A 144,179-nucleotide genomic window follows, 5' to 3' on the forward strand; every position below is an offset into this window, starting at 1 on the left:
AGCAGCAGATCTGGGGTCACCCTGGCAACTGCCCGAGGAGCAGTGACCCCAGGACAGCTGGAGCAGCAAACCCAGAAGCACCCAGAGGCCATCTGGAGAGCAGACCCCAAGGAGCAAGATCCAGGAGCAGTCAACCCCCAGCACTAGAGCCAGATGTAGAGATTTAGTCAGGGGTGTTTCTGGTAAAAGTCACAGAGAGGTCACAGACCATGAATTTTTATTGATTGCCCGTGACCTGTCCATGACTTTTATCAAAAATACCCGTGACAAAATCTTCACCTTTCTTATCCGTGAGTAATTGGGGGCAGGACAACAGGAAAAGGAGTATGTATTGCCTTCCTGTGGCTCAGAGGGGAGCACACAAGGGAGAGCTCCTTCCCAGTAACGCTATGAAGTGAAGGGTGGCCTACTGGTGAGGGAGCGAGTCTGGGACCGTGGGGGCCCACATTCAAGTCCTTCCTCTATAGATTTCTTGTGTGACATTGAGCAAGTCCCTTAATCCCCCTGTACCATAATTCCCTCTGTGCTAACAAGCAGAGGTAATAGCATTCCCCTCCATTACTACTGTAATGGGGCCACAACAAGGCCTCAGATAGGAAGATCATCATGTTGTTAAGGCACTGGATTGAGACTCAGGAGATGGCAGGGAGTTCACCAGCCAACTCTGCCACAGATTCACTCTGAGACCTTGGGCAAGTCATTTGCTCACTGCCTCAGTTCTCCACCTTGAAAGCTTTGTATTTGCCCAGTGTCTTGTACAATGCAGCTCATCTAACACAATGGGGAAAGGCTACATGTCTCTGCAAACTGGAACCCCCACCAAAACCAAGGGGCATCTGGGGTTGCAAATGCAGCTTTCCCTTCTGCTTCTTCGAGAAATCAAGTTTAAAAATAAAAGTGAATTGAAAAAAAAAAAAGAAAAAAAAGCTACCTCTCTACTGTAGAAGTAAAAATTGCAGCAGCTCCAGCTACTGTATCAGTCTTCTATGCTTTTGGCTTTTGTATCAGGCACTTGTCAGATGCATAAGATAAGCTCCTGATTGTGGTGCTTTAGCCTCATCTGATACACTGACTAAATCAGAAAAAAACAAACCTCACAGCAGTTCCCCCAGCCACCCTGTTCTTCCACATCTGGGTTACAAGAGGATATATTAGGACTCTGTAAAGAAACACTGCCCTCATTTTCTGGGTGGAAAAGAGCTATTTGAAGATGAGGGACTGAGAGTTCCCTAGACTCTCTTTGTCCCTTTCCTATGGAAAATGCATGGGGCAAGGTACAGGTGAAAGGTGAGAGAGGCTGAGAACACATGGGACTAGAGTTGCCTGTTGATTCAGAGGGCAGGGACAGATCTTGGGCCATGGCGAAAGGCGAGTTGCAAAATGAAATCCAGGGTTATAACTCCAGACCCTTTCTCTTCCTGTAGTGCAGTAGAGAGATTATAGGGAATTAATGCACCCAGATCTTCCCACTTGGATGTATACTGCCTCAGCTAATGGGTCTGCAATCCTGTCTGAAGCCTATAGAACACTGGTTGCCCTTGCAATTCTGTTCCTAGGTCTTGCGGGGAACTCCTAAAGACTTTAATAGCAATCAAACCTATAGGTTTCTGCAGAATTTATTCTGTAAATCTGAAGAATGGATTGAGAGCCAATCTAGAGATTTCTTCAAGCAACATACATATGTCTACTGAAGGGGTAATAAAACTCTGTTCAATGACGTGGGTTCATCATTTTTTGTGCGGTGGTAGTACCTACAGGCTTCTGTCAGGGATCAGTTATGTTAGGCGCTGTACACGCATACTGAATGCATTGCTGCTCCAGAATGCTTACAGTGTAGCTATCAGACTAGAGGCAACAGGTGTTTACAACAAACAGAGGGGTGAACCACAAGGTAACAAGATTATTAGCATTTACTCAATAAGCAGGAGGTACAGCTCATGTCCTGCAGGGTTACAAAGCACAACCTATGGAAAGGGTCATCCTTTTCTGTCAAATTTTATCAGACCTTTCGATAAAGGGGAGAGTCTGTATGGATCTCAAGCACAGACCCGCTGAGTCAAAGCCTGCATTTGGGTCTGTAATTTTGCATGGGAGCACAGGCTGCAGTGCAGCCAGTACAAATCACAATATAACATGGCTTATCCCAAAGGCAAAAGCCTGGGATGAGGTTGTAAAGTGAGATGGGCTGTGACTCAGTGGTTGGAAGGCAGGAGGTGAGTAGGAAGATGCAAACTCAAAAACGCAAGCCTGACTTTCTGCAGCTGCAATTTATTAAACTTATTTGATAGAGCTCTCTATGGCATTCATCCTAGCGCTTCATATACTGTAATGGATACTTCATGACACCTCTGTGAGACAGAGACATGTCATTATGGCCCTGTTTCACAGCCAGGGAAACGGAGCTATAGAAAGAAAGGGGCTGCAGCTTAGCCAAGCCAGAGCTGAGAATTAAATCCAGATCTCTTGAAACCCAGCCCAGTGCCTTAACTATAACGGCCAACTTCCCTCCCATTTTTACTGCAGTTAGCGGCACAGGGATATAGACCTCCAGTTCAATAGAGGGCACAAAATAAGCTGGTGCAAACTGGCCTATAAGAAGGCTGCTGGATACTGCCCTTCAGAAAATCTGACCCACACTTTGGAGATTGAATGAGGTGACTCAGATGAGTATGAGTTAAGAGGAGTCGGGGAGACAGTCCAAGAGAATGTTTGAAAGCCATGATGAGTGTGATATTGAACTGGTTCTCAGAGGAACAGAAAGCCAGTGAACCTGACTGGGAACATGGAGGCAATAAAAGGGACAGAGGAGGAGACTATGGATAGAAACCCAATGAAGGAGACAGAGTCCGGAGGGAATAGCCTTAGAATTGCAAGTATTATGGTTACTTTACAGAAATTAAAGGTCACTTTATAACATTACCACACCCCAGCAGTATGACTTGGGACCCTATGATAGTTCTAGCTACCCAATGTCTCTCCTACCATTCCCTTAGTAACCAAGCTTGCAAAACATTGGATAGTTCCTTCAACATCAGGCTTGAGGAGAGGACAGTCCTACCCTAGTATTTTGTCCTTTCTGGCATCTGGAAGGTAGGGATGTTAGGAAGACCATAGAAAAGGGAATTACTGCATTCATGATTATATCAAAGGTTGTGTTACACCACAAAGTTATTCTTGGTCCTCAGCTAAAAATAGTTTGAAAGCTGCTTCAAATCATACCTACTTACATTCTGATCCTCTCAGTTAGGACTAGGCCTGCTTGGACCCTTGTATCATGTTATCTGATAAAACAGCAAGAAGTCCTGTGGCACCTTTTAGACTAACAGATATTTTGGAGCGTAAGCTTTCGTGGGCAAAGACCCACTTCGTCAGATGCACAAGTATTTGCCCACAAAAGCTTACGCTCCAAAATATCTGTTAGTCTCTAAGGTGACACAGGACTTGTTGTTTTTGAAGTTACAGACGAACTCGGCTACCCCTCTGATACTTGTTCTCTGATAATGTTTTCCTAGTTTGGACACATCTTCAGCTAATACAGACATTGTCCTGTAGCATCCATTTCCCATCATTTTCTCCTCAGACATTATTTTTTCCTCTCTCAGGGTATCTCAGACTCATACCCAGCTATTGCCTATGGCTGCACCAAGATGGTGCAGTTCCAACCATGAGAAACTTTGTGAGTCTTTCACCATCATATACAAATATGAGGGATGTGTTTATGAAGGTCAGAAAGAGCTATCTCAAAGTCCAAGATAGTCTTTAGGGGGATATAAACCATCTGCTGTGTCCCAAGGAAGCAATCTCCAACCCAAATCCCAGTTTATGCCAAATTCAATAACAATCACTAAAAAGTACTTTATAACATTGGCCAATTGTATAATGTTCATATCCTTGCAGCATGGTATGTACTCCAATTAATTAAACCTCATAATAAAAACGGGTTGGGAAATTGTTTTTTTCCCATGTGAAAAATTTTGAGAAATATCTTTTTGGTTGGGTTGATTTTTTTTTTTTTAAGTTTTCCAGTTTTGTCCAAGACACATCCTCCAAATGCTGGAAAGCCAAAGCATTTTGCTTTTCACTTGCCAAAAGTATATGTTTTCTGGTTTTTAAATAGAAACGCTAAATATTTTGACAAAATGGAAATTTTTCACAAAACTTTTATTTTGTTAAAAAAAAAAAAAAAGATGCTATCTTCTGTCCAAACGCTGCTGTCCCCCACACACTCACCTTCAATCAACAGTTCTACTCACAGCTCTTCTCTCCATCATCCCCATTTGAAAGTTGTGGAAACTGAGGTTCGGGGACATTAAGGCTACATGGTCAAAAATACAAGGCCTTGCTTATCTGCAAGTCTCTCTAGAGAGGCAGTAAGCTGTATCAGTTACAGCCAGGCTCCTGCAAGCTGGAAATGCCAAGTTCTAGTCCCTGCCCTTCTCAGACACTTGCTATGTTATTAGGGGAGGCAAATCTGTCACCTTGCTAATTTTAATATTAGCCCCTAAATCCCAAAGTTTCCCTGTTTATGTAGGTGTTTAAACAGACCTAACTTGAGGCATCCACATTTGAAAATTGTGGCTTGATTCCACGTTCAGGTTCCTGGTGATTTGAGACCACAATAAGAGAAGCGATGACACCTTGATGTTAAAGCCAGATTGGGCCATTCTTATCAGGTAGCACGACCTCCTGTGTAACACAGACTACATGATGTTACCTTTAATGTTCTCTGTTCCTCCCTTGCTCCATTCACAAGATAGACTATTTACCAGTCTTACGAGTCTGTAGCTCATTCCTGTTTGTAAAATACTTTTCCCTCCTGGCACATTTTCAGTGAATGTCAAAATGGTGAAGGGGTTTGTAATCATCTGTAATGAAAAGAAAGGGAAAAGAAGCACCCAACATCCATAAGACGGGGTAGTTGTCAGCAGAGTATTATAAAGTGTTCCCTCTCAGGCATCCTCAGCTGCTTCTGTTCCACATTTTAACTCAGTGGTCAACAAATTATATCATGTAGGAAGCAAATGCTGTACGAACAATCTATTGTGCATGTCTCCTGCTTGGGATGAAAACCACAGCATGGAAAAAGCAGCCTCAGCTCCCTAAACAGGGTAAACAGAAAGGCACATAGAGGGAAATCCTCTTTGACTTTGTTATAGCAATATGATACAGCTTGACATTTTAATTGTGACTCTCCCGCTTATTATCTGGCACATGTTCATGGTGCCCAAGATGTTGTTTAATGAATCCAGCTGCCTCCTCTGCTCCGTTTGAAGTCCAGTGACGCCGCGTGATAGGGGAGTGTGAGAGTCAATGTGATTTGTGTATGAGGAAACATAAATATGTCACAGGAGTTTAGTCTTATAGGTTTGCAGAGTTTATACTCCCAAAATCTGTTGTGCCCTTGTTTACACACAGGGATCCAAGGACTGGACACACCCTTACTCCGGGTTGAGACTTTCCTCTTTGCAGAGCTGCTGCTGCAAACGAAGACATTGCGAAGAATGTGGATGATATTTGACCACAGCTTAATGTACACAGACAAATGGTCCTTCAAATGTTATAGAGGAGCTTTTATCTGATCTGCCCAGCACTGCTAGCAGGCAGGAGCACACTGCAGGGTGCCGTGCCACATGTACAAACACAAAGGCACATGCAGTCTTATGCACAAACATATACACCCCTCCAAGAAAACAGGTAGGTAAACCATACATGCCTCCACACAAACAGATATGAATACGCATCCGTGAATACAGAAGCAGTTCTGCACACACGCTCACCGACACATGCACAGCCCTTCCTCGGCTTCCTTTTTCCATCAGCCACAATGGAAAACTGACATAAAAGGGTTGCACTTTACATGCCTCTCAAAGTGTTAATTCAGGTTAGATACAATTTCTCCCGCAGTCTATTAGAAATACCCATCCATTAATGAAATATGGGAGGGAATGCAGTCTAACATGTGGGAGCCAGGGCCTGGGAGTGTGGTCCCCATGGTTCTATGAACAGGGGCAGGAGGCAAGCATGTGCTAATGATTAGAAGCAGGGGACTGGGAGACAGAGGTTCTGGTTCCAGCGCTGAAACTAAGCTTGGGTGAGTCACTTGAACAGCGCGCACCATTTCCCCCATCTGAAAACGAGCATAATAATCCTTACCCACTCCTGCGAAGTCCGGTGAGAGTCTTAGGGAAGAGCTACTGCATTGAAACAAAGATTTATCCCAAAACCTCACTAGAGCTGACAGTGCCAACCATACTTAATGCTCTACTTACATTCCTTCACCTAGCAGTGCACCTACTGATATTGTGTGAGACAGAGACCTGGTTTGTGAGGCTGAGAATCTGCCAGTGACTGAGCTGGGAAGGGAATTGGCAGGAGGTGCTCTGAACATCTGGCAGAGTTTTCAGGCCTGCATTGCTGGGATTTTATAGACAAGGCTCAGGAAGAGCAGAAAATTTGCATTCCCCCACCTCAGGGCTCTAGTTAAACCTTAGGGGCAAATACATTGATCATTCTGAGCTGGGGCTTGACCCTATCAATTGTTCTGCATGGAACTAGTCACGGCTCACTTGGGCAGTCCCACTGATGTCCATAAGCAGTAAAAACTAAGTAAGTAAGGAGCTGTGCCAGTGAGAGTCTCTTCATAACACACCATTCACTCTACAGGTTGAACCTCTCTAATCCAGAACTCTCTCGTCCAGCAACATCCGTAATCCAGCATGATTTTAGTTAGCTGGATGACCACTTATCATGGGTGTGTCCTGTGGTCCCACAAAGATTGTTTCCAGCCATCAGGCCTGGCTTTCAGTGTTCTGTGCTGTTATTTAGCCCTAAATGTCTTCTAAGAGCCCAGGAAGCAGTAGAAGTGGTGGTAATGTGGTTGAAATATTGACCTCCCATCATCTGCCAAATCTTCTCCTCCGGCACTGGTCAGGTCCCAAGGGTGCCAGATGAAAGAAGTTCAACCTGTACCATGCATCAGACATAAACCTTTGGCTGCAACAAGGCAGTTGTTGCACATGAATGGCCACCTGATTCCCGAGCATGTTTCTGGAGTTTTGCCTTCTCTCACACCATGAGATGTCCTATCATATAGCTACTGAACCACCTCAATTATTTTAACCATCTGTGCTCATTAAGGGGAGCTATCAACAGCCCACATCAGGGCTTGGCATTCAAGATCCACTGACTTCCAGTGGGCATCTAGCTGTTCTTTGGGCCTTTACAAGGGTCCTTCTGCAAATACAAGAACTGCATCTTGAGCATAGTAATTAAATGCCTAGTTGGGTTTAGAGCACCAATCTCAACCACCCCCAGAAAGGGCATGTTTAATCTCTGGGACTAGGAATGAGGGCATACACAACACTGTTCTTTCCATTCATTCTTCCCATGAATTAACTACTGAGTCACATGGACCTAGTAGTGCACATTGAAGTAGGGACGCAAGCAGATTAGTGTAACTGACCTCAGAGTGCCTGGCTCCTGCTGATTACCTGTGACCGACCCCCCCAACGAAAATCACAGTCAGCTGAGTGTGACATCATTGTCTCCATGGTAATCAACAATGATGTCAAACAAAAGAAGGCTGTGGCAACAGGTGGGGAATAAGCAACAGGCTCTCATGAACTGACTCTCTAGAAATGTCTTGGGTTCACGCAGGGTTTTATTCCTTCAGTGTCCACCTTATTGCCACAGATGACAAGACAGACCAACCACATTGCCCTGCTCTGATACATATATTGCTCTAAGCTGATGGCCAGAACACTGGCCCAGCAGGCTGCCTAGTGAACTGAGTGATAACAGAACACAGAGCCGACCTATTTTTGTCTTCAGAGCATGAGGCTAATACTATAGCAAGGCTGTTCCAGCCGCTTCATCTGTCTTGCACTGAATGACCAAACCACGTGAGAGCAGATAGACTGTGAGGACGATGGAGGCATTCATTATAAAGTGACAGCTCTCTCGAAGGCCTTGGTGCCCCTTTCATTTTCGAAAGGGCGCCTTCTGATAGGCTCACAGAATATACTCTCTTTGCACTTCAGCCAGTTAAGAGCTGGAGCGTTTACAGATGCATCAGTTGTGGCAAATGATGTCACTGAATATTTTCTGTCCCATGTTCAAGCTTGCTGAGTTGTTAGATCAGAGGGACAGAATTCGTGCCTGATATAGGTAGGAACAATCCCAAGGACTTCGATGAATTCACACTTGTTTATACCATCAGATGACACAGCTCCAAATATCCCATTGTACCCAGACACGACCTGAGGTGCAGTGGGTCAGGCTCCTATTTGTTAAAGTTGATCAGCTGTCCTGATTATCACATGTGCTCCATTTGCCACGTCTTTTTTCACGTGGCTAGATTATTTAATCAGTTCCGATGTCTCAGTTATTTAATCAGTGTCAATGGCTAGATGATTTTCTTTCATTGATTTCTTTGGCAGCAATATTTATCTGATTTCTGAGGCCTGTGTATTTTGAACTGACCTGTAATAGCATCTGAGGAATTTTACAGCAGACGTGATTGTGTAGCATGCTGTCTCTCCTTAGAAAATAGTTTCAGCTTCTGGATCCCACACTTAACAATCACTTTTCCTAATAAACCCTTCCTGTCATTATTATTTTCTCTGAATCTCTCCTCTGCCCTCTGGTCTGAGCAAGACCACCTACCTGTTTTTTAAAAGGAGCAGCATTATATTTGGCTTTTCCAGGTCTGCATGGTCACCCCCATGGGTGCATGCACTGACAGAGAGGCCTATGATTTTCCACTGCTGTGGCAGAAAGGTGCACTTTCTAAATCAGTGACACCAGATCTCAGCAAAGTCAGATAAACCAGGAGGCAGGAGCCTAGGAAATGTTCTTAATATAGTTACAGCAAATAGTTCTTAGCTTGTGTTACCGAAGTCCCTCAGTCATCTGACCTAGCAGCCTAGTACCCCTATGAAGCAGCGGGCCTATCAGATGAGGTCAGTGCCGCAGCCTTGCTTCCTTCACGTCGCCCGTAAACTGAGTGACTACCTGATTTAGACACTGGAAGTCCCACAAGGGGAAGGGCAAACTCTGGCCTTAGCCTTTTTTTTTTGCTTCCAAGTGAGCCAAGCATAAGTCTCAGAGGTTATAAGAGATTGTTCTCATCTCCCTTTCCCTCTGAAGCCAAGACAGGAGCTGTATTAACAGCTGCTTGTTTTTCGATCATTCACGTCCCCAACACTGATAGAGTCTGAAGAGCCACCTACAGGTGATAGGAGCAAAGGCTCCACATTGGTTCATTTTCTTCCTCAGGGGTGGGGACTGGGGGTGGGCGGGGGGTAAGGGGCCACCAGGGCTCTTAGCGCATGGATTCCTCCCCCACTTTACGCCTCATACACAGATTCATATTCTGCAGCGTTCCACAGCTCTCTGCTCCATGAAGCTGTGCCCCACACCACACCGTTCATGTTTCTCCTGCAACTCCCATAGGGGCAAGATCAGAGAAAGGAGGCAGGAGGCTCCTTTGCTTCCCAGAGAGTCCTTTCGCTAGCTGTGCCTGGGGCAGACTGTTCAGACATCAGATGGCTGATACAGAGGTCCTACTACATTCAATGGCCTGTGTATGTGTCTTGCCAGGGCCCAGAAAGAGCTGCTAAGCAGGGGGCTGCAGGAGTAGCAGCCATGCATATTGCTGGGGCAGGAAGCACTGCCCTCCTGCACAGGTGAGGTAGGAGGGGTAGCCTGCCTCACCAGAGAAGGCCCCTCTTGCACTGGAAGCCGGCTGGATGGGACACTGTGAGGGCCAGAAGCTGAAGAGTGATGGCAGAATTTTTGTGGCAATGGGAATTCTGGACCTAACAACTGGCCTTGAGATAAGGCACACTTGTCGGAGCCCAGACACATGAGCTTGAGCTCAGCACTCTCTGTCATGGCCTGCCTCTGGGACAGTGGGCAAGCCACTGAACCGCTGCTTGTGCCCACGTAGAATGGTTAGTTTTTAAGATGCTACAGGACTCCTCATTGTTTTTGCTGAAACAGACTAACATGGTTAGCCCACTGAGACTTCTTTGCTTCAGTTTCCCTATGTGTACAAGGAAGGTAAGCATGCCTCCTTTCACCCATTCCTCTTTTGTCCATGCAGATCAGGACAGAGATTATCTCTTGAGGTGGGGGTGTGTACCGCACCTAAAGTTGCAGGGCCCTGACCGCTGAAGGGGCCTCAGGCATGTATGTCTTATAGACAGCAAAAATAACAATAATAAAAAAGTTTGTTTCTCCATCAGCTTCCTCCTTCCTTCTCCTGTGTGATTACCAGCTCTCCCTTCTTGCCAGTTTGTTTCTCACCTCTTACTTGTTTGAAAGCACTAACTTGTTAGTTGGGGCAACCTTCAGAGCCGGGCTGATGCGCCATGCTTTCAAGGAGAACTGAGTTTACCCAGAGAGATGAAAGTTCAGTTCTCAGCACATGTGAGCTGGGCAGCATAATTAAAAGTACCCCTTTTAATTAAAAGTAAGTTTTCTGGGACTCTGCCGCTGGCTTCTTTGCTGAGAGGTGACGTCACACTGGAGATACCCGCAGCCCCCCAGACTACAACATGAACCCAGCCCTATGTGACTACCATCCTGGTTAATATCACCACAAGCACTTTGTGTAAAAACGAAATAGTCTATATTGCTGTCTGTTAAATAGTCGAATCATTCTCATGTTGCTGCCAGTGCAGGAGGGAGACGGGTTTGCAGCTCTGAATGCTGGGCTCCTTTGGCATGGCCCAGAGCATGAGCCAGGACGCATTTCAGCTAGGTAACTCTGAAAACGACCATTTTAAATTAAACTAACTGCTGGATCCACTGCAGTTTATCTGAATTGTCAGCTTGGAACCAACTGAGGCTGCCTAGGTAGCTGGGAGCAAGGCTATCTGATTTTATCTTGTTTATTTGGTGTAGGGAAACAAGTTCTTATTAATGTCAGCTTCAGTTTGCCTCCTTGTTCCTTTCAGCTGCTCTCTGCACTCACTTATTGCATCTTGTCTTGATCACATTGTGTACTCTTCAGGGCCGGGACTGTCGTTTGCTTTGTGGTTCTCCAGTTGTTAACATGATGGGGCCCCAGTCTTGAGTGAGGCTTTTAGGTACTCCTGTGAGACAATTGATTCCTATGCTAATAGAGGAAGGAGGGTCCAATGGTTAGAACACCTACCTGAGAATCAGGAGACACAGGCTTGCTTTGCAGACTTCCTGTGAGAAAACCAAACTGGGCCCTTTATGATTAAGTTGTTGAACTTAGGTTATTTGAAATTCTAAAAAATGCGTTAGGAAGTGTTACAGATGACCCAGAATTGGACCAGCTCCTCATTTGATATAAATGGACTTAACTCCACTGAAATCAAGAAAGTGAGATGTAGCTTGGACATTAGGAAAAACTTCTTAACTGTCCGGGTGGTTAATTACTAGAATAAATTGCCTAGGGAGGTTGTAGAATCTCCATCACTGGAGATATTTAAGATCAGGTTAGATAGACACTTATAAGGGATGGTCTAGATGGTGTTTGGTCATGCCGTGAGAGCAGGGGACTGGACTTGATGACCTCTTGAGGTCCCTTCCAGTTCTAGTGTTCTATGACATGGAAGCTATACTGCCCTCTGATCTCCTGATGATTTTGCCCCAACACAAGTTGAAATAAAAGCCAAGACCCAACTAGGCTTAGTTGGTGTTCATCTCCTAAAAACTCCCATGCAGATGAAATGATAGATCCACAGCGGGACAGGTTGGCAGGACACACTGTTTCACTCTGTCCCACTTAAAGGAGGCAACAGTTTGTTATGAGTTTGGTTCAGAATCCTGAATCAGAGGCTGCAAAAAATGCGATAGAAATCCAGCTGATGGCTTTATTGTGATTTTAATGTAACGTTGAATTTGGTGTCTGCGATGTGCAGTCACAAAAGAAATTTTCTGCCAAAACTGAAGTAAATCAGATAAGTGGCTCTTAATCTGTGCTTGCCAGAGTCCATGAGGTCCTCTAGTGTTCATTCTATAGCAAAAGAGAAAACAGCACAGGGGAGGGAGAGAGAGAGAGCGTCGCCGACTGGTCACAGCTGGCTCAGAGCTAATGCCCCGGGCCACAGTGCCAATGATAAGACTCCCATCGTAAATGTTTTATGTCAGGTAATGTCACCATGAGTTTTGCAGAACTGCCCTGTCGATTTGGGTTCATGGCCTCCTCCAGATGCAGAGCTGGGACACCAGACCTCAGGAGGAGGAGTGGGATCCTTCCCACACAGATCATCCTCAGTTTCCCCCTTCCCCAAAGATCACGTGCACCTCCCACGCGTCACAGGGAGGGAGTCAGTGCTGGAGAGAGAATTCCTCCCATCCCCATGGACTCCCTGAGGTCTGCAGGAGGAGACACCCTCCAGCAAGCATTCAGGCATTTGTTGTCCACTTTCCTCCAGCTCAACCATGTGTCTAAGAGTCTTCCAGAGCCTCGACACCAGCCTGCAGTCCTGTTATGCTACTGAGTGTCAGGCTAGTGTAGTCCAGCTCATGCAAAGCGCTTAGGCACATAGGTAAGGTCACCAGTGAGCCTGAAATGGTGAGGATGGAGGTGAAGGTCAGGAGGCTGCCAAGAAGCCCCCAAAAGTTCCTGGGGGAGACCCCTATGGGCTTCCTAAAGCTCTCAGAGAGAGAGGAGCTGACAAGCCTCTTATGGATCACTCAGGTGCCCAGGAGGAAATTCCCTACTGCCCCTCATTAGATGTATTGGAGCATAATCCCCTTCCAGAGTCACGTGACTGGAGAATGTTGGAGGCCCTTGTTGTGCCCCTTCTTCCCCTGACCTTTTCCATGCAATAAAGGGTCTCAGAGTTAGACACAGACTGTAAGGCCAGAAGGGACCCGCCTGATCAGCTAGTCTAACCTCCTGCATGTTGCAGGCCGCAGACCCTCACCCACCCGCTCCTAGGCAAAGGTGTTTTCCCCTCCTAAAGTTACTGGGAACTGGGAGAGAGGAATTCCGCTTCTCTTCCTCCTGAGAATCCTGCTGTGCTGAGCCCAGCGTTCAGGTCTCTGTAAAAACAAAAACAGAACAAAACAAAAAAACCCAGCCACCATTAGGGAAATTTCCAAACCTCAGAAGGAGGATTGGGATCCTTCCCATGCAGCTTTGCTAAGGCGTTGCAATGGGGCTGACAGCCACTGCAGGCCCTGGGGCAAGGTGGGAGGGGGGCCTGCCTCTGTGCCCACAGAAGGGATGGAGCAAAGGATGGAAAGAGAGAGACCAAGGTGGTCAGCCAATGGTGCTGCGCGGATGAGGGTGCTGGCCGCTGTCCCTCGGAGCTGCCTGGTGGAGCCGCACTGCCACTATGTTTCCAAGAGGCCCAGAGCACCAAACAAATGCCAGGCCGTAGGGCAACTGCCCCTTTTGCACGGATGAACACACACACCCTCCAGTGGGCCTCAGGCACAGTTACGTCTGGGAGTAGAAACCCTTACCCAACTAGTGAGATAGGCAGGGCTGAGAATCACTAACACGACCAGCCAGGGAGAAGTAAGGTTCAATGGACCAGAATGCAAACAGCTGTGAGGGTAGGAATTCAGTTGTGGTAACTGAACTACCTCAACTGTGCCCTCAGAGCGACGCCCCATGAAAATGGGGCTGCCTTATCCAACCACAGCAAACAGTTTAATCTTATCAGCGACTAGAAAAAACTAGGACTCCTCACCGTGAATTGTACTGTGTTTGTGCCAACTCTGCCTTTCTTTATAGTCATGCAAAGTCAACAGGAAAGCGAAGTTATTTCAAACATTTTTGATTAGCCTAACAGCTGAATTCCTTGTTCTTCAAAAGACATTGCTCCTGGGGGGTGCTCAGCTCCTCATGGGTGTCTGTGTGCCAGCTATTAACTCAGGTGTCATTTACCCCCGGCCTGGCCCTCACACAGCTATTGTACCAGTACAGCTCCATCTGTTGCAGGGGTACCGTTAAACTGGTAGAATTCGTAGAGTGGATGCAGTTATCCTGGTATATAGATGCCTTATGCCAAAAGTAGCTAATTTTCCTTCTTGTGCAGGAATAGCATTATCCACAGAGAGCAACTGAGTGCAAACATAGTTATACCAATACAAAGGGAATTGTACCATCTTAACTATACTGGCTGTAGTGCAGATGACACAGGGAGTAGCTTATCTACCTACTAAATGAATCACTATTTTTAGCATGGATGCAACAACAACAAAAAAATACAAAAAAAATGGTCTGTGTGCCAACAAGGACTCACACTTCGCATCCGGCACCATGCATGCACAACAACAGTTATAAACCCAGCATGCCAGGTGCCACTCCAGCACAGAAGGGAAAACCGGACGCAGGCATTTCTACAGGAGCAGAGCTGTGGGGCACTTCTACCAGCTTTCTCTCCCTGTTTGTAAGCTTTCCACCCCCCGCCCCCACCGCCCTCCTTGTGCTTTCTTTCCCACACCCTGTAAGCCTTGGAAGCTCTCTCCGGAGTGATCTGGAAGGCCACTCGCCACTGCACCCGCCGATTTGCACCAGGAGGCAGACAGGAAAGTGGCTGATTTAATGAAGGGCAAATGATAGCGCATGGCACATCCTTCATCTCTTGATAATCATTAGTAAATAGTTAAACATACAAGCTGCACCTTTTTCTCTATTCTGGGGGGAGAAGGGGAGAGTGTAGTGCTTGTCACCAGTGTGGCTAAACCATTGTGTCCAGAGGATTGTTGTTCCCATCCCACTCTCCATGTCACTCACTGTCACTGGGGCAGCGGAGGGTGTCTAGGCTAACCCATTGCAGCCAGCTTGGATCCAGCAAGCATGGGTACAACCAGCCATGAAAACACTCAGCATAATCTCCAAAGTGGCCAAGGAACTGACCTGGGGCATTCTGGGCTCCTGCTATGCTGAAGCCCACTTGAAGCCCACTCTGTCTTTGCTTCTCTTGCTATCAGTGTTCCCTGTAAGATGAGCATTTGGGTGGCCTCCCAGGACAGATTCACACGCCACTCAGGTGATTAGCAGAGAGCCCATAGCTACTGACAGCGGGCACCATGTGTTCGTACTGGTGGTGCACATCTATACATGCCTTGGTGCACATAAAATTTATTCTGCACATAGATGGGAAGAATTGGAGAGAACACTGCTTGCTACCCGCACTAGCTGGGTTGGGTAACCGAGCTCATGTGGGTCTTTTGTTGTGTAGACACAGCCATTGATGGGGAGATGCTTGGTGCCTCATTCATGTGTCTTTACACAGCCCCTGGCACAATGAAGACCAGATCCTAACTATGACCTCAGGGAGCTGTTGGAATAGAACCATTCATCATAGTAATGCAGCTGCTTATGTAACATTAGGATGGAGTAATGCAGAAAGGAATCTGGGGGTCATAGTGGACCACCAGCTAAACTGTGTGACATTGTTGCAAAAAAGGCAAACATCATTCTGGGATGCATTAACAGGAGTGTTGTGAACTAGATGTGATAACTAATTTTACTGTTCTCTGCTGTGCTGATTAGGTCTCAACTGGTGTATTGTGTCCAGTTCTAGACACTGCATTTCAAGAAAGATGTGGAGAAATTGGAAAAGGTCCAGAGAAGAACAACAAAAATGATTAAAAATCTGAAAAAACCTGACCTGTGACAGAAGACTGAAAGAACTCGACTTGTTTGCATTGGAAAAGAGAAGACAGAGGGGACATGAGAGCAGTGTTCAAGTATTTAAAATGGTGTTACAAGGAGGCAGGAGAAAAATTGTTCTCCGTGACTTCTGAGGGTAGGACAAGAAGCAGTGGGCTTAAATTGCATCAAGTGAGCTTTAGGCTGGACATTAAGAAAATCTTCCCAACTTCCAGAGTGGTCAAACACTGGAATAAATTACCTAGGGAGGTTGTGGAATCTCCATCACTGGAGATATTTAAGAGTAGATTAAATAAACATCTACTAAGGATGATCTAGGTGGTGCCAGGTCCTGTCATGAGGGCAGGAGACTGGACTTGATGACTTCTCAAGGTCCCTTCCAGTTCTAGTGTTCTATAATTCTATGATTACCACTAGAAACTCCATTAAGGGGTGTGGCAGAGCCAGCAGGAGGTATACATGTACAAATACCAAAAGGATTGTTACAAGGAGGAGGGAGACAAATTATCCTCCTTCACCTCTGAGGGTAAGACGAGCAGCAATGGGCTTAAATTGCAGCAAGGGAGGTTTAGGTTGGACATTAGAAAAAACTTCCTAACTGTCAGGGTGGTTAAGCACGGAAATAAATTGCCCAGGGAGCTTGTGAAATCTCCATCACTGGAGATATTTAAGATAATCTAAGATAAACACCTGTCAGGGATGATCTAGATGGTGCCTGCTCCTGCCAGGAGTGCAGGGAACTGGTCTCGATGACCCCTCATGGTCCCTTCCAGTTCTAGCATTTTATGAATCTGCATGACTATTCCAGCAGGCGATAGAGCCCAGTAGCTCCTCAGCAGGATGTGTTAGAGTTGTGCCCTCCTCACGGGCTCAAGAGGTGACGCCTGCAGAAAACAAGTTTTATTTATTAACCAGATTAGGAGGCATTAACGGGTTGCTCTCCTGGTTTCTGCTCAGAAAGGTACGGTAATGACGGGAACATTCTTGGCATTGCTAACATAGCTTTCTGGCCCTCCTGCTGAGAACCAGGGACTCTTGCATACTTCACAAAGGCTTAAAGGCTCCAGTTGTGCCACCATAGTAGTAGCACTCGCCTAAGACAGGGGTTGGGGGAATTTGTATGAGAAGGATTAAATACCAGGGCTATATGGAATTTTAAACTGAGGTTTTTCCGGCTGACCACAGGCCTAGAGCCCATGTGTGGAATGTTTGAGCCTCCAAAGTGCTCTTGATCCTCTGATCTTTCAGCTCAGAACATTTTTTCCCTTTTCTTTTGTGGTGTGGCCACTGTTCAGATGCACACAGCAAAAGGGGAACCCGAATTAGCCAAGTGCTGCTGCCGGGATGGCACCAAGAGCTGAGTGACGCTCAGGAAGAACCTCTCCCAGCTGCTGTGTTGGATGTGTTGTACATCAGCAATGCTCTTGCAGCCCTGTGCTGCAGATTAGTGGATAAGGTGGCAGGCACGTGGCCTGGCTGGCCTGTGTACAGGGACACACTGTCGCAGGACACTGCAAATGCTCAGCGTGCCCCTCCGTCATGCAGAGACACCTGGCTGTTGCCAGCCGGTGTATCCAAAACGCATCTCCCGAATACAGAACATTTCTATTTTCATATCATGCAACATACCAGAAGAGAAACTAAGCAGCACCATTGCAGCTATTCTGCCATAGTAATGTCTCCGTCAAACCACGGCAAACATTCTGAAAATGTTATTAAAGGCTTTATGCTGGGCACTGGCACAAGGCTCTTGGATAAGAATTGGCATAACCAGCCTCCTGGGCTAGGAGCTAGTCATCACAGTGAAAGAACACTTTTCTTGCTAGTGAACCTGGGGTGCGTCTTTTTGCACACAGACAACTACAGCAACTCTGCTTTGAAGCTGCTGCTTGGTTGTGCGTGGAAGGAGGCACAAGGCTTGGAAGATGTTCTAGGATTATGGAACTTCCAATGGGGCCACTCTGTGACCTCTGGATGCCGCTTGATTGGTTGGGCTGTTCAGCGTCTGTGCAAGGGCAGAGAGGGAAGGGTTGCACCCCTGAGGATGGGAGAGGACTGCCATTCCAGGACCCCTGCTGCTGCATCCGTGCCACTGTCAGTGAACTGACTCATGACCCTTCACAAGTGCCAGTGACCAGCGCCTCCGTATAGTCACTGCTGCTCCCTGAAGAGCGCTAGGATTTGCAGCAATGTGGACCTCTTAATGAGCACAAAGACAGCACAGCCAGTTCAATTCTACCCTCTGAGCCTGACATGGCTGCAAAGGGAGGGGCAGGATTTGGATCTGAGTGATTTAAATGGGTGCTGGTGTGCACTGTTCCCTGGGTGCCACAATCCTGGGGTGAAATCGTTCTGGTGATTCTGGTTGGTCTTTACAGCTGAAAGAGGATCTGGGGACCTCTCAGCACTGGAGGTCTTCCAAGGTCTGCTACAGCAAGGTTGTACACTGTAACTAGGAAAGAGCTGGGGTCAGTTACTCCTGGGAAGGACTGGTAGTCAGCCCTCTGCCCCTGCTGCCAGAACACTCCATGTTTCAGCTGCTCCCCTGTCTGCGGTGTGCCAAAAGCTACCCATGTAAAATCTCCAGCCAGTGCTCTAGGAGGTCTGTCCGTGTATCCTAGCAGGGTCCTGTCATGGGAAACTGCCACAGAAGAAGCAGTACCTAGAGGCTTCAAAAGCAGGCGTGTGCTTGTCCTGCAACAGGCGATGATTATTAAGCGTGACGCTGGACGCCTCACAGACGTCAGGCTTCCTTCCCCAAGCAACTGACTCTCCAGACAAGACTGATAAGCTGCCGGCCGTGCAGGGCTAGGCATGAGGGAGGGAGCAGGCTGTGCCAGCCTGGAAAACTGCACTGAAAAGAGAACCAGAAGACATGAGCTGTGCCGAGGGGTTGGAAGGAGGTGCTGGGAAAAAGGGAAAGGCTTCCAAGCATGGCAGAGTGGCCTGGAACCAGCTGAGGAGGAGGAAGAGAAGCAGGAGACAGAAAGGGCAGGTGCTAGGACTCCGGGCTAGGCATGACTGGTTGGCTTTGCAGAGCTAAGCAAAGCAGTGGTGTGCTGGTTAGCACTCAGAAGCCAGACAGTGCCTCTTCCAGCTGCTGCCCCAGCCCTGGCCTATCACTCTGGCAGCACGAAGGGCCACCAGAGGCTGCAGGAGAATTGCCCTACAAACGGAGGAGCCCAGGGCAGTCATGAAGGGGTCTGTGCCGCCTCTGCTATGTGGGGCTTCTTAAGTAAGGTGGGGCTGGGTGTGGCTGTAGGAGGCGCATGGCTGCACCTAGGTAGCTGTAAGGAAGCAGGGCTCCCCTGCCTTGCCCACAGGAGCTGCTTTGGCTCACTACACCAGCCCACAATCCAGGCACTGCAGAGGTGGCACAAGGAGTGCCCCTCCTCCCCCAGGGCTGCAGCTCTCCGCAGAGGCAGGACAAAATCCAGCCCCCATAGCTACAATGCAAAGGATTGTTGGGCGCAGAGTTGAAACTGAGCTGCTGCTGCAGGCTGGCAGCAAGAGCAGCTACTCCTTTCAATCACGAGGCAGCCCAGCAGCTTTGGAACAGACAGGTCCCTGATGGCCTGGGCGGCTGGTGGGAGGAGAGGTCGTGGCTGAATGGGGTGCTTACTTGGATGCTTTCTGGAACACTGCACTGACTACATCACACCTAGTAGGCTCTCTTCTCCTGGTCAGGAGGCACTCACAGGTTGGGTGCTTGAATCCTGGAGTCACAGGCGAGGCCCTTCATTTAGCTGACCCTTCTGAAACCTTTCTGGGTTGCCACGTCTCAGGCTCGGTCTCAGCCAAGAGGGGAACACTGGAGGACAAGCTGCTCAGCTGATCATGAAGACAGGCCATTCCAATCACTAAAGGAGCAATTTTGGATGGGACGCACTGGAGCCCTGTCGCAGAGAAGCCTCACGCTAAGCAGAGAGCTGATAACCTGACTGTACTCAGCACACCGCAAGGCCTGGAAACAATGCCCTCTCCTCACTTCACTCATGCCCCATAACTAGCACCGTCTCCATATCCCCTTTTCACCTCTGTGTCTTCTCCCAGGCAGCTGTCTAGGCCTGAATTCCCTCCCTCACACAGTCCCTCTGGCCTCTGGCCTCTCCATTCTGTTCTTCCCCACTTGACTCCAAGACATGTTAGCAAAACAGCCAATGTGATTAATGAAAAGCAAAACCCAACAGAAAGGCTGGGCTCAGCCAGCCCGCTCCCCATTATGTTTCTTTCATTTGGAACCACTAGCTAAACATCCCCCCGTGATTCTACAGTCCCACCCCTATCTCTGCCATCTCACTCGCAGTAAAACTTTCTCCGGAATCCCCCAGGAGTACAAGGGTCTCTTGCCACTCCAACTGCACTCCAGAGCTGGGCTCGCTGGCTGTGAAAATTATTGGGCTGCACTTACCCCCAGCAGGTATCCCCCGAGTCCAGGGAATGCAGCAGCCTGTGTGTACTGATACAGACCTGGCACACTCACACGTTCCCTTTGTTAGGGGTCCTTTGTAACTAACATGTTTATCTCTGTATGAAATCCCTACTCCTGGCAATGCCAAGAGACACCCTCAAATGATGCCTCTCTCCCATGCAGTTGAGCTCCTGGCAGTGTGACCCCTGCGTGTTACCCATCATTGGCACAACTGTTCTGGTAGCTCAAGATGAGCCAAGGGGTGTGTCTGAGCTCCCACCCTGCTTCACCCAATCCTGGGAACTCTGTGAATGTGCACACCAGTGAGCTGAGCGCTTTCCATCTCATTTCCATGGGGCTGGGTTTTTAATCTCTAAGGCAGCTGCATCCCCTGGAGACTCCAGCTGAGCAGACACATCACACGAGCCAGGCCTGTGGGAGAGAGAGCCAGGGATAGGGAGAAAAGTGAGGGCAGCTGGCTTCAGCAATTAAAATCTGGGGTTCCTGGAAGACACCCACACATCGCCTATGACTGCTGAGTGTTTCTGCCAGTCTGGAAGAGGATATAAGCAGCACCAAGATCCTTGAAATCAGGAGACACCATGAAGGCAAGAGAGCACAGTGTTGGCCAAGTCCTAGGGTCTCTCTGAGAGGGGGACAAAGGTTAGATACTAAGCAAGTAACAGATAGAAGGATTCATCCTGTGTCCTCTCTTTAGTTTCTGACTACCCCTCGCAGTGCCAGGCCCCAGAGAGGCGGAGGAGCACACTGGCTTTCCAAAGGTCACTCTATTCTTAACTTCGAAGCAAAAGGAGTCATAACCCACTGATTTGGCTGGGAGCAGGGGCTCTGTCCTGCTCAGCCGTTGGAGGGCGCCCAGCTCAACTAAGGAGAAACGTCTCCAATGTCAATCTAGGGCAGCTTTCAAGTGATTTTGCTGTTTATAGAAGCCCTTGTGTCCCTGGTAGACATCAGCGGAAGAGGTGAGTTGGGGGTGCAGAGGGGGGGGCTGATGAAGTCAATAGTAATTTAATATACCGCTGACATTTTTAGTCTGGCAATGAACTGGACACTTAAATCATGACCTGACTCCCCCACATACTCCTCACCCCCCGAAAGAAAAAAAAAAACATAAAGAGCAGCCCCTGTTTTGGCCTGCCAAGAACTCAAAGCATGTTATGTGCTTCCCAGGCTGCAACAGAGACTCTGTCAGCTGAGACTTTCCTTGACATTGCAGATGCTCTGTCACTATCTTTCAGTTTTTGGAGGGGTTGCTGAGGACCAGGCGTCAGCGAGGAGGAACTCAAGGGTTGGTTGGGAGGAGGTCATGTGCTCTGAAGTTGCCATGCAACTGGCGACAGCAGGCACAGAGTGGCAGTGGGTACGTGCGGTTCTCCCCATGCTACACCAGCTATTTTATTCCAGCGTTCCTGACTCCTGGCACCATCTGTGCACTTGGAGGCAGGGCTGCAATCCCTGTCATTTGGCTGGGAAACCAGGGGAGGAGTTCAGAATGAATGTGGGAGAGCAGAACTGACAGAGAAAGAGACAAGAGGGCCTTTGCTATCTCATAGACACCTAGGACCAAAAGAGACCTCAATGTCCCATCTTTCTTCATTCAAATGCCTGGAAATGGGTTCTGTTACCTAAAAAATCTGCTTGAACTCCATCACCTGTGACCTGCCTGCTGTCCTTCAGAGGGATTGAAAATGAGAGCTGTGTGACCTCACCAAAGCTGGGGGGATCGTTTCCCTCTATTGACTCACTTGATCCCTTGGAGAAACGTCTCTTCTCCGCAGGCACCTCTCCTCCCCAGGGCAATCAGCCAAACCCACTGCCCTGCAAGCACACTCCTTTCCTGCAAATACAGCTCCTTCAGACCTAGGGCCAGCTTTGGTGCCCTCCTCTTCCCCCCGTCCCCTGGCCAGCAACCTCCCTCCTTGCGGAAAAAACCCTGTCCTGGACACCACAGTCAAGGCAGGGGCTCACCCTGGGGCCTTATCCAGCTTCTGTTTTCACTTCCTTTATTCTAATTCACCCTCTGCCCACAGACCTGGATCCAAAGCCCAGTGACATTTATGGAGAGTCCAACTGATTTAGGAAGCTTTGGATTAAGGCCATACTAGTTAGTGTCTCATTTGCCTTTATCCTTGCAACTCTGGGGTGGTGGACTGCGTTCCCTGTAAGCTGAGCACTTGGGCAGTCACCCAGGAGAGAGTTAGTTGTCACCCAGCTGCCTAGCAGAGCAACCACAGCCACCCACATTGGGCAGCCAGTGTACTCTTGGTGGTGCACATAACATGTCTCGGTGCGCATAACAAAATTTATTCCACCCATGGATGGGAAAAAATTACAGGTAACATTGATGGTGGGTGCCCTGTAATAATCCCAAATCTTTCACCTCTGTGCAGGTAACCAAGCCCCCTGTGTTCAGAATCCTTATTGCTAGCCGGAGACGGGAGTGCTAACACAGTGCTCCTGCTGCCGCTGGGCCAGACCCCCAGGCATGGACGTAGCTGTCGAAGAGCACATAAAACATGACACTTTGGGGTGTGTACTCAAGCTTAGAAGATCATGTTCGAAATAGCAGAGCAGAGGGCTTTAAAACCGGGGTTTGATCCCCATCACTGCTGCTGCAGAGCAAACTGCAAATCAGCAACATTCAGGTGATACGGCTGAAAGTCACCCCAGCACAGAGGGCCAGTGTCAGGATCCCATGCACCCCTGAGGGGCGAAACTGGGCATGGAGGCATTGTACTGGGCTGAATCTCACCCTTCGACACGGGACCCTGTCTGAAAGGTGCAAAAGAGAGGAGCAGAGATCTAGGCTAACTCCACTAACCTCCATGTCTCCTGCCCTGGTAACAGCAGCACAGCTGCTTTGGTGCTGACAGACGTAGGGCAGCTGAAGCAAAGCTTTCAGGTGTCTGGTAAGGGACCTGCTGCCTCAATGGCGTCCTGCTGCTGGGTCTGTGAGTCACTTCTGATAATTTTCACTGCAAAAAGAAGTGCTCTGCCAGGGTCCTGTGGGACCCACACAACGAAGGAGGTGCGAGCTGCATCCTGCTCCTCCATGTACGTCACCAAAAGATTTGTTTTGTGGGGCCAAACTTTCCAAACCTCAGTGCTTAAAAAAAAATAAGCTGTGTGTCCCTTGGCTCCCCTTGGAATTAATGGGGCTGTGTGCGGTCAGTACCTTTCAACTAGCAGGCCAAGCTGCAGGTGCTTAGAAATGGATTTGGGAGCCAAATCGTCAGCTAGGTTTGAGGAGCTGTAACCCAATTCTCCAGTTCATGCCCACTGAAGGGAATGGAGCTGGAGAGTTGTTGCCAAGGGCACAAATAGAAGTGAATGGGGTTATGCCCAGATGTCACTGAGTGCACGCTGAAAACAGCGAGGAGCTATGCAATCTGGCCTGTCATCTGCCCTCCCTGGAAAAACTAGTCGGTAAGCAGATCTCCACACCCTTCCTTTGTAAGCATGCAAACTTAGCCCTGTAACTCTCTCATGCCTCTGCTTTCCTTTCCCGCCTAAGGTCCCACTATTATTTCTGAGTCATCTAATGATTTCGTTTGCCATAACTCCAAGGAGATTTCTTTCTCAAAGGACCTGTAGCTTCTCTTGCATCCCAGTGAGCTCAGTAAAGTGTCTAAACAGGTGTTTGAGTACCTTGCAACGTCAGGGCCTAGAGGTATAGTAGGAAGCTGGGATTTCACTTCTATTGAGAGTTCAGTCTGTCCAGAAACAGGGGCTACAGGTTGAACCTCTCTCATCCGGCACCCTCGGGACCTGACTGATGCCAGACAAGAGAATTTGCTGGATGACAGGAGGTCAATATTTTCTAGCACATTGCCAACACATCCACTGTTTACTGGGCTCTTGGAAGACATTTGGGGTAAGTTACAGCTAAATAACAGCACAGAACACTGGGAACCAGGACAGACGGCTGTAAGCAAACCATATGGGACCACTGGAAACTTGGCCACACCCCCCATTAGAGGTCATCCAGCTGACTAAAATCATACTGGATTATGGAGTTTGCCGGATGAGAGAGTTCTGGATTAGAGAGGTTCAAAATGTATAAAGGTTGAATTGTGTGATCTTCCGCATCATCTTAAATCAGAGGCTTTTCTCACGGTTGCCACCTAGGAGTCAAAACTTCTTTTCTTGTTCATTTTTATCCTTTACTCTGCGTTAACCTGTAGATACAAATGGCCCCTGTGTTGGGCTCAGCTAATGGCAGTGTAATTTCCTAGCTATATAGCCAAAATGGACATCAGAAAACAGAGCTGGGTTTGTGGCAGGGAGCCCTGAACATTGTTGTATTGTTATTTATTTGTATTAGGATAGTGCCTAGCGTCTCCACTTGGTGTCAGGGCCCCATTTGGCTAAGCACTGCACAGACACGTGGACAGAGGGGCCCCTGTCCCAAAGAACTCACAATCCAATTTAAAATCACACGCCCACAAGTGAGTAAGAAACCTTCAGGATGGGGGCGGCTGGGGAATCACAATAAATTCGCCTGAGGGCAGGTCTTCAGTACTATTTACTCACCTCACCCTCAGAAGCCTATTTCCCTTTGAGGACCTGAGCCCTAGTGATGCAGTCTGACAACGTGCCTATCTGGATAGGGTTTGAACTGTGTCACAGCTGTTAAATATTTTAAAGAGAGGGCCACATGTGGCCAGAGGAAAAGCATCCATCAGCCATGTCCTAGCACGCTCACTTGAAAGCATGAAGACACGACAGCCATCTTCTAGAGCCCCTGAGCTGCCTGTAGAACCCCACTGGCTGGCACATCCAAGGGGCACAAGCATTCATTAATTGAGCTTCACAGCTGCCCTGAGAAGCGAGGAGCTAAAGGAACTGCTTATGGCAAAACCAGGAATTGAAATCTCACCAGCCCACCCCAGCAGCTTAACCCCAAGACCGTTCGCCTCGAGCGCAGGAACTCAGCTGCAGATTTTGCTGTCTTCTCTGCAATCTCGGGGCCCATTTCTACTTGCCGGCATGCACCAGCAGCTCGCCGTGCCTGCAATGGTGCTTGGTCAAGGTGAGAATATGCCCCTACGCGTTCATCCGTAAGCAGGTTTTTTAAACTCCTTATTGCTCAGGGCCTTGACCCTGGCATGGACCCTCTGCAAGGCCCTTTGCAGCCAACTAGAAGGAATCAGTGGCACCAAGACAAGGAGCAGTTTGTTTCAACAGAGTGTTGACTTTCAAACTGAGAGTGTGGACAGCCAGGCAGCAAGGGTGAAAGTCACCCGTGAGCAGAGGCCTAGCATAAGGTCCAGGCACCACTTAAGAAAAAGGGCTTATAAGGAAGTTAAGGAGTAGAAAGGACTTGAACTGGACTTAGGTATCGGGGTGAATTTCACCCCAACTGCAGATAGATTTGCAGTGATTCTGGCTGGCCGAGTAGGGGAGAAATTCACAGCAGTGCGAATGCAGCTTTTCCATTTAGTTTCTAAAAGGACACTCCAGGAAATTCCCAGCTCTCTGCTGTTTCCCCCCACACACATCTACACATTCCAAGCAGTGCTCCCACTCCTATTTTCCATCTGTGCGTGGAATGAATTTTGTTATGTGCACCAAGGCATGTGCAGATGTTCACCGCCAATAAAACACACACTGACGGAAGAGGGTGCTCTGCTAATCAGCCGGGCAACATCTGAATTTCTTCCACCCAAGTGCTCGTTTTACAGGGAACACTGATCGCGAGGACTGATCCATGCCAAACACCTCCTTATGCTTGCAGCCTCCTGGATAGAGGAGTTCTGTGGTCAGCAATTTGGCAATGGCCAGCTCAGCCCCCCATTTCCTCATTTCATCTTAAAATTAAGAAGCCAGAAAGATTAAGAGGAAGAACATCTGGGAACCTTCATATGACCCCATTCTCATTGCTGGCGGGATTTCATCTTCTCTGTTTGTTCCTAGTGCCCAGTGGGTGGTCACATAGACAGCACTGTCAAGAGCTCCCTGGCTGTTGCCAGCAGCTCCATCTCACACATGTTCAAATTGTACCTCCTTTGACTGAATTGTGTAACCTTGGTAGCTGTGTAATGAGTCACAATTGTACTGCAGCTTCTCTGGCTAGGCATAAAAGATCTATTCGTTCTGGGAGACTCCTTGTGCCTCTCTCTGTAATGATTCTCTTTGCTAGCCAATGATAGCGCAACTCGTTGTGCATGTACAGCTGTAGCCAGTGCTAACAGGGAGCAGGAGTTGAGGCCCAGCAGAGGAAGCCGAGCACTTGGAGGGAAGAGGGACTCTCAGGAAACCAGCACAGGGTGCCCAAGAAGCAGGAACTCCCAGGATCCAGTCCTGCCAACAAGGTCCTCTGTGGAACCAGGCAGGCTTGGGACTAACTAGCCACTCACTCTGTTTTCCTGAAATCAGAGATACGAATCAGAGGTCACAGGTGTAATTCAGCCCAGGAGCTATGTCAGCAGATCTCAATGAGGTACCTTGGTGACTGAAAGTCCACCAGGCAGGCTGTGGCACAAAGAGGCTGTCCCCTCTCCTTGGCCAGCAGGACAGCAGGGGGATAGCATAGCCCTAAAGTGGGTGACAGTGGCTGAAGAGGAGGGAAGCCTGGGCAGTTGGGGGAGGATTAATACAGCCAACCTTCTCCGTGTCCTCTGCCAGAGAGGCTGCTGTGGGAAGAATGGCGGATCTTAAAGCAGTGGACGCTTCCGTCGGCCCTTGTGCAGGGTGAAGCCCTGCTCCAAATCCCTTCTACCTCCCTGCACCAGTGCCTCTAGCCCTAGGATTCAGGCAGCCTTGGCACAGGGGTTCACTGTAGCAGGGTTGTCTCTTTGCAGTGAAATGCAGCAGTGGGCATACACAAGAGGGCCACAGTCTCCAGGATCTCAGCTCCCTGATTTCACCGGATGTCATCTAGTCAATTGCCTGACTGATATAGATATTTGTACCTCTCCTTCTCAGGGCCTCCTGCCTGCGGGGCTTAGCTACCTCCAGAGTGCAGGACCCTCACTGGCTTTCAAGGCTGTATTGAAATGGATGTTGCTGTTTCCAGGGTTCCTCACGTGCCTGGATGTTCCCTGTGGGCTATGAGAAGGAGAGGAGTGTTGCAGATCAATATGGAGCTGCACTAGATGACCTCCCAAGGTCCCTTCCAGCCCTATGATTCTATGATTAATGAATGCACTTCTAGGCAACCCGTTGGATGGGAGGGCAACTGTGACTGGAAAGTCTGGGAATACTTAGTGAGGAGATAGATCCAAAGGTGCTGTATCACAGCTGCTTTGAAATGAGAGGGTCGGTGCTCGACCGAATTGTCTCTCTGTACGTTCATCGCTGGCTCAAAACAAGTAATCATTAATAATTAGTAATCCTGGCAAGCATTAGCCTGCTGTCACTGAGACCCTCTGAGCTTTTCCAGATACTTCCAGGCAAAGGCAGAGTATCTGGAATCTGACTGCATGCTTCCTGCCCTGGGTGCCGTTGCATTGATTAGATCAAGGGTGATCAAGGGTAAGTGGGGCGTGTGAAATTTCACAAGGGGGACTGCAGCGCAATCAGCTGCTGGGTCTCAGGCTCATCCATCTCATTAAAATATTGAAATATGTTACTGTTTTTACGTGTGCATGTGTGTTCACATTTATTTACTGATTGATAAAGTTTTTCCTTTCTACAGACTTATTTTCTTCCACGTGCCCAAAGGGTTTTTTTTTTATGAACATAACCCGGTTTGGACTACCTTAGACAGTTGGGGGGGATGCTAATTGCAGGGATGAAAAGTGGGACCAAACATAAAAAATTTGCTCACCCCAGATTAGATTATCAGCTCTGCCTGGCCTCTCGCAGCCCTTAATTCTCCTCCTTAAAGTTCTCCAGTTACGGCTATGTTCTGGCCACGTGACTCCCTTCCACGCAACCCCTTCAGTAGCCAGTCCACATGGATGGGAAGGCTGTGAGGCACTACAGGGCCACATGACGATATTCTTGTATTCTTTTGTCTATCAGCGGAGTGAATGCACTTCTAATTCAGTGTTTTCCTTCCCCCCAGCCCGCACCAAGGGAAGGAGGGATTTAGATTTCAGAATAAAGCCCCCTCCCTCAGCTGGAAGTGGTAGCGTGGTTGACAATGAAGAGCTGCTGGTTTATTGTGCAACACTGAGGGGCGTTTGAATGAAACACCCTGGGAATGGAAATAATAGTTTGCACCAACTTCCTCCTTCAGTTCCTACTGCTCCACTTCTCCTTCCACTTTTATTTCCTACACTTTCTCGGCTCCCAGCTCGCCAAACCCCAGATAAAAAGAGGAACTGGGCGAACCGTTACTGTTCATTCTTCTAGTGATGGATCCTCTTGGTTCTTTTCCCCATATATTCCCCAGCAATATAGCCTTGCGAGAATTCACAGTCCCACACAGGGCTCTCACTAATTTTTTTCCACCGATGGGTGGAATCAATTTTATTACATGCACCAGACATGTGCAAATGTGCACCGCCAATAGAAACACATTCTGTGGTCACTGTGCGAATCAGCTGGGCAGCCCCTGAATCTCTCTGAGGTGGCCGCCCAAGTGCTCAGCTTACAGGGAACACTGGTCCCACATCCATTTCCTCAGGCAGCTCCACCCACTTTCAAGAGAGGCTTGAGACTGATGCAGCGATGTTTTTGTCTTGCTGTGTGGCTAGTGGGTCACAGGTCAGCATCAACCCCCCCACACACACAGCTGAAAGTAGCAGGTAATGAGTGACCTTGCTGCGTCTATCACAGTAGGGACCCTTCTGGCCTGTGCCCGGAACATCAGCGTTTGCCATCTGAAATGTGAGAGGATGATGCCTTACCAGTTTTGGCTTCTGAGAGAGGACTGGCCTTGCCCCAAGGCAGGGGGAAGAGGTGAGGGACCCGATGGGATTACACACACTAGCATCTGAGTCAAGCAGCCGCTCTGTCAAACTCCTACTGTCGGCAATGGCCAGACTCCCGGAGATGCCGGCTCCATTTTCATTCCCTGACCTTCAGTCCCCCCCAGTCAATAATCTCTTTCATTATACAACAGCAGGATTAGGCAGTGCCTGCTGGTTGGCACATGCTGCTGGGCATTAACACGCGCTGGCATACAGGCAAGCACGTGCCAGGGCTTCTCCATGTGAATGAAAAGGCTGGCACCATTTTCACCACTGTGTCAGCACGTGCCGCTGTTTGCTGAGGACTAGCATTGAGCTTTGTGTTCGGAACATGTGGCTTAACCAGGCCACCCTCAGCACTGTCTCATGTCTTGAAACCTTCCATTTAGAGTCACGGGGGTTCAGTGCTCAGACTTGTGCACTGAGCCCATGCATGGCAAGCGTCCATGGCATTCAGAACCTGAGAACAAGTGGAGTGTCCCCCAGAAGGGGCTAAACCCAAGGGCCATGAGAAACATATAGAAAATGATAAACGGTCTAGAGGAAAGAGATCAGCAGCTTCTGTCCCTCCAGGGTTATAACACCAGAAAGAGAGGATGTTCAATGACACTGAGATGTTCAATGACAATGAAAACTTCCCCTCGCCACAGAGCCTGTAGAATGTGCCATCACAAGACATGACTGGAACCAAGAGCTGAGCTGAATTACAAACAGGAGCAGGCGTTTACATGGAGATCAAGAATGTCCTGTTGTAACCATAAATATTTAAAATATAAAAGCTGGAATATAAACCTTCTTACGTCCAGGCATAAACCAGCTTCTGATTGCTGGGGATTAAGAGAAAACTTTCCCTGGTGATAGGTTCTCCCAGAACATTCCACTCCCAGTTTCTTGCACAGGTTTGCAGGGTTCTTCTGAAGCAGCTACCAGCGCCAGGCTGTCAGGCTAGGTGGTCCCGGACCTCTGGGCTGAGCGGATTGGGCTGTTGCTATGGCTGACCACTCCCATTGCTAATAGTGTGCAGTTTGATGTGGCGGTGGTGAGGAAGGCGGCATGAAACCCTAAGGAAGCGCAGAGTGTGTACCTGCAATTCATGACTGTAGCGAATGACTAGTGAATACAAGGCACAACCTCGAGTCTCTGGAGGTGAGATTAATTTCATGCACTTGGCAGACAGGAGCAAAGGAGTGTTTGTCATCGTATATTTAATGGATGACTATTGAGCAGCACTCTAAGTCTCCCAGCCAGAAACTTGGCACTCATGTAATTCAATGAGCCAGACAGTGGTCCAGCTGTGATTTTCACATCTAGTGCCATGTGCATGCACACCCTGTGGTTCCCATTCCCTGATGATCTGAGTGCAGTAGTTCTTTCAGTGTGACTCCTCGTGCAAGGGAATTGACACACTAATAACTGGGAGAAAAGAGCTGTGCTATTTCTTGTCACCCATAACCCAGCCAAGGCGGTGTGTCTGAAAAACAGCATCCAAAATCAAGTGGTTTTGCGTTAGCGGGCCTCCGAGTTGGTGGATCTTTTTAAATGTTAACTTTCTTATCTTGGTGGCTCAGTAGAGCTTCTTATATTTATAATGGTAAGGGCAGTGGGGCAGGTGGCGAGGGAAAAGAACAGGAAGGTGAAAAAGTCAAATCACTTTAAAGATGTCGCAAGCCAACCTATAACAGTGGCTTTCGGCTAGAGTCCACAGCTCCACAGATAATGTCCAAAGGGGACCACACACGCCTTTGAAATTTGTTAGGGGGTCCTCAAATGATAGAAGATTGAAAGCCAGCAGCCCACGAAAATAGTGAACCCAACAAGCCTTGTTCCACAGTCAACCACCACATATCTCTTTGGATCCCTTTCCCATCCTGCACGTTTTTTCTATTGAGACCCTGATCCTGCAAGGAGCTCTGGATAAACAACCCCCTACACCAATGTGGACCTCACTGCAGGATGTGAGCCTTAGACTGTGAGTTCTTTGGGAAAGGGGACTGCTCCCTTTCTAGGGATTTCTGAAGCATCTCGGAGCACTTTTGGACCTTCAGGTCAAGATTCTGAGTGCCTCAGTTAGGGGGTCCCAACCTGTGACCTCTTCAGTGGCCCTGATTTCTTTAGAAGGTGGGTGCTCCGTACTTTTTGAAAATCCAGTTCCTTTAAAGGGTCCCTAGTTGAACAGCCAAAATCACTAGTCACATTGGAAAAGCTTTACATAGGCTGTGTCTACGTGTGCCCCAAACTTCGAAATGGCCACGCACATGGCCATTTCGAAGTTTACTAATGAAGCGCTGAAATGCATATTCAGCGCTTCATTAGCATGCGGGAGGCAGCGGCGCTTCGAAATTGACGCTCCTTGCCGCCGCGCGGCGCGTCCAGACGGGGCTCCTTTTCGAAAGGACGCCGCCTACTTCGAAGTCCCCTTATTCCCATGGGGAATCAGAATCTTGACCTGAAGGTCCAAAAGTGCTCCGAGATGCTTCAGAAATCCCTAGAAAGGGAGCAGTCCCCTTTCCCAAAGAACTCACAGTCTAAGGCTCACATCCTGCAGTGAGGTCCACATTGGTGTAGGGGGTTGTTTATCCAGAGCTGTTGTTGTTTATCCCATGGGAATAAGGGGACTTCGAAGTAGGCGGCGTCCTTTCGAAAAGGAGCCCCGTCTGGACGCGCCGCGCGGCAGCAAGGAGCGTCAATTTCGAAGCGCCGCTGCCTCCCGCATGCTAATGAAGCGCTGAATATGCATTTCAGCGCTTCATTAGTAAACTTCGAAATGGCCATTTGCGTGGCCATTTCGAAGTTTGGGGCACGTGTAGACGTAGCCATAGAGAAATAACAATTTGAAAGCACTGTGCTGATCAGGAGAGGTGAAGGAAAACGGGCAATTATCTTAAACATAGCCATGCCCCATCAGGGTGATCCAGAGGCTGGTGAACCAAACATGGGCGAATCCAGTTTCAAGTCGATGAAGAAATTGATGGTTTCAGCTCCAGACCACACATATATACACACATTCTCAGTCCCAAACTGGCAATTTAATTTGCACTTCACTAAAGTGTTCTGGCCTTTTCCAAGACCAGCATCTGATGAAGTGAGTCTGTGCTCACGAAAGCTCATGCTCAAAACTTTTCTGTTACTCTATAAGGTGCCACAGGACCCTTTGTTGCTGGCCTTGTACTGACTCCCTTCGGAGGGGTGAATGTCATCCACAGTGATTCCACAGTCAAGCACCCTGAACCACGAACTGAGGTCAGGAGAGGTAAAGACATAACATGAATATACAAGAAACATCCACCGAATAAACAAAAAAAATCCCCTGCAAGAAGGAACAAGCCAATCTCAACAAGTAATTCCATTTGCCCATAAATAAAGGGAAGACAATCAAAATAAGCTGACATGTGGGCAGCCAAAAACAATCTCAGGCTTCTTGTGTCTCTGGAAGAGTGATGGCTCAGGGACTTTCCAGTATAGGCGCCCTGAGTGTCACAATCCCAGTGGCGAGCCACTCCTTATGGCTGCTCTGTACTTGTACATGAGTGCGTGTGTGTGCGCAATGCATAGGATTTTAGGTAAGAAGTGTAAGAGGCTTTTAGTCCCGGAGCAGCTAAAGATTTAGGATTCAGCATCATGGGTTAGAGGCGCTTAAGGCAGCAATCCAACAGCTCTGCCATGCAAACTTGGAACAGCAGCTTGCCTGGACTTCTCCCCTCTTTCCAGCTGCCAGCCAGCTGTGGAGGACAAGGTTGGGTCTGAGACTGGGTGACCATATCTCCCCCCGGCCAAATATGGGACATGGGGAATGACCCCCATCCCGGCTAAAACGGGACGGATGGTCACCCTACCACTGTGGCCACAGTTCACCCTCCCCCACCACTGACTCAACACCCCCCCCCCACTGCAGCTGCAGCTCCAGGCCCCCCGCCAGCTCCAGCAGCCCCGCTCAACCCCCACCCCTCCCCATGGCCTGACACCCACTTCAACCCCCACAGCCCAGCTCAACACCCTGTGGCTCCACCTCCAGCTGCCTCCAGCCCCAGCCCTGGCCTCACCCCTGGCCCCGGCCCCAGCCCCAGCCCCAGCAGCTCCACTCCAACCCCCCCACGCCCCCTCCACCCCCACCGGCCTGGGCTCCTGCTCCAACCTCCACAGCCCAGCTCAACACCCCAGGCTCTGGCTCTGGCTCCAGCGGCCCTACTCAACACCCCATGGCTCCGGCTGCTGCTCCAATCCCGCTGCCCAGGCCCTGGATCCAGGCCCACTGAAGCCCCCAGTTCATGCCCACAACACCCACAGCCCTGGCTCAGCTCCAGCCCCCACTAGGGGAAGCCAGGAGGCAACTCAGCCACCATGCAGTCTGGCTCCCAGCTCCCTCAGTGGGGGGGAAGCTGGTGAACTCTGTGAAATATGCAGCAATTATCTCCTTTTGTAAAATAAATCAGGACACCAGAATGGCGTCCGAAATACGGAGCTGTCCCACACCGACCACGGGACGGCCGGTCACCCTAATCTGGAAGTGTGTAAGGAGGCAGGTGGGGAAAAAGCAATAGTCAGGGTTGTTCCAAAATCCTACTGAGGGAACCGACTTTTGTTATAATTACATTCAGTGCAGAGGGGATGCGGAGCATGTTCTTTTGGGCAGGCAGAATCCAAGTTGGTGGAAAGGTTTGGAGAGCTGGGTTGAGTCTCAGGAAAGGAAGAGGTTCTGAGGTGACGTCACTGAGGTTTTCACCATTCTGAAAAGGGCCCATAGGGTCAAGGGGGAGAAATTTCACCCTGTCAGTGTGCAAAAGGGCAGTAAATGGGAGACTGGGGCAGCATTACCACTTGCAAGAGGTTGCTAATTGTGAGATAAGTTACTGGAGCTAAAGCAGTACAAGCACAGTGTAAATGAAATGAAGAGGCACCTTGACTCGCCGCTAGAAAAGAGAGGGATGAAGATAGTGGAGATAAAACAGAAAGATGGGATCCTGCTGGCTGATAAACCAGCCAGAGGTGAGGGGGGGTCCCCCCTTTCCCTGGCATGTAGGAACAAGAAATGGTTGATTACTTGCAGGTAATTTGGAAGTCATCAAAAGAACCTACCAATGTCATTCATTAGTCTTTATATGCTTTGATATCCCACTTGTAAAATAAGGATATTGCCGTGCCCTTTCTCCTACCCTTTTCTAGTATGTCTCGTTAGAATTTATAACCTTTGAGGTCAGGGACAGTCTTTTAGAAGGCATATGTGCAGTGCCTCCAAGCAGGAGAAGCTCATCTCAGTTGGCACCTCTAAATGTTACTATCATATAAATAAAATTATAATGTGACATGTTAAGCATGTCAGAAAGTTGGATCGTTGACTCAGAACCACAAGACACTCTGATTAAAACATGAGCACTATACCAAATCAAAAAGCAGAGATACATGTATTAAAACCTGGGTGATTCACAGCTCTCAAAAAAGTAATGGCTAAGGGCAAATCATCAAAATCTGGGAGTGCTTTCCGTGGGATCTTATAGGGAAAGGCCATTGGGCATCTCAGTATTTTATCTCAGGCCTGGAAGAAAATTATGGAATTTTACTGCTAGAATTTGCAGGATCGGGAGGTAAGTAACAATGAGAACCTGTCACTGGTACAGAGGGTTCCAGATTGCTTGCTAATCTGGGCACAAGAAAATATGTGTGTTTATATGGACATTTATAAGGTCACAGATTTGGAAGCAGAGAATGTGGGCTCTGTTTATGAGTTGGGAGACAGTCTCCTGGAAACTAATGACTCGGCAAAGAACTTAACCAATCACACATTAGCTTGCAAGGTTGCAAAATGGGCTAACACGCTCCTCAGATGTGTAAACATGGAAATAGTGAATCAAAGGAGATGATATTTCCCTCTGTTTGTGGCATTCCTCAAGCCCCCACCGGAACAAGGCATCCAGTTCTGTGGTCACACTAAAAGAAAGTTGGCAATTGGAAAAGGTTCAGGAAAGAGCTACGAGCATGATCCGGAACGCAGAAAGCATGCTGTAAGCGGTGCAAGGAGCTCAAAGGAAAGTTGAAGGTATCTACACAGGGAAGATCTATCTGACACTAGAAAGAGCTTTAGTCTAGCAAACAAAAGCAAAACAAGATCCAGTGTCTGGAAGATGAAGCAAGTAAAAGTAAACAAGATGCAACTTTTTAACAATGAAGGCAGTTAACCATTGGAATAGCTTGCTGGGGGAAGTGGTAAATTCATCACTAGTAGGAGTCTTTAAATGCAAGACAGGATGATTTTCTGAAAGCTAAGATATAGTCAGCCACAACGTAATCAGTAGTAATTGGTAGTAGGGGAGAATAAGTGTCTCCACTGCAGGTATTACCATGTGAAGTCCTATGGTCTGAGTGGTGCAGGAGCTTCGATTAGACAATCTGCGTGATCCTCTGCCTTAAAATAAACCTTTGACAAAGAAGTGGACTAACTCGGTGTGGCTGAGATTGTGGTCAATAAATATCCCAATTAGTGCTTGATGAGGGGCCAAAGCTCAGGCCCAGCTCAGAATCTGCGAATGGCCAAGCTCCAGCAGCGTAGCAGCTCATGAGAAATAGGTCACATAATATCTATTCTGCCCAGAGGTGGAAAAAGTTAGAGGTAACACAGGTGGTGATTTCGTGGGCTGAAATCAGCTCTGCAAATAGAAATGATCACCACGTTTAAGGTGAATAAGGAGGTCACCCATGGCAGGATGGATCCCGCTTGTAAATTCCAAGAAGACAGGAAGGGCTTATGGTTCCACCATGGGAAAGGGATGCGAGAGATTTGGGTTCACTGCCTGACTCTTCCATAGCAGCCCCATGTAAACATCTGCAGGTCACTCTCTGTGCCTGTTCCCCATCGACAAAAATGTAGAGAATATTGTCTTTCTCCCCAGCTTTGTCTGCGCAGACTATAGGTGCTTTGGGGCAGGGACTGTCCCTGAGTACATGTTTGTATAGTGCCAAGTGCAATGAGGCCTCAGTTTTGGTTGTGGCCTACAGACACTGCCGTGCCTTTCCATAACGCATTGGCCAACCAAGTCGAGCCTGATTTAGAAACTATAGTTTGCTTTGCACAGAGACTCTGGTGGCAGCTGAGAGATTATAGTGGTGGCCTGTGAGCTAGTGACATGTTCTTCAACCATACATCACAGAAAATAGACATGGAAGAGCAGAGCAGATAGATACCATCTAGCCCACCTTGCAAGGTGCAAGGAGGATTGTTCCCTGTGGTTCATTTTCTAGCCTTTATTCTATCCCATTTTAAACGACTCAAGCGATGGAGTTTTCAAACTACTCTCCCCCTTTCTATAAACTTCTCCTGCTTCTCAGGGTATGGCTACAGTCCATTCTGGCCCCAGCCTGTGACTCAGGATTGAGCCAAGCTCCTTCCGTCTATACACAAAATCAGTCTAAGTTCGGTTAGCCAGAATTTAGGCCATGGGACCTACGACCCTACTAGGGAGGCAGGTCAGAGCCCAAGTCCTGCTCCAACTGGGGTCCAGACCTTGTCATTCTGCAGTGTGGACAAAGCTCAAGGTCCAGAGCCAAGTCAGAAGCTCTGGATAGTGGAGGATGGATCTGGGAGCACAGCTGGGTGATCACCCCCCAGCAACTATAAACCCAAGGTTAACTACACTGTGTGTGCACTCAGCCCCCGGGCAGAAAACTTGTAACCACAAGCTCCTATCCCACTGTGCAATGTGCAGTGTAGTTGCACTCTATCTGTCCCCTCAGTCTCTGCTTGGGATATTCTGACACAGCTCCACTGACGGCTCATGTTACCTGAAGTCTCACATATGCCTCTTTTTGGTCTGGGTTTATGTGTGCTCAGCTCCCACCTGTTCCAAGAGCCACTGGAGTCCTTGTGAATCTTTTCATTGGTATTGGTGAGCTCTTGCATCAAGCCTGTTTTTGTTTGCAGGTTGTCTGCCTTCTATTTGACGCCAGTTGTGCTGCTGACCTATTGCTGGTGCGTGATGGGACCGAACTGTGGTGTCATGCTGGCACTAATTAGGACCTTTGCACTCAAACAATTTCAAAAAATGGCTCTGGAAGGAACAAAAAAGAGAAAAAAGAAAAAGAAAAAAAGAAGCAGGAAGGGAGAGACTTTCCAGGGCTTGAAATCCTCTTTTGTCCAAAGCTAATGAAAGGACAGTTCATAGGAACTTTTATAGTCTCAGGGAATTTGGAATGCCTTGAATGGTGATCTATGGCTTGTGCGCACAATGTCCTGAAATGTATCTGGAGAAGAGATTCAGGAAGGCCACAGAAAGAGCCTTTGGGTATGTGAGGAGACTTGGGAATCTCGGCCCAGAGCCACTGCTTGTTAATGAGACCTTTTGAACAAGAAGAAGCAAAGAACAGGGAACTTTTAAAAAATCTTTAAAAACCACTGAAAGATTTACTCAATGCTTAAAGCACCCTGGAAAAACCTTGTGCTTTACATAACACAAAAATGGTAAGAGGATTCCATTCCAGAGTCATTCTGTCCTGCTTAATGCAAGCAGGGAGTAAGGCATCATCTACACCGAAAACACAAATGAGCACCAAATACTACAGTTTTTCCCTTTTCCCCGAGGAAAAGCCAACAGGTGCAGAGGAGCACATGGTTCAGACGGTGGCATCCCTCAGGGCAGGATCTCCTATTGGAGATTCTCTATGTCCTAGTAAGGAGGCAAGGATGAAACATGATAGAACACAGATAATATCTGATGAGGAACAGTCAAGTATAACAGTGTCCCATTCAATCACATCATATAATGGCAGGCAGCTAAAGAGTGACAAGTTCTTAAAGTGCTTATACACAAATGCTAGAAGTCTAAATAATAAAATGGGTAAGCTAGAGTGCCTCATATTAAATGAAGATATTGATATAATAGGTATCACAGAAACTTGGTGGAATGAGGACAATGAATGGGACACAATAATACCAGGGTACAAAATTTATCGGAAGGACAGAACAGGTCATGCTGGAAGTGGGATGGCACTATACATTAAAGAAAGTGTAACATCAAATGAAGTAAAAATCATAAATGAACCAAATTGTACCACAGAATCTCTCTGGGTAGTAATCCTATGCTTGAATAATAAGAATATAATGGTAGGGTTATATTACCGACCACCTGACCAGGATGGTGATAGTGACCGTGAAATGCTCAGGGAGATTAGGGAGGCTATCAAAATAAAAAAAACAGTAATAATGGGGTGATTGCAACTATCCCCATATAGACTTGGTACATGTCACCGCAGGACAGGAACCTGAGTTAAAGTTTCTTGACACCTTAAATGACTGCGTCTTGGAGGAGCTAGTCCTGGAACCCACAAGAAGAGAGGCGATTCTTGATTTAGTCCTAAGTGGAGCACAGGATCTGTTCCAAGAGGTGAATATTTCTGGTCTTAGTGACCATCATATAATATAATTAAATTTAACATTCCTGTGGCTGAGAAAATACTACAGCAGCCCAAGACTGTAGTATTTAATTTCAGAAAGGGGGATTACGCGAAAATGAGGAAGTTAGTTAAACGGAAATTAAAAGGTACAGTACCTAAAGTGAAATCCCTGCAAGCTGCATGGAAACTTTTTAAAGACACTTTAATAGAGGCTCAACTTAAATGTATACCCCAATTTAGGAAACGTAGTAAGAGAACCAAAAAAGAGCTACCGTGGTTAAAAAATAAAGTAAAACAGGCAGTGAGAGATAAAAAGGCATCCTTTTAAATATGGAAGTTAAATCCTAGTGAGGAAAATAGAAAGGAACATAAACTCTGCTAAGTGAAGTGTAAAAATATAATTAGGAAGGCCAAAAAAAGAATTTGAAGAATAGCTAGTCAGAGAGTCAAAAAGTAATAGTAAAGTTTTTTTTAGGTACATCAGAAGCAGAAAGCCTGCTAAACAACCGGGAGGTCCACTGGATGATCAAGATGTTAAAGGAGTACTCAGGGCTGATAAGGCCATTGCAGAGAAACTAAAAGATTTCTTTGCTGAGGATGTGAGGGACATTCTCAAACCTGAGCAATTCTTTTCAGGTAACAAATCTGATGAAAACAATTTTGCTATTACCTTTTGACTCTCTGTAATTAGAAGAGGTTTTTGAACAAACCAATAAATTAAACAGTAATAAGTCACCAGGACTAGATGGTATTACCCAAGAATTCTGAAGGAACTCAAAAGTGAAATTGCAGAACTACTAACTGTAGTTTGTAACCTGTCATTTAAATAAGCTTCTGTTCCAGATGACTGGAGGATAGCTAATGTGATGCCAATCTTTAAAAAGGGTGATAAAGGTGATCCTGGCAACTACAGGCCAGTCAGTCTGACTTCAGTACTGGGCAAACTGGTTGAAACTCTAGTAGAGAACAGAATTGTCAGAGACATAGATGAACATAATTTGTTGGGGAAGTCAACATGGTTTTTGTAAAGGGAAGCTGTGCCTCACCAATCTATTAGCATTTTTTGAAAGGGTCAACAAGCATGTGGACAAAGGGGATCCTGTGGATATAGAGTGCGTCTACACTGGCCAGCTACTTCGAAGTAGCCAGCACAACATCGAAATAGCACGCATCGTGTCTACACACGCCGTGTGCTATTTCGACGTTGAAATCGACATTAGGCGGTGAGACGTCAAAATAGCTATTCCCATCCGAAGATGGGAATAGCACCCTACTTTAACATTGAAGTAGGGCGTGTGTAGATGAGCCGCATCCCGCTACTTCGAAATAGGGGGGTCCTCCATGGCGGCCATCAGCTGAGGGCCTGAGAGACGCTCTGTCTAGCCCCTGCGGGGCTCTATGGTCACTGCATGCAGCAGCCCTTAGCCCAGGGCGTCTGGCTGCTGCTGCTGCTGCAGCTGGGGGTCCAAGCTGCGTGCATGGGGTCTGCAACCGGTTGTCAGCTATGTGGATCTCGTGCTGTGCAGGGTAAGTGTGTCTGGGAGGGGCCCTTTAAGGGAGCGGCTTGGGGCTTTGCTGGCCCCTTATTTTGACGGGGAGCACTTGTGCGTGTGGACACTTTACATTTCCTTCCGGGGCGGCTCCTTTCGATGTTCTCTGCTGCTACTTCGATGTGGAACGTTGACGGCAGCAGCCCTGGAGGACGTGTAGATGATATGCGTTGAAGTAGCCTATTTTGATGTCCTTACTTCGAAATAGACTATTTTGACGTAGTGTGCTAGTGTAGACGTAGCCATAGTGTACTTAGATTTTCAGAAAGCCTTTGACAAAGTCCCTCACCACAGGCTCTTAAGCAAAGTTAACTCTTATGGGATAAGAGGGAAGGTCCTCTCTCGGATTGGTAACTGGTTAAAAGATCAGAAACAAAGGGTAGGAATAAATGGACAGTTTTCAGAATGGAGAGAGGTAAATAATAGTGTCCCCCAGGGGTCTGTACTGCGACCAGTCCTATTCAACATATTTATGAATGATCTGGAAAAAGGGATAAACAGTGAGGTGGCAAAATTTGCAGATGACATAAAACTACTCCAAAGAGTTAAGTCCCAAGCAGACTGTGAAGAGCTACAAAAGGATCTTAATAAATTGGGTGATTGGGCAACAAAAAGGCAGATGAAATTCAGTGTTGCTAAATTCAAAGTAATGCACTTTGGAAAATATAATCCCAACTATACATATAAAATGATGGGGTCTGACTTAGCTGTTGCCACTCAAGAAAGAGATCTTGGAGTCATTGTGGATAGTTCTCTGAAAACATCCACTCGATGTGCAGCGGCAGTCAAAAAAGCTAACAAAATGTTGGTAATCATTAAGAAAGGAATAAATAAGAAGACATAAAATGTCATATTACCTTTATATAAATGCATGGTACGTCCACATCTGGAATACTGTGTACAGATGTGGTCGTCCCATCTCAAAAAAAGATATATTAGAATTGGAAAAGGGTCAGAAAAGGGCAACAAAATGATTAAGGGTATAGAATGCCTGCCATATGAGAAAAGACTAATAAGGCTGGGACTGTTTAGCTTGGAAAAAAGATGATTAAGGGGTGATATGATAGAGGTATATAAAATCATTATTTGTGTGGATAAAATAAATAAGGAATTGTTATTTACTCCTTCTCACAACACAAGAGCCGGGGTAACCAAATGAAATTAATAGGCAGTAGGTTTAAAACAAACAATAGGAATTACTTTTTCACACAACACACAGTTAATCTGTGGAACTCCTTGCTGCAGAATGTTGTGAAGATCAAGACTATTGCAGAGTTTAAAAAAGAACTAGATAAATTCATGGGGGACAGGTCCACCAATGGCTATTAGCCAGGATGGTCATGGAGAGTGTCCCTAGCCTCCGTTTGCAAGAGGCTGGAAATGGGCGACAGGGAATTGATCACTTGATGATTACCTGGTCTGTTCATTCCCTCTGGGGCACCTGGCATTGGCCACTGTTGGAAAACAGGATAATGGGCTTGACAGACCTATGGTCTGACCCAGTACAGCTCTTATATGTTCTTGTGATGGACGGGCACCGGTGGAGCCCACAGAGTGAACATAAAGATTTTGGAGAAGTTGGATGGAGATTGTGGTCAAGCTGGCCTTCAGGTAGGATCTGAATTTGAAAGTTTTGCAGGGTGAAATTCAACCCTAACAGGATTCCTGGGCTCTACTTCTATCACATTTAAGGACCAAGAAATAGAGGGGATTGTTGAGCTCTCTGAGTCTTTGGAGCAGTCCTAAGAGGCCAGAAGCAAGGGAGGAAAGCCTGAGAACAAAGTGAGAGAGAGAGGGAGAGAGAGAGAGAAAGAGTGGAGCTGGAATGAGTGAAGAGAAGACCCTTAGAGAGAAGCCAAAGGCCACAGAAGTAGGTCCTACAAGCAGATGGAAAGAGAGGCCTAGGAGCAGATAGAAGAGTTCGCAGCGGAAGATGAGACAGAGCCCCAGGACCACAGTGAGAGACAATAAAACTCAGGGGCAAAAGGCCTGGTAGCAGATAGGGAGTGAGCATCACCCCCTGAGTTCTAAGGCACATTTGTAGAACCAAGTAACTTTCACAGGTATATCACCTCTATAAACCACTGAACATCTGAGAATCTTCCAAGCAGCACAGTAAGTTTAGGAAAATCACAGAGGCCCCAGAGCAACCCCCTAAGCTGTCTCTCAAAATATCCTATAGTTGTTACAGAGGTCCTCAAATATCTCACTGAGTTGCAATGTTCCACCAACATCTTATTGAGTTACTTGAGGTGGATCCCATAAGGTATCTCAATATTTCTTAGTGGGAGAGAGCCCTTCCCATATCTGAAGGCCACAGCTCTACTGAGAGAGTCAACAGCCGTTGCCAAGAAGATGGATAGACAGATGACTAAAAGCCTGCATCTGAACAACCCCTACCTTTGTGACCCAGGCTCTTTGTTTCACAAGTTTTAATTGACTTTTACCAGCCTATCCCAACACAGCTGCTGACTTTGACTCAGTGTAGGTGGCCTCCAGGACATGAGGGAATGTTCATCCATCTCAGAACCAGAGCTGAACAGAAAAATAGAAATAACCAAATAAAAACCTCAGGAAACAGAGATGGTGACAACCGAAAGGAAAGTAACTCGGTTATTCCTCAGGTTATTACCTCTTGAAAGGAAACAGTGTAATTGAATATTTCTCTCCAATGGGGTCAGTCATCTTCATTCTCCTAACTCAATATCAATAGCTGCCAGGTGGTGCATGAGTCTGGGACATCCAAATAAGATTATATCATCACACTCTTCCAGTCATCATCAATAGCAGGTTCATGAGTGGTGGAGAGAAAATCTAGTTATCTGGGCACGTTACATTATTAAAAGTTTGAGGAAAGTATATGGAACCTGGGTAATGGGATTAGAGTTTGAATAGTGTTGTCGAGGTTGTCATAACTCTGCTGGCATTGCTTTGTGCTTGGGCTTAGAGAGCTCTGCTCCACTCAAGTACTCCACGTTGTGCCAGTGGAGGAAAACAATGAAGAGAAGAGGGTTGGATTTCATGGGGAATTGGGAAGTTGGTGGGGATTATTTTTCATCCAGCTACACATGCCTGGGGCAAAGACTGAAGGATGCTAAAAGGATCCAGATAGTCTCATTAGCAATAAATGGTTAAACGAGCAGCCACAGTTGTAAGAAACAGCCCTATTACACAAGAGGCCTGCCTGATACACTGGGGCTCTGCTATTTCTCTCAGCAGCCAGTCACAACCTTGCATTCCTGAGCCTTGGGTGCCCCATCAATCTAAATCCCTGCTGAAAACTGATTTTTTTTCCCTCCAGCTCCACTTATCACGTAGACAGACTATTGTCAACTGCAGCAAGAAAGCCAGTGGCCTGAAAGGCTGTTCCCATCTAACTGGAGTCCACTGGAGCTGGAAGTCTCAGCCAAGTTCCCAGAAGACAGGAATCTACATCACAGTAGGTACCAACTGGCATCCTTTACTTGCAGGGTCAAAAGAAATGCCAAGGACTGAAAACGACGTAGATTTGAGGCATGTTCGTGGAGCAGCCTCCATGGTCAATCTGCCTTTTGCGCTTAGGTTGACCAGATGTCCTGATTTTATAAGGAGCATTCCCATACTCAGGGCTTTGTTTTATATAGATGCCTATTGCCCCCTCAGTCCTTGTATCGATTTTTCCACTTGCCATCTGGCCACTCTACCTGTGTTACACATGTAGATGGAGAGAACAGACCTCATTCTCTGAAGGTAGCAACCCAGCACTCTTCTCTAACACCTCCTTTGTTTAAATACCTGTGTATAATGGTGAGATTCTCAGTCCAAGATTTACGAGCAGCTCAGCCTTTCTGATTGCGACTGAAATGGTTTTTTTTTAGTGATATTTAATCAATTCTCTTATTTTAGGTCGTGGTTTGAAGGTACAGGCCCAGACATTCAAAATTTCTCAGCAGCCAAAAGGTCTTGTTACTTGGTCAGGTTTCCAAAATTGCTTGTACCATTACTGTCAGTGGGAGCTGCTGGGGATGGAGCACTACTGAAAACAAGTCCTTCCAGCAGGGCTGACAGCCATCTCGGGCTCTGGGGCAAGGTGGGAAGGGGTCCTGGATCCACACCACAGAAGGAGTGGAGCCAAGGGCAGAAAGGGGGGGAGATGCTCGAGCAGTCAGCCATTAGGACCATCCAGACCATGGTGTTGATCTCCCCTCCCCGCAGAGCTACATGGAGCAATACTGCCACAGTGCTCAAAGGGACCTGGAGATGCAGACGCCACCACTGCCAAAGTAGCGGTAGGCAGGGCTCCAGGCCCCTTTGAAATGCTGAGCCTGGGGGCAATCGCTCCCTATGCAACTTAGTGTTTGAAATCTGGTTCATTTGCGTTTTGAGGTGACACGTACCTTCACATGCTAGCCCACTGCCCCCCAATACTAAAACAGTATAGAATAATATCTCTTCCTACAAAGAACAGTGTCTAGCTTTTGTACTAGAGAGAGCATTTCCAGCAACATGGACGCCACCCTTTTCCTCTTGTTCTGTTGATGTGTCTAGCACATACATGACTGCCTCCCTGTAATCACTCCTAGGGGGACACCTAAACTCTGTCAAAGTGAGAACTGTGATGACTGCTTGCCATGAGCCTGCATTTACCCCTAATTTTCATAAAATGGAGCAGATGCCTGCTACTCTTCTTTAATATAACTGAGTGACCCTTTCAGCAGGCCCGGCCAAAGAGTTTGTGGGGTCCAAAGCAACACACTGACAGCAGGCCCAGCTGGTGGGCAGTGGATGCTATAGTCAATTGGACCGTGGGTCCCAAAGCAACTGCTTTGCTCACCTAGTCCTAAAGCTGAATCTGCCTTGCAGACTACAGATCCCAGCATGAAATGCTCCAGATGCATTACAGAGGCTGAGGTGTGTACCTCTGGACCTCTTGAATCAAGTTAAGGCTCTGCATACTGGACCTTTTACTCTTCTCTCTGGGTTCATGATGAGCTGCAGTTGTTGAATGCTGCAGGTTGCATCAGCCTGACAGTGTGCACTCTGCCTGTGCCCTGTTGCGTGTGGAATACCTCTGTGCAAAAATATAATAAGAAACCTCACTCCATGCCAAAAAGAATTATGCTTTCATACGTGACTGCTCATCAAGTGAAGCCTGGTACTTCTGCAAAATTCCAGTGGAGAACACAGCACTGAATTCTAGTAAACACTCTGGTCACTGATTAAATACATAGACTGGATTTCTTTCAACCCTCACATTTTATGACAAACATACATAAGCCCCTGGGGAGGTTTATGATTGTAAGATATTGTTCCACTTTTGCAGCTGCACCTGACTTGAACCACGCTCCTAAGACGTCTCTTTAAACTTCTGTTGTACCTGACATTAATTCCAGGAGAGCAGTTACACATCTAAAATCCCCAGCTGTCAGAAACCACTTTCACACATTCCTGCCCTGCATTGTTCTGCAAACCCATCATGTGCTCAGGGATAAATCCTTAGTTGGCATAGAGGGTTCACTTTCTTTGAATACATTTCGTAACCAAGCTTGTCAGCACTTCTGCTTAAGAAATGGAGATATTTAGATCTCACTATGTTGGGACCAGCCAGGACTGCAGTATGTGGGAGAAAACGGGCTGGTGAAGGAACAGCTTTGAGCTATTCAAGATTAATGTCTACAAAACATTGCAACTCAGAACTGAGCTAGATGCAGTTTTTGCACTTATTTATCTGTGTCAGATTATTTTCTACATGGTCATAAGCAGCACAGATTTAAGCAGAGTTATAACCACCATCCTATGAGGTGTTGGCATTGATCTAACAATATTCGTTTCAAAGGCAATGTAGTTAAATGCATACAAAAACCTCTGTTCAAGTCCTTAATGCGAGAATCTACAGGGACCTGGTGACTCCTGGTGTCTGCAATGGGACAAGAGACTCTCTCTCCTCTAGGCTATGGGCATAAATCCAGCCCAGGTCCATGTTCCCATGTGAGTGTCTTTTCTTGGCCTTTGTGATATAAGCTGGGGTGTGTGTATGTGTATGGCCTCAGTCCAGTCCCTACGAGGTAAAAGGTACACCTGTGCAGAAGGCCAGTGGGTCTCAAAGGATGCATAAGGCTTGTGCTGGTTTTCTGGGATTTGACAGGGATGGCTTTACCGTTTGTGAATAAATATCCATGGCACAAAACACTCTGGATGAAGTCAATTACAAACATCCCCTGACATCAGCAGAGACAGGACTTCACCCTGTCGCAGCAAGCTGTTGCTGGCTCTCACTGGCAGCCTCAGGCCAAACGCTGAAAGGGTCATCAATGACTGAGCTGTCCCCTGCTCTCTGAAGGCAGTTTTTTCCAGGCCACACCTGGGCTGTGGTGGAAGATCAAACAATGGGCTTGGTTTAGTCTGGGGAAGAGAAGATTGAGAGGGGGCATAACAGTTTTTAAGTACACAGAAGGTTGTTACAACGAAGAAGGATTAAAAATGTTCTCCTTAGCCCCTGAGGATAGAACAAGAAGCGGTGGACTTAAACTGCAGCAAAGCAGGTTTAGGTTGGACATCAGGAAACAGTTCCTGTCAGGGTAGTTGAGCACCAGAATAAAGTGCTGGGGAAGCTGTGGAGACTTTTAAAAGCAGGTTAGACAAACACTAGTCAGGGATGGTCTAGAGGGTGCTTGGTCCTGCCGTGAGGGCAGAGGACTGGACTAGATGACTTCTCTAGGTCCCTATGATTCTATGGTGCCATATGAGTCTAGGGTGGGTGGGAGGAGCTTGCAATGTTGCTGCATCTATCCTGTATCTAGAAGCTGTCACTCAAGCCCCTTCCTCCAAAATCAAATTCACTTTAATTAAAAAAAAAAAAAGTCTGGATACCAATTACATGAAAATCTGCTGGAGGCCCTAATAGTTCTTCTACAGCCCCAAGTGGCACATCACTTCTAAAGAACCCTTCCATCAAGGCTGGTCCATTTGAGCAGTTCAGCAGCAGTTTCATTCAGTGGAATGCCCCATCAGAAGTAACGTGACCACCAAGGAGAGACACATTTTCCAGATGTACCTGGACTGTCACAGGCACCATGACAGGCATGAAGAGACCTAGCTGGGATAACAGACTGACAAAGGCATGTAGGCATAGGTCCCAAAAATAAGCATCTTGGGAAAGATCTGAATAGACTGATAGATTATTATTACATCCTGCAGTAATCATTTGACGGCAGTCATGTGGCCTGTTGCCAGCTGGCATCAAGAAGTCATCTCTGCTAGTCCTTCATTGCCCAGTAAACACTGCACCAAGCATGGAGCCCTTGTTGGGCAGAGATAACCCAGGTATGGGAGCACAGACGCCAAAACCATCTCCTTGAACAATGAGAACCCAGGGAAGCAAAGCGGCACTGGCAAAATACATATTTTAAACATTTCGGTCTTTGTTTTTTCTGGGGCAGAGAGCGGTGGTTGTTTTCAATTGGACATAGTTCTGCTCTGTCAGCCAGGCCACTGGCGGCCGTGAGGAGCTCACGTGATGCCCTCATTTTGTAGAGGAAGATAACGACCACAAAGCCAATGATTTGGGGAGTGATGCCAACATACCAGACGGGGTAAACGTGCCCTGGCACTCCAGACAGGGCGGGCAAGAGCTTTTGATAAGGGGTCCTCTCTGAAGTACTCTGAACAATCTGGTGCAATTCCAGCAAGCCACTCTCTTATCAAAGGTCATGGAGAAAATTGGGTGTGGGAGCAAGAATACACAACAAATGGCAATATTGTGAGGGTTTGTTTATTTTTGAATGGTCCTGACATTGTATTTCATGCTGGCAGAACAGACAAGTAGATGCAGTTCCACGGCAGCGATGGAAATTCCTCAGTTTATCAGCAAAACAGCACAGGTCAGCATATGGAGTAGCTTAGCAGGGATATTTGAATAAGGAGCTGGCATGGAAGGATTGGGAGGTTAAGAAATAACCATGGTCATTTTGGTACATTACAATGTGAACCAGTGCCCTCCCACAGCAGAGTCAATAAAGGTTTTCATTACGGCATGGTCGATTAGGTTGATCGAAATGAGTGTCTGTGGCCGTTCACCAAACACATCCTTTTGACATGTTGTGTTTGGCAGAGGAGAGAAGGACTTTTCTCAGGCAAAATTATCTTTGACTTGAATGAATGAGCCAGGGTTGGACGAGTTGGCCCATGGAGTCACTGCAGGTTTTAGCAGGTGAGACACTTGCTCACTTCTTGTTCTAGATTGCCCTTGTAGGCCATATACCTCTGTAATGAAAATTAATTCTGAGTACGCAGTAGCCATCAGCCAGAGAGAGAGTAGAACCAAAATCCTGAGCAGCACCACACACACTGGGATAAAAGAAACAACAACTCACCCTAATGTCTCACTCAGACATTTGGAGTGCAGGCCAGGGACTCATCGCTGGAGTCTTCCTAAGCTGGCACTGGTCCCACTCAGGCCGTGAAGAATAGGATGGTTTTGTGGGAAAGATATGGTATTAACCCTCAGGCTCCAAGGCTGGTCCTAGCACAGATTTCCTGTCTGATTTGGGCAATTGTCTTCAATGCCGGGTGGCTGAAGCGCCTCTTTGGAAAATGGTGAAAGTGATTCTTCTGTCTCGCTAGAGCGTTATGAAGACCAATTCACTAAGGTTTGTTAGGATTTCTGATACATCGGAAGTAGGACCCATATCAATGCAGATTTGTGTAGTTTAGGGCCAGAAGTGACCATTTGATCTCCTGTGACTCATAGGCCATCTGCACCACACTGCACCCTCACACTAATCCTAACAACTGAAATGAGACCAAAGTGTTACAGCCCTCAGAAGACGAGACTGTCGTGTGCCACAGGCAGAGGGCAGGAAGGGATGAGCTGCACCCGTGCCTGAGTCACCACCTTAGTGGCAGGGAAATGATTATGTGAGATATACTCAGACAACCCTGCAAGTGACCTGTACCCACATGCGGCAGGGGATAGAGAAAAAAAGAGAAAACCCAAGGTCACTGCCAATCAGACCAAGGAAAAATTTCTGCCTAACCCTACATACAGTGACCAATTAGGCCCTGAGCACGAGTAACAATCTGCCTAGACAAATATCAGAGAGGTAGCCATGTTCGTCTGTATCTTCAAGAACAACAAGTCCTGTGGCACCTTATAGACTAACAGATATTTTGGAGCATAAGCTTTCTTGGGCAAAGACCCGCTTCGTCAGATGCATTCAGCTGACGAAGCGGGTCTTTACCCACGAAAGCTTATGCTCCAAAATATCTGTTAGTCTATAAGGTGCCACAGGATTTCTTGTTGTTCCCGCCTAGACAGGCACTCTCCAAACTATAGTGATAATGGAACCCTACCCCAAAAGCTAAGGCTTAGAGTGACCTTAGGGTACTGGGTGGTGTTGATAGCCAGTGAGTCACAGGAGATCAGATGTTCTGGTGGTCACTTCAAGGGGTCAGAAACATCTCCCACAGAGCAGACTGAGCAAGTTTCTGTCTATGTCGCTACCGCGCAATTGGTGGTGATGAATGGTCCATAACTTGCCTCGGAAGTGGGCATGGCAGACCAATGTCAAAGAATGCTTGTTGGCAGCTGCAACAATGTTCTGCCCTGCAGCATTCCTTCCTGCAGGAGTACCAGGTATCACTCTCTGATGAATGGAGGTCTGGGCATGATCACAAGTAAAGTGCATATGCTATTGACTTCCCTCTAGAGTGCAGGTAGCACAAATTACCCTAAAATAGTCAAAGTCTACATTGGATCATGTAATGGGAGCACTTGCCCTGGGGTATGAGTGAGCTACCTACAAGGATGAAAGGTGTATGATTTCACTCCTTTATTCTAGGTTTGAACACACCTCCCATTTTCCTTCCTTCCACACATCCCCACCCCCGGTCTCTCACCCCACACTCTCTTTTCCTCACTTCACAAAGTCAATAACATACAAACTTTGAAAATAAAAAAGAAAACGATCAGTAAAGGTCTGAAGCAATTTGTCCTCATCCCGCTCTGGTAATGCCCAGGACATTTTCTCCATTCCAATCCATAATGTTGCCTTAGAAATGAGCTTTGAGGGGAGTTTTGAGGGAACCAAGGATCATGGCATTCCTGTGACTCCTGGGATGGCAGCAATACAGAAAGTGGGGGGAAGAAGCCACAATAACTAATTTTTCCCAACAACTTTCTCTGTCATGTGGTTAAGAAAAAAAAAAGTGGCCAATAAATACAACAGGAGCATCTTGGTCATGAGTCCCCAGCCCATGACTGTGGTTAGGAGTATCTTGGATCATTCAGAGGTTGGCGCTGCTGAACAATAGAATTTTCCTTCTGATGATGTTTCGTCTTTATTTCCTCTGCCATTTCCTGCCACTTTTATTTAATCTGATAAACACAAGACTTCCTGGGATATGGGTTTTGTATTTATTCATAGATCTGATTGCATTGGTATTGCTATTAATGCCTCCTCTGGGGAAATGACCATCGGGGTGGGAAAAATCATTTCCTTTTTTGTTCAGATGAATCACATTAAATGCACACCCTGCTGGGCTAACTTTGTGAGTATTATCAAGATTAACATGATGGTTAGATCTTGAGGCTGGAAGATGGGCCAACAGCTATGGAAACTTTCCAAGAGCTGCACCCAGGCACTCATGCAAGATTCAGAGTGGCATGACACTGTCCAATGTGTTACCGTCAGAGATATTACATATGTCAAGAGCTGGGCCACAGAGGAGCTAGCAGCTTGCAAATGCATTACTGCCATGGCACCATCCATGTGGAACAGGACCAACTTGCATGAAGAGCTGGGCCCCATGTGCAAGCACGTTGCATCCACTGTCTTTTTGCCTCAATGAAGCGAGAGAAGCAGAGGCTGGTTTTTATTCATGTCCAGCACCTCCTGGGTATTTCTTTTGCTTGGACTAGGGGAAAAGAAAAGGTGTGGTTAAAAGCTGCATGCACCATGGAAAAACATCCTCAGTCACCGGGATCTGCATTTATTCCTCTCCCATTCTTCACCCCTGCTCCATCCAAATTGAGCTACTTACACCCATTTCCATTCTGTCTCCTGCTCACGTGGCAGCACCTTCTTCCTTGTAAGTTCTAGCCCCTGGAAGTCCCTTCCTGACGCGGCAACCTCCATCCTCACCTCAAAATGCACTTATTCCATGAAGCATACGAACTCTACCCACGAAGGGTTGCAATCCTGACTGTTCTCCTAGAACTGCATCATGTTACATCCCTCTCTGTTGTCACTGTATGTTGACTGGAAGATCCCTGAAGTCTTGACTCTTCTTTGTTCTGTACAGTGCCACACGCACTGTCAGCGCTCAACACATAATAATCAATCCCATAATAGAGTCTAGGCCTGCCCCCTTGGAAATGTTTTCTCATCTGTTCCACCAAGCTCGAGAGACCAAAACTATTTGACACCTGTGTGCTTTTTCACCTACTGCAGTTTGTGCTATTGGCACTCAACCTGCCCAGAGCTGAGCTAAAGAACGTGTCGTTGCTCATGTATAACCATGGGGTGTAAGCTGCGCTTGAGAACAGCACACAAAACTGGTGTGAGAACAAGGAGCAAGGACCAAAAGAGACCCTGTTGTCTGCGGTGCTGCGCTGCGCGTTGTTTAATGTCCCCTTTGCGGGAATGTAATTTGCACCCATGCAGAAAATGAAGCTGGTGAGGAACACAGCTGCTTACCTATGACATAACATCAGGGCTTAAGAATCTGCACAGGCTGTCTCTGAGTTCCCAGAGGTTGTTTATAATGCGAAAAGCTCTAAGTTGCTTAGGACCTGCTGGTCCAGAAACTGTCTCTCTTCCCACACCCTCATGCCACAGCTTCAGTCAGTTGGGTTGCTTAACCTAGAGCTTTCTTCCTCCCGGGTTAAACAGGAAAGGGCTGGCAGCAGGGCAGCAGAACTGGCTTCTTCTTGGCCTGCCATGGACTGGCATGGTTAACATTCCAGAAGTTAGCAGAGGAGGGAGGAAAATTTTTCTCCTTAACCTCTGAGGACAGGACAAGGAGCAATGGGCTTGAACTGCAGCACGAGACATGTAGGTTGGACATGAGGAAAAAACTTCTGACCTGGCAGGGTGACTAAGCGTTGGAGTAAATTGCCTAGGGAGGTTGTGGAATCTTCATCTTTGGGTATTTTTAAGAGCAGGTTAAACAAACACCTGCCAAGGATGGCCTAGATCAGGGGTGGGCAAGATGCAGCTTGGTGGCTGAATTCAGCCCAGCAAGCCTTTTCTTCCGGCCTGTGGCAGCTCTACGGCCACAGAAGGGGAAGAGCTTCGGGTGCTACCCCCGCCCCCAGCACAATTTCTCAGCTCCTATTGGCCAAAAACTGGCAAATTGGAGCTGAGAGATTTTGCTGGAGGTGGGGGCAGTGCAGCATGAATTCTCAGCTCCCATTGTTCAGTTTGGAGCTCGGAGGTTTTGTCCTCCCCCCTGCCATAGCATGGAGAGCCACATGGAAGGGTCTACAGGCTGCGGCAGCGGGCAAGGACACAAAATGGCACCACAGGAGATGAGCCAGTCACACCACAGCATGGGCAACACAGATAGTAATGGAATGCTGCACAATACACGGGCATGGTACAAGCAATCACAACCCCTTGTTAGCAGCTGGCCCCTGCAATGCAACCATCTATTCTGTCTTCCCAGTGACCATGCAGCATCTTACTGCCTCACAGCTTTGGGAGCTCTCCTGCAGCTGAAACTGCGGGCAGCTCTGCTTTGTAGGGCTGAGAGAGCTGGGTATATTTCCTGAGGACAACTGTGTTGTCTCTGTATGCAACCACTGTTGATTACAACAGCATGGCATGAGAGAGCTCCATATGATGTGAATCCCAACAGGCGATGCAGCCAAGGAGGAAGGATGATTTTGCAGGCCAGGCATTAAACTAGGATGTTAGTGCGTTAGCCTCAGTTCCGGTCTCTGCCACAGACTGGCTTTGTGGCCTTGAGCAAGTCACTTCAATTCTTTGTGCCTTAGCTTCCCTTCTGTAACCAGGGGAACCATATTTCCTTGCATCACAGGGGTGCTGTCAGCGTAAGTGCATTAATATATCTGAGGTTCAGGTTCTATGGTCATGGAAGCTGTATACACACAGCAGCTGCCACCTTGACCTGACGTGATGCTGTGTGCAGTGACGCTAGACTATGCCATGTGAGTCGACTGAGCATTTCTCCTTAGGGAGGGAAAATAGCAGAAACATTTGTAACTGCTCCACCTTCTTGCCGACATATTTTCTTTATGTAAAGAAAGATCCTGGCGGCCCTGAGGAGGCCAAGAATTCCCCTAGCTCCTCCAGAAAGGAGACCCTATCGGGTAAGGATGCCAGCGTAACAGGTTGGGTAAATTTGTACACACACTTCATATAACAATATGTGGCCCTGCTATCTGATAAAAGGCGCTCTGCAGGAGTCTGGCTATGGGACAGAGGGAATTAGAGGTCATGCCATGAATTTCAGTTATGTTGATAGGAAAGGAGCCAGACAGCATCGACAGCCCCTGAGAAAGGAAATAAAAAACAGAAAACGTAAACTGACGCAAAGGGTTGGCAAACAGCAGACTAGAAACAGCTTCAGGGATGACCAGAACAGGGAGTTTTACAACATTATGGAACAGTCTCAGTTACAAATATCTATATGTCTGTTCTCTAGCCTATCCTCTCCCTGACTTACTACAGGCCTGTGTAGGAGCACTGCACTCACCAGCTCAAAGAAAGAACAAATAAACATTGTAGAAACATTTTAAATAAATCTGTTCAATAGCTGCCACATTCCACTCCACAGAGAGCTGCATTTCAACATTAGAGAGCTGGTTCACATGTGTGGTTACAGATTGACAAAGAGATTACACACCTAAAGTGCACACTTTGTGCTTTGGGATCCTTCTGCGGGAAAAGATCTAAAATTATATTATATTATATTATATTATATTGCTAGCAAATTGAAATGGCGTTGTTTGGGTATTTATGTGAAATAATTTTTTTTTTTTGGTTTGGAAAGTGAAAGGAAAAAGGCTATGGTTTATGCAAATGATTGGGGGCTTATTGTGTGGGGGACCTGCGAGGAGGCAGTAGGGCTCACCCTGATAGGCACTATGCCCAAGCAGCAGGAGTGGGAGGTGGGACAGAGGGGCACTTATCTCTCCCTGCAGGGTGGAAAGCCCTGTCTCCATGTGGCCACTGTTTTCCTGCTGTGGCTTCTCCCAGTGAGCACTCTGCTGTACTGCTGTTCCCTCTGGTCGCTGCCCCCAGCGGTGACTCTGAAGTATGCCATCCCCCTGTTGGTGCCCCTCCCTTTCCATGTTCTGGATAATCCTGGGAATTCAGGCATTTCCCACTATCCAGGCACAACCATTTCTGGTTTCGGTTAGGGTTAAGAGGAAGCTGCCTACCAAATGTTGTGGTCGTAAGTTTATGGTTTCGGAGGAGTTCTTGAATAAATGCACCACTGACACACAGACAGACAGACGCACACTAAAATATATAGTAGAGAAGATGATTAAGCCAGAGACGGCAAAGTCCCCCATTAGATCACTTGGACAACCCCTACTTAAATAACGCAAGATCCCGAGAGTATACAGTTCAGAAGTTTGTCCCATCTGTCTCCACATGTCTCCTAGGGAGATTATTCTAAAATGCAGTCAGAGCCTTTGGCAGAACACATAACAGTAGAAAACAATGTGCACCCTGAACTCTGAGCAGGAAGCTAAACAGGCCTGGCTTCAGATCTAATGGGTTCTAAACCAACCTTCTGAATATACAGCCTGGGGAGAGATTACCTAACAGAAGCTTCAGTTTAAAGCTTACCTGTAGAGCGTCAGCCAAGACCCACTGAAGTCACTGAGTTCTTCCATTGATTTCACAGGGTTTTGGATCACCCCCTCAAGGTGGCCGTGTCTATACTTGCCCCCTCCTTTTGGAGGGGGCATGTTAATGAGGCACTTTGGAAAATGCTAATGAGGTGCTGCCATGAAGATGCAACGGCTCACTACTGTAATGGTGGCTGTGCGCAATTTGAAAGGGCTGCTTTTGGAACACATGCCGCCCAGGTAGAAGAGGGTCTTTCGAAAGGACCCCGACTTCGAAAGCCCCTTCTTCCTATTTGGTTTCAGGAAGAAGGGGCTTTTGAAGTCTGGGGGGTCCTTTCAAAGGGCCCCCGTCTACACAGGTGGCATGCGTTCCGAAAGCCGCTATTATGATAATGAGGTGTTGCATATCATGGCACACCTGTTTAGGGCTGCCACCCCTGACGGAGTAGTTTCCCGGTCCTCGGAGCGGTGGGGAGCTCTGAATCAGGTGGCAGCCTGGCTCTGGGCTCTCCTCCACTTGCAGAGATTGGAAACTGAGCAGGGGAGCAGCCCTGGTTAGTTTCCTGGCTCCAAGGAGCAGAAGGGAGCCAGGAGCTAGACTGTCCCTGGTTCCAGCTCCCCTCCACTGGCTGGAGCCAGGAAACTGAACAAGGCTACTGCCCTGCTCAGTTTCCCCTCTCTGCAAGCAGAGGGGAGCCGGGAGCCAGGCTGCTGCCTGATTCCCAGGTCCCCACCACTTTTCGGTCCCAGCTGGTCTGTTTCCCGGGTTCTGCAAGCAGCAAGTGGCTGCCCCCTGGTTCCCAGCTCCCCACCACTCTGGGAGCCAGCGAACAGATCAGTCCTGCTGGGCTGGTCAGTTTCCTGGCTCCTGCAAGCCCAGGGGAGCCAGGAACCAGGCGGCAGCCTGGTTCCCGTCTCCCCTCGACTTGCATGAAAATTTAATTTATGCAGGGGTTGCAGAAACGTAACCCTGTGTAACTTGAGTATTTACTATACTGTGCTTACCCATGCTCTACCTCTCCCTGTGCTTCCTGAGCGCTGTCAGCGCTTTCCACCAGCACAAAATTCACCTCTCCCAGCAGGGCGGGCTGACCCCACCCTGCTCCACCCCCAATGATAGGTGTTGCCTGTGTCCTCACTCTTCAGCTCTCATGCGGTTGCCCAGCTTCCAAGCTTTAGCTCAAAGTAGCCCAGTCCATTGCTTCTTGACACTATCTTGGGGTGCCCAGGGGCAAGTCATCTTGTTACCCGCTGCCACGGCAAGAGAGGTGCACGTTTGTACTTAAGTGAGTGTCAGTGAACAACCCAAACCACCTTCGCTAGGCTCTGCCAGCTCTTACTGGGCCATGAAGGTTAATAATAGATGTACCCACACACCTCAGGAAAGGCCTCACCATAGAATCCAGCCCTTGTCACTGGACATGCAAAGTAATTACCAAGTAAACTGTTTCTAAAGGAACAACTCAATTTGTACACAACTAGATTTGTACAACTCAGGAGTGGATCCTTTAAAACATCACAACATGTGAAATACATTTACAGTGAAACAATCATACATTTCCCATAAAAGAGCAAGATGTAAGGCTATGGCTACGCTAAGAGTTATTTCAAAACAGCTGTTTCGAAATTACACAGCTGCACACAAAGGCTACATCTACACTTGCATTCCTCGTTCGAAAGCGGAATGCAAACGAGGGATATAAAATGCAAATGAAGTCCTGATGATATATTTCATGCTTCATTTGCATAATCTCTTTTCAGAAGAAGTTCTTGCAAAAGCAAAAAAGCGGTGTAGCTGGGGATCTTTCAAAAATAAACGCTGTCTTCGGACAAACCCTCCTTCCTATTTTGTTTCAGGAAGCACGGCTCTTTCAAAAAAGGGGGCTTATTTTTGAAAGAGTCTCGTCTTTCAAAAAAATCTCTTCTGAAAAGATATTATGCAAATGAATCATGAGATATGTAAATCAGCCTTCATTTGCATTTTATTTCCCTCATTTGCATTCCTCTTTTGAAAGAGGAATGCAAGTGTAGACATAGCCAAAATGCATGTCAAAATAGCACCCCACTATTTCAAAATAGCACCCTGCTATTTTGAAATAGCATTTCTGGACACATAACACTATTTCAAAATGGTACCAATGGACAGCATTATGGCTTATTTTGAAATAGTGCTATTTCTTGTCTTAGTAATGCTTATTTCAAAATACCTTTTTCTACATAGGCATTGTTCCTCCTGCAGTGATGGCTACCCATTTCAAAATAATGCACCCGCTATTTCAAATTTACTTTGAAATAGTGCATGTGTAGTGTAAACGCTAGCAAAGTTATTTAGAAATAACAGCTGTTATCTCAGAATAACTGTGTAGCATAGATGTAGCCTAAGAGACCATGAATAAAGATAGTGGAATCAGAAATGGTAACATATAAAACAAAAAACTGTAGCACGCTGCTTAATCAACACTAAACTGTAACAGACTAAAATCCTTGTTTATTTTAGTGTCTCACATCCCTCACATAGTGAAGGATTCACACTTCATGGATGCAAAAGATGGCTGACAGTAATCGCTGTCTCCTCCCTCTCCTCCCTCAGTTATAGGCCTGTAATCCTTTGAAACTGCATTTCTGGACAAATCTCAGTTCCCCTCGCTGTTTTTTTTCTTCTCAGTGTCTCATCACCTGTTAACTCGCATGGGGCTTATAGTGTACACTCTGTCAATGAAGTAGGTACAGCATTGAATTCACGTCCCTTTGTCTCACAAAACCAGTTTTCCACCTCCGCAGGGGATGGCAACACCTTGATACAAACCTCAAAGGGCAGATTTTTACTTTGTATGAATGTCACCTGTACATACCTTCCACAGCTGCGTTAATGACCAGTATGATCCTGGCTTGCATTTAAGTGCTCACGCAATATACTTTGCAGATAAATACTAAGACAGCAATACGCTGTGGGAAGTGAGTTTGCCAGGCCTCTCTGAGGCTACCATTACAGACCAGTGAACTCTTTGCTATTTGGCATTGAGGGGGTCACAGCTTCTCGGTCACATGGTCCTCCTAAGTCATCTCTGCATTTCCTCTACTAGATAAATGGTAAAAACAGCCCAACCCAAGAGCGCAGACAGCATCCTCATGTCAATTTCCTGGCCAAGACAGGCCAGGCTCAGAGATTTTATCTAATTATCCAGAGGAAGAAAATTTCTGTTGCTGTGAGTTCCCACCCTTCTGTTTCAGGGGCTAGTACCTCACCTGGGCCTTCCATGCTACCGCAGAGGCTTAGTTCTCTAGAATATGGTTACTGAGACATTGCTAAAATCCAGAAATTCATCCACGTCCCTTTTCCTCTTCTGGAACTTGAAGAACAGACAGCTTTATGTAAGAAGTCCATTAAATCTGCCCAACAGCCCCTACAGTGAAATCCCAGGATTTTTTTCACCACGCTTTTGGATGAAGGCACTGCCATCATTTCCAGGAATCAGCATCAGGCTCTGAAGGTAGCTAGGGTGAATATTCAGGGTTTACCAATAATTAACAGCCTCTGTCCAAATGCTTCTTTTAGAGCTTCATTTGTTAGCCTGGCACCTCCCCTTAAGCAGGTGGTCCCCACTTAGAGGTTGGAGATATTTTTATAGGGTCTTTTTAATTTTCCCTTTCATTCTAGGAAGAAGGCCTTTTTCTTAAATCTCCATTTCTTAGTCCTTCCTTTCAAGGGCCTCAGGAAGGTGCTTGCCACATGTGCTTAACATTATACATGTGAATAGTCCCACTAAAGGGAACAGGATTATGCATGTGCTTGAAGTTAGGCACTCGCTTAAGTACCTTGCTGAATAGGGACCTAATCTTCTGAGACAAAAGCTCTAACCTGGACAGACCATTCCCTGTTCCCCAACAAACCATACATGCTGTGCACAAACAATGCAGCGATTTTCACCAAAACTCAAGACTTGTTCTCTCTTCTTCCAGTCTGCCCTGCTCTCTCTTGTGAGGCATATCTCCACAGGGAGATGTCCAATTTTAGCTGAATAGCACGTAAGACTTCCAGGCTTGGGAGAATTTATCCCATTTCCTCCATGGAGCCAGAGGAAAGGCAAGAGGCCCCTTTGAATGTCATGTCCAAGGAGATTAGAATTTATATTGCTGGAGTCTATGCTAGTCACTGTTTGTTCCTCATGAAGAAGTTCTGCCTCTTGGGTTGAGATGGGCAGCCTGTCCCAAGGGTAGATCTGCTAAGTATCTGTGCAGTTCCCCACACACACCTAGGCTAGGCATTGGGAGGAGACATATTTCTCTCTAGACATGCTCTGCTTAGTAAAGCTGACCTTGCTTCTGTTCTTCAGATGTAGTCCCACACTGTTGTTTAGAAGGAAAGCAATGCAGATTTTCTCCTCATTAGAAACTGACCCTAGCCCCACCAAGTCCAGGCAACTTTTATTCGGGGTAAATAGTGTTTCCCCAGTGGGGAAAGTCAGGGCTGCCTACACAAGGAAAATGGCCCATCGTGTTCCTAGCAGACCTCCACTAAAGTTGAAGCAGTCTGGTTGCCAGTGTAGACACGGCTAACCCATTTTCAATACCCATTGTAGAAAGCATGTGGGACATCTCACTCCTCATGGTTCTAGCTCACACCCTCAAATGGTTGCTGAAAAACATTTGGCATCCCCCTCTACATTAGTGGCTAAACCACTTTCAATCATCACTGAAGGGTAGGTGCCAGAGGAGGAGTTGTGGCTGATTCTTTCACCACAGATCATTCCTAGCATCAGGGTTATCAACCTAAGTGAACCCTAGAGAACTGAGGTTTCAGAAGCTGCATGAGCACCCTCCCTTCTCCTCTCTTTTTCTTATCCTTACATAGGAAAAAATGCTTCCAGCCCTTTCATTTTTGAAGATAAGCTGCAAAATATTAATACAGAATAAACCAACACCTGCCTGAATCTGCAATCAACCCGAAAAAATAGCTCCAGGATTCCCAGCCTGCATTCCCAACTACCATCTTCTCCTCGGGCCTCTAAATGTGATGGAGATCCTGGCTCAATCTCAGATAGATGGGAAGAGGCTCTCTGTGGGAGCGGTATATGGAAAACACTGAGAACCACTGGCCTTGTGTAAGCAGGGCCTTAGTCACTCTGTTTTATTACCAGTTGGCAAAAGTGAGCTTGCTACTGTCCTGTTTCTGAAGCATCTCTAATAAGGACAGTGTCTGCTAATGGTTTATATTTGGCATTTTCTAGATAAAAGTTTTTCCCCTTTAACTAGGATTGAGCAAGATGCTGTTATTTCTCTTGCCAACTTCATTCCAACCACCAAGTGTCTCTCGCCATCCTGCTTCTGCTCCTCTTTATAGTTAAGTGCCATAGGGGAAGCTAACAAGAGATGCATGCCAACCTGCATCAACACTCGAAAGTTCTACAGTTTTTGTGCCTGTTGCAGAGTTCACCCCTCCACTTTGTCCATGGGGAAATATCCATGACAGGGAAGAAGAAGTTTCAGTTACTGTAAATCACTGAAGTCAATGGACCTATTTTGAATTATACTAGCTGAGAAGCTGGCCCATAAATCTCCAGGAAAGCAGGGAGCACCAGAAGGATTTTAGAAGAGGGGAAAGGAGTTTCTTATAATGATTAGTTAAAAACTAATGTGTGTGCTGAATGCCTCCTGCCACCTCACTGGGGGAGAAAGAGGCTTAGTGCATATGAATCTGGGATTAACTCAGTATTCATGAGAACTCTGCTGTTTTCCTTTAACGCTTCCCAGTTCAGTATTAAGTCCTGTATGGGTTTTGCATCTACTTTCATGGTTTCTCCCCAAGCTTTGTATGTTCTCCAGCATGAGAATTTATGGAGCACCTACCACGAGTGGGACACTACATCTGCTCCAGCACTGTTAATGCACTGCAGTGTATGAGGAAGGAGTCTTGTAAAGGTCTATCTACCTACCTCAGATGGTCTCCATCTGACTTTATGGCTATGTCGGATGCAGAGCACAGCTCTGAGGTTGGAGAATGCCCAGGTACAGTCATTCTAGTTGAGCAAATGCTGTGGACCACTAGAAACTTTCTGATTGCTTCTGCTAATTCTGAGTTTTTCTGGCCATTTTTTCGCTGAAGCTCCAGATCAAATCAGTCATTTAGGGTAATGCTGAAAATCTCTGCTGCTCACTTCCCTCAGTAATTAGGAAGCCAGAAGTCCCTCCTCCAAAAGAACAGCAAAGTCTTATCCCCATAATTTGAGCTCCTCTACTCACTCTTTTAATTCATTTTTAATGTCTGCCAGGATTTCACCTCTCGCCCCCATCGGAGTTCTTTTGGCTTGGCAGACCCAATGAGAATGAACCCTTAACCGAGTCTGATCAGCAGTTGAGAGCTAAGGAACCAGAAAGTTACACTGAAAAAGAAGCAGATCAAACATCTGAACATAAAAGGACATTTCAAGCTCAAGAACGAAAAGTGGAATGGCATGTTTCATGCACAGTCTTGATAAAATATTTTGCAATCCTGGTTAACTGAACAGCTATTATTTTTAAATACAATCTTCCTGACCTTAAAGGGGCAATAAGGTAGTTAGAGAAAACATTCATGAAAGGTTGCGCACTTTCCTAGCTGAGATTTTTCCCTCTCTGGTCTCATCCAAGGCTAACATTCAGAAGGAAAGCTTGGCACTTGTACCCTGTGTCGGAACTTGGAAGCTGTTATGTTTAGCTTTTCCCAAGATATTAAGTGGGCAGCCTTGTAAAGCAGGGCAAGAAAGGGAGCCCTGTGGAGTGGACAGTGCATAATGCAAACTACTCATGTTTATTAAAACAAACTAGGTCAGTGGAGTTGCTCCGAGGGTTACGTGAGGCAGAAGACAGCGCTCCACTGGAGAGAAGGGAGCCCCTTTAAAAGGCAGCTCCACTCCAGTGTGCTTGTGGCACAGACAGCTGACTTCTAGTGTGTCTGTTCTCCAATGCTGACAAAGTAAATTGCATGATTTATCTACGGGGCAAGTGAGGATTTGGGCTGGGCTGTTGTTTTGTGAGTTGTGGATTAAAACAAATGAGGTTTTGATAATTAGTATTACTAACATTATTCTGTTCTTGTTATGGTAGCATTTGATCTCTGTGAAGGAAGCATCATCGCTTACAAATTCTTCATTCAGAGAAAATTTGAAGCAGTATAAAAAAATCATTCATTCACCTGAAGAGGGTGTGCTGGGAGGGATGGGTTTAAAACTCTTTGCGAGCACTGGAGATGGCAATGTGTGCTTTGGCGCAAGGGTTCAGAATGTCCATGTCAGGCAGCTGGCCTTCTCCCCCAGGCCTGGGGATTAGAGCAAAGGAAAATAAGGAATTTGGGGAAGCAGAAAATGCCCACACAGACTTTGAATGGGCCTGAGCTGTGGTAATGCAGCTTTCTGGCTGCCCACACCTCCTTGTCATGATCCGCAGCTCTAGAGAGGCAGACTCCCATTTTGAACATCAGTTCATTGTGTGTGCCCTGACTTTTGGGTACTAGCCTCAGAACACCTGATTTGCAGAAGAGCCAAGCACCTATGGTAATGTTTGACTTCCACTGGAGCTGTAAGTGCCTCCTCCCTTCTGACAATCAGACCTTAGTTACGCATCCAAATGGGGGCACTCCAGAAAGAGGCACCCAACATTAGACGCCATGCTTGAAAATTTGGATCCCTGCCAGTGCCTATTTTCATGTGGCCTCCCTGGTAGCTCTCCCCACGTTCCTGCAAAATATGCCCCATGGCAAGCCACAGCCCTCAACACTGGGAGATCCAAAGGAATAAGACGGAAGCCAGGTTGCACAGGCGACCATGCAGTCAGAGGGGAGCTAGTGCTCTGGAAGGACACCAGACATTCTTTATATGTTTAAAACCTGCATGTTAAATCAGCTCTCTTTGTCCCTGTTCTTTAAGGATGTGTCTACACAGCAAAGTGTGTCACTGTGAATAATGGCAGCTATTCCGAAATAACTTTGCAAGCATTTACACAACGCTTATTTCAAGTTCTGTAAACCTCATTCTACGAAGAATAGCCCTGTTCAGAAATAGATATCTCAGAATAGGGGCTGTACGGACAGGGAAGAGGGGCTATTTTGAATAGCTTATTCCAAAATAAAGCTGCTGTGTAGACATAGTATTTCTGATTAGAGCCCTTGGAAGCAGTGCTTTAAGGGGCTCTACTCCAAAATAGGCTCTACTGTGGGTGGACACATGCTTTCGGAATAAGTTTTGCTTATATTGGGGATTTCCTGTAGTATGGATGCATTATTCCAGAATAGTTTATTTTGGAATAATAAATCTCGAATAAGCTATTTCGCAAAAACTCTTCCGCATGAAGCGGGTCTTTGCCCACGAAAGCTTATGCTCCAAAATATCTTTTAGTCTATAAGGTGCCACAAGACTTCTTGTTGTTCTCGAAGCTACAGACTAACACGGCGACCTCTCTGATATCTTTAGCGTAGACATACCCTAAGGCAGTGTCTACGCTACAGAGATCTTTCGAAAGAGCAGGTCCACATCCAAAAAAGCAGATCGAAAGATCGATCTAAATGGATCTAAATGGATCTAAATCGATCTAAATGGATCTAAAAAAGATCTGCTCTTTCACTAGAGAGCATCCACGCAGCCCCTGCTCTTTCGAAAGAATGGGCCAGGGATCGAAAAGTCTGGGGCCATGAGGACTGCTCTTTTGAAAAAAGGGCCTGTGGAGTGTCTACACATGCCTTTTTTTTTTTTTTTTGAAAGGAGGCGCTCTTTCTGACCTGGGAGAGGAATAGGGCTTCTGGAAGAAGAACCGTGTTCTTTCAATTTTAGATAGAAAGAGCACATTGTGTGTGTGAACACTCCATGTATTCTTTCAAAAAAAGGCCTGATTTTCCAAAAGAACTTGCTAGTGTAGACGCAACCTAAGTGAGTAGCTGGTCCTAAGACACTAGTTGAATCCAGTCAGGATGAAGGATACCCCAGGTAGGGCAGAAGGGCCAAACATCTCACAGCTTGGGCCTCTTTGCAGGAAATGGTTGGTGTGGTGACAGGTCCCTTTACCCGCTTGCCAGTTTGATAAGGTTGTTTGCATTGTTTACCGCTATGAACTTGCCTCTCAAAGGAGTCATGGGAGGATTAACCCACCCCATTGGCTTGCCACCAGTCCTAAAGGCCACACCCCAGCAGGCCTGCAGAGCTAAACAGGCATGGGGACTGCTGACTCCATCTTTTCCACTGTCAAGGATGAGGTCCTTGCAAAGGTGAAATTGGGCGGAGGTGGCAGGAGAGCTTTCTGCCTACCTGCCCTGGGGAAGGGCCTGCTTTCACATGCCCTTCCAGGGACTCTTTAGACATTTCATGAGACAAGACGGTGGTGCTAACAACCAACGATGACTCTCCAGACTTCAGTGAGCCTACACTGAATTACAGCCAGCTGAGGAGCCAGCCCTACAGAGCACATCCAAGAGGCTCCTTGCCAAGTGCACAGCTCTTACTTAAGTATCAGAGAGGTAGCCATCTTAGTCTGTATCTTCAAGAACAAGAAGTCGTGTGGTACCTTATAGACCAACAGATATTTTGGAGCATAAACTTTTGTGGGCAAAGACTCACATCATCACAAAGTGGGTCTCTGCCCACAAAAGCTTACGCTCCAAAATACTTGTTAGTCTATAAGGTGCCCCAGGACTTCTTGTTGAGCTTTTACTTAAGTAACCCCACAGAAAAGCAGCACCCCGCCAGAGAGGGTTCAAGTGCCAAATGCTGTTCTCTAGGGCCATTCCTCTCCCCTGACAGAGCCGCCCCTGGCTTGCAGGGGCCTTGCTCCTGTACGGCATGTATTGTGCTTTGGCACACAGGTGCCTTTGCTCAGCTGGATCTGTTCTCAGAGGCAGTCTTGCTGAGTCTTGAATGCCCTGGGAAACAGGCTCCTTTTGCCGCTTTCTGCCAGGGCTCATTAAAAGGGGCCAGCTGCATTTTCCGCTGCATGGAGGTAGCCAGGCAAGCCGCGACGATGGAAACGATTTTGTGGTTGCATGTGACCAGGCGCCGAAGCCCTGAGAGGGGAGAGGGCAGTTTGAGTGATAGCCCCCCCAGTGCTGAGTCTTTGAAACGCGCTGCGCTTCCTAGTCCTTAAAGACTGCCAGATACTCACAGGCTCCAAAAGGCAAAAAAAAAACAACTTCAAGCAGGTCTGTGCTCTAGCGAGTAACTGATGTAATTACGCCCACTGGTTACAAGGCAAAGCTTTCACTGGTGGGGGAGGGGTGGAGTCCATCCAGGAGGTGTGTCCCTGATGACAAACCGTTGGGCCAATCACAGAGCTGAAAGATCATCACATTCATACCAAAGAGAAAAGAAACCGCCCAGGGGTGTTTATATGAGGCGGGGGGAGGAAATTGGCAGGGGGAGAGATTAGGAGTTTGCAACTTTGCTAACAGACTGTGCAGCCGAAGCCAGCAGCCAGCTCCTTCCTGCTGCAAACCTTGCTCCCCTCTCGCCCTCTCCTCACTCCTGTGGTAGCCTCGTCAGCTGGAGCGTGAAGTTCAGCTGCTTTGACCGGCCAGTCTGTACCCCCCGCACCCAACTCCCTCTCTGGGGACACCACCAAGGGCTGGCCTGATCCCCTTCTTTGTCAACGGGGGCTCCAGGGACCCAGAAGAGGGAACAGAGAGCTGGAGGGGCCGGCAGTCACCTGTTCTGAATAAGCATTGTTTGACATTTCTGCGTGCTAGTGGCAAGGGCTGCCTCAGGGCCACTCAGGAGCCCTGCTGATTAATAAGTACCCAGGTACTGTGCTCCAGCTGGGCCTGCCAGGGTGAGATCCTGGTTTGCTCTATCTCCCTCCAACAGCAGAGAAAGAAAAGTCAGGTTTACTTTTAACCAGGGGGCAAATGGTCAGAATTTAGAAATGCTGAACCACCAAAAGAGGCAGGTTGAACTTTTCTTTCCTTCACTTAGAGAAGAGTCAAGAGAATTAGTGGGTCCGAGGGAGAGGGCAGCAAACTCACACTCCGGGGACCCTGGCTCTCACGGGTTTGGTGGGTGAGCTTTGGAAACGTGCCACCTCTCTCTGAGCCAGCTGAAGAGCTAAGCCAAGTCAAAGGGGCTCTCGCTGCCCAAGTACACGGTGCTGTAGGCAACAGAGCACTGTCATTCCAGCAGGTGCTTCTGTCCTACAAGCAGTGAATGAGTCGCACGGCACAAGGGGGACAAACAAAAGGTCTGAGGAGTCATTTCAGTGTCAGGAGAGCCCCTTTGGAGTCAGGAGTTACAGGAGCAGAGAAGGGAAACAGGACCAGGATGCCAAGCGCTGTGGGCCAAAGTCAGCTCTGGAAGACCCTGACTCCCCACCAAACTCTGAGCCACCACCACTCCACAACTCTGTCTACACTAGGCAATTTTAGAAAAAAATTGTACGTAGTCAACACTAGGGCTGCTGCTAGTGCAGTCGGACTGGTAGGAAGGTGGGGAGAAGGGGAATATTTTCCTTGTGCACAAGCCAGCCTCTGAATGATAGGGATTAGCAAGAAAAATATCCCTGCACGCTTTACGCCATATCTGTCCGCCGTGGAGTTCGTTGTGCTTTCTTCTGAGACAGGCTGCAAGGCTAGATGGTTCTCTGGGATTGTCCCAATTGGCTATTCCTGTGTTTCTAACATTCCCTAGCATCGGCGCAGCCTGCAAGCAAGCCCTGAGGTGTGGGCACAGCCCCGGAGGCCAGCAGACTCAAGCTGTCCTGAGTTAAATTTCTTTTCCTCTTACACAGAGCCAGGAACGTCACTGTTGCAAGCAGAAAGAACCCCTCCGCAGCAGCGAGCTGATGATGGGGGCCATGAGCATTCCAAAGCTTCTGATACAAGCGTCTGAGGAGATGTTTAGCTCGGAAAAGAGCTCATTTGACACGCAGGTGCTCATGACCCGCGTTCGCTCTGTGGCCTTGGCTGGTGAGGTGCAAACAGCGCTGCCCTGTAAGCCACGGCTTTTTGCTTTGCTCCTGGGCAAAAGGGAGGGATCCCCTCCCCGCACCCCAGGAAACCATCTGGCAAAGCAGGTGAGGTGATGTCATGAAAAATACTAATGATTTGCTTTCTGCCACCAAGGTGGGAACGGCTTGGGGGCGGGGGAGAATATTTGCTTTCCGTTGTGGTCATTGCAAGTCTGCATGCTGCTGCTGCTGCTGTTGGCTCTAGATCCAGAACAGGAAGCCTCAGAGAGGAGTCAGGGCTCACAGGAAGCAGTCAGCTCAGCCTCAGCTCTTCAGGTGTGACACTGACCCCTGTGCAGAGGGTCCACCCAGAGGCAATCTGTGCAGCAAAGTGAGGGCAGCTAGCTTAAGCTATTAACTTCTCGGGGGGCACTTGGCCTATCTAGGACAGCATATCACCCTTCATGCCCCCATATGTCACCAGTGGACCCACCCCAGGCCAATGCACCACTTAAATTGGGATCTAAGTAGTGCCTGGTCCTTGTCCGTGTCCTTTTTATGGGGCTGAAGTTCATGCACAAAGATGGGGAGGGGGTGTCCTTGCTGCTTGCACCAGAGAATTTCACCCCACGTCTTATCCTACTCACTTATTTCTATTCTCTGTAAGGACTAGAACTCCCCCACCCGCAGGCATGGGCAGACCCAATGGGGTGCAAGGGGAGTTCCCAACCAGCAGTGTATGGCCAAGGCAGAGAGCATGATTCTGACCTCACTGCCTTCCACATCGTTTTACTGCCCTGAGCAGGAGCCGGCTAGCTGGCTTATGCAACAGCTGATACAAATCAGAGGGGACCAGATCCTCCACTGGTGGAAATCAGCAGAGCTTCTTGTATGTCAGTTGAACAATCTTACTTTACCCCAACAGAGGACGTGCCCACTGACTTCAATGGAGCTGTGCCAGCCTGCACCAGCAGAGACTCTGGCCCACAACCTTTGCCCCTGGATAGGACTTGTAATTCTGCCTCTGGCGCTGCGCCAGGCAGCCGTCACAGGGCAGTTCCAACAAGGTTTTCTCCCGTCCAGGCTCAGCCACTTTTTCATGGTCCTGCACAAAACTGCACCCGGTTCAAACTCCCAGGTAGCAAAGGAAGTGGGTCCAGACCAACCCCTGCCAGAAGGCCAGGCATGTGCTTTCATTTGTCGTGTGGCGGGGGGAAGAGGGTTTTCTTTGCTGGTTTGATTGCATGAATCGCAGAGCAGGTGAGGGCTGGTACGTTTTCCATGCTTGGCGAGCAGGGTTACCTCTGGCCATATGGCTCTGGGCCTGTGTGGAGGCACTGGGGGAGGGGGCTCACTGGAAGAGCTGCCCTGCCACCTGCCGGCAAGAGGGAGACAGCAGGAGACCTCAGTCAGGCTTAATTAGGAACTTCCTGTCCAGACACACATGAGCTTTAACCCTTCTGAGGCCTGTTAGCCTACTGAGCCATGCGTGTGGCACCTCCTTGTTCACAGCCATGGGTGAAACCATTGATGGTCTGCTCAGAAGCTGTCCAGAAGATGCAGAGGGATAGCAGAAGTCTGCACCACCCCATGCAGCAGCCACCAGTCCAACAGTGCAGCTTTGGGCTGTGCATCCAGACAGGATTGTCTTACGGCTCACTGACTGAGTCACTCCAGACGGGGAGAGACAGGAGTGGATGGAGCAGCCAGTGACGCAGAGGGGTTCCCCGCTGAGCTTGGAAATAGGTGATTCAAAAAGGATGTTCCAGGAGCCAGTGCTGTGACAGGAAACCAAAGAGACAAGCGAGGAGGGAGCAGACAGAGAGGGGAGGTCTGGGTAGTCATCTGGGGTGCAGCCATGCAGGGGTCAAAGACCATGAAGGGTGACTTTGAAATGAACAATGGGGTGAAGACATCTGACAATGAGGTGACTGGATGAGTTACAGTGTTCAGTGCATATTGCAGTCTGGAGAACAGTGACTTGGAGTGTTTCAGCTCCTTATTCAATGGAGTACCAAAGCCCTCAATGACTATTCCAGCCATGGTGGCGTTCAGGTGGCAGCATACACAGGCACTGACAGCCCAGTCCGCTCCAGCCCCTCAACATGGTCTTTGAGTACCTGGTCAAAGTGCCAATTGTGTAGATGTGCCGAGGAAGCTGAGGGTCAACGATTAAACCTGGTGTACAAACACTGGGCCTGATCCTGATCTCACACCACCATCACCACATCAACTTCCACAGGAACAGGAGGAGGGCAAGAGAAATAGGGCTGCTGGCAGGAGAGCTAAGTAGAGGGAAACAGAGAGGGAGTACTGGGTATTTGGCCACTTGCTGGAGAGAAGTGAGACACTGAACTGCAGGGAGCTGGGAGGAAATCATACCCGACAGGAAGGCAGGACAGCAGGGCTGACAGCCTCACCCAGCCCCTCGGCAAGGCACGTGGGGACCTTTCTCCATGTCTCGGATGGGCTGGGGCCTGGGGTGGGAGGGGTGGAGATGTAGCTGGGCAGCCCTCAGCACCACCCAGAGAGCACTGCCCAGAGGGTGCCATGTGGCGCTCCAGCCACAATTTAATGGGCCTGGCAAGGCAAGCACCCCCCAGCCCTTTTGTATCGCTGAGCCCTGGGGCAATTGGCCTTTGCGGGCCTGTCGGCAAAGGAGAAGCCAGCTGGCAAAAGAGATGACCAGCCACGTATTGTCAGGGAAAAGCAGCAACTGAGGTTAAAGGCAGAAATCAGTGACAGAGCGAGGAGGGCTGGGAATGGACTCCAGTGGGGTTCCAAGGAAGAGCAGAGGGCTCTGACACAAAAGGCCCGCTACGGTGGGAAGGAGCACCCGTTGTCACGGGTGGAGAGATGAAACTATCCCCTGTGCACAGTGCCAGCATGAGGCCTATGTGTACCCTTTCTGGCCCGCAGAGTTTAAGAAGGGGACGTCCCAGGATGATGATGCGTACCCAGTACAAAGCAAACCACGGAAGCTCCCCTCTGTTTCACGTCAGGCGAAGCACAGAGTCCTTTTACTCCTAGCCTCTCTGTTCCTTTCATCACCCACTGTTGGCTGCCCTTGCCAGCACCGGAGACTTTTGAATCCTCTGTATGGAAGGAAGATGACTCAGATGTACAACTAGTATTGCCCTCATCCGATGTTCCCTGAGACAGACTGTACCAGTTGCCCAGCATGCCTCAGCCTAGGGAGCAAACACCCAGAATTCCTTCCTAAACCTGAGGATTACTCATATGCTGCCAAGACAGTAGGCCGATCCTCCCCATTAACTGCCCGATCTCTTGGTCTGTGCAGTGGCCTCCTTGGTCCCAAGCTCAAGGTTACCACCATAAAAGGAAAGCGCACCTAGGGCTCCATGAGTGACAGAGAGCGTTTATAAGCTCAATCTACAGCTGGTGTAAATTTTCACCGTTGCCTTGATATTAACGGGTCAGGTCCTCCGCTAGCGTAAATCCGTGCAGAACCACTGGCCAAAGTGGGCCATCTCCTCAGGGAGGGCAGATTATTGTCCTACCCTTCCCCATGAGCATATATACACCCAGCTCCTCAGCTGGTAGAAGTTGGTACAGCTCCCTTGAAATTAATAGACCAAAGCCTCAGCTGGCATAAATCAGCACAGTTCCATTGAGAACAATGGAGCCATAAGATCAGCCATACTGGGTTAGAACAAACATCCATCTAGCCCAGTATCCTGCGTTCCTCTGTTCATCTCCAGAGGAAATGAACAGAACAGGAAATCATTGAGTGATCCTGTTGCCCATTTCCAGCTTCTGGCCAAACAGAAGCAAGGGACACCATTCTTGCCCATCCTGGCTAGTAGCTATTGAGGGACCTAACCTAGTTGAACTTACCTAGCTCTCTTTGGGAACCACGCTGTAGTCTTGGCCTTCACGGTATCATCTGGCAAGGAGTTCCACAGGTGGGTTGTGCATCGTGTGAAGAAACACTTGCTTTTTTTTCTTGTAAACCTGCTGCCTATTAATTTCATTTGGTGACTCCTGGTTCTTGTGTTATGAGAAAAAAAAAGAAAGTGTCATTTACTCTATTTTCACCACACCAGTCATGATTTTCCATACAGTACCTCTTTCATATCCCCTTTAGTCATCTCTTTTACAAGCTGCAAAAGCCCAGTCTTTTTCTAATTTCTCCTCATATGGAAGCTGTTTTAAACCCTTTTCTCAACCTTTTCCAGTTCCAATACATCTCTTTTTTTAAGACGTGGAGCTTTTTTCAGCATTGAAGATGTGGGCCTAGCAAGTGTTTATATAGAGGCAATATGATTTTTCAGTCATATTATCTATCCCTTTCCTAATGATTCCAAACATTCTGCTGCTTTTACTGCACTGCACGCTGAGTGGCTGTTTTCAGAGAACTAACCATAACGACACCAAGATCTTTCTGAAGTGGTAATGGCTAATTTAGACCCCAGCCTTTTGTGTGCATTGTCAGGCTTACGTTTTGCAATGTACGTTGCTTTGCTTTTGTCAGCATTGAATGTCATCTGCCGTTTTGAGAGATCCCTTTGTAACTCTTCCCAGTCTGCCTTCGACAACTATCCTGGGTGGTTTTGTATCATCTGCAAATTTTGCCACCTCACTGGTTAACTCTTTTTCCATTATTTACGAATATGTTGAACAGTACTCGTCTTAGTACAGACCACAGGGGAGACACCACTCATGTCCCGTTCCAAAACAAGAAAAGGAAAAGCCTGAGTTTTGTTTGGCAGTTGGTTGTGCTCTACCATCAGCACTGGCGCTTTAGGCCTCGGGAACAATCATCTGACTGATTAACACCCTTGCAGCTTTGCCTTTTATCCCTATCCCTTTACAAGGAAAAACCCCCGAAAGCTGGGATTCACTTAGACCAAAGAAACTCCTCACCTGTCCGCGCTCTAATGCAAAGCACAGGAGATGTTCAGGAGTGCCACACTGCATTTTTGGAGAGCCGTGATGTTTCACTAGACAGCAGTAGTATGTGGCAAGCTTTGACCCAGCCGCCTGGGTTTCTCCTGCCAGATGAGCGCTCGCGTGGGTTTCTGGCATTTGCTTTGGGGTGGGCTGCATTGCTCCCACTGAAGGACGTAGGCACAAATGAAACCTATGGAGACTGAATGACTCGGGAAGGGTGACGTACAGAACTCTTCATCTCCAGGTCACCGGTTCAAATCCCTTCAGGCAGTAGTGACAGCAGCCATCCTCCTCCCTGGGCATTTTAACAGTCTGAGTGAAGATAAAGGGGAGCCCGGTCCAGGTTTCAGCAGACAGCTCTGTCCCTACCAGGCAAGCTCAGGAAAGAGTAGGCGAAAAAAGCCACTCTGGGAGTGGAAAGGGAGGGGACCAGAGGTTTCCGCGCTCGCTGCTTCAGCCATCTCCTTTACTCAGACTTTCCCCAGCATGGTTCTCCCCTGAGCTCTCAGTCCCGCACACTCCCTTTCTGGCCCCCGATGAGGGAAGGCTCATGGAGCAGGTCTGCTGGTGTGGAGGTTCAGTGCCATGCCCAGCTCCTCCAGGAGGCAGGGACCTGGGTTAGAGGGGCCCTATTTCAGGCCCGTGTCATGCCCATGAGCCTCTTAAGTTCCACAGGTCGCAGCTGTTGTGGGAAGTCTGTGTTGAGCAGGATGAGTTGAGTCCCTCTGCTGACAAGGGGCTGCTCTGTAGAGGGCTTTAAAGATTGGAACTGAAATCCTGAATTTGACCCAGGTGCCAGTGCAGAGAACGGAGCCCTTGACTCTCTCCTCTGCTCTGCATTGCTTCACTGCTCTTCCCTGAGCAACTCTTACACCTGCCTGCTCCCTGCTGACTCCTTCTTTCCCTCTTCATAGGCGAGCAGTATATGGGCCCACGGCGCCCATCCTTCACCAATATTCAGAGCACGGGGCTCAGCTCCACCAGTGTTCAGGGCCAGATCTCTCTCCCCGGCCTGACCTGCTATGTCCAGCCTGTCCCTGGGTAGCAGCTGGCTGCCACTCCCCACCCCTTCCTTCAGCCAGGGCCGCAAGCCCCCCTGTCCCGGAAAGCCTCGAGCTCCTTCTGCACCTGCTAGAGGAGGCACAGTGCAGCCATAGCTGCAGCCACGCCGACGCAGCCTTCTCTGGGGAAAAGCCACAGTGTCTCTTCTTTCCAACACTTTTTCTATGCCCCACACAGGTTCCAGGGTGTCTGAGGCCGTGGTACTTGCTTCTCCACTGCCTCAGCCACCCCAAAACCTGCATGGGCAAAGGAAAAGCATCTCTGAATCCAGAGAGGCTTTCCCCCACAGCAGGCACAGCTGCCATGACAGTGGCCAAGGACCCCAGACCCATTTAAATTGCTCCCTTTATTCCTGCCATCAGCAGCCTCTCCCCACAGAGCTCACTGCTGCCAGCAGGGAGAGAGCTGAGGGAGTACTTCTCTGGCTCCAGCCCCAGGGCAGCCTGCCTGAACCCCAAACTCCTCATCTCAAGCCCCACCCTAGTGTCCACCTCCCAGCCAGAGTCTTCACACCCTTACACGCCAAGCCTTGGCCCCAGCCCTGAGCCACCTCCTGCACCCTGAGCCTCACATCCCTGGCCACATCCCACAGCCCACATCCCAGCTAGGCCTGTGCCTCTCCCAGACCCCAAATCCCTCAGCCCCAGACAAAAGCCCTCATCTTCACACCCCTACATCGTGCAGCACAGGGACATTGTCACACACTTACTGTTTGCAGCCCACTCTTACCTTCTTTATAAAAATATGCATGAGATCCCAAAGCAGGTGGTCAGGGGCAGAGAGGGGGAAACTTGGACCTGTTCTGGGCACCAGAGTTCTCAGAAAGCTGAGCACAAGGGCAGCCACCCAGGAGAAATTCCCATGCCATCCAGCCGATATGCAAACTGCCCACAGTGCCTGTAGCCGGCGGTGTGAGTTTCCAGCCGTGGTGCACATTGACACCTGCCTCAGTGCACATAACATTGCTGGGCACCACCAAAAATTAGCCAAACCCTAGCACCCCTGCTCCTGTTCCCACCCTACCCTCGCTTCCCCGCCCCCCTTCTCTGACCATCCTGACAGAATCAGGCACACGGTCTTCCTCATTCCCCTCTCTCGGCTCCTCCCCCTCCACGTTCCTGTCTGTGAGGTCTCCTGAGGACCAGCCTTCATGTGGTATAACAAGACACAGGTCAAAGGTCATATGTCCAGATAACTCAGTGGGCCACCGCGACCCCATTCCATCCCATCTCCTGTCTTCCGTGGCACCCTCCCTGGTCCCTCCCCTGCCGCCAGCTCTCCCACGTCTCCCATCCCTCCGTGCGCATGGCAGCTTGATTCAGACAGCTCCCACAGTGAGGACAGCCTCTTCCTTCCAGCCTGCCTAGGGCGTCCGGCAGCCCACCTTAGCCAGGACCGTCCCTTTATTAAGCCTGCCTGACTTGACAGAAACTGAGCCTTCATCCTGGTGGCTCTTGCCACCCTAATCAAGTGGTAGGAGCCAAAGGAACAAATGCCCTCCCTGCCATAACATGGAGCATGGAGGAGCATGGCAGGGTGGTGGCAAAGCTAGCTCTGGTGGGGAGGGGAAGGAAGGCCTCCAGAAGGCAGACAGGCAAGGCTCAAGCCAGCAGTGAAGTCAGCCCCAGCCTTTGGGAGACATAGCCACCTCATAGTCCTGCGTGCCCCCATGCAGAATGGGAGGGGTTTGGGTGAGCAGCTCAGACCAGCCCTCTGTGGTGAGGGGGAAGGCTCCAAAAAATGGCTTAGGCCAAAGCTACGGAGCAGGGACATAGTTCAGGCCTGCCCCACATGATGTCCCATTTTCCCTTTGTGAAATATGGCCACCCAGTTCCATCATACCCTCTGCCTTCCCTCCTTCAAACCCATCCTGAACCCTCCCTTCTTCCAAGAACCCTATCTGCCTGGTTTGCCTAACAGCAAACTCCCCACTCCTCCCCATGCCAATACCATAGCACCAGATCTTGTCTTGGAGTAGCGCAACCCTCTGAGGGCATGTCGATAGCCTGGGTTTCCGCCTGAGTGCAAACCTAGGGGTGCTCCACTGGCGTACAATGGGACTTACCCCAGCATCACTTGTCAGCCCTGTGCACTGTGTCCACACTGGGGTGTGCACTGACAGCGGTAAAAGAAGAAGTGGGTAAGCAAGGCTAGGTGGCGTTCCAGACTGGGTGTTGGCATGGGAGGCAATAAGGGGCACACAGCGAGGCCAGTTGCTAAAAAATGGGGTTTTGATTAGTGTGTTACAGAAAGTTGAACAAAAATAAATGCACATTTAATAGGTGGCAAGTGTATTTACCCGGTAGACACAGAGTAGCGCTGGGTAGCTGACGGCAGATTTTTACGGGCCACAGTTTCCTCAGCTGATCCACTTCTGAGCATAACCAGCAATAGAGAAGGCCCAGGCTGGTTGTGGTGGTTGTGCTGCCAGCGTTTGGTTATCACAGGCCAGCAGGAGCATGAAAACACTTTGCACACATCCCCTTTGGGGAATAAAGTCCATATTCCCAAAGGAGAAGAGGTTAAACTCCTGTTACCCGAGTCTGCCCTTGGCTGCACTACTGTAGCTCCAATGGTGCAAAACTTGGAGATGCAGACAAGCCCTGGGGTTGTCAGCTCTTTGGTGTCATCAAAGGGTTTGACTGTATGTTTGTAACACACGTGCCTTGGAAGCAACTTTTGTTATGACTCTAACAAGAAAGGTGCTAACACGTGGCTGGCACAATAAGAAAGGCAGTGATGTCAGTGAGGACAGGTTCTGAAATCCCCAAGGGCATGGACAAACGAAAAGACGGTACATGAAACTGAATGAAAAGGAAATTGATTCTTCTGTATTTATTCCAGAAGATGCAAACCCGACAGGGAAACCCGGAGATCAAAGAAAACTAAAGGAAGTGAAGAGACAGGCCTCTCTCTCATGCATCCACCCAAAAACACATGTACACAGGCACACATTTGATATGTGTGCACCTGTGCACACACAGGAAAACCTTTGTAGTTAGAGTAAAATATGAATAAATGCCTTGAGGTGACTACAACTGCCAAGTGAACATTTGCCCTTTGGCAAATCACTAGCCAAGTCCCCCTGAGTCACAGCAAAATTTGCACTCCATTGAGAACATCGCAGCTCTGAGACGTGCAGGAAGAAGAGGATGGCAAACTCATTGGAGGTGCACCCAGTGGGGACCAGATTACCCAGACCTTGAGAACAACGAAAGAGGGCAAAGACCACCGGGGCCCCAGAGGGAAGCTGGCTCTGCCCCCCTCTGCTCATCCCTGCCCTGAATTTCTCTGCGAGGTCAGAAGAGTTTAGAACGCAGCGGTTCCTGTGCCAACCAGTGGACTCAAAGCCAAAGCCCAACATAAGCCCCATTGCAAGTCAGAACTCAGCCCTATGTACTTCTACGGTCCACCCAGCCTCCAGCCATTATTCTTTCCCAGCCTGGGAAATCCAAACATTTACCATTTCTCCAGTCGTGGGGGGAAGAGGGCAGGGGCGGGGCACGGGGCTGCTCTGCTGTAATCTCTGCTTAATCTATTGACATTTCTCTTGCGCGCTTTTCCTCTACTGCCATGCTTACTGGAGACCTCCCCGACACACAAACATGCTTTGCCATCCCAGGTGCCCACATGTTAAACACTCACTGCTTGCCAGCCTGCTTGCCGGCTGATCACAAGCCTATCTCCTCCCTTCTACCCACTGCAAACGAGTGCATACGCCTCACACGCTGCCCTCGACAGTAAGATGGCTTCACCCCATCAAGGTGTCCCCAAAAACACTCTGAGCCCTGGCAAGACATGTTGGCAGGGCTGTTAGACTTCAGCCAGCAATCCTGGGAATCAGCAGAGCTGCCATGTCATGTAATCACAGGCGCGACAAGTCTGGGTTTTGCCAGACAAAAATGAGACAGATGTGAAGAGAAACCTCTGGACTGCTGTGTCCCGGACAGCGCTACAGGTTGAACTTCTAAAAATCGGGTCTCTCACATGTGGCAACATGCATGATCTGGGAGGACCAAGGAGGTTCTTGGAGTCAGCCAGCAGGAGGGCCAGTGGCTGGGTGCCTGGCCAGGGCATACAGCCCAAGTGGGGCTGGCAGCAGCCAGGCAGGCAGCTCAAGCTGAGCTGTCACCCAGGAGCCTAGCAGGGGTGGGCAGCCCATGTGGGACTGGCAACATGGCCGGGGCTCAGAGCCCAGCTGGGGATGGAAGGGGAGCTGGTCTAGGGGAAGAGTGGCTGGTGGGGAGAGGGGCCAGCTGGAGAGGCAGCTGCTGGGACTGGGAGTGGAGCTGGACCCGGGAGGCAGAACTGACCTCTCTTGGTCTGGCAAACTCCCTCTTTCAAGACCAATTGGGTCCTGAGGGTGCCAGACCAGGGAGTTCCAACCTGTATTTATGTTATGTGTACATACAACATATGCAACCACAACCTTTAACTTGTAGTGGCTGCAGAGAGCTCTACCATCCCACCAACACAGAACAGCCTGCGCAGAAGAGTAGCAGCTTACTCCCAGTATCTTAAAGCCTTCTCAGCTCACTGCATCTCCTGGCAAGCATCACTGCCTGCCCATTAACCACAGTCCCTTCTCCAGCTTCACTGCCCATCCCCCACAGATGGTTCAGCAGGACTGCCAGCCCCACGCGTGTCAGATCCATGACCTTGTGCCAACACTGACATTGCTGGGCCTGTAAAATATTAATTGGGCTCATGATGGACCTGGAGGTGGGAGGCTTGTCATTTTCATGGCAGCAGAGAGAGATGCAAATGTTGGGGTGTGACACAGAGGTGACAGGGCAGGCAGGTTCTCTTCTTCACACCGCTCACATGGAAGGCTTTGTTCCTGAGTGAGAAAGAAAGCTGAGTTCTAGCTGCCAAAGACAGAGGCTTCTGCCTCCTTTCATGTGGAAATATAATCTAATACTAAGAGTAGTTAGCCATGCCTGTATGTACACCCATAAATAGATACCTGCACCCACAGGCATCAGGGCTGCTCCTGGCATAACACGCACAATCACAGATGCCCTTAAAAACCTATGTTTGCACGTGGCCTTGCATTTCTGCACGCCTGGTGCCAGAGCCACCACTCGCCATCACTCCAGAGGAGCTGGTCAGTGCGATGCCCCCACCCCGCATGATGTCCTGCCCCCCCCATGCTGGTACACAGGTTCTCCCAGACCACACGCTTTTGCACATTTACAGGGGTGCCAAGGGGTTCCCTGTGCAACAGCTGGAGGAACTGGCCTAGCAGGTGGAAGATTGGCTGGTCAGATTAGGGGGATTTAGGCTAGGAAGTGAAGTGGGAGGGGAGTGTTTGCCTCACGAGGAAGATAATCCTAAAGGTCAAATTGTAACCAAGGAAAAGGAGCTGGAGCAATTTGCCAGGAAGCAGCAAATAACCTCTTTGGTACTAGGGGTGGGGTCAATCGCAAGCGACAGAGAAGGTAGAAAGCAAAGGGTAGCACTGTGCCGTGCAGGCCTGCCCATGCACTAGGACCCAGGCAGCGAAATAACCAGCTGACCCTGAAGGACAGAACAAAAAGCAAAGTTTAATGCCTGAAGTTAGACACGGATCATAAAGGGGGTGAGGGGGGAGCAGAACTGAGTTGGTGTTGGTTACAAAACATGCAGCAGAAGAAAGAAATCAGTACATTCCTGCCTCATCACAGAACATTAGCGGCAAAGCCCCGGCACTGGGTAGCTGTGGACGATTTTAATTACCGTTCCCACACAGGAGCAGGGAAGCCCATAAGGCTGAGCCGTAACCAGCAGTGGGCCTTCTCATATAGCTTCAATACCATTTTCTGCCTCAAAGCGACCGGGCAGGCCAGTGACTTAGGCAGCCAGTAATGAGATGTGAAACCTTTCATCTCGAGGTCGCTTTCTAGTGACCCACCATTATTACCACCAGATTGCTCTTCGTGGCCTGTAAAACATAAGGGTGGGGGGGAGCCCTTGGCCCATTTCCTTGTGGAGAAGTGACCATCTCACAGAACACACCACCACCACCGAGGCCAATCGGCCCCCTGGCGGATTGACAGCCAAGGAGCAAATGGGCCCCAAGGCTGCACTCCCCTAGAGGTGGTCTCTGTAAGTCAGAATCGAGGCACAGGCATGTGATACGCCTGCCCTGCCCCTGCCTGTGCTGGAGCTGTTTGGGAATCAACAGAGATGTCCGCCAGCAAAGGGAATCACCTTTGGGAGATGTCTGCCAGCAACTTGCAGCACAGCTCAATGATTTTACAAGCCCAGGCACTCTTGGGAAGGCTTCTGAAGGAGAGCGATTCTCCCCTCCACAGTGTGACAGAGGCTTGGGAAGGGCTGGCCCCTTTAAGAAGAGAAGAAAAACCCCATTCAGCAGGCTCGGGCAGCTGACACAATGGAATTCCACCTCCTTGCCTCGCACAGAAATGATAATTAGAGGTTCAGCAAACAGGAGAGAAAAAAAAACCTGCTCCTTGCCCTCCCCGGGTCTCATGACTTGTGTCACACGAGGTGAGGTGGCGGATGTGCTGTCTGGGAGCCCAATTAGCCTCTTTAACCCTTTCCTTTCCCTCCTAGGGCTGCTGTTGGGGAGGTCTTTCCCCCCACACCATGACCAAGTTGAAGCTCTTTGTATTATTAGCTGGGCTCTCACGCTGCTGTCTCAACGAACCCAATTAACCCAATGTTACACCAGTTTGATCAAAGATCACATCTAGACAGAGCTCTTCGGATCCTTCCTGTTTGCATGTTCCAGGGGTCGCTATCTCTGACCACCTTCCCAGCTGCGGCCTGGGAGTTTATCAAAAGCGGTGACCGTGTGCACATGGCCTGCAGGTGAGGAAATAGTCGATGAAAATGGCTTCCCGTGCAGCTGCTCTGTCCACTTGGCTTTACTGGATCTTTTCTCCTTTGATGGCAATTCTTCTCTTCCACACCTGCTTTCCCACAAGCTGCCACATCATCTCCAGAGACAGCAGAAGGAATTTTACCAGGGACATGTCACTACCAAAACCCTTTCCAGCCCCCTGCCAGTTAGCGAGGGGAAAATGTACCCACAATACCCAGAGATCTTCATTTCGGTTTGCTTTTCCAAGGGAGGAAGAACCACTCAAAGCAAGAGCCACACGCTGTGGTCAGAGCTCTGCTGCAGAGCCTCTGCTTCTCTCTGCTATCAATTATGACACGCTCTCGAATCCAGTGTTCCCTCTGACCCACAGGGAATCTGGAGCAAGGCCACTGACTATAACCAAACCCTCTCGACAACAGAAATGCTGAATCCTGACACCAAGGTTGGGGGAGGTTCAGGGATCTTAAACGCATTGCACAACACGTCGAGCGTCTTTTGCAACCGGGGTTCGTGTGCATGTGCTGTTTGTCCTTTCCCACACTTTTGGGAAAGCCAGGCTTGTGGACTGGGTCCTCACTAAACAGGAATCTGGGGGTGCTCTCTCTATGCTTTGTGTGCTAGCAACTCTCACACCTCACTTCATGTACCATTCTGCACTGCCCAGGCCATCTAGCCTAGACCTATAGCTTCCATCCCAAACTATCCCAGCCCTTGGCTCCCCACACACAACTTTGCCAGTGACCCAGCCTCTGCCCTGCAGCCCCTCTGCTGTCCCGGCCCTGGGCTCCCCACACGGCTCACCCATTGCCCCTCACCCCACCTTCTGTTATTTCACTCAAATGCAAGTCCAAAGGCTTTACAAGCATGTTGAGTTTGTACAGTGCAGTGAACGTGCTCCTGTGTCCTCATCAGTAGGCTGTTGGCTCTTAACATATGCTAAGTCCTACTGAAATCAGTCTCTGCCTAGATGAGGCTTTAGAGCAGCAGCAGCACCCATTAGCGGAGGGCATGTGCGGAGGCCATTTAGCATTATTACCCATGCAGGTTTCTGAAGCAGGCTACCACCTGTCAAGATCCTATTTCTGCCTGGCAGCAGCTCTGGAACCAGGATGCACCGTCAAGCCAAACTTCCTGGTGCTTTTGGATTGGTCCCTGGAGGCAGAGACCAGCCTGCCATGTGTGCAGGTCAAACCCTCCCTCTGCTTCCCTCCGCTTGGGGTCCCAATCTCAGCCATGCAGAGTTCTGGGTGCGGGGGTTATGTTTCTGTGGGAAGAGTTCACAGGCCCATGCAAGTCTGGTGGAAGCAACACTGCAGGGCCCGCTTTTGGGCACCATGCACACCCCCCTCCCCCGCCAGCCTTCCCTTTAACAGCACCAGTGATACTCCCACTCTCAGAAAGGTGGTACTAAGACTGCTCCATATCCCCAAGAGCCCTGGAGCTTTCGGAGGTTCACCAAAACCCACTAAACTCCATGGGGAATCCTCCCATCAACTTCAGCAGACATTGGTTCATGCCTCCCGGGAACCAGAGTCCTGTGTGTAGAGCAACGTGGAATAGGATGTGCTGCTCCCTGTCCACTGACTGCCAATCAAGCACAGGGAGTGAAAGGCTGGCCATGCTGCAGGGCCCGGCTCCAGCCACACTTGAGTTTTGACTCTTTTGCACTCAGGTCAGCGGCCTCAGGAGAGCCCCAGGGTCCACAGTCCAGGCTGGGCCATGTCTCCGAACTGGAGTCAGGAGTGGCCTATTGCACTGGCAGGCGTCAGGCCAGGGGAATGGAGTTTAACAGACAAGTGGAATCCAACAGCACAGGGCTGCAGCAGGCCGGGGTGAGAACAGGTCCGTGGGCAGGGAAGCGGTGTTGGTGACACTGGATCTGTAAGAATGTACCGGTGTGAATCCTTTCCACGCGCACAGCTCGTAGATGCTGAGCAGGCGTGTGGCGGCCTTGTTGCTGTTCTCTGGTGACAGAAGGACCCCAAGAGGTTGTTGGGTCAAAGGGCCAGAGTCTTTGGGACTCGTCTCACTCAGTAAAACTTGGATTGCTCACATTCACCTGACTTCAGTGCTCTGTGATTCCCCCTTACACACGTTTCACAGGATGGGAACATTTGTACTTCATCAGATACACTGTGTCTGGAAAAGGAAGGGACCACTCTCCCCAGCCCCGCTCCCCCAGGCTGCCATTAAGTCTGTTTGCCTGTGATTCCTTCCAGCTGACAGAGCCAGTCTGTTAGCAGTTAAACAGAGCTTGTCCTGTAATAACCCCATTCAGGCTGCTAATTGGTACCAGCACCTAGTCATGCCTTGTCCTAGCCTCTGGCTGAGAGTTGGCTGTGCAGAGCTCCAGAGGGAATGTTCAGCTGTAGCCCCTGCTGCAGTCACCTCACTAAGGGGCCATTATCTCGCTGCTGTTCATAGCCTCCTCTCATATTTGACTTTGCAGTGGGGAGTTTCACATCAGAGCAGGCATGAGGCAGGGGGGATAAAATATCCTTATTATAGAAAGCAACTGAGCTCAGCCCTGTCCCTCACGGGACAGTTAAAGACAGACAGGTCTCATCTCTTCCTGTGCTAACTGGCCACAAAGGCGGCAGCGTGAGCCTCTTCTGGTGACATCACAGTGTGTTGCCGTGTAAATGGTGGTGACAGCACCCGCTCCCAGAGGCATGTGTCTTCACCACAGGGAAGGGCAGGGAGACAGTATAGTTATTAGCATTGATACAGCTTTGTGCATAAATTAGCCCCATCAGAGAGACCTCTGCTGCAACACTGATAGGACCCGAACATTAAAATACGCATTGTTCACTAATAGCACATGGCACTCCTAAGGCATCGGCAACTATGGCTTGTTAGGGACAGGCAAATAACTGAAACAGGGTCCCCATGCTAGTCCTCCAGTCCATTTCAGATGTGTTCATGTGTCATATGGGCAAAGTGGATGTTGCAGTCCATTCTACAGGCTGGTCCATCGCAGGATAAGCACCTACCTAGCACCACTAACAGAGTTATTCCTGTAGCTGCAGTGACAACGCTGTCTTGTCTTGTCTTTTCTTTTTTTGTTTCTTTAGGAGGGGATACTAGGGGTCATGGGTTCCAGCCCTGCTGATGACCTATCTGTGTGTGATTATCTTTCCCATCTTTGCATTTATTTTCCAAAAGCACTAGAGAAATTGAATTTGCCGGCAGAACTCACATTTCAGAGTCAGGTGCCCCAGCAGTCACAGAAACTCATTTTTAAAGGCGCTCCCACAAGTATTTACTGAGCAAGGACTGTGTTGTCATCCGCACAGGTAACAGAGACTATGTAAGAAGTCCCCAGGAAGTAGCAGATGGGGAATTTCAAATATTTGACAATTGTAAAGTGAAAAAACGTAAAAAGGAATTTATCACATAAACTAACACCAACAAACAGACTCAGAGAGCTCACACCTGTCTGAGGATGTTCTGTAGGTTGACAAAAGGGGCTGAGTCTGTCTGACAAATTATCCATTGTTCAGTTATTTGCTCACCTCCAGTTATTATTCATCTTCTGTTGTGCATTTTCCAAGCAATTAGCTAATTAGGCAGTGTCATTACCCCTGTTTTACAGGTGGGGGGATGGGCGAATGTTGAGAGGTGCGGGATATTGCTGCTCCCAGAACGATGGGGGAGGGGGACGCTCAAGGAGGCCACTAAAAGTATGTACAGTTAAAGGCCCCTTATGAACATTTGGCTCTAGGGCCCACATCCACAAAGTTATTTCAACTCTTACGTTCCATTGAAATCAATAGGAGTGAGGAGCCTGAAGGCCATTGTGGATCTGGGCCTAATGACTGGGCCAAAGCGACCTACTGAAGCCAGAAGAAAACGTGGATTAGATCACAGAAGTTCTTGGATCCCCTCTTTGATGCTCTAGGCAACGCGGCTTTTCTCCGCAGAGTTGGCAATTTGAGAATGCCCTCCTGTGGCGGGGAAGCTGAGAGGGCTCCCAACCCACAAAGCGATACCCTTCGCTGACACCGTGCGCTTTCTGCATCCGCACAGGGCCGTGTTCTCCTGCTGATGCCCTCAGACCCCCAAACATACACCGCAGCCACAGCCAGACCAGAGGCCCTGCCATGAACCCCTGGGAAGCGCATGCGTGCAAGCCCTCGGTAGTGAGTCCTGACATTCACCAACTGCGCCTCACACGGGCCCTGCTGCAGAGGGACTGGGAGAAGATACCCACAAATCAACAACAGACCATTCTCCTGGAGCCCCCTGAGACACCCGTGCCAGCAGGACAAAGGGCGAGTGCATTCTTCTGCCTGACAAATGCATTACCCACTAGTCCTGCTGCAGGGAAGAGGGCCACGCCAACATGAGGTGTGGGACAGCACGTACCATATGTAACTGTCCCACTGCTGGGAAATGTGTTCGTACAGCCGCCCCCTGTGACCTGGTGCTGTAATGCAGAAGGGGTGCTGGGACCCTGTTACAGGACAGAAGTCTCTTTCTTTTACTCTTTAAAGTGTTAACAACCCCCGCAGCCCGTTTTGGAGACGGTAACGTACTTGGCGTTTATTTACCAGACTCTCCCTCTCCTAGTTAGGATCTGACCGATGGTCCCTCTAATGTTTCCTGGCCATGTGCAGAATAAATTCTGTTTTGTGCACTGAGGCATGTGCTGATGTCCATCACCCATAGAAACACAGGCTGCAAACAGCAGGCACTTCATGCTTCTAGGTGCTCTTGTTTCAGGTTACTCTCAGACCCACTCCTTTGGTTTCATCAGTTTGCATTTTCAAAGTTATAGCAGCTCTAATGGGGCCAGAGGCTGGGATTGCTTTTTTTTTTATGGAACCTTAGATTTTGGAGCATGAGACAACAGCCTCCAGGTGACAAACAATAGCTCGCCAAGCTGGCCTGGTTCACCATGTGTGGGAAGCAGAGGGAGGGGAGCTGTGACCAATGATAGGCCCTAAGTCTGAGGCAAGTAGTGGAAGAAGACCTGGGCTGCCTCATGAGGGGAACAATGGGCTGGGGAGGAGCACTGAACGGTTTCAGGTGGGTCCTGAAAACTGGCTAACATCCCACGAACGATCTGAACCAGGCACTGATCTAACCACTTGACATGAGGAGCTAGAGTCAGAAGGTAGTTCCAGGCCATCAACTTCATCTTCCACCAACCACCAGTGGAGAGAACAGTACTCAATCCCAAACCTGCAGAGGCCGATGAAAAACATCATTCCTTCATCTCTGGGTTATTTGAAAGTGTACAAAGGGCTGGGAGGGCATGGAAGAAGCAGGAAATACCAACAAACCCACGCTCGCAGCACACTGTGCAACCAAAGTGCTTGGCGTAGCCTTTGAGAACAGCTTGACAAACTTAACACCTTTTTTCAAACCATTTCTACACATCTGTCATTTGAAATTACTCGCTGGGAAGTTTGTGAAGGGATTGAACATACGCTGTTACTGGGGGAGCACCTCCTGTCTAGGCTTTGCTGGCTTTCCTGGCTCTAGTATCTGCCTCCCTCCGTAGGAGGCATGCACTTTATCTTCGCACCCCACTAGCAGGGTAAAAGAGGGGTATTATTCCCATTGTACTGATGGGAACCTGGGGCATCAAGAGTCTACTGGTCACAGTGATCATGCAGTGAGTTTGTGGAAACTGAACCCTGAGCTGCTGAGTCCCAGGCAAGTGTCTTTCTCACAAAAGCTGTCTTTCTGAGTTCACTACCGGAGTGGTTGGTGAAGCCACACAGCATTGTTTCTGTTCTCTGATGGGCAGCCCCAAACTGCTTCCTCAACTGAACATTTCAATGAAATGCATCTTAGGTACAGGACCCATCGTCACTTTTGAGGCACATAATTTCTCCCACATCAGTGCCAAAGGACAGGGAATGAGCGAGGTGGGAAGGGGCAGCAACCAAATGTCAATTCTGAATTTGAGAAAGTTGCTGTGATTAGGGATGATTTGGGGCCTCAACTGGGACTGGGACCCATAACAGATGCCAAGGAGCTTACAACCTAGGCACCAGAGAGACACATGAGGAGAAAGGTGCTATCTTCCCTGTGCCACAGAGTGGGAGTTGAGGAACGAGAACTTAATCAGCCTGCCCCTTGTCACACAGCGAGTCTGGCAGAACCAGACTTGGAATCAGAATCTCCCGTCTTCCAGTCCAGTGCCCGACCCTCCATCCCCTCCTTCCTAGCCAATCCACAAACACTTGTGAAAACTCTTTGCCTCTCTCCATCAAGCTCTTAATTCAGAGCAAACCTACAGAGCAAAACCGGAGGCACCAGGGGAATGTTGTATTCCCAGATACATCCTTAACTGCGGTCCTGCCAACATCCGACAAACTAGACCCTGCACAGCAAGCAAATATGACAGAGTCACTTCAAGCAGTGATTGCTCATGTTCACGATAGCTAAGACAAATGGGGCATCCCAAACGTGGAACCTAAACACATGCATTGATCTTTAATTAGTCATCTGCTTCCAGAGAGGCTGGTGAGTTGGATCCGAACTTACCTCCCACTGAATTGCATTGATAAACTTTTCCTTTGTCCAGCTCCGCACTGTGCTGCCGCATATGTCCCGTCGCAAAGGAGCAGAGCAGCAGGCTGGCACCCTTCTCAGGCACTTGCTGGGTTGTTACTTGCCAGCCTCTGGGATCTGGGGTAGCACAAAAAATATGAAACTCAGTTCCTACCTAATAGCGAGAGAGGCCCAGGCCCCTGACCAGCTCAGAGGCTGGCAGCAGAGATGTGACGGAGAGAGTTGAGGGGCACCAAGGGAGGGGCATTGGAAAAGAAGCCATGGGGCATGCATGGTGTGGGATGAGTAAAGATCAGATTGCCAGGATCCAGTGGGTGAAATCTCAGCTCTTGATTTAAAATAAATTTTGCCTGCTTCTTGCTGCACACCGATCACAATCCCAGCCATGCCGGGAAGCTCCACACCTCCTACGAAGAGCGCCCTGCCCCTGCTCATGCTTCTGGCTCTGCCCTACACGAGCATGACTGCAGGTGGTCTGACCCTATTGATAGCAGCTGTCGTTATCTGCCACCACCGGCTATCAAACTTGGAGCTGCAGGAAAGCTCGTGGTGGGGTGGTGAGGTTGAGAAACCCCCAAGGACAGGCTGTGTCATGGCTTTCGTTTGCACTGGCATAGCTTCCACGGTATTCCTCACAGTTCTCAGCTCCATTAGCATTTCCCCACCCCCCGTGGCTTTTATTTCCCAGGTATCTGAACACTGACTGAGCGTCACCCTGTGGAGCCCTAGCAAGGGCCACACGACGGGGTCACTCACTCTTGGGTCTAAAGCAAGACACAGGGTTTATGGTTGCAGTCATTACCCCACACACAGTGTGTCGGCCTGGGAGTTGCAAGGACATGTTATTCAAAGCTGCAGGTGAGATGCTCCAAAGACAGTTTCATTCCTGGCTTGTGAGGCTGGTGCCTGCTGCGAGCTCCCCAAGTCCTGTGCCAAAGCAGGATTGGCAGACTCAATTTAATCAGAATATAATGGGTCTCTGCTCCCTGGGTATGTATGGGATTTGCTGGGTTAAAGATCCCCCTCCTGAGGGCGATGCTCTGTCATGTCCAATGGTCCCTCTATTTTTAACATTCCCTAGGCAGAATAAATTTTGTTATGTGCACCGAGGCATGTGCAGATGTGCAGCACTGGGAGAAACACAGACTACCAGCTGTGGGCACTCTGCTAATCAGCTGGGTGGCACGTGAGTCTCTTTTGGGTGGCTACCCAAATGCTCAGCTTATGAGGAGTGCTGGCCAAGTCCTGCTCTGCTCAGGTTCTGGTCCCACATGTGCAATCGTGATCTCTGAGCGCCCTTGGGCAGCCCTCTCCCCGCTTCCCTTCCACTTCTCTGACTGCGGCACGCGTTGCGTCACGTGACCGCCGCCCTGCTACAGTCAAGCTTTACATCCGGGGGATTGCAGCTGCAGTCACAAGGCACGTTCCTGTGCAGCACCCCGGGGCACTGTCAGACGGCAAGCGGCCCTCCACTCCCAGCCAAACCAATGCGACCTGGAGCAAACGGCTCTCCGGCTTGGCCTTGGGACGCCGAAGAACCCTCAGGCCATTCTCTCATCCCCTCCCCTACCAGCTCCTCAGACACATACGAGAAGCAACAGAAGAGCCATTAAACACAGGAGTCATAATCTCTCCTGTGTGCTCAGGACCCCTGCTCTACCAGGCTCCTTACCCAACAGCAAGGGAGGCCCTGTGGGCTGTGACTGATGGCCAAGATCTGCAGTGAGGAACTACATCGTCTGGTGTATTGGGACAATGGCTGGCACTGCGACGTACTCGTACGGAGAACGCGGAACAGGGTTATTGAAATCACAGATTTGGTCCTGACGCACAAACACTACGCGCTGATGCACAGTTCTGCATCAGCATTGCATAAAATGTCTGTTTCCAGCATAACCCCCCAGTGAAAGGACAATAAATGCCTCTGGTCCCTGTGTGTTGTGCTGCAGCGCACTCGGGCCTGGTGGGCACCTGGTGTTTTCATGTCTCCAGAGGTCACCCAACCACAAGCAGTCATAGCACGTGACTATCCAGTGGGGCTGAGAGCAGGAAGAGGTGATGGTCAACTCTCTCGGGCGGCGCCCTGAGCAGAATTCAGTGTCTGTATTGCCTTGATTTCCATCTTACCATTATGGAAGGCCCCGTGTGGGCCTAGTTCTGCATCTCAACCCTTGCACATAGTGGCCTGTTTGCCCTTTTAGGTTCTGCCAGACCAGATGTCCCACGACTGTGAGTGCAGTACCCACCCTGCCCCCTGATTTCTCCAGGCTGGATGGAGTCTGGTGCTTATCCACCTTTACCCTTCATCTGTTTGCACCTTCAAACCAGCCTTGTCAGCAGTAATAGCTCTTCTTTTGAGCCTGGCTGCTATAAGAGGTGAACAGTGGGACCCTCAATTCTATAACAGGCCTCATGTTGTTCAAGATATTTGATTGTCCTGGAAAGTGGAATGAACGGGGAGATGTCACCAAATTATTTAGGCCATTCAGGACCCTAGGAGGATCTAACCAAGCTAGGTGAATGGGCAACATGCTAACAGGTGAAAATCAGGGGTGACAAGGGCAAAATAACACACACTGAAGCAAAAACCTGAAGCTCCTCAGACAGCTTCTAAATTGGTTGTGTCTGCTCAGGAAATGAGTCTGGGTGTCACTGCAGACGGCGCAATGGAAACCCCTGTTCCATGGGCAACTGTGGTCAAAGAAGCTAACAAGATGTTCAGATGCCTATGGAAGGGGCTGGGTTATAACACAAAGAACATTATAAGGCCAGTATGTAAATCAGGGGTGTAGCCTCAACTGGAATACAAGTGTGCACTCTTGGTCACCCACTGCAAAAAAGGTTATTGCATAACCATGGGAAAGGATTCAGGGGTGGACAAGACAAGCCGGTGGCATGGAAAAACTCACACGGGATGAGGGATTGAGAGGACAGGGCTTGTTTATCTGAGAAAGGAGACAAATAAAGGGACCATTATACAACTGTAGAAAATGACGAACATTCTAGAGATCTGTGATTGGGCCCATCTGTTCTCCTTCTCCTGTAATGCAAGACCAAGGGGAAATGAAATTCAAAGGTGGAAAATTCAAAAGTGCTACAAGGCAATATGTATGCACACATTATATTGTGGAACTCCTTACTACAAGACATAGTTGAGGCCAAGAACTTGGCAAGATTCAAAAGGGGATAGGACATTTATAAAGACATCAAGGCTATCCAGTGTTATATAAATAATGAAAATGATGCTTGGAAGGGATATTAAACCTCAGGCTTCAGGACTTATGCCAACCCTGAGTATCTGAGACCAGGATGAGAGCTAATGTGGAGGCTGATGATCTTCCTGCTATGGAGTTTTGACACTTTCCTCTGAGGCACTTTGTATTAGCCACTGTCAGGGACAGGATTGCACCTGGCTGTTGCTATGTTCCTGTCCTATCATCAAATGCTACCTACCTCAGGTGTTAATTCAAAGTTCAAGGCGCAGAAACTTGGGACTGCTTGTTATCGTGCTCCTCAGCCAATGGCAAAGTGAGGGGGTGACTGGGCTAGTGCCCTGGCCTTTACTGAGATCAGTTACTCCCTTTGTACATCACGCTATGAACAGTTCTGTGTCGTGGGTGATAAATAGATGTAGCTCTTCCATGCTGTATTATCAGGCATGGTTATGTGTTAATAAGATCCAGAGCTTCTGAAGTTTACCGCCTGGCACTCTAACTGCAGCTCAGGGGTGACTTGACCTAGCATGGCTAAGAACTGTAGAGCATCCTGGAATATCAGAGAGTTACCACCTGGTTCAGAACATTTGGCAGTGGTAAGGCAACCTGGAACAGTTGAGGATTATTGCCAGGCCCAACATGGCTCAGGGCTGCAAGGTAATCTGATCTGATGCGACAGACAAGTGTAAAGAATTCTGTCTGGCTAAGGATTACAGACTAGTCTGCTAGTCTGAGGCCAGCTGCCCCAGAGCCAGCCATCGTGCTGTGTGTTAAACAAGCCCTGTTTTCCTGGCACACTCTTTTGGTTGCACTTCCATCTCAGTGGTGGCTCAGAACTGTCACACCAGGAGAGAGGAAAATATTGTTCATCACTCACCAAATGCCCAATTGACTTATGTGTTTAATGTTTTAGGCAGTTGGCTTAAGTGCAAACAGATGTCATGCAATGGATTTTTCCCTTCAGTATCTCAGTATGGGATGTTTTTTTCCCCTTAGTTAAACTTCCTAATGCAAACTGTACACGGTGCAAAGTTTCAATCTAGTCCAACTCAGAGCAGCCCCATGATACAGGACAGCCTGGAGTTGGGTAATGTGGATGCACAAAAACCAAGAGAAAGCTGAGATCAAAATCTTAGACAAGGCAGGGGAATTAACTGTTCAAGCTCATCAGCGTGCCAGAGCACATGGCAAAATCACAAGCTATTATACATTCAGAGAGAAGGCCCCAAAACATAAGAGCATCTTCTCAAGAAACTTCCTCACACTGCCACTATCAGCCTTCCTATCTATGGCCCTTAGCTATCCCCCATTACCTTACCTTGGCTGACAGCACCCCTGGGAGGTAGCGCAGTGCTCTCATACCCAGTGCCTTTGTGTTATAAAAGAGATACCAGTACCCCAACCCCCAGCCAGTCCCATGGCTGGGGTTGCCAAGGTGCTGGTACTAAGTACTGGCAAGTACCAGCACTAGAAAAAGCACTGGTCATACCCATTTTGCAGATGGATAGCTGAGGCACCAAAACACTACGGGGCTTGCCCAAGATCGCTAAAGACACCCAAGGCAGAGCAGAGAACTGAGTTCTTCTTTGCCCGAGACCTGGGCCCCGATCACTGGCCCATCTTTCTATGTCTTGTACGCCCTCATTTGTGGGATGTGACATGAAACTTGAGCCGCTTTTTGCATTGTCTCCCCTATTCCTCAAGCAGTCCTGGTGATTCGTTGGGAGTGTGACAGGGTAGACCATAGGTTCCCAAACTGGGAGGCATGCCCCACTGGGGGGACATGAAGAAATTCCAGGGGGGCATGAGGCAACCCCCCCAACAACCCTCCCCCATCCCAAGAAATAGCCCGCGCTGCCATTACCTCCTGCAAAAATGCAGATAGCGCCGGCTTCCTGCAGTGTTGGGGGGGGAGTCCCACAGCTGCATGCCACAGCCGGTATTTCAGGAAGCGTGTGCGCTGCTTCCCCTCCCCAAACAGCTGGCGCGTTTGCTGCAAAGCTGGGTCTGTTGCCTGCTGCCGACATCTTTCCATCTGCTGCCTTCCTGAGCAGGGGGCAATGGGGGAGTGGAAATCCCGGATCTGCACCAGCTCCAACTGCTCAGGCAGTGCGTGGCTGCCATGGGGAGCGAGGAGCAGGGCACGCGCTGCCTGAGCAGTTGGAGCAGGCGCAGACCTGGGACTCCCACTCCCCTCCTCGTCCCCTGCGCAGGAAGGCAGCAGGTGGAAGTATTCACCGGCAGGCAACAGGCCCGGCTTTACAGGGAACGTGCTGGCGTTTGGGGAGGGAAGCAGAGTGTGCACTTCCTGAGACCCTGGAGCTGGTGCGCAGCTGCGGGGACCCCAGGTACCAGCCAAGCTGTCCCCTCCCCTGGTCCAGACCCCCATGAGTACAGGTTCCGTGCCCCTCCCATAAATAAAGACAACACTGAAATGTTTGCGTTGGACAGATTTTATTTAAAAATGAAGCCCGGCCAACAAGCCCCCAATTGGAGCCAAGCCCCCATCTGCCTAAAGCATCGTAACACCCCCGCATCCCCCCACACACCTCAATCCTGAGCCTGTCAGACACTGGAGGCCCCTGTCCTGAGCCTCTCACATCCCGTCTTCTGCCACACCACTACTGCACAATCCACACACTGCACAGCTGCGTCCTGAGCCCATTATACTCCCAACACCCCTGCCCTGAGCCCCTCATACACCCCAGCCTGAACTCCTGCACCCTCACGTCCACAAGCCTGTGGTTTGCTCAGCAACCCCAACACTCTCCAGCCTGGAGCCCCTCCCTGAGCTAGCAGCCCCTTCTTCACTTCATCCTGCACCCAAATTCCCTCCCAGAGCTTGCACCTTTCACCCCTCCCCACACCCAAATCCCTCATTCCCACTCCAGCACCCGTACCTCCTGTCTCAACCCAGTGAGAGTGAGTAAGGGCCAGGGAAAGCAAAGGATTGGGGGGCGGGGGGGGGGGAATGGAGGGGGCGGGGCCTCAAGAAAGGGGCGAGGTCTTGGGGCTTGCCTCGACATTTAAAAAGTGATCTTGGTGTAAGGATTGTGGACCACAGCTGTATTACATTTTTGGGCCCAGAAAAACTATTTGTGCTTGTTTTTAATTTTAAATAACACTTTTATACCAAGTTGTTGTGTTTATTTTAAATTGAACATTACAAGTGGAACGTTTTGTTAAAAGTGGGGGTTGGATGGTAGTAAGGAAGAGGTGTGGGGGTGTGAGGGTGCCTCAAAAATCAAAAAGGGGGCATGATGCTGAAAAGTTTGGGAATCACTGGGGTAGACAAACCCCACACCAGCATGGAACGGGTTAAGGAGTTGCTCTAAGCTAGAGTGGGACCACCCCCAGGCCTGTACATAGTGCCAAAACTGAAGGAGATGCTGAAGCTCAGAGAAGGGAAAATCCAGGGAGGGAAGAGGCTGTGGAGCTCCCCAGCAATATCCCAGAGAGAGGGCCGGCAGCCAGCAAAGCCTTTGCCCCTGCAGAAAGGAGGGCACACAGGTCCCCTGGATGTTGAGGTCAACTTGATGCAACATATAGGCTGTGTCTACACTAGCCAAAAACTTCGAAATGGCCATGCAAATGGCCCTTTCGAAGATTACTAATAAAGCGCTGAAATACATATTCAGCGCTTCATTAGCATGCGGGCGGCCAGGGCACTTCGAAATTGACGCGCCTCGCCGCCGCGCGGCTCATTCAGACGGGGCTCCTTTTCGAAAGGACCCTGCCTACTTCGAAGTCCCCTTATTCCCATCTGCTCATAGGAATAAGGGGACTTCAAAGTAGGCGGGGTCCTTTTGAAAAGGAGCGCCATCGGGACGAGCCGCGCAGCGGCAAGGCGCGTCAATTTCAAAGTGCCGCGGCCGCCCGCATGCTAATGAAGCACTGAATATGTATTTCAGCGCTTCATTAGTAAACTTTGAAATGCCATTTGCATGGCCATTTTGAAGGTTTTGGCTAGTGTAGACACGGCCATAGTCTCGCATTGCTGACCTATTGTGTGACCTTGAATAATTTCACTTCTGTTTCCTCTCCTGCCTTCTGGCTGTCTTTTCTATTTTGATTATAAACTCCCATGGCAGAGATGGTCTGTTCTTGGGTTTGTACAGTGTCTAACACAATTCAGTCCAGATCTCAGCTGAGTCCTCTAAACAATGCTGTAATTTTCACAGTGCTGTAAGCCTGTAGCTTGTACACAGTAAAGGAGCACTGTTTGGTTTGTTTGCTTGTGTGTTTCAGTACACAGTGGCATTTTATCTGGTGTCATACAAGATCACATTAAGAGAAACACAAAAGGAGGGTCATACTTCTTTCTGGGATGCTGCTGCAGTCCCTGATACACGCTGCAGTAACACACTGAGGGCTTGTCTACACTTGCCCCCAACTTCAAAGGCGGCATGTTAATCAGGGCAACTGAAGATTACTAATGAAGTGCCACGGTGCATATGTAGCACTTCATTAGGCTGATTCTCCCCTGCGGCAACTTTGAAGCTTCAAACTTCAAAGTGCCGGCATGCATGTAGCCGTGGGCGTTTCGAAGTGCCCGTACTACTTTGAAGTGCCCGTACTACTTTGCCTTTTGCTCCTCAAAATTTTGGGGAGTAAAGGGACTTGGAGGTAACGAGGGCACATCAAAATGCCCACGGCTACGCACATGCCGGCACTTTGAAGTTTGACCTTCGAAGTTGCCGCAGGGGAGAATTAGCCTAATGAAGTGCTGCATATTCACAGCGGCACTTCATTAGTAATCTCCCTTTGCCCTGATTAACATGCCCCCTTCAAAGCTGGGGGCAAGTGGAGACCCAGCCTGAGTAAAGTCAGGCCAATTTTAATAATATTGAACATCTTAAAAGTGGCTTTGTCCAATTCTACCTTTAAAGCAAATCCGAAAAGCTCTCTGGAAGAGAGGCCATAAGTTTGGGCTTCAGTAAAGTCATTTCTAATGTACCAACTCAAGGAAGTCGGGAGTTTCAAAGTGAAACAAAGACAATGCTCAGAGGGGAGTGCACTCCTGTATGACTCTCCTTAAGGGCAAGATGCTGCCTGGCCCATGGCAGAGCACCCCCTTCAGGATCCCCATGAGAATCACAAGTGTGCGGCTCCAACTGCCCCCATTCCTGCAAGCACTCTGTGGTGCAAGAGTGTAGCCGACCTTGTGTTTCATCTGCTGGCTGAGGCCTTCTGACCAGTTCCTCCCCTCCCAGGGGCTGCAAATGAATGAATGAATGAAAGAGAATGACCGAATGAACCTGCAAGCAGCGGCCATCGGGATAGTGGCCTCTCTCACTTTACACCACCTTGGCAGCGTCATTCCACTCCAGAGCCCACTGAGTCCCCAGTTCGAGTCTAAGAAACTCCGAACCCTGCTTCTATCCATCACCTATTATTTTCAGGCAAATTTTATCAGAGGCATGTATGGGCAGAAGATCTGAGATGCTTTGATTTTGCTAGGAGGTTAGAAAGACATGGCCCATGTTGTCTATTTTATGCCCTCAGATAAGAAGCAGGCATTTAATAAGATGGAAGGGAATTATCTGTTTCAAACACCTTAGCCCCTTTGATTTTGCCCCACATTTAGGAATAAACTAAATCTTTTATTTAATAACACACTAGCTAGACAATTCTAGCGCTGTTATTCTGTAAGCCATCTTCTGCCTTGCTAAGGGCACCAGACAGGACTGATCACTTTCCTCTCAGTTTTGGTCAGTTTTTCACAGTTGTGTCAGAAATGGACTCAGCACAAACAGCGTTTAAATGGAGAAGTGGATAACCACCTATCAGGGATGACCAGCAATGCTGACGGCTGCCACGGGCCCAGGGCAAGCTGGGAGGGGGGCCCAGCTCCCCACTCCCAGAAGGGGCAGGGCCCAGAGAGGAAGGGGGGGCTTAGGGCAGTCATCCCTGGCCCCTCCCCTGACCCCCCCACCCATGCTCCCTCAGAGCCATATGTGGAGCAGCAGCACAGCATTTCAAAGGGGTCTGGAGCTCCCGCTGCCACCTCTGCTACTTCAGCAACAGCAGCAGCTGGAGCTCCAGGCCGCTTAAAAATGCTGGGCCTGGGGCAACTGCCCCCTTTGCCCCCATCCTCCATCAGCAGCAGGCTGGGTCTGAATAATATTTAGCCCTGCCATGAGTGCAGGGGGCTGAACCAGATGGACCTCTCCAGGTCCCGTCCAGTTCTACAATCGTTAAGATTCTGTAGGGCGGTGCTTTCTGAAGCCGGTCTGCTTCCATTCCTCGGGAATTCTCTCGCGGCACCCTAGAAACGACAAGAGCAACGAGACAGGAGATCGTGTTGTATCAGGCTGCAGAACACGCTGCAATAAAAGCAGAGCATTGTCCCTTTCAAGACTTCGGCCTGGTATTGACTGAGGGGAAATCTGTGCTTGCTCTTCAAAACTGTGGCGTACATCAATGTTCCCCCACAGACTTTTTCCATCCGCGCGCAGAGTAATGTTTTCGTGTGCACCGTGGCACATGCAGACGTGCGCTGCCAGCAGAAACACAATAGCTAGGTGTGGGCACTGCGCTGATCAGCAAGGCGGCATTGAAAGCTCTCCTGAACTGCTGTGCAAGTGCCCAGCTTCCAGCGAACACTGGTCTGCGTATGCTGTTACAAAGTCTTGGGATGAAATTCTTCCCATGCAGAAGACCAGCACGAGGGCATCGCTGAAGTCCCACTTATTTCCTACATTTTTTTCAAACTATAATTACCGTAATCCAATCTTGTGTGCGTGCCAGGAAGGAATACAAAGTTGCTCTTTATTCACTCCACAGTGACTTTGCATGTGGGAGGAACATAACATCCAAATACTAAATATTCTGATTTGGCTCATGGCATGACCGCCGCATCAGCTGCGGTAAATGTGAAGTGCCTCAGTGAATCATTGAATAGTGCCTGAGGTTACTACTAGCGCAGCTCCATCCACATCGTTCGCAGTCTGGAGAGAACAACCTGAAAGTTATTCAATAGGTAAACCTCATAACAAACCAGTATAGCTCAGCTTCTCGTGCAGTTAACCAAACACACCCGTAACGCCTTCTCCTTTCTCATCTGCATCATCCTTAGACACCGGGGGAAAGTAGAAATGTTAATTGGCCTCCTTAGTTATTGAGCATACGCCAAATGGAGAACCGCTTTCAAAACGACAACTTGTTGGTCTTTGGCAATTATAGTCCATCAGGCCTGCCAACAGCGAAAGGAAGGGCAAAGGCGGCAACTGTCTCAGGTCCCAGTCGTTCAAAAGGGCCTGAGGCTCCCTGCTACTGTGGCAGCGGGGGCTGCTGGAGCCCGGGATGCTTTAAATCATTGCTGGAGCCAGCAGCCACATATTGCAGGTAGCGCAGAAGGGCTGGTGGGACAAGCTAGCCACCAGCCCCATTCCTTTTACTCAAGGCCACGCCCTTCTGCGAACACAGAGCCACACACACGCACATCTTCCCCAGGGGCCCAGCAATTCTGTCGGGGCCTCTGCAGATCATGCAACCTTCGCTTAAGCCGCCTCCACCTAACACATGATCTTTCTCTGCACTTATGCCGTCCCCATCAGCATAGTACACAAACCCTCAAAAACCATACGTGGAAATCCTCTCAACTCCCCTGTCAGGCATTTTACAAACAACAGCAATGACTTGCTTACAGTTGTATAGTAAGACAGGATCTGAACCCAGATCTCCTGAGTCCTTGGCTATTGCCATAATCACCATGATTAATTATAGTGAGACTCCTGCTAAGTGATGCAAATGTAGTAGAGTCTATGAGGCGCTCAGCCACGATCCGAAACTATTTGGCGTTCACAGGTAATATGGAGATTTAGAATGGATATATTCATTTCCAGCATGAAAGATTTCAGAATGTAATGGGAAAGTGCCTTCAATCAGGCACTTGCATGAAAGCAACGGGGCTCTTTTCATAGGTTCATAGCGGTCAAAGCCAGATCTCCCTAGCCTGGCCTCCTGGCCAAAGGATTTTTAAAGCTACTCACTAAATTAAATCTCATTCACTACAGGGGTCTCCATTGTGTTACACTGGTTGCCAGGTAAATGAATTATAAGATGATGGAAGAGGCATTGCTGGTGGCTGACTGGATGTATAACGTAATGCCTGGAAAAGCACATACCTAAATACGCACAAATATAGAAGAGTCAAAAGAAAATGAAATGTGTCAGGCTGGTTAAGGACACAACCTCTGTGGCTATGGAAGTGAAACCCCTCCCTGTGCAACTGAAGGGTGATTTTCCAAGCATAAAGGCAAGTTAGGTGCCCACTGAAAATCAGTGGAAATTGGGCATCTAATTACAATGGGGGGTTGTAAATCTCCCCCCTTATTTACTGCAGTCACAGCCCACCAGCAATGCCTGCACTCTCAATAGTTCCTCATCCATGCTCAAAACTTTTCTGTTAGTCTATAAGGTGCCACAGGACCCTTCGTTGCTGTTACAGATCCAGACTAACACGGCTACCCCTCTGATACTTGTCACTATGAAATAGTTTCCTCACTTGCCTTCACCGGTGGAGCCAAGCAGACTCAGATCCCAAACATGGGGGTTTGGTTCTGCTGCAGCAAACTATCCTAAACAAACCACAACCATTCACTCCAGCAAACTTGACAGTTTCTCCTTTTGTTTTAAGGACACTGTGTCGCTTCTCCAACCTTTGTGTGCCTCACCCATGATGTGGGCCACCACCGCTGTGGAGCAGAGGGAAGTTGAGATGGAACTTGTCGCACTTTAAAAAGTCTATTTTAAATGTGCGACAAGATCCTCAGGTGGTGTAAATGAAGTGACAGTTTAATTGTAGTCAATGGAGTTACTTTGATTTACACCACTGAGAACCTAGCCCACTGTTTTCCTTAACTCATTTCCCAGCCTAGTGTTACTGAAACCCTAAAAAGACATACAGATGGAAGCAGAGGAAGGGACCTCTCTTGTCCCATCTGTAGTCTGCCTGTTTTCCCATTTCATCATCTCACCACCTTCAACCATATGGACAAGCACGTGATGCCTAGCCCCGTGGCCTGTAAGACAATTGAGATCAGTAACACATGGAATCTCAGATTATCCAATTCTTTAGATTAATTTTTCAATTAAAATTTTGATAGTAAATACAGGAATTACAAAGACAGAGAAATTAAGGGAGAACTGCTGATACTTAACAATCTGGCCAACTATAAATAGCATATAAAATAAATAGACAACTGTCAGTTATGGGTGGCAATTCCAGGCCTAGCATGTAGACAACACCTGCTAATAGGCGACTCTTCCCAGTTTATTTATTTGTTTTAAAAGAAAAACTGTTTACAACGATAAACCCCAAGATGACAGGTTTACTATTTTCTGTGAAAACGCTACCACATAATGATCACTTGCAAGTGTTTTTTTAACCTACTGTACCATAGTTACGTTATTTTTTTCATGCCAGTGGTGAAGTGGCACTTTAGCATGTAGATACATGCCAAATGCATGCAGAGATGTTACTTTTTCTTCTAAAAGAGTCATAACCAAAGAAAGGGTTTGACTGGCTAACAAAGCTCTGGACTGTGTGGTTGCCTAGCGGTCACTGGGATGGATCACAGCTCATTAGTCAAGTGTTGCTAAGAAACGTAACTAAAAATGTCTTACAAAAATCAGAGAAACAATCTGAGAAGAGGAGCTGAGGTTCCCATGTGGCCTCTTAAGAAGCCTTCTCCAACCCCTGGGAAAGATGCTCTTCATGTGTTTCTGACTCAGTGTGCTCATGTTCAGGTTTGAAAAACTTACTCATAACTCTGTTACCAAAGAAGGAAGTTTGGGACATTTTGATCAGGAGGAAAGTGCAATACTTGTAAGCAAGACGGTGAAAACTTGAGGAAGAAGAGCTGTGGTTTTCTGCTCAGCAATGCAGGTGAGCCTTTTGATTGTCAAGGGGACTTGAGGAGATGGCTTGTTGGACTCTGCACTGGACAGCCTCAGTGGTTCGAAATCTGTGGTTCATCGTCAGCTGGCTAAATGATTATTTTCTCTCCCATCAGAGGTCAGCCTCGTCACCGCCGTGCAGGACTTTCTCTCCCAGCTGCAAACTTGGTTACTGCACCTTGCTCGATGTGGGGCTTCTTGAGGGCCCCCTGGAAGTTGCTGATAGTGCTGAATGTCTTCTCAGGAAGGTAGTTTGACACAGACCCTTCACACCGGCGCTCCATGCATTGGCTGCCAATTCACTTCCAGGTGCAATTCCGTCTCAGTCAGTATCTTTAAATCACAGACTGGTCTAGGACTGTGAGTTCTCCTCTCCCACAACAGCCTGCCTCATCCTTTGTAGACGACAGTGGTGCTTTAGCTTCTGGTCCCCAGGTATGAATGTACAGGGCACGCACTCAGCTCTGGAATTCTCACATCTGGCTACATAATGCCTCGTTGTGCTCCTTCTAGACCAGGATCCTGCCTCTATCAGTAGCCAATGGTCAGTGCTTCCAAGAAAGGCGTAACCCTCCCTAGAATGCACCTAAGTGTGCAATACAGTGTCAGTAGGGGCAGTTCTTTCCCCCATCTGGTGATCAGTTTATGCCCCATAGCTGGAGGAGTGTTAGACTTCAACATTTTCATCCTTGTTAATGGAACTATGTCTGCTGTTCTCATTCAAATGGCCATCAGATCCTGGTTTGGACCTGGCCATTGTCCCGTGGCAGTGAGTTACACAGGTTAATTATACACAACATGTTTCTAGGTTGCCTTTTCTCCATTTATTGTGATATTCATAGATTTTAAAGCCAGAAGGGACTGTTAGCTCATGTAATCTGACCTCCTGTAGGTCACAGAATTTCCTCCAGTTACTCCTGTAGGGACCCAAATAACTTGCTTTTGACTTATGTGTGTCTTTCAGAAAGAATCCTTGCCGTGGTATGAAGACTCCAAAAGATGGAGAATCTACCACATCCATGGATCATTTGTGTCCTTACTGTTAACAATTTATGTCTTCATTTCTAATTTGCATTTGTCTGGCTTTTGTTTCCTGACTTTGTCCATAGGTTAAAGAGCCCATCCGTATTGTCCTCTCCGTCTCACCGAGTGTCCTCTTATCTCATTGTGATGGTGTAAATAAAAGGCCTGACTTGCCCTTTTGCCACTCATTATTTTATATCCCGCTGTCATATCTCTTCTCCAGAGCAACTAGCCCTCACTCCTCTCATTTGCACTGAAGCCTCCGTTCTCTTTCAGCACGTCTATTGCCTTTCTTCTAGCTCCTTTTGGGAAAGGTGGTCCGAACAAAATGCAGGATCCCAAGATAGGACATGCTGACCTCTTACAGAGTGGCTAATATACTATTGAGTGCAGCCTAACACTTCATTTGTCCTTAGCTTTTTCATCCCTACCCTATACTGAGCAGCCTTAGAGGACAACTAGGTTGTTCACCTCTATGGCTACAGCTTATTCCAAATGAGCAGCATACATGCGAATTTTATTCTGTTCCTTTCAGTGGTTAATATCCTGCATCTATATATCATGAATTCCATCTTTATTGTCTTCCCTAGCTTTCTTTCTTTGGGTATTCTAGCCAAAATAATTTGGTATTGTGTGTTCCCTCCTTCTTCCCAGGTCAAAGGAGTAGGACTGACTGATTTCATTCCTACATTAAAAGTCTCTTTAAAACGTTGTTTTACAAAACCTAGCCTCAGTGGGAATGCTTCGAGCATCTTCACCTGCCTGCCCCGAGTTCTTCCACTTTTCATTCAGGCTGTGGCCACACTAGCCCCTTCTTTCGGAGGGGCTATGGTAATATGACACTTCAGAATATGCTAAAGAAGCGCTTCATGAATATGCAGTGCCCTATTAGCATATTCCAAAGTGCCACATTACCATAGTTCCTCTGAAAGGAGGGGCTAATGTGGCCACAGCATGAGATATTAGTCCATCCTTCTCCCCAACCACTGCTTCAGTTGGATGATACATGTAAGCCAGGGAGGGAAATTTGGTGGGTGACAACCAAGAGGAGTTATTCTGGAATATGATAGGGAGGTACATTAAGCTAAATAGGAGCAAAGTTCTCCTACTCTGCAATAAGAGAAAGTTCGCACAGGCAATACTCCAGAATAGCGATGGCAGTCAATTTCTCAATGTAATCAAGCCCTTGCTAATAACTGATTCCACATAAAGTTAAAGTGATTAGCCTGTTTTGATTGCCCAAACTGAGAGAGAGACAAAACCTAAGCAATCAGCATAACAGCACTTTGGAAAGCCACAGAAGCTAGTGGAATTATTCTAAAGGAGTCTGCTGAAGCCCTCATGGGCACAAACCAAACAGTGGATTTTGTTTAAAATAAACTTTTAAATTGTCACTCTCTCTTCAATAAATATATGATCTTCACCGATTCCTTGGACATCTTACTGTCTTGTCACACTGAGAATTAACCATTTATTTCTTCTTTTTGCTTCCTCTATCCCAACTACTTTTTAATTCATAAGCCTGGGTAAATTGTGAAGTTCTGTAACCTGTTCCTCCTTTTTTGAAGGTCTTTATCAAAAGTTATTTGAAAATCAAAATTAGCTACAGTCTCTTTCAAATGATTTCACTGCTGTACTCCAGCCCACCCTACATTCTGCTGATGCACCCTAACCCTGACCTACAGCCTCTCTCTTATCCCAGCCCTGGGCTCCCCTCACAAGCTCTGCCAGTGCCCCTCACCCCTGCCCTGCAGCTCTTCTGTTATCCCAGCTCCGGGTTTCCCACACACGGCTCTGCCAGTGCCCCTCACCCTTGCCCTGCAGCCCTTCTGTTATCCCAGCTCTGGGCTCCCCAACACAGCTGTCCCATGCTGCAGCATCCTCTATTACTCCAGGCCTCTCCTCCTTTTTCTCAGTCCTTCATTCGCTTTCTTTCTTCCTTCCTGTCTCTCTTTCTCTCCTCCTTCCTGGGTTCTAACAGTCCCTTTACATTCATCACATTAAAGAAAACATTTCATGGCCATCTCTTTTATCTCCTTCACTGAACAGTTAATCAGAAAAAATGCTTTCATGTTGCTAAATCAGAGCCAATGGGCAAAGCCGGGCTGACAAAAGACATTTCCCTCCGTCATTAACTTGACCTAAACAGTATTAATTACACAGGCTGCCCTTTGATTGTTGGACTGTGTGTGGAATTGGGGCAGTGGCGAGCCAGTAATATCTCCAGGCTCTTCCCCCTCTATCTTCCACTCCAACCCCAAGATGTCTGTTTTCCCCACCTGTCTGGGGCCTTTGGGATTCACTCACTTGTCCTCTTGCACTGAGGGAGACAAGGACCCATTTTGCTGAATGGCAGCAGTGAAAGAGCCCTATGGATTCACTAGAACCATCAGGAAAGGGATCTGTTAGAGGAAGGGTTGAAGGGAGAAGGGAAGCCCTCCTGGGCTTAGGCGCCAAAACTAGCAGAGCTGGAGCAAAGGGGGTGCCCCGTCTCATGGCTTGAAAAGGTTTCCATTATATTCAGGGTTTGCAAACTGGGTAGATGGCTCTCAGCACCCCCAGGGTCTAAGTTGTTCCCACACTGCTGCCCTCTCGATGAGCTGCTGCTTCTCTCATGGAGCCAGACCAGCATGGGCCACCTGAAGAGAAGTCTCACACCACATCCTGTTGGTCCCACAGTGTTTTGGCGACAACAGGCATGGGGAGGGGGGACCTGCAAACCTGGATCCAGCAAAAGAAACATTGGGGAGCAAGAATGTAGCCATTGGCTCCCCTTGACTGGCTGTGTGGGGACAGGGCACCTGCCCTTTTTAAAAGCAAAGCTCTGACAGTGGGTTTTCCAGTGCAAATGCATTGCTGCCCCTTGATACAGGTGTGGAGGGCCCTGAGGACAGGGGAGCATTCCTGAGGGTTGATGGGATAGATTGATTGGAGAGTCATGTCCAGTGAAATCCAGGAGTAGGGCAGGTCCCAGAGTGATCTGGCAAGTCTACCACTCTGTGATGCAGCCTGAGAGACAGCACAGTCCAGCAGCCAGGGCCCTGGGCTGAGGATCAGGAAACTTGGGTTTTAGTCACTGACCTCTCCCTCTGTTTCCTCTCCCAGCCTTTGTCTGTCTTTTTAGACCAGTGGTCCTCCAGGGCAGGGGCTAGATTACTCTGTGCCTGCGAGCGGCTGGCACAGTGAGGCCCAGGGCTGAGCAGCAGAGTAATCAAATAGCACTTCCTCACTCACAGAACAGCTCAGGGCTGCCCCTCAGCCTGGGGCTGAAGCTTCCTCTATTGCAAAAGAGATGCTCTTCCCCTGTCCAGCTCTGAAGCAACCAGCCTCTCCTGGTCTGGGGCAGGGGCATTAGATTCATGTCGCACTGGCGACATCAGCAATTAGCTGGTTAGTAATTTTGCAGAAATGTCTTTGACAAAACAAGAAGAAGCCTCAGCCCCATGACTCAGCCCCCAAGTTTGGAGCTGTGTGTGGTACAGACACTGCTGGGCCATGGAGCACCACTCACAGCCGACCCCATGCCATCCCAAACCGAGCCACGGCTTGGCTGCAGCAACCACAGGAGGAATGTGCACAGCAGTTACTCTCTCTTTCTGAGACGCTCCCCTGGGCTTGCAGCGGGATGGGGCGGGGCACGGAGGGGGAGGTCTGAGTCAGTGGTGCTGCTGCTGCTGTTCTGGTTTAAGCTGGCTGAGACTCCTGTCCGTGGTGGCCATGAGCCACGGGGATAAACCTCATTCCCAAGCAGCCGAAGGGAAATGTGGTGTGAGGCCTGGAAGCAGCAGTTCCTCAGAGATCATGGGGCAGCTGCTGGAGCAGCTTTTCAGTATTCATTTCCCACGCCAGCTATGTGTACTCCTTTGTTAGACCATGGTCTGCTTCACCTCTGGGGACTGGCACCTGGATAGAGGTCTTTTCTGTGGCACAAGGCCAATCACCCTCCCCTCTGCCTGGCATCCACTCACCCAGACCCTTTCTCTCCCACCATGATTTTGGCCAGCTGTCTCCTCCCCCTCTCCAGGCTGGACTCACTTTCCAATGAACAGTCTTGCTTCACTTGACACGGCTTTGCTCTGTCGCCTTCCTCTGAGGCACTGTGATCATGTCTCCTAGAATGGGGTGAGGAAACTTTTCACATTGGGCCCCACTTTTCCTCCCAGCAATTGGCAAAGCTCCCCTACCCTGTTTAATGTAATCCAAACTGAGGGAAATTATGTCCATGTGAAAAACACCCTTTCGGCCCGTGTGAGAAAATAAGTCCATTGAATGTAAAAGCTTTATCGGTATAGAAATGTGAATACACAGACATAAAAAACAGTAACATATTTCAACATTTTTAATGAGAGGGAAGAACCTGAGACCTAGCAGGAGACTGTGCTGTGTGCCCCCCCCCGCACTACAAAATTTCACACACACCCCGAAGGGGCCCACCCCCGCTTTGCATACCCCTGTCCTAGACTCAGAACCAGAAGAGACCTCAGGAGGTCATCAAGTCCAAATCCTTGCTGAAAGCAGATCCAATCCCAACTAAATCATCCCAGCCAGGACTTTGTCAAGCCAGGACTTAACGACCTCTAGGGAAGGAGGTTCTACCACCTCCCCTAGGTAATCCATTCCAGAGCTTCACCACTCTCCTAGTGAACTAGTGCTTTTTCCCTAATATCCAACCTAGACCTCCTCCATTACAATTTGAGACCGTTGCTTCTTGTTCTGTCATCTGTCAGCACTGAGAACAGCCTCTCTCCATCCTCTTAGGAGCTCCCTTTGGGTGGTCGAAGGCTGCTATCACATCCCCCCTCACTCTTCTCTTCTGTAGACTAAATAATCCCAAATCCCTTAGCCGCTCTTCCTCATAACTCATGTGCTCCAGCTCTCTAAACATTTTTGTCACCCTCTACTGGATTCTCTCCAGTGCGTCCACATCCTTTCTATAATGGGGTGCCCAGAATTGGATGCAATACTCCTCAGCAGTGTCAACTAAAAGGGAATAATCACTTCCCTAGATCTGCTGGCAATGCTCCTACTAATGCACCCCCCCCCATGTCATTAGTCTTTTTGACTACACAGGCACACTGTTGGCTCATATCCATCTTCTCATCTGTAATCCCCAGGTCCTTTTCTGCAGAAGCCAGGCCCTCCATTTGAAGACAGTCTGGGGCAGTTATTCTGGCCCATAATGCACTTATCACACACTCATGTTTATCTTGTATGTGGTGGGATGGGTCTACTTTTCTCATATCAGGGTAATGGACTGACTTCTCAGCTGACGTAAATCAGCATAGCTCCAATGAAGCCAATTTATATCCCCTGTGTTCCAAAGATGATGGTCAAATGAATCCCTGATGTCACTCCATTCATCTAAGTGAAGTGTTACTCCAAGGATGGATGTAGCCCAGTATGTCCATTAACCAAGGGCTTCTAAACCTAATGGAGTCATTGAATTTAAGCCCAGAGGAGACCCCAGCTCATCACTTTGATAGTCAGAAAGACAATAAGGCTGCACATGGCCCAAGCTGAGTTGGTGCACTCGAATACAGCAGACTGGAAATTTTGCAGCAGCTTCATTTACATCTTTAGACACGTATTGAATTCCCATATGCAAATAAATAATCCATTCAGGACAGCTGCCCCCACACTGTGCTTTTTGATCTTAAATTCAATGCATTTGAAATTCACCCATGTGCAGTTTTCCATCTGCCCTCCATTTTTGTATCAACAATGCCTAACTGTTGCAAAGGAATTGTCAAAAGAATGTGGCCATTTAGGCAGATAGGGAAGAGTTGGAGCAGTTGAGGTTAGTTTGGGAGTCAGTTAGGGATAGTGGGATAAACACGCATTAGTTGAAAGATTCTACTAATATTACCAGCAAAGCAATAGCTAACAATTCAGACATCTGCATTATCCTCCCGGGGTTTCAGAGTTAACAACTACTGGCGTAAATGAGGACAACGCGCTCCTCTTGTTACACTTGTTTCTGACATTCTGTAGATTCAGAAACATGTGACTGCTGCATTTGTGAATACCAGTGTCACACTTTTAAGGTTGTCTTCATAACCACAAGGGAAAGACGCTTTTTACAATGAAAATTGGGAACACAGGAAGATAGGGATTGCCAGACTGGATCAGCCATCGGGCCCATCTAATCCGGTGTCCTGTCTCCCACAGTGTCCAACAGCAACCGCTTGTGACCCCCACAGCAGGCAGTTTTGGAATAATCTGCTCACCAAGAACGTCGTTCTCCAACCTTCCTTAGTTAGAAGTTATCTTATGCCTTGAAGGCAGAGGGTTTCCATTCCTTCCAGAGCTCCAGTTACTCTTTTTTTTTTTAATTTGCTTGTTTTTAATCACTCATATTGTAACTTTTCATAATGAGATATGGGGCTCTGGAGCATAGTTCTGTGGCAAATACTGGTTTCTATGGTATATCCCATGGTTGTAAACTCATAGCATAGTTATTGCCTAGCCAGATCAGAGGACTGATCAAGAGTCATGTGCGGTGATAGTTATACGGTGCTAATATTATAGATCATCGTCATGTTAACATCAGAGCACAGTTTCCTGTTTCTGCACATTTAGTGCGTGACACATTAGAATGCACTTTAGACTAACCTCTTCTCTGGGCACTATGCCAGGTGTCCTTGGAGTTTGCTACCAGTGCTCATGAGCTCCACATTGGGGATTTTGCTGCCACTTGGTGGCATCTACTCTCTCTTCCTGGTACTGGGGTTCCATCATTTGCTGTGAAGAGACTGATGAAGTTGGAAAGAGCCTTTCTCAGTGCTTGGTTAGATTTATTCTTTGAGCTCTTAGTGGCCAATTTCTGAGATCATAGGAGCTTTTCCATGAACGTTCTCCTGCACAAAAACTTCAGTGACGCTGGCAAAAGCTTGGAGCTGTCAAATACTTTATGGAAGCATTTGGGTTTTGCAAATGAAAGGGTTTTACAGAATCCAATAGCACCAGAAACGTGCTCACAAAATATTCTTGCCCCCTGCAGTGGATGTAGCCTGAATTCAGTGGCATCTCAGGGCAGGAGAGCCAGGAAGTAAAATTAATACATCCATTTCAGTTGTCCAAGGGAAGTGAAATGCAAAGAAACTCTTGACCCCGGATTGTCCAGTTCTTCCAGTGGGCGTGCGCTAGGCACTAGTAGCATTAGGGTAGAGCTCTATGGCTGGATACCGTTATTCGGCTAATCCGGGTCCTCCGTGGGCACCAGGCGCAGTGATGTTTTCGCACCATGCTGAAGCAACAGGCAGACGCATGCGTTCAGCCAGAGGTCAATGCAGCCCAAAGAAGGTGACTGACAGGACACCAGATGTGAACTCAGATTCACACCAGCTGCTTCCCTTTGTGCAGTGCATGTGGCCCTCTCAGATGGCAAACTCATGGGGAAATGCCTCTTTGCCTGGTACACTTCCCTCTGACCCCTCCCCTGGGTCCTGGCGCAGTACCGGTGGGACACTGCAGGTGACAGCATTGGTGAGCAGACATAGGCAGCTGAGCAAGAGGCTGAGCAGCAGAGGGATAAGTTGATGGTGTGGGGGGTCACCCGTCCATCTGCCCTCCCAGAGAAAAGTCAGCAAAGGGCCAAGGGGGTTACTGCCCAGAGGAGCTCCCCCAAACTCTGTGGCCACCGGCACCTGACTTGATCAATGCCACACATCCCTCCTCCCCCTCTCGGGCCGCCACACCGTACGTCCGCAGGAGCTCTCCAGACTCAGGCACTTTCCCAGTCCTTCGAGTCCATGTGCTCCATCACCCTCTCTTCCTGCTGCACAGGCCCGAGCACACAGTAGCATCACCCTTTTCTCCCACTGCCTGCTTGGCTAAGGGCAGGAAATCTTGATCTGTTAGGACACCTTAGGGCAGGGTCACTTTCCGAGCACTGGCCGGGGGAGGCAGTCAGAACAAGGTGGGCCCAGAGAGAGCCAGAGAAGAGGGGAGAAGGAAGTAGCAAAGGGAGAGGACTGGCAGGTGTGGCCTCCATGAAGGGAGAGCATTTTATCTAGGCTGGGCCAAGGGGTAGGAGTAGGTGTTGTGGATATAGCTAGTATGGGAAGTGCTGGCTGGACATCAGGACGTGTTCTGTGGGATAAGAGCCATGAGATGGTGGGAGCATTGTTGCTTACAGGTTTAAACCTGGATGGTACAAGAACAGACTAGAGAGAGCGATCCTCCTCTGGCCCCCCGGAGGGAGAGCAGGTTGGACGGAACGGAGCTATTCTGATATTAGCGTCGGCAGTTCTGTGACTCCCGGCTGTGCCGGCAGGCAGAGGGCAGCAGAGGAAGGGGCTGTGTGAAACGTAGCCAGGGCAGCAAAGAACCTAGTCCTCAGACGAGGTGCTTTGTCAGGCCAACCTATACCTCCTAGGCACACTTGGTGGCGGAAGAAGAGCGTCTGAATCCATCTGTGACTGGTTGTTAAGCATGTGGGGCTGAGAGAAGGAGTTCTGGGTTCCACACAGCCCACTGTGCTGGTGAGTTAGCGCTTTACTCAGTGGGTGGGCCTCTGTTTCCCTTCCTTAACAGGGGACCATAACAATGACCTGCCTGCGAGGCCCTTCCCTCCCTATTTCATGTGTTGTCTCTTGTGTTGAGAGAGTTTGTTCTTTGAGGCAGGAGCCGGGTCTCTGCAGCTCCCCAGTCCAGAGGAGCCCAGAGGGGGTAGCTTAGTGCTACGGTCACACAAGTAAAGCATATATGAGTAATAATTAATAGCACTGGGAGTCGCTGGAGAGATGCTGAGTAGTATTATATCCTCAGCAGCAGAGAGGCTGTCGCTGAACACATCAAAGAAGGTCTCCCTTTCATCTCTGCGCTCTGAGCAGACAACTGTGAACAGTCTCTTCCAACAACAATGGGAAGGAGAACTCTAATAGCCTCACAGCATGGAGCCCTGCCAGTCCATCAGAGCTGCTGGCTTGGTGACCATGAAGAGGGGGCCTTCTTCACTTCCCCTCTAATTACCCAAGCTGGCTCCTGCACCTGGCAGCTGAACTGCAAAGACTCTCCAAGAATTGCCATGCTGGAGCAACCTCACTCGCAGAAGGGCTGCCTCATCCTCACCCCATTTCCTTGCTGCCCAGTCTTGTAGGGCAGGAGTTGTTTTCTAACCCCCTGAGGTGGCCTGGCATGATGAGCCTGGATGGTGAGCCACACATCTGCCCTGAACAAGAAGGGGCATGCAAGCGCCAGGGCAGTGATTGTCCAGGAGGGGCTGGGGAGGTGGTAGACAGAGGTCTCCAGGTAGCATTCAACTCATCTGGCTATTTTCCTGATTTTACACAAGCCTCTAGGAAAGGCACGTGCAAAGTCAGGGCATGCGACAATTTCTGACAGCCAATGACTTGCTTATCCTGCTGTACCTACTGCGCACCGACAGGTGGGCACAATAGTTCTGTTCCGGTCAACTTGGCTTATGATAGATAATACAGTGAAAATAATGCAGTGAGCCATTCCCCAGTACTGGGACACTGGTGTGGTTTTGTGTCTGATTCTTTGAGCAAGGAGTTTTCAGGGGAGGTGAAACTTGCACTATGCAAGACAAAGGGCTGAGAACTCCTGGGCCAGGGCACAGGACCACTGAGGAGATCAGCCTAGCTCCTGTGTACAGCTCGGTGAGTGTATCACACACAGGGCTGGGTGCAGTGTGAAACTGGCTTAGAAAAAGCCATGGCACATGCCTAGATCTGTGCCCCCTGAGTGGAGACACCCCCCCCCACACACACCCTTGCACTTAGCGATATACAGGTTTCACCTTCCTTGTCCAGCACCCTTGGGACCTCAATGGTCCTGAAGGACAGAATTCCCCAGATGAAGGGAGGTCCCCTGCCTCCAGCCCTGCAGCCTGTTGCCCCAATCCTGCCACCAGCTCCACTTCCTCCTTGTTGGCCCCCCAGCCTCTGGCCCCTGTATCTCCAGCCCAAGTTGCCCCCTTACCTCTGGCCCCAGAGCATGGTTACCCCACAGGACATGGCCCCAGCCGCTGCCCCCATGGAGGCTGGCTCTAGCCCCAGCCAGGGGGATCCTGGAGGTGCCAGGTCCAGCCACAGCCGGGCATCTAGACACAGCTGTGGCTGAATGAGGCCCTAACCCTGGCACTGGGGTTGCCAGCTTCGGCCCTTCCTGGGCTGCCAAAGCGCGCCCAGCCCGGTGCCAATGCCAGCCCTGGGGACAAAGGCCCTGTCAGGCTTCCTTGCACAGGGCCGCCAGCACCCCTCTTGCTGGGCTTCTGGCTCCCAGCTGCCAGCCCTCAGCCTAACAGCCTCCCAGACTGGAGCTCTTTGGTCCAGTGACATCCATGGCCCTGCCGGACCAGAGAATCCTGGGTTTGGGAGGTGCTAGAGCCAGGGGCAGCCTCCTGTTGGGACAGGGGTCTCAGCTGCTGTCTTTAGGTCCCAAAGTGCTATACAGATGCTGCGGGAGGGGTGGAGTGTTGTCAGTCTCATTTTACAGATGGGGATGCTGACTCAGGCAGGCCAGTAGCAGAGCCAAGCCAGAGCCGAGTTCTCTTGGCCCCCAGCCCAGTGCCCAGGCCACTGGCACAACATTCTTTCCCAGAGCCGGCTGCCCCTGCAGAGAGAACACTGTGGCAGTCTGGGATGTGCTAGGCTTTCTATGGGGCTGACTTCTGTTTCTTGCAGGAGACCAGCTTGTTGCACTGTCCTCTTATACAACCTGTGCCCTTGTGTCACCCGGTGGGTGTGAAGCCACAGAGTTAAGTGACATCTGGTACCCCGCCTGGCTCTCCCCCACTCTGCTCCTGCCCCTCCAAACCCTTGCCTTGTAGAGCAGCAAGGATTAGCCACACATCCTTCTTCCGCCCCCCCAGGGGACCAGCCTGTGTGCGGGCAGTGCGAGTCACATGAGCAATAGGTCGGAAAGCTGGCAGGGGCCCTGGAAGGCAAACACGGACTCCAGCACAAATAAGAATCCCATGGAGGGAGATGGGACATCTTTCCTCCCAGGGTTATTTTTAAACTGTTTATCAAAGGTTTGCTGCTTTTGGCACCAGGGGCAGCAAACTATCTTTAGGCTGATGTTGCAGCTCTCTGTAGAGATGAGGTAGCACTGGCCTGTCGCCTCTTCTCCTCTGCACTGTCTACGCTCCGTGAGTCTCCAGTGCAGACCTCCATGGGATTATGTTTGAATATTTACACTTATGCAGAGATACATGCTTTAGAAACAAAATCTCTGCACCCACGTGCATTCTCATCGTTAATCCCAACAGCAAAGCCCTTTGTCTCCCCTTCCCGGCACCACTGGCGACCCAGCTATTCCTGTGTCTCAAGAATCTTTCTCCCCCACTTTCTCCTTTCAGTCATGGAGATGCCCCTCCTGACAAGTGGAGACAGTATCTTGTGGTTAAAGCATAGAACTCTAAAGATCCTGTCTTGGCCAGCAGGACCTTGGGCTAATCCCAGTCGGTCTCTGTCTCTCAAGGCCTCTCTGTAGAACAAGAATATGGGCAGTTCCCTACCATGCAAAAAATGAATGAACGTACACTTCTGAGGAGCCATTCAAGCAGAGAGCTGGCAGAAGTGGGAGTTAATAAATGCCAAACTTTCTGAAAGCAGGAGATGGGCAGTGAAGAAGAGAGACTGCTGTCCTTACAAGTTCCAATGAGCAACAATGCTTTAGAAGAGGGGCTCTCAAATTTCCTTGCACTGCAAACCCTCTTCTCTGACAACAAAAATTACTGTATGACTCCCAGAGGAGGGACAGAAGCCCAAGTCTGGCTGCTGCGGAGGGGAGACCAAAGGTGACACCGAAGGGCATCAGCCCTGGCAGGGGATTGTAACCTGACCCCTGCCAACCCAGGATGAATCCCATGGGCTTGGCCCTTGGCAGTAAGCCTTCAACTTCAGCTGTGGGCCCCAGCAAGTCTAATGTCAGCCCTGGCAGTCCCATTAAAATGCTGTCACAAACAACCTCCTTTGGGGTTCCAAGCCACAGCCTGAGAACTACTGCAGTAGAAGCAAGAGCCATCTTTCAATGTGGCTACTGAACAGTCCCAGGCATTTCAACAGGGAGTGCATGTAATGTTCCTGCTTTTAAATGAAGGCGATGCTGGATACATAGGGATGGAATCCAAGCCCAAGGAAAAGGTGAAAAGACCCGACAGAAAGAAAAAGCACCAGAGGCAGAAAACTGACAGATGGAGGGCTATGGAATAAATGAAGACTGGAAACTGCAAGGGGAGTAAAAGGGAAACACATATGAGGCCATTTGGTTGCAATACCAGCACCAGGAAATCTGGCCTTGGCCAGGTAGAGGATCAAACTCTGAAAGGAGGTCAGTGGGCCAAGCAATGACCAAGAGGCAGCCATCTAAAAAAGCCAAACAGATGGAAAGGACATTTGGTTCTCCACAATGACTCCATAGCAAGGTACCTGGCTCACAAGGCCCATGACACAGAAAAGGAAAATAGAAGTATCCATACTGACTTGCTGGCTGCTGGAACAAAGAGTGTCACCCTAAGAAGGCCAGGTGTCCTGAGGAATGCTGTGGATTTCCTTCTGATTATTAAACTCTCAGGAACCAGGGATACCTCTATAGGAAGATTGATTATAGCTAAGCAAAACCTTGGGAACCCTGAGAAGGTAGAAATGAAGACTTGGCCACCACAGGAGATTCTCTTTCAATGTCCTACCTGAGAGACCACAGCAGAAAGTTGGTATTGGAGAGCAACTAATGGATTCACTGAAGAGTGCAGAGAACGTTGAGTTCAGACAGCATAAATATGTCACCTACTCGTAGAAGTGATTGCTTGAACTTGACAGTTTCCATTCATGTAAGAAGAGGTGCCAACCTCCAAGCTTCAAAACTGGCAGGGCTCACGAGGTAACTGTAATGGGGTGTATCCACCCCTGAAGAATTAAAGTGAGGGAGAAGACCCTCTTAGAGGTACTGACTTGCATAAAGGCACGGAAAATAGCCTGGTAGCAGAAGTGAGGAACCAATCCCTTGGAGATGGATTTGGGGGCAAGCCTAGAACATGGTTCCTTTAAGGACCTGGGATCATGTAGAGTGGGACAGGGCTTCCTTCTCTTCCAGCCAATTGGGAGGCGTTCTCTGGGGGAGGGCACTACATATACTGTCTTTTCCCATGGAACAGAGACACTGAAGTTGAAGGAAGCCAGGGCCAGAGCCTGAGTTCCTCCAGAAAGGGCTGGGACCTGTGGCTTCAGCTGGAGCAGACTGAGAGAGAGAGACAGCAAGCTCTGGATGTGGCAGAAGAACCAGAGCTAAGAATAAACTGTTGAATGATGATTATGGGCTTTATGTTTGGAGGCTCAGTGAGCTTAGTTTGGATTGTTTTGTGGTGAAGGGCTCTGGGAGAGCTGGGGAGGGGTGCTGTGAGCCACACAACACAGACTTCCTGGAGTGCTTATGGGGCCCACAAGAGGGAACTAAAGAGAGCAAAGTCCCTGTTGAGCTAGCACTGGCCATGATGAGGAGCTCAGTGAGCAGTCAGCCCAGGACAAGGGACTTCAAGCTGTGCAGAAGGCTGGAATGTATTGCCAGCCAACAGAACGTAGTAGAGGACAGAGCTTTCTGAAACAAAAGAATTATTGTTCCTACACGCATGAAATAATACTTGAGACAAGCAAGATGTGCTCTGAACCATGGGTTGTAAGTGTACTCTGGGGAAGTCGATCTTCTTACCATATTTTCAGTACAACAGGTGCAGCGTACATGAGGAAGATAGCTGGAGAGGGGATAGGGCGTGCCAGTGAGCTACACGTCAACAAAGAAGAGCAGGAAAAAGTTCCTAGGGTAGGGATACAAAGCTTAAGACGGGGGGAAGATGCTGGAGGAGGTGCCCACATTTGGGATACAAACAGCCATGATCCAGTGCAGGAACAGTCCCCAGGATTTTGTGAGACAGGCTGGAAAACATTTTAAGCACACGTTTGCCCATGCTTATTCCCCATTCATGTCCCTTGTAAGTCCTGATGCATTGGCCTTCTGGTAGCTGTCGGTACATTTATGCCTAGAGCCCAAAAAGTGATGGGGGAAAAAGCACTAAAAGCCACCCAGTGCTCTCAAAGAAGCTAGTCAACCTAGAAGACACCGCAGACTCACATTCTACCTCAGAGAAGAGCGCAAGAAACAAGCCACTGCCAGCACGGACTTCCAGGGAACTCAGGTGTGAAAAACTGTGAGCTGGAAATGAAAAGAGAGGAGGCAGCCCTAAAGGCTGTGCTAGAGATGGCCACAGAAACAAACCACCCCTCTGAAAGGAGGCTGAAATAGACAACATCTTGGAAGGTGAGGTGCATACAGACGAACATAGGTGTGGCAAACAGCACATCACTGGGGTCAAACTCCAGAACTGTAAAAGGGACATCCCCGTGTACGAACACACACTATGGGTGCATCTACACTAGCCAGCTACTTCGAAGTAGCCAGCACAATGTCGAAACAGCACCCGTCGCGTCTACACATGCCGTGTGCTATTTCAACATTGAAATCGACGTTAGGCAGTAAGATGTCGAAATCGCTATTCCCATCTGAAGATGGAATAGCACCCTACTTCGACGTTGAACGTCAAAGTAGGGTGTGTGTAGATGAGCCGCATCCCGCTACTTCAAAATAGCAGGGTCCTCCATGGTGGCCATCAGCTGAGGGGTTGAGATGCTCTGTCCAGCCCCTGCGGGGCTCTATTGTCCCCACGCACAGCAGCCTTTAAAGCACCACGGACCCGGATTTCCTGTGGCAGGAAGCTGAGAGAGTGCAGGAAGCAACACACGCACGTGCTAGCCCTGCACGCCCTCTACAGACCCCAACCCCTCTAATCAGCGCCATGGCATCGAGCCAGCCCCCCGAGCGCCCCCAGGGCTCCCCTCCTGAGGAGACCCAGGCACCCCCACCAGCCAAGCGGGGAGCCAAAAAGAGGTGGGGCCCCTCCTGGTGAGAGGTCGAGCTCCGAGACCTGCTGGGGCTCTGGAGTGAGGAGGAGGTGCTCCACGTGATGGGGAGCAAGTGGCGGAACGCAGAAGCGTTCGCCCGACTGGCCAAGGGCCTGGCCAACTGGGGTCACCCTGCCTGCACTCCAGATCACGTCCGGAGTAAGATGAAGGAGTTGCGGCAGGGGTACGCCTGGGCCCGGGACTTGGCCAGACAGTCTGGGGCCAGCCCCGCCGCTTACCCCATTACAGGGAGCTCAGGGCCATCCTGGGCCGCAGGGACACCTCCTCCCCCACAGCCACCCTTGACATGACGGCCGACGAGCCCCAGCAGGCCTCGGAGCCAGAGTCCGGCCCGGATGCCAGCCCTGCACCCCGGAGCTCCTCCAAGGAGCGCCCCCTTGGGACAGTGGAGGAGGGGTCCAGCAGTGAGGAGGGGGACTCCTCATCGACCTCCCCTCCTGGAGCACCAGCCAGGCATCCACCCACTGGGCTTCCCCCGACTGCAGCAATGGACGGTCAGGTATGTACCCCACAGAGCACACAACCATGGGCCACGGGGTGGGGCCACCAGACCCAACTGGGAGCCTCATACACCCCCAGTGGACCCCAACCCACAAACACCCAGCCACAGTATGGTCCCCGGACAGCGGCACGGCCATCAGCGCCCATCAGCACCTGCACCCATGGACAGCACTCAGTCTTGACCCCGGGGGCGGGGGCACAATGCTATGGCGACAGCCAACAGGGACATCACACCCACCGACGGGGACGGAGACCCAGCACCCAAGAGGGGGCGGGAGGAATGGGCCACGGGCCAGGGCACTGTACTAACAGCCTTCCCCTCCCTCTCTTCCTCTCTGCAGCTGCACCATCCGACGCCCCAGGCAGCCAGGCACTGTCTGTCGTCCCCGACAGCCCACTGGAGGTCAGCCACTGCCAGTGCCCGGAGACAGCCCCAAGGGCAGCGGGACAGTCCCACCACCGCTGGCCTCTGGGGATGGCCCCTGTGGACCCCCAGCTCTTGGCAGCTCTCCGGCGGCAGATGGAGATGGTGGAGGAGAGACTCTGCTTCAACCGGGAGGAGACCACCAGGCAGTGGCTGGCATGGGAGGACTTCATGGGGGGTCTTCCAGGACATAGCCAGGTCGATCTCGGAGGCCGTTGCCCGGCTCCCGCCCTCTGCTGCCCCACGGGCCGCCCTCCCCGCCGCTCCACCCGAGGCCCCCCTTGCTGCCCCACCTACTGCCCCACCCGCCTCACTGCCTGCTGCCCTGCCTGCCGCCCCACCCGCCTTGCCGCCTGCAAGCTCCACAGAGCCCACTGGGGCTGAAGACCAGCCAGTGGAGGCATCCTGGCCATACTTGCCAGTCCTCCCAGCCCCCAGCCAGCCACGCCGGGGACCCCAAACACGGAGGTGGGGGTCATGAGCCGTACCCGCTGTGGGTCACGCCCCTCTACCCCCACCCCAGACTGATGGGCCAATGGCCGAGCTTTCCGCCGGGCCCCCATGTATATAGTTGTCCCCCATGTGTATAGTTGTCCCCCTTTTTGTATATTGGTTGCAGTTTCTGTTGTGAACAAAACAAGTTAGCAGTTTTCAGAAAAAAATAGTTTTTATTTTCAAAAAAGCTGGAGGCGTGTGCTTGTTGGGGGTTGGCATGCGGGTGTTGGGGGCGGTGTGCAGGCAGTGCGGGCTGTGGGGGGGGGATGGTCTTCTGGGGGAAGGCCAGTTAAGTGCTCAGGGGTCTTCCTGATCAAAGTGGGCCCGCAGGGCCTCGTGGACCCATACCCCTCATGGTGGGCCTGGCAGCTGGGTGCGGCGGCTGGCTGGGGGAAGCCTGTGCCGGCATTGGCCGCCCACCCCTGGACGAAAGCCTCCACCTTGCTCTCAACGATGTTGTGGAGCGTGCAGCACGCACCCACAACCTTGGGGATGTTTTCGAGGCTGACGTCCAGTCGGGCAAGGAGGCACCGCCAGCAGCCCTTGAGACAGCCGAATGTCCTCTCCACCACCTGGCGGGCGTGGTTCAGGCGGGTGTTGAACCGCTCCTGGCTGGCGTTGAGGTGGCCGGTGTATGGGCGCATGAGCCAGGGCTGGAGGGGGTAGGCCGTGTCTGCCACAAGGCAGAGGGGCACGGTGGTGTCCCCCAGAGGGATCTCCCTCTGGGGGATGTAGGTCCCCGCCTCCAGCCAACGTCACAGGCCCAAATTCCTAAAAACATGGGCATCATGTGTGCAGCCGGGCCAGCCCACGTACATGTCCTGGAAGCAGCCCCGACTGTCCACCATGGCCTGCAGGACCATGGAGTAGTAGCCCCTGTGGTTTACGTAGCTTCCACCGCTGTGGTCCGGGGTGCGGATGGGGATGTGGGTCCCATCCAGGGCCCCAAAGCAGTTCAGGAACCCCATGGAGGCGAATCCGGCGACGGTGTGTCCAGGTCCCCAAGTCGGATGACCCTCTGGAGCAGCATGGTGTTAAGCGCATGGACCACCTGTGGGGAGGGAACACAGGCACCCATGAGGCTGTGCGGGGTGCCCCAGGGCCCTTCCCCCAGGCCCCCCTCCCAGGCACCACCCCGGGTACCCACCTGCCCAGCCCCTCCCTCCCCGGCATCCCTCCCTCCCTAGCCCCACACCCGGCCCCTCCCTCCCCAGCCCCATACCTGGCCCCCCTGCCCCACAGTGGATGCGTGCCCAGGCCTCCTTACCTCCATGACGACAGCCCCCGACCATGGCCTTTCCCACTCCAAACTGGTGTCCCACGGAGAGGTACCTGTCTGGAGTGGCCAGCTTCCAGACGGCTATTGCGACCCTCCTCTCGACGGGGAGGGCGCGCCGCATCCGGGTGTCGTGGTGCCTCAGTGCGGGGGTGAGCCACTGGCAGAGCTCGAGAAAGGTCTGCCGGTGCATGCGGAAGTTCCGGAGCCACATATCGTCGTCCCACTCCCGCATGACGAGCTGCTCCCACCACTTGGAGCTGGTGGGGTAGCTCCAGAAGCGGGGGAGCAGCCAGCGGGGGAGGAAGAGGGGAGCCCGATGGTCAGGGGCGTCCCCGTCTGCCTCTGGGGTGGGCTCCTCTGGCAGGAACCACTGGGCAGCCTCCCGGGCAGCACCTCGCAGGGCGCTTGCCCCCTGGATGACTACCTGGAGGGCCTCCTCTTCCTGCTGCTGCTGCTGTGTGTCCATAGCTGCTGTGACTTGGTCTGCGAGAGTGTGGCTACTGCTCTGCAGACCTCGTGCTGTGCAGGCCGGATGTGTCTGGGAGGAGCCCTTTAAAGGAGCAGCTTGCTGTTGCCCTGGAAGGGCTAGTCCAGCCTGTGACCCGGTCCGCGGGTTTTACTGGCCCCTCATTTCGACGGGGAGCACTTGTGTGCGTGGATGCTCCACATTTCTTTCCGGGGCGGCTCCTTTCGACATTCCCCGTTGCTACTTCGACATTGAACGTCAATGGCACCAGCCCTGGAGGACGGGTAGACGATACGCGTCGAAGTAGCCTATTTCGATGTTCTGACTTCGAAATAGGCTACTTCGACGTAGTGTGCCAGTGTAGACGTAGCCTATATAACTGGTGCTCCTAAGCACCCAGCAAACTCTTGCCTGTTTGCAAGAAAAATGCTACCTGACTGGAAGGCTCACAGAGCTAAGCCCTGCCAAACCAAAGGAGAGTGATGCTCCAGAGGCCTCTGGGAGAAGGCCCAGGAAGATGCCCCCTTGTGGTTTATAGCAGGAATGCATCCACTGGCTCTGCCCAGCATGGTGCATCATGGGGAAGAAGACAATCTCCTGGGTAAGCCATTTAGGATGTGATAGGTTAAATCCAATACCTTACATTCCACCCAGAAGCCTTTAGGGTGTTAATGTGGATCCCAGAGCGCTGACTGAAAGATCTCCGTAATAAGCAGGCTGCAGAATTGGGCTCCAGCTTCCTCAGGGTCCCAAGGTACAGTGCTTACAGTAAAGAAGGTGGGGGGGATGGAAGGTGGCATTTTACACCTCTTGGGATAATTCCTGTGGGAACCCTCCCAGGAGATGTGCAACAGAGTATTCTACAGTTAGTTAGTGCTGTTTCGCCGTTAGAATCTTGTGCGTGGTGGAAATGTAGATTCCATCCTCTTCCTCTTGAGGAAGACCCAGACAGAAAGGAAGTGACCCCCCTAGGAGTCAATTCTAGAGGTGTGATGGCCAGGGCATCTCTCTCCAGATAGGCAGACAGGTGTCTCTTGCCCCTTTACATCCTCCCTTTATCTCGCCTGGTACCCCTCATGCAATTGGAAGGAACCCCAAAATTGCACATAGACGGGCAGCCAGCCAGCCAGTGGGAGAAATGGCTACGAATGCCGTGACACGGCTGGCTGCCAGGCCCTTCTGGGCTGTAGGGCACATATACGTGCAGCTAGCAGCGTGTGAGCCAGCTTGTGCCAGTGCTGAGTGACACGCACGGCTCTGCTGGCAGGCTGAGCAAACGTCAGCTGAGGGCTCTGAATAGAGTCCAGATCAGCTGGTATGGAATAAAACAGAGGACGGTAGCTACATAGCCCCTGCCCTCCCTTCGTGGGGGCTGCACCTGGCTCCTATGGCTTGGGGCTTAGAAAACACAAGAGCAGCACATGCCTTCTGGCACGTTAGCTTTCCCAGACAGCTCATTGCCCAGTGCCTCTGGGCTGGCACCGCAGACCCTGTGGTGGTTCATTGTGGGATCCAGGTGCCCACTTTTTTCCAAGCAGTCTGGTCATATTTTAATCTTGGGTTGGCCCAAGTTCTATTGAGCCAAGGCTCCAGCCACCAGCTGAGCTGCGGCCCTGTGGCTTTCAGCAAAGAATTATGACCTATCTGTCAAGGACACAAGCCTCCCACACTGACCTAATGGGGCGACTCCTGTACAAATCCTGCAATTGCCACTTGCCTTCTATTCCTCTCAGCCCTTCTTGGCAGTTTGCAGGGTCTGAGTGCTTTGCAGAGTTAATAAAGCACTGAGATACAGACACCTTGCTCTAGTTGTACCCTGCAGTCCAGGCCTGGCTGCCTCCCTGCAAGGGCCCTGGCTCTCACCTTGTCGTTGCTAATTAAGGACAGGCAAGAGGGTTAGGGTAAAAAGAACCAAACTCAAGCCTACATCTGAAATCGCAAATTCAGTCTTCCTCCAAAAAACCTTCACCCCCTATTTGAAACCCAGCCTCCAAATCTGCACCCCCAAATCTCACAAGCCATCTCCCACCTTCACCCCAAATCCTCAGCCAAAGATTTGTGTGCTTTAAAGAAAAAGATCATGGAGCTCTGTTAAGAATGTCTCAGACAGTGTAGTGGGTACCTCTGCACTGTATTTCCTGGCTGGCTGAAACCAGACCCCACCTTGGGATCTCATGAGAGACGCTCCTCACATGAGGCTTCCAGGTGCAGCCCAGTGTCTCGGAATGAAGAGGTTTGGAGAAGCCACCAGACTCGCAGCATCTCAGACGAGGTGAACAGAAGCTCTGAGTCACTGCTCATAGTGGAACAGTGAAGGGAGTTCAGGTGACATGGCTGTGATAGGAAAGTCCCAGCAGTTTCACATGCTGGACCATGGACACGTAGTTACTTGGCTAACCAACCCCCTGCTGGGAATGACTAAGGCACTGAAGTGCTTGAGGGTAAGACTCAGAAAGCCGAGGAGCTCAAGTGGGATTAAAGAGGCTGAAAAACATGTCGTAGGTGCTCTTCCCCTGGGCTGAGCTTCACTCTGGATGAATAGTAGCAGGTTAGCCCTTAGGTGCTGCAGCTGTAGGATTGATGGGGATGGAACAGTTGCAGTTGCAAAAAGCACCACCACAAAAGAGAAGCTGGTGTCACTTGGGGCAGAGACAGCAGGTTTGGCACTGACCAAACTGATGCTTGTAAAAGTCTCATTCGTTTCTCAGTTACTCACTGTAGCAGCGTCTCCACTTCCAGACCTCCAGCCGCTGGGCAGCAAAACCTTTAACTCCAGCTGCTGCAATCTAAAGGTTCCAAAGCCCTCAAGAAACTTTACACCCCAGTAAACTCTCTTTTAACCAACATTCCATCATCCAGAAGTCTCAAATAACCAGCATTGCAGTTAAGTTTCAATTAAAAATAAAGTGGTGAAATAAACTTTAAGTTAAAGATAAGGTAAATTTAGTTGTTTCCTATCAACACAGTACAACTACACTGAAAGTTAAAATACATACAGTCTACAGTATTGTTTAAGTTAAAGATCAAATACATTTTAGTTACATTTTCCATAAGTATAGTGTCGTGAAAGTAAATGAAAATAAATACAGCAAATACAGTCTAAGTGTACAGTGTACAATATTACTGTTGGTAAACAAAGTACTCTGCATACATTTTAGTTTGTTATTATCTAACCTTGTTTTTCTTCAGTGATATGCATTGCCAGGTATGCCTCTCTATTATCCAGAATATTTGAACACCTGGCAACCTGCCAGTCCCGGGGCTTCCAGATAAGAAAGAGTTTACTGTATATATTGTACTGCAATCTCTTACATCCACTCTGAAATGCAGCCAGCTCCACCTGGCCAAAAGTGAAGAATCCCTTACACAGGAGAAACTGAAGTCTAGAATTTAATCAGGCTGCCACAACTAACCCCAGACATGCTGCACAGAGTGCTAAAGGATCTTTCATGCTGCAATGAAGGCAGGTTTTGAATCTCAGCTGAAATAAGGCCTCTCTGGGTCAGAGGAGCTCTCCAACACCATGGGGCACTGGCTTAGTGCTGGCAAAGGGCACCCATAATGAATCACCCACGCCATTTCTTCCTGCAGCGCCTGCATCTGTTTTGGGGAGCCTCTCTGCCAAGCAATGATACCCTTTAGGTTTAAAATCCTGCCTCAGAGTGCATGGAAAGGCACATCAGCCGGCCCACATTTGAGTCCTTCATTGGGCCCATCAGACACTGACTTGATTGCCAATGTGTGTGGTATCTGACGTGCTGCAGCCCAGAGCCGAGTGGCAGAGCTGCTGCCTGGAGCTGTGAATTCCTAGCAGGATTTCAGAGTCCAGAGTGACCTTCTGCTTTATCAGAAGGTGAAGCCTGAGGATTAGCTGGATTGTTTTCAGGGAGCCCATCCCTTTCAATAAGAAGAGACAGCAGAGCCATGCACGTTCCTCCGGGCTCACTCCTTCACGTCCCAACGGCAACAGCCCAGCCCGGGGCAGGGTCTGAGGTCATTGCCATCTCATCTAAGAGTCAGAGAGTATAGTTGTCAGACCTCATGTGCAAACAGGGCTGTTCAGAGACACAGGTCCATAGGGTCACCAGTTTGGTTGGATGCTCTCCTGGTAGTCCCATCACATGACATAATCCTTCATTAAAGGTTAATCTTTAATTCCCAGAGACTCCAGGGCAACCCTGGAGGGTTGGCAACCCTACAGTTCCACTGTGGGCATCTTGAGGGAGGGCTGGGAACAGACACAGGATGCTGGCTGCAGTTTATGGACGATGCTTGCTGACAAAGCCTGGAGTCTGGAATTCCCCACGCTCTCATGCCCACAGCAGCCTGGACTCTCACCAGCCTTGTGCCACTAGGCAAGGAGCAGAGCGTCAAATCCAACCCACGCTTGTCTTTCGTATGGACTCGAAAATGAATGAAAGGGGCTGCAAGCAGCACCTGGCTCTAGGCAGGGAGGTGCTGTGCAACATCCCCTTATGCAGTACAGACCAGGCCCCGCACCCTGCCCTGCAGCCCCCCAGTTATCCCAGGCCTGGGCTTCCCACACACAGGTCTGCCAGTGTCCTCACCCTGACCTGCAGCCCCAGAATTGTACACAGTCAATTAATTCTGCAGTGGCTCTATCATATGCACTCATAGTGAGACCAAAACATTCATCACCCTTGGTGATGATGTCATCTTAGAATCCAGCTATCTAGAAGCAGTTGAATAGTTTGTAAAAAACTTGCATTCTGGAATGGCCCAAGATTCCCCTCAGGGCTTCATCACCAAAGGGGATAAGTGACATATAAACAATATGTCCTATAAACAATCTTCTGAAGTATTGAACGGAGAAAAGCAAACCTTCCCGCCAGCTGAACGGTGACTCAGGGGGATGTCTCAGGGAACCATAAATAGCAAATGGAGTCTCCATCATAGGGTCTAATCTGACCCCAAGATGGTGACTACCAAAAGTTGTTCCCATCTGATGGCCATTGAATAACACGCTCCTAGCAGACAGGGGCCCATATCACAAACACTCACTATCACCATTGGCACCTGCTAGTGTCTTTGCCATCTGAGAGAAGCCAAGGCCACAATAAGCTACAGAAGTTCCCCTGGGCCTTCAGGAGCGGTCCCTGGAGGTTATGAGTCAGCTATCTGGGTGGTGAAATGACAGCTCCACTGACTGTGGCGCTATGCCCATTTACACCAGTCAAGGTTCCTGGACTGATGGAGTTCAGCAAGGGACAGTGTATGGGGCAAGCTACCTCCTTCTCTGCCACATTACTGGTAAATTCTTCAGTGCTATGAGTCCAGCACCTTCCACTGAAGCCAGGGGGATCATGGGGCCCTACTCAATATTGTCAGATCCTATGCGTCCTTGTAAATGTGCTAGGTGCTGGGACCATAACGCACCACCCATGGCAATTTGCTTATCATGGGTTTGCCAGGTCACATCTTCTCACTTTACAAACAGTCCTGTTGTGCCAGCCAGCCAGCACAGCTAACACAGATAAAGAAAAGCAGCCTATTACATTTGGCCTTTGCCATCATCAAGGTCATAGTTTTTGTAAGTCAGCCAGAACATGACTAGATTTCCAGAGACAAGGCTAAGTGGCAAGGGTCCATACGTGAGCAAACTCAGTAAGTATAATAACACAGACATCATCAAGAAGGTGAAAAACCCAGAGACAGAATCATGGAAATGTAGAGCTGGAAGGCTCTTGAGAAGTCAGCATGTGCAGCCCCCAAGCTGAGGTAGGGCCAAAAATATCTAGACCATCCCTGACAGGTTTGTGTACAACCTCTTCTTAAGAACCTCCAGGGATGGAGATACAACAACCTGCTTTGGAAGCCTCTTCCAGAGTTTAGGTACCCTTACAGTTAGAAAGTTTCTCCTCAGGTCTAACCTACATCTTCCTTGCTGCCTATCAAGCCCATTACTGCCAGTTCTACCTTCAGTGGACATGGAAAACAACTGATTACTGTCCTTTCTATAACAGTCCATAACATAGCTGAAGACTGTTCTCATGTCTCCACTCAGTCTTGTCTTCTCAGGTTTCTTGCTCAGTTTCTTTAGTTTTTCCTCATAGGTCAGATTTTCTACACATTTTATCACTTTTGTTGCTTTTCCTGGACTCTCTCCACATGATCCCTAATGTGTGGCACCCAAAACTGGGTACAATACTCCAGATGAGCCCTCACTTGTGCTAAGTAGAGTGGAACAATTGCCCCATGTGTCTTACATACAACGCTCCCGTAAATACACCCCAATATGTTATTAGATTTTTTGCAACTGCATCACGCTGTTGACTTATTCAGTGTGTGATAACACTCTAAGCTTCAACTCCTTTTCAGCACTACTAGCACCTAGCCAGCTATTTGCCATTTTGTAGCTGTGCATCTTATTTTCCTTCCAAACTGTAGTGCTGTTGTACTCATCTTGATTGAATTTCATCTTGTTCATTTCACACCAATTCTTCTATGGGTCAAGACCATTCTGAATTCTAATCCTGTCTTCCAAAGTGCTTGCAACCCCTCCTAGCGTGGTGCCATCTGCCAATTTTATAAGCCTGTTCTCCACTGCATTATCCAGATCACTAATTAATATTTGATTAGAATCTGCTCATTCAATCTCTGGGGTGGCTTCATTCATTCAGTTCTGCTTTGCAGCCATTTTACACACTGGGAGGCAATCTCCATAACAGCAAACGCACGAAGTGGGAACCTTGTCAAGACACAAAAGTCCGGATTCTTTCCTCACTACACCAGTGACAATCAGATGTAAGTGAAGTGAGCTCAGTGGTGAGACACCAGTTTTGCGCAACTGCATGGGAAGAGATAGACAGGCCAAAGGGGTTTGCCCACATCACAGAAAAAAAAAAGAAGAAGAAATATTTTGTGCAAAAGAAATTTGGGGCTGTCTGATCCCACTAAAAAATGAGGGAAGGTCCTCAGATTGTGTTGATTGTTGTAGCCTCATTTGCATCCATGGAGCTGTGACAAATGACATCTGCTGGGGAGGTTCCCCAGGATGAGCTGGCTGGCCAGTGGTCGCACTCAGTCTTACTGTGCAGTACAGTGTGGGACTGAGGCAGAGAAACCTTACATAGGCTGGTTTCCCTGTTGTACTGTTGATGGCTTGTGTGGAACCCTCCTCAGAGCTATGAATTGCCCGGGCTTTTATCTTCCCTTTCTTTCCATCCACCCATCCGGGGAAGCCAAGTGCCATGCACTGAACTTTGTCCTTGCCATCTCTTCAGTTGCTTGGCTAGTAACCCCACTGTACTCCTAGAAGCTGCTCAGATGACAATGCCACTCCTGACACAGGTGCGCCCTGTGTAAAGATGGGGATGACTGAGTCACACAGAGGGAACCTTTGGGCAGCTGACACCTGTCTATTCTATTTCCCTTTCTAAACAAAACCGAGATGACAGAACACCAATGGGAAAGGCAGATTTTATTAGGTTGATGCAATTCATAGTGCTGTCAGTCTGGATTTATTGTCAGCTGCGGTTTCCCCGGTGGATTCTGGGCCTTATCTCATCCCCAGCAGCTGTGAGAAGGAAGTGAGACTGCTCTCTCCCAAGCCAAGCTAATTCCGGGTTGTTGTTGTTATTTGTGTTACAGAGCACGTAGACATGCCAGCTGAGATCAAGGCCCCAGTACGGCAGGTTCTGTACATACATGTAGCGGCAGCTCCTATCCTGAAGAGCTTGCTCTCTGAACAGATAAAGGCCGTGAATCAGGGATAAATAGGAGCTTCTCCCCGCATGCTTACGAGCCGTGTTAAACCAGCTAGGCCTGAGCAAATCCCATCCCACTGGTCCCAGGCCCAGTGATTCCCAAATATCACTTTGCCATTTGCTCACCCACTGAAATATTGCTTGGCTGCACTGGGAAGGTAAGACACTCCTCCAGCTCCCTTTAGTACATGAGTGGGTATTCGTAGGGATGAAGGGAGGGGGCAGAGGTGGAAAAAGTGTCACCCCTAAAAGTTACCTGAATAAAAGTACAGCTACTTTGGGAGAAAGTGTAATTAAGTAAAAGAAAATTTCTTCTTCTGGAAAACTATTTGAGTAAAAGTATGGATGTATTGTACCTTAGTTGTACCCAAGTATCCGCAAGTGAATAGCAGCCACCCTATGGCCAGCCGCAGACACTTCTGGATGCTTGAGTACAACTAAGATATGCTAGTTGCATGCTTGTACTCAAGTAGCTTTCTAAATCAACAATTTGACTTTTACTTAATTACATCCTTCCCCCACCCACCCCTCCCCCTCCCAGCTATACTTTTACTCAAGGAACTTTTTGGAGTGCTTTTTCCACCGCTGCCCGAAGCTTAAAGGATGGGAGAGGAGCCCAGGGAAGTAGAAAGAGAGGGACAGACAGATAACTGTGGGAAGAAATGGGACAGAGAGGAGAAAGGGTGACAGAATGAAATAGCAAAGCAAAAATAGAAAGGGGTGAAGGGCTATATGGTAGAACAGACTGGACGAGAGAGACGGAGGTTTGGGGGAAGGGGTGGAAGGTTATAGTGTCTGTTTTCTGACACAAGGCCTCTCTCTACCATGTGTGTCAGGCCCCTCTCCCCCACCCCACCCCCAACCGGGGCCTTGGAGCATGGCTGTAATGGAAACATTAAATGCAAATAAGCTAGTGGAGATAAATGCAAACATTTTTAAAGGATGGCATTTTAGGGACTATTCCACGGGTGGAAAACACGGGCATAGGAAGGAGAAGAAATCCAGATACAAAGGGAAAAGCAGACACACCGTGAAAGGCAATTCAAATGGGACAGTGACAATGGACCAAAGCAGAGAGGGCAGCAGGCCTGCAGCGGGAGGAACACTGTGGAATCATTATGCACTTCCAGTGGTACTGCTGGACTGCTAAACACCACCATAATTCACACTGGAAACTCCCTTCTGAGAACAGCTCTTTCAACAGTGAGCTCATTCATTCTTCACAAATAGAAAGGCTGGCCCTGTCCACAAACCTATTTTCCACACTGGTAGCTGCTGATCATAGGAAATATTGACCCTGTGGGCCAAGTATTTTGGATTCTGAGCTCCTTCATGTTGAGACTGAGCACCTCCTGGGTTTGTGCTGCTATCCTGAGAGCGCTTTTGATTATCTTTTTCGTCCTCGTCTAAGTTTCAGTGGTCCCTTCAGACAACCAGCAAAGCACTGCATGAACTGGATGGCTAGTTTCACTCTCTATATATGCAGCAAATAGCTGAAGCAACTAATTTCTAGATTGGCTAAAACAAATTTGCGTAAAGAGCTCATTGGACAATTTTGAATCAGGAGCAACTTCAGAAAGGTCAAAGCCTTCAACAGGGTTAAATAAGTGCTTAGTTACACAGGTTTCCACTTGTGTCTAAAATTAAGGTCTGGCCTCAGCCCCCAAGAAACGGAATGAATGACTCTTTGAAGTGTTCTCTGTTTCCAAGAAGTTTTCATATGAAGACAGACTGAAACACACTCTCAAAGTCATGGCTTTTATCACAAAGCCATCTCTGTGCCAAGCCAGCGTCCTGCTTTGGAGGTGTGTGGGTAAGGGATGATTCCCACTGACCCATGCTTAAGAAAGGAACTGTTCTGGGTGCTTTGTGCTCTGAACTAAGGCCTCCCTTATGCTGACTTTCTCCTTTTCATAAGAATTCATTAAAAATCAGAAGTTGGGTGGAGATTGCCATTCCAAGCAAATAGAGTGACAGAACTCAGGGATGCCAGGCAACTCTGCAGGTAAGTGTTCCTCATTGTGGGACTGTATACGCCTGCTAGCTTGAATGTAGTTAGCGTGGGTAGCTCATAGTGCAGATGTGGTGTCATGGGCTAGAAACGCAGGTATGTTCCTTGTGTTCCTGGCAGTTTGTACCGTGGCTGCTAGCCCATATTGCTGTATCTGTATTAGAGTTGTCATATGTGTTAGGTAGATTAAAGCTAGCCTGGGCATGCCTGACCATGTCAGGCCCACACCTGCCCTTGTGAGGTAGACTTACCCAGTGAATGGGGCGCTGGCTGGGCAAAGTCTTGGTCACGTCCATTGTGTTTGGCGTGGCACTCAGTGTTTTTATGGGAGGAGTGCACGCCCTCCCTTGGCACACTAGAGTGCTTAAGCAAGAAGTGGGTCTGCCCCATGAAAGCTCATCACCTAATACATTATTTTGTTAATCTTTGAAGTGCTACAGAACTGCTTGTTTGTTCTGTAGGACACAGACTAACACGGCCACCTCTCTGTAAGCTTCTCTCCTGTATCTCAGTGCATCAGTGCTGACTGCAAGGAGCCCATGCGGGGGGCTTCTGGAGCCAGCTGTGGGAGTGGCTCCAGTGGGAGTAGCAGAAGCCTGCCCTCCTCCCCTGGCTTCACAGCTCAAGCCCCAGTCTGAGCCCTTATGTCTACACAGTCCTGTTTAGTGTGCCTGTCACATGGGTTTGGAGACTCACTGCTCCTTGGTTTTGCTTCTGTATGGATGCACCCGAGTGACAGGCTGTGTGAAGAAATGACCTGAGAGCAAGGGTAGCTAACTGGAATGGGAAGCCCAAGAAAAACAGCAGGAGACAGCCAGGGCCCCAATGTATCCTGAGCCCCAAATACTGATAGAAAAACCCTCTCTCCATTAGCTCCTCTCCATCTCTTCTCTCTGGGATGCTTCTGCCCCTCCTGTGTCCTCCTCTTCCCGGGCTGCATTTCCCAGGCAGATTTCTTTTCCCCATGAGGCGATTAGGGTTCATTGTCATTTGTGCCATGCTGAGAGCATACTGCGCCTTACAGCAGGTGAACTATACCTGTCTCGCAGGCCTTCCAGTGGGAAAGCCCAGGCAGAGCAAGCTGAGGGGTGCCAGACAGGCGTGGCTTACCCTCAGGAACCTGACAGGGAAGCAGGTGGGATGGCCTGAAAGAAGTCACAGACTCAGGAGAGGGAGAATGAGGTGAAGGAGGTGGCACCCAGTGGAGAAGCTTGGGAGGAACAAAGTCTCAGGAGGACATGGGGGAGAAGATGAAGATGGAGAATTTCTCCTGTGGGCTGTGTCAAGATGCTATGGAGGACAGCAGCGTGGACGGGGCACAGAAGGGAACAGGCAGCCAGCATGGCGGCTTGGGGCCAGGGACAGATGGTCTCTGAGTTGCTGGAGAGGAAGGGTTGAAGAGCACTTCCGCAGTGCAGTGTAATAGGCATGCTATGATCCTACTCTGTGTGGAAGACCAGGCCAAGCCCTACCATCTAGGGCCAGCGCACACCCACACCCCGCCAGCTCAGCAGTGTTATCAGTAGTGGGGAGCTGACATGGCTCCCCTGGTTTTTCACAGTCTCCCTGGCGATGGCAGAGCCATTCGCACCGCCCGAGGTTTGAGCCTCAGGATGGCTAGCGCTGCCATGGAAACACACAGGGCCCCATTCCAGACTGCTGCCCCCATTCAGCGGCAGGGGTCACTAATGCTCCACCTGCTCCCCCCAAGCCACAGGTAGGAGCTTACACTTCAAGCAGAGCCTGTCACTAACAGGGCAAAGATAGAGAACAGGGTGGAGGGCAATCTCCACACGTGCCTGCCCCATTTGGGCATTAGCCAGCCATCAGTGACTAACCATTCTCCGTGCCTTACACAAACACTGCTGCATGTGGGCAGACGTGATGCGAGGCACAGCCACAGCTCCTGCTCTTGTGGGAACCCAGCGGAAATGCTCCTGGTTTCCTCTCACCTCCTCTCAGCTGCATGTGGAGATTTGCACTGGCAGAGCTCGGCCAGGGAAGCTTGCCCACGCTCTTCCCCCACACTGCCAGGATCCTGCCAGCCCTCACTCCCTCACGTACATGGACGCTTCTCTCCCTTGAAAGGGAATATTTTCAAAGGCATCATTAAACATCAGCATCTTAATTAGTGGTGGGCCAAGGGTTGAGGAGCAGGGCTTTCAGCAAGGAAATGCATGCTAATTTTCTTGTATCCCCCTCTGCAGATCCAGTTTCAGGCCTTCCATTAGCTCTGCTGATGCCCCTGATTTACCATTGCTATAGCTGTGCGCCCTGTAGCGATTGCTAAATGCAAAATCCCCTAGAAAGCCACAGGAAAGCAGACACTTCATGCTATGGTCAGAAAGAGAATCCCCTAGTTCACATAGCTTGGAAAGTGGGGTGAATTTGACAACAGATGAAGCCGAGTAGCAGGCTGCTTACCAGTTGAGTCCTTTAGGTAAAGTAATATTGAGAGTGTCTCGCCACCCAGTGCTTTGGCAATGTTACACCTGGAGTCTACTGACCTGTCCCCATCCTGGGGTACTATATATCTTCAAACCGATAGTTGGCTAGTTGCCTCTGTCTGCATGGGAAAGGGAGCCTTGAGCAATTTCTCTCAGCAAGCTTTCAGGTTCTCCCCTACAGACAGTTTGCTTTTTAAAATGAACCACATACAGTCCCATGTGCTGCTGGGAAGTCTGTGTCCTTCTCTTTGGCTGATAAAAAGGAAGAGGAGGTGCTGGGATGCCCAAGAAGAGGAGGTGCTTATAAGACGGCCATCCTCAGAGCAGCCTGATCTTCCTTGTCTACCACCTCTATTGACAGACCTTTCCTCCGCATTGGCCTTCGAGTACTGCTGGAGCACCCTCTCTTCATGCTCACAGAGGTGACTGCATGGGAAGCATGGGGGCAATGCCCATTGGGAAAACTCTGCAGCCACTGGGTCTCCTGGAACTTCAATTAGTTCAACTCATTGTGTAATATAGAGGTTCCCTACAAATGCGAGCAAGTCAACCAGCTCCTTTCCCTGCCCCACAGGCTCCTGGGCTGGGAGAGCTCTTCTTTCTCAGACTGTGAGTGCTTTCCCCTTTGAATAACCTCTTAGGCAGTTCAGTGGATGTAAATTCCTCAGTGACATATTCTGACAGCAGTGGGTACATGATAGCTTGACATGGGAGAGATGTGCCCTGCTGGATAGTCAAGGGGTTAAACACATTCACTGAGGCATGGGAGAGGAACCACCCACACCCCACGAAGACCACCTGAGCTTCCAGGCACCGGAGGGAGGAGCCTTCACCTGGGGTTCATCAAAGGGCAGCCATAAAGAGAGTGAAGGAAGCACTGCCCCCTATTCTGATCTGGGGATTTACAGCAGAGGGCCTGCCCTGGAGCCAAGGGATAAAGGCTAGTGTTTGTTTACTCCTGTTGGTGAGAAACGGGACTTTTCCGCAGAGAAGCCATACTGGAAATCTGACCCTGGCAAGAAGGAACTTGTTTATTTGCTCCCGTGAGGCAGGGGAACCATCAGGTTACCACCCTGTGGACTTTGGTTTGCTTTTCCCTTGGAAGACAAAGGAGATTCTTAGTTCATGGTCCTCCTTGGAATCTGGAGACAACTGTTTACTTGTCTGTTGCTCTCCACAGGGGATACTGTGCTTCTTAACCTCTTCTTGGTGGTCCCTTAATAATAACACTTGTTTACCAGCTGCCATAAATGTGTGCTCCTCATTGGCTGGGGACAGGGTCCCCCGTTCACATGAGGCAAACCCGACCATGCCCTAGCGTGGCTAAATAAAACCTTGCAAACCAACAAAGGACCTGATTCACTGCTGCCCAACACCTTGTGACATTACCTGAACCAGTGCAAAGCCGAGGTGCCACACTCCCTTTCAGATCTGAATATGTTTTCCATCCACTTTGCACTGCTGTATATTGCAATGCAAACTGCAGGGCAGTGGTGACTCAGGCCCAGAGTCTTGAGACTCAAAGGGAGTTCTTGTATTTCCATTTGGGAAGGCTGCTGAATTCCCTCTTTGTCTTCCCTCCCATGTTCTCCTAGCCAGCTCCTAATTCCCCACAAACTGCCCCCCGATTTTCCCCTCCAAAGCCTCATTTGCACACTGACATGCACTTGCAGAGAAGCAACTAACTCACTATGTCCTGTTCAAGCACTGACATGGATGTGCAAAATTAATGGGTTCCAGCATCTGCACACAGAAGTGTGAGAAGGTACAGAACCACACCCCAAGCCCACAGCTCGCATGTTTGACATTCGAATGAGTGCACAACTCCATACAGGTAAACACCTCAGGGCACACCATTCAAGTCCCAACCCTGGCCAGCACTACTGATTAGCAGGTGTGTTGTGGTGCTTCTGTACAAATGGGGGGTGTCCAAGTCTTGAACAGCCAAAACTGCATGTGCAAGAATGGACCAGCTGCTTTTTGAATGTCATCCTCTCTTACTCCTTGGTGAGAGGTCACTGGGCTGCTGGGATTGCTGGCTCTGCTATTGCTCACTTGCAGGAGATTTTCCCCTGCTTGTACCTCCAGAGAAAAGAAGATCACAATACTCCATCCTGTCCTCTCTCCCCTCGCATGCTGAGCTAATCCCCAAGGATTGGATGGTTCTGCAGTTCAGAAGAAGCATAAAGAACAAGCTAATAGCAGAGGAGGCATGAAACTGGGAAATGCATTCCCTAGCCATCCCCCTCTACGAACGAAATTCCACGTGCCAAGGGTCTTATCAAGATGAGCAATGTCCCTCAGAATTCCATAGTGTTCCCAACGAGGACCAGAGTCACACGCTTTCCCGGCCACAGGGGTCAGGTCAGGGTGAGGAAGAGAAAAAAATCAGAATACTCCTCCAAGCTCCCCCGACACAATGATCTCTGCCCAGGCAACTCACCAGAAAGGAGATGCTATTCGCAATAGGCAGACATTGTTCAAAATATGTTAGTACGTGCCTCTTGATTTCATTACGCTCTTTGACCTGCCACCTGAGGAGGGCTTGAATATGACCCTATGCTCTGTCAGGTTCCTTTGTTCCTTCTGGACTGGGGACAGAAACCATTCCCATAATGGTATAGCCCAAAGGCCACACCTTTGTGACACCAAAATGACGTGCAGTCAGTTCTGTGGCTCTACTCCCACTCCTCTTTGCATGTTTCTGGGAGTCCGTCACAGTCATATTGGTCTCTGTTTTTTCTCCTCAGATCTGCTTCATGACATCACAATTGGGGCAATCCTTATCAGGATTTTGGTAGACCCTGCCCACCACCTTCCCAATTTAAAAAATGTCCTTGTGACTATAGGGATCGCTGACCCTGGAAAATCATTGAGGAATAGGCCACCAGATCCTTGAAAGCTTTATAAACATGTGGGTGAGTCTTCATGCCACTCCAACCCAGTCCTCTGCAAGTAGGTGGCCAATATCACCTCATACTGTGGTCTGAGCAACAGTGGCTCACCCTCCAGAGAGCTGACAACACCTGCTTTAGCAGTTCCTGCAGTTTGCTTCTTTTTTCCTTTCTCTCAAGATTTGAGGGACTGGTTTTCAATGGGGGGATCTCAGCACAGCCACTTCTGGCACCTTTGCAATTATCCCCGGGCACCTATTTGTGGTTGGACTACAGCCAAGCACTGAACATTGGACTACAGCTAAGCACTGAAGCTCTCAGCTCTGACTGCTCGCGTACCTAAGTGCTTTGCTACATCAGTGCATGGGTGACAGCATTTTCACATGCAAACCTCATCACCTGCAGGCACGAATACTAGAACAAGGTACCAAAGACTGCACAAGCGTGAATAGGAGCTGCGATCTGAAGCTCAGACTGTCACTGAACAACTTTCTGTGGAACTCTAGGACATATTTTATGACATTTTTTCTGAAGAACTCATGTCAGATCTGACGAATATGAAACACTTCAGACTTCTGTATTTTCCATGCAATGTTTTCTGGGCCTTCAGGAAGGTTGCTACTTAAGAGTTTGCACCCTATCTGATATCCATCTTAGATTGATGGTTTAATTTCAGCCATAATCACCAGTTCATCTTTATTCATCACTTCTTATCTAAGACATAATGTCATGGAATCATAGGGCTGGAAGGGACCTCAGGAGGTCATCGAGTCCAGCTCCCTGCTTCCTGCAGGATCAACCCAAACTCAGTCGTCCCAGCCAGGACTTTGTCACACTGGGACTTAAAAACCTCTAGTGATGGTGATTCCACCACCTCTCTAGGCAACTCATAACAGTGCTTCACCACCCTCCAGGTGAAGTAATTTTTTCCTATTATCCACACTACTTATATCCTCCTATAACTTCAGGCCATTACTCTTTGTTCTGCCTTGTCCTGTTTGGTATGGACCCATCATAAGGCTGGAACATTCCAGAAGCCCTGTCTTCTTTTGGCTCTCCTAGAAACAAGAGATGTAATGACCATTTTCATGGTCATCAATAGGGAGTGAACCTGTGACCCCCCCAACACTAAGAGCCTCTACAGCTTGAGCCAGTGCATTACTTGTCTGGCATCTGTAGCAGGTTCTCACCCTCTGGATCAGGCACAGAGGGTAACACTAACTGAATAGCTCTGATGACTATCATGAAAATGTCAGGCCATTAAACCTAACTTCAATACCAGGCCAATTGGTTGAAACTATAGTAAAAAAAAAGAATTATCAGACATGTACATGAATAGGATTTACTGGGGAAGAGTCAACATAGTTTTCGTGAGGGAAATCATGCTTCACCAAGCTATTAGAATTCTTAGAAGTGATCAAAAACCAGGAGAGCAAAGGTGATCCAATGGATATAATATACTTGGACTTTCTGAAAGTCTTTGATGTGGCCCTTCACCAAAGGCTCTTAAGCAAAGTAAGTTGTCACAGGACAAGAGGGCAGGTCCCCTCATGGATCAGTAACCAGTTAAAAGCTAGGAAAGAAAGGGTAAGAATAAATGATCACGTTTCAGAATGGAGAAAGTTAAATAGCAGACTCCTTTGGGGATCTGTACTGGGACCAGTGCTGCTCAACATATTTATAAATGATACTGAAAAGGGGATATAATTTGTAGATGATACGAAACTACTGAAGACAGTTAAGTCCAAATCAGACTGCAAAGAGTTAGAAAGGGATTTCACAGAACAGTGTTGGCAACAAAATGGCGGATAAAATTCAATGTTGATAAATGTAAGGTAATGCACATTGGAAAACATAATCCCAACTTCTCATGAAAAATGAGGGCATCTGATGTAGTTTTTAACCACTCCACTGTTACGAATGTGACAGATAATATTATATAACTCCATAAAATCATGAATACTGCATGCATTTCTGGTTGCCAATTCTCCAAAAAAAATGTGCTGTCAACAGCAAAGGTACAAAAACATGCAACAAAAATGATTAAGGGTAGGCAACCGATTCCACCGCAGGCGAGATTAAGAAGACTTGGAAGAGGGATGACTGAAATCAAAGAATCATGAATGATGTGTTGCAAGTGCCTAACACCTAACACAAGAATCAGGGGTCACCCAATGAAATTAATAGGCAGCCAGTTTGAACGGAAAACAAAGATGTACTTTACCACGCAATGCAAAATCAGTCTGTGGGATTTGTTGCCCAGAGATGTTGTAGAGCACGGGTGGCCAAGCCATGGCTGTCGAGCTGCATGTGGCTCTTTGAGGCATTAAATGTGGCTCCTCGTCAGAGCTGCATGCTAAGAGTACTGTCTGCCACTCCACACACGAGCCCCCGCATTTGGCAGGAATAGCGTGTGGCAGCAGGAGCAGTGGTAGTTCTGGTGAATCGCTGGCATCAGGTTGGAGTGGAGGGGGCCTGCGAGGGCCTGGGTCTGGGGAAGAGGTGGGGGGTTGCATTAGCGTGGGAGGCTGGGGGGGGTGCCTGGCTCTGGGTGGGGGGCCCTGAGCCATGTGTTATATCTTTATTTATTTGTATCCATCTATCTATCTATAGATAGATAGATAGATAATACATGGCTCTGTGCACTCAGTCCATGGCTCTTCGTCCCTAACCGGTTGGCCACCCCTGTTGTAGAGGCCAAACTTGTAATCGGGTTCAAAAAAGAGTGAGCCAAGTTCATGGAGGATAGGCCCATTAGACGCCCATGGCCAAGTAGGTCATGGAGGTGAGCCCATGCTCTGAATGTCCCTGAGCCCCTAACAGCCAGATGCTGGAAGTGGGTAAGAGGGCATGGATCACTTGATAACTGCCCTGTTCAGTTCGTTCTCTTTGCAGCCCCTGGCACTGACCATTGTTGGAAGACGGGATTCAGGGCTGGGTCTGACTCAGTACGGCCAATCTTACGTGAGGGACTTTGCCCAGCGAGAGCCAGATGTTGATGAGCCACATTTTTTGCCATATGAAGCAGAGAGAATAACGTACAGTGACTAGAAAATGCAGTAGGTGGGGTGGAACTGGTGTTGATTCTGCTTTCAAAGACACTCTTACAGGTCTGCAACAATCAGCTCACTAACTGGAACCAGCTGGTCAGTGCTCTGGAGCTAAGGGCATGTGATGAAGAACTTCTTCCGGTATTACCCTTCATGCAGTAAAAACTCCCTCTTCCAAAATGAGAATGCTAAGGGAAAAACCAGCATATGGTAATTCTGTCCTTGGGTACTGTTCCTTTAAATGGCAGGAGATACGCTTTCTAGCAACAGGCAGACACAAAACAGACCTTTAAATGGCAGGAGATACGTTTTCTAGCAACAGGCATTCTATATCTATGGCTTGCTCACACAACAAAGACCTTTGTTATCATCAGAGCTTGGTAAATTAGGGAAATTTTACAGTTGCACCATACAGCTTGACTCAAAAAATGGAGACGGTGTTACAAAGTTGAAACCTGCTATGTGCCCTCAGTCACATACTCTTCTCAGCTGCACAGTGATGCATCCGGCTGCAAGCTCATAGTGGTTGAAATGGAAATTCCTGGAATTTGACTTGGTGGATGGGGACTGCCTGCACAGGCCAGATACCGAGTGCTAACATGCAGATGGACAATAGGAAGTTACTGGGGGTGAAGTATTTGCACTGGGAGAGGGGCTGGGACAAGGAAACAACGCTGATGAGTGGAAAAGTCTCCCGGTGGAGATTCTGCTAGCCAGACATCCAGCAAGATAGTTGGAGTGACATCCCTCTATCAAGGAAGGAACAGGGCACGTGGGTGTGGACAGTGGGAAAGACAGGAAGAAAGAACGACCAGCAAGAGGAGCAAGACTGCCTTTGATGAATCCACAACACTGGAGCCCCTTGGTGGAGAGTGAAATTGCCCTGGCACTGCCAGGCCTGTCAAGCCAGCACATTTCACCAGCACTAATCTTGCTGCCGCTTTTGTTTATCTTTCCCACGTGGCGCGTGCAGAGTTTTATGGGGTGGCTGTCTGTCACGTGAAAGCCAGCTCTCCCGCGCCACCTTGCCCTCTCTCGCCCCGGCGTGTCATTTCCTCCTTCCATGGATTGGCTTGGTTTCTGTTCTGTTTCTCTGTTTGCTTTAAGGAAATATTACAGAGAGGGCTGGGCCGCCTTCTCCCCATACCCTACACCTTTGGGGTACAGGCTCACCCATACAAAAGGCGGGTGTGGGCATCTTCAAGGCTGAACATCTCATACCCACTAACTTGGCAGCAGTGCAGGCCACGTATGAAGAGCAGGGCAGGCCTGAGTCTTTAGCTGAGTGGTTCAAATTGTTACTTACGTAGCACAGAAATACCCTTGGGCGATATCCTGTGTCTAACTGGGCAGCTAATAACTTCCAGAAGTCACAGTGGGAATTAAAGGGCCAGATTTTCCTTTTGCTTACACCAGTGTAACTCCCCTTGACTTCAACTCTGCCATTAAGTGAAAGAGAATAAGATTCAGATGTAACCTTGCCCACGTGGGTCGGGTATTGAGAAGGGGCATCACAGGGTGGGTTTCCTAGGGTTCTACCCATAGGATGTTGAGACACGGTAGTTTTGTTGTAGAACTAATGAGCTAGAACCCCCCTTCACTGCCTCAAAAACTCTGCCTTCTTTCCACTGGCCCCAGGAACTATCCCATCCTACCTATCAGATCTTCCAAACTATTAAGATAACTGCCTTTGCTATGAGGCCAGTATTCGTTGTGTCTCTGTCTGCATTTACTAAAGGCATCTACATGCTTTCCCTATAGGAGAGGCTGCCCATAAACATCTACAAACATCTTCATTGTTCTCCACTCTGTCCCTCCCCATGGCTCTCATGTGCCACCATGTCTATGAAAAACTTGACACTGGTTAGGCCACTGGTATGCTGTCTGTGCCTGCCACTTATCTCCCTGTTACTAATCTCAGCGTTCTCACAGCCTTAGGTTATGCCTACACTAGACAAAGTAATGCGACTACAAATATGCAAGTCTAGTTATGGCAATTGTGTAGCTAAAATAGACACAGCTGTCTAACTCGGCTGTCCATATGGGGGACAATTGACAGGACAGTTTCTCCTGCCAACCTTCTCCCATCTTGCAAGGAGAACTGTGACCCCCTGAGACGTTGATCTTGCGTGTCCATACTAGATGCACAAAACTGAATCCTGAAAGATCAACCCTGAGGGTGCGTCTACACTTGCATTCCTTTTTTGAAAGAGGTATGCAAATGAGGTGAATCGAAAATGCAAATAACGTATAAATTTGTACATTCGTCACCTCGTTTGCATATTCTAATTTCAAAAGAGCTACTTTCAAAAGACGAAAGCCAGTGTAGACGCTGCTCTTTTGAAAGTAAACCCCATCTTCGAAAGAATCCTTCTTCCCTTTATTTAATGGGAAGAAGGAGTCTTTCGAAGATGGGTTTACTTTTGAAAGAGCAGCGTCTACACTGGCTTTCTGCTTTCAAAATATGCTGTTTGAAAATTAGAATATGCAAATGAGGTGACAAATATGCAAATATATACCTTATTTGCATTTTCAATTTACCTCATTTGCTTGCCTCTTTCGAAAGAGGAATGCAAGTGTAGACGCACCTTGAGTGGGTCAATCTTCTGGGGTAGCACAGACATAGACTTAGCCTGTGAATCCTTCGGGTAGGAGCCACCTTTTTGTTATGAGGCTGAACCACAACTAAACAGTGGGGCCTGCTTCCTGGCTCACCTACTGGGTGCTACCTCAGCAGCACTTCTAAGAGTTCAGCAGGGACTCATTACCTCCTGTGGCAGCGAGACAGCTGTCATTCCACGTATGCATTTGGCATGGAGGTGCAAAGATCTATACTGAGCAAAAGACTTGATGTTCATCCTCCTCCCCAGAAGCTGCAAGGACATAGCTGCTGGGTTTGGAAGCAATGTCACAGAGTGGCTGTTACTTTCTCAGAGACTTTAGAAACACTCTAGCTCAGCCCTTGGCACAGCCAGTCAGGCCTTCGTTCCCCCCACCCCAGACAAGCAGTTTGCTTCTCCTGGGGCTGTCTTTGACATCAGGGTGGAAGCTTCATCACCTGCTCAACCTCTTTTTAATGTTCCGGGAATACGTAGCTCCGTCCTGGCGCTATACTCCAGTCCCTGCGAGCAGTGAAGCTCTCTATTCTTCCTCCTCAGGATCTCAGCAACCCACTCTGTGTTCTCTGTGCTCAATGCCTCCTCCTGGAGGCCAAGGTCTATGCACTACTAGACAACCCCCTGTGACCTCTAGAATGCGACATTGTGTAAGTTCAGGAGACCAAGGACAAAGAGATATGGCTAAGCAAACGTTTTATTCCAGGAAATGATAGGGCTAAAACAAGGCAATTGAAAAGGCAAAATCCAGGAGCAAAAGCACAACTCAAAAAGAATCTGGGATAACACATTAAGGAGTGGCTAGCCAATCCCACAGCTACAGCTGAACACACCCTCCTGTAGGTACTCCAAAGCCGACAACCAGGCAATAATAACAAGAACTGTTGGGCAGTATTAGTATGAGTTTTCCTGTAGCCCCTAGGCATGCTCGTCATGGACTTGGACCCCACTGCGCTAGGCTCTGGGCCTTAGCTGGTTGGTGAGGTCAAGGAGAAGGATGGTTCCCTTCAGCAAGAACCCAATCTCACTCCCTTCTAGATGGAATGGGCCTTTGGTGACCTCCCCTGGCTTCCAGTGCAGGGGGGCCCTCCCAGGGTTAGCTGGCAGTCAGTCCCCACCGGTGCAGCTGAGTTTTGGGGCTCAGTCAGGCCTTTGTGGAACTTGGGGCTCCAGGTTAGTCTTAAGTCCAATGACTGAAAGAGAAAAATGGGAGCCTCTCTTCTACTGCACAGAGCAACTCCACGGCAGTTTCTCTACCAGCAGCTGCAAACTGATGCTCTGCAGCTAGAGCCCTCCCACAGTCCCCGTCCCTGCTCAGCCCACAGGTTGGCTGGTCCCAGATACATGCAGGCTCTCTGGAGCCTTCAGCTCTGCTGCCTGGCCACTTCAATCACACTCACCTGCTAACTCCTTCTTCTTACAGACCCCGCACCTGTGCAGGTGCAGCTCACAAGAGGATGGTCCGACCACCATGGTCTGTTGTCCTACCCATCAGCAAACCTTCTGTCCGGCTCACAGGAAGTTTGTGCCTCTCTCACACCATGTTTCAGTCCTCCTCAACCATTTTAATTGTTCTCTTTCAGCTGCCAATCACTGAGCCGCTCTAAGAGCTTGACAGGGAGGCTCAGAAACACGTGTTCTTTAAATTACCTGAACAGAGAGGACTGTGGGGGTAAAAAGGGAAGCAAGCCCTGGGCCGAGATGCCCTGACAGCCAGGCAGACCTATTAACTAACCACAACAGAGGAAGAAGAGATGTGATGTGAAACTTAGAGTAAGATCAATCCAGGGTGTGTGTGCAGAGACAAGACAGGACCCTGTGAGGAATCTACCTCCCGGAGCAAGGAATCCAGCGCCTACAGCAAAGGCGTTAAGCCTTGTGGTCTGCATTTTGAATAGAAATTAATTGAGCAACCTTGCTCAGGGCTGTGAACAATTTCATCAGTTGAGCACCACAGCTCGGTCGGGAATGCAGCTAGGTTGACGGAACACTCTTCCAACTCAGAGATACTTCATGAACAAACTGTTTGCCCTGAAAGCTGCCTTAGCCCAGACCTTCTGATCAGTTCAATTAACATACCTGGTTAAATAACTAAGATAAAAGAAACGGGTAGAGGCACGGCCGAGGCCTGTCCAAAGAATTTCGTCAGGCAGGATCACAGCCATTTCATGCTGGCACACACTTGAAGAGCAAACATACAACTGGGAGTGGGAATTAATTCATAATCTCCAGTCTCCCTTGCAAACAAACACATGCTCACGTCCTGTCTCGGTGCCAGGCTGCACGTACAGTAGGAACTCCCAAGCTCAGATCTGACTAAGCACTGCTAAGCATTTCTCAGCCTTCACAGTAATGCTGGAGTATGCCCAGTGCCTGCCAAGGCCGTCCTCTCACCACCCCTCAGCCCTTACCCAAGCACGGGTTGTGCCTCCAAGTGCGGCATGCGAAAGATGCTGGGAAGGGAACCCTGATAGTTTGCATCTCAGGGACCAGGTGGCGCCTCACAATGGTGGTGCCAGCTTCTCCCAGGTACTCACGCATAGCAAGAGTTGAATGTCCTCTCTGCTCACGGCTGACTGGGGCATTACTGCAAACCAACTATCAATGTATTGTGGCAGTGGGGGAGACTGGAGCTACTGACAAAATTGACTAGCCAGGGAAGTGTGCATTTGGGCAGAACCAGGGGGCACTGGGTGCTGGTGTAGTCAAGGAGCACTGGGGGAGAATTCGAGAGACGGAGGGCACGTTCAGGGAGCGCTTGCTCCCACACTGGGGAGCTGAGACAGAACTGAGGAGTGCTGAGCCAGCTGCCCGGAGCAGTGGGCCAGTAGCGGGGTTCTCTAGGGGAGTGTTATAGATGGGCATTGCAGAAGAGTGGCTGAGTCCCTCCCTGAGTATAGTGACCAAATCTCCCAGCGCAGGCAGACCCACAGGCATGACCTCTATCCCCGCCAGCACACTCAAAATGGCAGCACAGATACTGCAGCATGCGCTGAGCCCAAGCCTGCAGGACACCGAGTCTGAACTTGGATGGCTAGCCCCTGCCACTGCATGTGCCCGTCACCCACCATAAAACTTCTGCTTTTGGAGCACTAGCTCAAGCAGAACTCGCACACATCCATCTGCCCAGGATCCCAGGCAATTGTGTAGCACAGACATAGCCTCAGACTACTGAGGCAATAACCAGGCATGCTAGAGCAGCATATGCACCGTATGAGAGCAGAAATTGCACTGTCACCTGTGACAAGCCTTGTGTCCTCATGCAGCATCTTGCGGGGGGGCGGCATTGTTTTAAATGACTGTGTATTGGTTTGTGTTCTCCCCAGAGCTCCTCCAGGACCTAACAATAGGAAGTGGGGATTAAGGGCAACCTGGCAGGTTGTAACCCCCTCCCCCAGAGGAGTATCAGGTCCCACAGAGAGGTGCAAATACAGCCTCAAACAGAGACAGGACTTTTGAATAAATAGCCAGAACTTACACTGACTCAGGAGCTTCTTCCTGATCCAGCAAAGGAGCAGGACTTCAATCCAAGGGGTTCCCCATGCCTGCAGGAGTGTTGGCAGGGCTGGACCTACAAGGCGCCATAAGACTGATGGAGAAATGTAGGTGAGCTTTTAGCATGCTTGTTGGTGCTCGTGTTGTTGTTGCTGTAACGTGTTTTGGCAGTAACACTTTTGCCCTAAAAATAAAAGTGCTTGCTTAGCAGGGGAAGGGTCATAACATCTACCCACCAGCAGGTCAAAGCCTATGGAGGTAAAGAAAAGCATCTGCAACAGCCTGTTTAGGCTGTCAGGCCTGTTGGGAATGTTGCAGCTTGAATTTGTGGATCTGTTCACTTACAATCCTGGATCAGGATGGAGTGATACACAGGTCACCGCAGAAGAAAAGGGATGGCTCCAGGGCAGATCGCAGAGGGGGAACATGGGTGCACTTACCCTGAAATCGTGGCATTCCCTGTCAGAATCCATGCTGGGGGTTTGAACAGACTGAGCACAGAGAGTGGAATACCAACTGGGAGGCAACTAAAACAACTCATTTGAGGGGGCAATAACTAAATTAATTACATGGGGGTAAAGTGTAGCCTAGGCTTTCTGCGCACACACAGAATCTCTCATTACCTGAGTCTTTCACCCAACCACCACAAATTCAGCCCTCAGGGGCCCTCCCTCTGCTTCTGATGGGCTCAGGCTATGATCACCCTACATGGGCCTATGACACCATTGGTCCCTGAGAGCTGATTCCATCAGGGTAATTCAGCTCAGCCCATTCCAGACTGCTAGAGTAATGTATAATTCTGTAGCTGAATGCCTGAGTCTTTCAAGTTCTCACTGCTACAACATGCATGCTTTGTTCCTTTCTTTTGTGCCTGTGGGAGGCCTTGGCTGGAGCACAGAGTACCTAGATACAGAGGGAGGACGCTGAAGAAGTGGAAACAGAGGAAAATAGCTTTCTGCGATACCTGTTGTCCCCTAGAATCCCAAAATGCTTTGTGAACTGTAAAAGTGTAAGACTCACCTTGCCAACAACTGAAATGCAGCCACCGCTAGGACAGAACACAGCAGCTATTTCGCAACATGTGCTTAAGCTAGGCAAGGCACAGCTGTGTGGGACAGGAAGGTAACAGTGCATCCCATTGCAAAGACCAGGGGAATATAGGGAGGCAAGATGAAAAGAGCCATGTTGGAACAGGGCCAGGATTAGCACCGCTACATCCTACAGCAATGTCTTAGAATCTGTGCTGATCAGACACAGCCAAGATGACATTTTTAGATCTCATTTAAAAGATAGCTCCACCTGCAGCACCACACCCCTAAAACTGCACTGGCGCACCGGGTCAGCACTGAGCCAAAAGGAGAAATGCCCCCTGAGTGCATTGTACATAGTAAATAACTAACATCACCACCCCAGCACACTGGGTTTTCCTCTGAGCTCTCCTGATTAGCTGATTAGCCCTCACTGCACTGTGAGAGACGTGTTGCAGTCACAGCATGAGCTGGGTCTGAGACTAGAATGCAAAAGGCTCCTGAAGTCTCTTGCACTGAGAGGTTGGGTTGTAAAGAAGTTTCTGACCCTTAGGAAAGAGGCAGTGTGACTTAGGTACCTCATGTGCTGGGGGCAACAGCTCAATTATCAGAGATCACAGCACTGGCAGAGGAACAGACACTGAGCAGTGAGGAAAACGACTCAGTTACAAGTATCAGAGAGGTAGCTCTGTTAGTCTGTAGCTTCGAGAACAACAAGAACTCTTGTGGCACCTTATAGACCAACAGATATTTTGGAGCATCAGCTTTCATGGGCAAGCTTATGCTCCAAAATATCTGT

At 49.1% G+C, this 144,179-nt stretch overlaps 1 long non-coding RNA gene across 1 annotated transcript; it reads right to left on the minus strand.

Moving 5' to 3' along the window:
- Positions 1–50,221: 50,221 nt before the first annotated feature.
- LOC142010262 (uncharacterized) lies at positions 50,222–91,196 on the minus strand. The gene is made up of 3 exons (XR_012644746.1): positions 90,945–91,196; positions 85,839–85,982; positions 50,222–50,727 (listed from the first exon to the last, which is right to left on the minus strand). It is a non-coding gene; the product is annotated as an uncharacterized LOC142010262 (long non-coding RNA).
- Between the last annotated feature and the right edge of the window lie 52,983 nt (positions 91,197–144,179).

This window comes from Carettochelys insculpta, chromosome 3 (assembly GCF_033958435.1).
Source record: "Carettochelys insculpta isolate YL-2023 chromosome 3, ASM3395843v1, whole genome shotgun sequence".
Taxonomy (NCBI): domain Eukaryota; kingdom Metazoa; phylum Chordata; order Testudines; family Carettochelyidae; genus Carettochelys; species Carettochelys insculpta.